The sequence below is a fragment of the Sphaeramia orbicularis genome, chromosome 22, assembly GCF_902148855.1.
Source record: "Sphaeramia orbicularis chromosome 22, fSphaOr1.1, whole genome shotgun sequence".
Classification (NCBI taxonomy): domain Eukaryota; kingdom Metazoa; phylum Chordata; class Actinopteri; order Kurtiformes; family Apogonidae; genus Sphaeramia; species Sphaeramia orbicularis.
The window spans coordinates 28,209,520-28,334,230 of NC_043978.1; the positions used below are offsets into that span (position 1 = coordinate 28,209,520).

General features: G+C 37.0%; 1 protein-coding gene across 1 annotated transcript; it reads left to right on the top strand.

Moving 5' to 3' along the window:
* Positions 1-55,674: 55,674 nt before the first annotated feature.
* Positions 55,675-113,777, top strand: LOC115414285 (uncharacterized protein C14orf132). The gene is made up of 2 exons (XM_030127567.1): positions 55,675-56,061; positions 111,751-113,777. The coding sequence occupies exons 1-2, from the start codon at positions 56,035-56,037 to the stop codon at positions 111,985-111,987; spliced, it is 264 nt and encodes an 87-aa protein (XP_029983427.1). The 5' UTR covers positions 55,675-56,034; the 3' UTR covers positions 111,988-113,777.
* Positions 113,778-124,711: the final 10,934 nt, after the last annotated feature.

Sequence of the window (124,711 nt, forward strand, 5' to 3'; positions counted from 1 at the left end):
AACCTTTGACCTTTTAATGTCTACTGTTTTGGGCTCTAATAAACAGGTATGCAGTTTACTAGCCTGCTGAGTCAGACTTTCATAGATTTTCACTCAATAAAACCCATTTTTTTTCCCTGACAGACAGCTCTACTGTAGTTGAGATTAGTTGGTTAAGCCAACGAGACTATAAAATGACTTTGTTAATGCTTGATGATGTTTACTGTTCTACAGAGTCATTAAGCTGGCATTAGCTCACCCATGACCTTACATGCTCCTGTTGCCCCAACATTTTTGTCTTCTTCAAGATATAAAACATCTAATAGGATAATGCTCAAATCACAGCTTGGCTATAAAATGGCTATTAATAAATCAATAGATGATGTCATGGTTCCTCCATCCATAAACACATCCATATACGTCCCTATAACACATATGGGTCCAATCAAGCGGTAACACATGGACACATTTTATGTTCAACAGTCTCTGTCATGTAAGCAGAGGACCTTATGCATGTATTATACATATTTGAGTGGGTATTTATAAGCACTTTAACATTATGTAAAACAAAATTTGGGGAGATAAAATGTTTAGGTGAAAAATGTCAAATTACTGCTCAGTAACACATGGACTTGAAACAGACATACATTTTTTAAGCTTTACATAAACATTCAAAATGTGGTTCTTGACAGAAATAGATATCAAGTAGGATAAAACCTTTTAGATCTTATGTTCTAAAGTCTCTGTTTTATTGACATGAGAATGTGGTAACATGTGGACAGGTTGCCATAGTAACTGGTGGACGACTCTTTACCATTGTATGCATCACCCAAAATGTTGACTTATTTTTTTAAAACAAGCCAGATATAGTCACAATGCTTTACTTAATGTATTTAATACTAACAGTGTTATTTACAACTTGTGATTTACAAACTCATGAATATCAATAATATTCACAAAATGCTGAAAATCTACTTGAAACCTAATCATCTATATAATCAGCATCTTTGAGTACTTACAAAAGCACTATATAAAACTGATGTATTATTATTATTATTATCATTATTATTATTATTATTATTATTATTATTATTATTATTATTATTATTATTATCAACAGACTGAATAAATTTTCACATATTTAAGATACATTTTTTACCGTCAAATTTTAGCTACATTTTTATGTCTGAGGTATGGCTATGGTGTAAAAAGAACAATTGCTAAAATTGGCTGTAACTTTTTTTCTACATGTAGAATTTTAAAATGGATAACAGTTCCATAAAACAGAGGTCTTTGGCCTAAAAATGAGCCCACTAAATAAATGATGTGTGCAAAATTTACTTTTTCATGTTGATGTTCACTTTGGCTTGATTGGATCCACATACACAGTCTGGACTGAACCCTTTGCATTCATTCAAACATGCTTTTTGAGCTGCCAACAAATATATATAACTCAAAATGCATATTCATAGAAATAAATATGTAGAAATCTGCATTTTGTAGGTGAAAACACAACTCTCAACTTTCTGTTTCAAACTATTTCAGCCCATTTCAATGTTGAAGTAGAGTCGCACTATAACTTTTGTTTTGGTACAACTTTGTGTCATGAAATTAATATAAAAATGAGCTACCATCTCTGATCACAGGTGTTCAATCCACCCGTCCTTCAGCTACATTCTGACAAACCTCATTTCATCAAAGCTCTGACACTTGGAAACACTGAACTGATGTGGAGATTTTCTGTCGTAAACCTGCTGCCTTAAATGGTTCATCTGTCTGTTGATATATTGTAATACTGTATATCAGAACACCACTGTGACACCAGAACACAGGCTGGAGAAGTGCACTTTTTCTTGGGGATCTTTAGTGGGTTTAAGACAGGGGTGTCCAAACTTTTTTTAAAGAGGGCCAGATTTGATAATGTGGAGATTGCCAGGGGCCAGTGGTCCCTTCAGACGTTTTTTACAGTCAAAATTACATATAAAAGCGCTGTTCTACAACAATTTTATTTTCATTGTCACAATATCATTTTTTTAAATGGCAATGTAACCAAATCTAAGCCACTCAGGTGTGAACAAATTAAAAAAAAAAAAAAAAAGAAGCATTTCTGCCTTCCTTTCACATCTGGAGTCAGATAACATAGAACAAACTGTGTGGAGTATCTTAAATGTCCAAGAAGTTGATAAAATTCTTAACCCCACATTCATTTTAAACATGACTTATATGAGTAATCATTACTCATATATTACTCAGTAATGCAAAGTCTGTTAACATTTAAGATGAAAACATATGACTCTTACTCTTGTCTTTCACAAAATCCTTCAGAAAGTAATATTTTGTGTCACATCTACAAGTACATAACACCAGCAGTTAGAGGCAACTAACCTGGCAACTTGGTAGCTTGCCTTGGTGGTGAATTCATTGAACTCACAGGTTCACATGAAGAGTCACTGTTGAGTTTAAAGCAGCTTGAATTTGCTTCACTTTTTCGGAACGCTCACTCCCTGCTAGCTTGTTGTATGCATTAGCATGTTTTGTCTGCTATTGTCTCTTTTACATTGAATTCCTTAAACAAGGCAACAGTCTCTTGACAAATTAGGCAAACACAATCACCTCGATTTTCAGTGAAAAAAAATTGTAATTCCCATCTCTCCTGGAAGCGGCAGCCCTCACTGTCAACTTCGTTTTTTTTTATTTACAGGCGCCATGGTTAGAAATTAGCGAAAAGGGTTCACAGCAAAGTCACAGAGCCAGATAGCGTTAGGGTGGTGCTGCCACCATGAGGTGAAAGGAGAAACTGCATTTTGAACCTTTTATGATTCATGCACTCTGTTCAATAGTCCAAGCGGGCCATAAATAATACATTCTAAAACCGAAGCTGTGGGCCATATAAAATCTGACCGCGGGCCGTGATTGGCCCCCAGGCTGGACTTTGGACATGCCTGGTTTAAGAGCACTTCAGGGCTCAGTTCCCTACAGGAAAGTTACTGTATGACAGTAAGAAATGTATTCTAAATATAGAATGCAACTAAATGGATATCGATTTTTAGGCAGGTCTGTCTTCGGTGTTAAGTGTCTTATGATTCTCAGTCATATGTCCCTGGACTGCTCCTGTCTCACATTCACACACTGATCAACTCCAGCTCTGCCTTTTTCAGACTTAGCCTAATTCCAGTTTGCATTAACAGAGATGTTTTTTTTTCTCATAATTAAAACACTTTAAAGGGGTCATATTTTTCTAAACCCACTTTCATTGTCTTTGGTTCATTTATTTGTGTATTTGGACCCTGATAGTTCATAAAGTTTGAATTTGAACGCTCCAGGTGCTGTAAAGCTATCTTTATATTCATTTAGGCAAAAATCGAGTGGATTTCTACAACCCGTTTCAATTCCCTCTTAATTTGTTACATTTTAGAACTAGATACCAAGGTTATAATTGTTTTGGATGTTTAATTATAGTTTAGTTTTGTCTTTTTTTTCTAATTCAGTTTTAATTAGTTTTTAGAGCATGTTTGCTAGTTTTTATGCTATCATTTTTTTCTGAATGCTTAGTTTTAGTTTAGTTTAGTTTTAGTATTAGTTTTAGTTATTTCACATATTTTATCTTCCTCACCATCCTATTCAAAGAAATTAGTGAGGTGCGAATCAGCGGGTTACTCTGGACACTTTATTTGGGGGTCGGGTTAGGGCGGCTCATTGACTGAGCAGAGACACAAACACATGTACATTATGATGTATAAATTCCCTATAGCAGGTTGGGGGTGTGTGTGTGATCCATACACAACATCACTTACGTGAAAATAATGCGAAGATGTGCAAAGCGTGAGAGGAGATGCGCAAAGCAGCCAGCAGTTAAACCACATAGAAACATATATAAACCAGCTAACCAGCAGTTAAACCAGATAGAAACATATATAAACCAGCTAACCAGCAGTTAAACCAGATAGAAACATATATAAACCAGCTAACCAGCAGTTAAACCAGTTAGAAACATATATAAACCAGCTAACCAGCAGTTAAACCAGATAGAAACATATATAAACCAGCTAACCAGCAGTTAAACCAGTTAGAAACATATATAAACCAGCTAACCAGCAGTTAAACCAGATAGAAACATATATAAACCAGCTAACCAGCAGTTAAACCAGATAGAAACATATATAAACCAGCTAACCAGCAGTTAAACCAGACAGAAACATATATAAACCAGCTAACCAGCAGTTAAACCAGTTAGAAACATATATAAACCAGCTAACCAGCAGTTAAACCAGATAGAAACATATATAAACCAGCTAACCAGCAGTTAAACCAGTTAGAAACATATATAAACCAGCTAACCAGCAGTTAAACCAGATAGAAACATATATAAACCAGCTAACCAGCAGTTATACCAGATAGAAACATATATAAACCAGCTAACCAGCAGTTAAACCAGATAGAAACATATATAACCCAGTTCATCAGCAGTAAACCACACCTTAGCAGATATCTCATATCTTAATCATCTCCAGTTCCATTATTTGCTAACTTTGCTTCATTTCAGTTCAGCTAGCTGTAGCTAGTAACATCAAATGTTTTTTTTAACATTCTAACAGGTTCCATACCTCTGTAATTGGATTAGTTTTCATCCTCCTCTTCTAAACTGTGCAGTTCAGGGTTTAAAAGGCCTTTTCATGGTGATAAACTCTCCAGTTTTTACCTGGATGCTTAGTTCAAATACCTGTCTGTCTCTGTCACTCACGCGCACACACAGTGAGCGCAAACAAACAAAAAAAAAAACAAACCCGACCCCACTCATCACTAAAGTAAATCCCAGACAGGACTGTGCTGCTGTGTCCCAGCTTTAGTCTGTCTGTTCCAGGTAGAGTGGGGACCAGAAGACGACTGGAAACCACAGTGATCAGACATGACAGACTGTGAAGTGTCGTATGGTGCTGCTAGCTAAAACTGCTGGAGCGAAATAAATCAATTTGATATCAATCCGACATTGACAAAGACAAAAACGAAGGGATTTTTATATATAATTTTTAAACGTTTTAGTTAGTTTTGTAAGCTCACAATACAATTTCAGTTATTATCGTTTTTTTCCTTTTAATTAGAGTTTTTATTTATTTCAGTTAACGAAAATGTTTTTTCAATTTTAGTTTTCGTCATTTCGTTCGTTTTCGTTAACGATTATAACCTTGCTAGATACGTCACGACATGTGCACATATAAGGTCAAGACTTCAGAGGAACATGTCTCCGAATACGCCATAACTGTCAGCAGCAGCGGTTGTAGTCCATACTGAAAATATGTCCAAACTTTGAGCCGATTACCTAAAATGTTCAGTTTTTGGTTGAACAGGACAGAGCAGCACAGCCAATAACCTGAAAGGGGTGGGGCATGAAGTGGCTCATGTACATTTAAAGGGCCAGCGCTCAAAACGACCTTTCTGGTGTCATTACTCAGAAATAGAGTTAAAAATGGACCTGTGGAGTTGAATTAATGAAGAATTCAGACCCAAGCATAGCATTTACAGTTTATGTACAGGGTGGGAAAGCAAAATTTACAATATTTTGAGGCAGGGATTGAAAGACAGTGTATGACCAATTCGTTTATTGAAAGTCAGGAGAATTTATTTGCCACAAGAAAATTTACATAATAGAAAATGCTTTTATTCTATGTGTCCTCCTTCTTTCTCAACAACTGCCTTCACACGCTTCCTGAAACTTGCGCAAGTGTTCCTCAAATATTGGGGTGACAACGTCTCCCATTCTTCTTTAATAGTATCTTCCAGACTTTCTCGTAATAGTTTTGCTCATAGTTATTCTCTTCTTTCCATTCTAAACAGTCTTTATGGACACTCCAACTATTTTTGAAATCTCCTTTGGTGTGACGAGTGCATTCAGCAAATCCCACACTCTTTGACGTTTGCTTTCCTGATTACTCATATGGGCAAAAGTTTCTGAAAAAGTATGGATAATAGTGTTAGGTATGATTATGACATCAATATATGTTTGGTTTCAAAACAACTGACGCAGTGCCTGCTGAGAAAAAACAACTAAATGTTCATTGTAAATTTTGCCTCCCCACCCTGTAGACCACAGGGCAATGTTTTAAATTGCATAATTCCATTTAAAAAAGTAAAATATCATTCCTTTAAAATGAACTGAGAAATGAGCCACTAGAGGAGTGGAGGAGGTTCTTCACACATCAACAAACATTCCTTCTTCTTCTGTGGTGTCAGGACTGGACCATGTGAGGCCTTTCTGTGTCATTTTTCTGCGGCGTGTGAATCCACAGAGTCTCTGAAGACCAGGATCACATGTTTGTTTCATGTTTGTCTCAGCTGGAAGTTGAACTGATTCCATGTCTCTGTTTTCAGTGCTGAAGATGGTCCAGTGATGGAAGACCAGGAGATGAGGGTTCAATTCCCAGAATTTTCCCATCAGTTTCAACTCGTGAATGTGTGAATTTCCACTGAGGATCAGACAACACTTCATAAATCCCTGTAGGTTTGACAAACTAGTTCAACAGTTCACTCACAGTTTAATTTGGTTAATGCAGTTTTTTTAGCTACCTGTTTTTGCAACCTAAATATTGTTTATATGTGGAAAGGAAGCCCATATTTAGAGGAAAAATATACGTTTTGCAGAATATGTGCATCTTCACTTTAGAGAATGAAGAGCATAGAAGGAAAGGTCATTTCAAACACCAGTGTGCACGGACAACTTTGAAGCAGATGTGTGTATCAGTGGTTGGTGTTAAACTCTGGAATTCTCTTCATAATGAGCTAAAGGACAGAAAAAACATATTCCAACTGAAAAAAGTGTATAAAGACACAACAGTGAGATTATATGAACAGTTATAAGCTTTTACATTTTGCTTCATATTTGGTTTGCATCTTGTGACATATTTACTTACTTATTTTGGTCTAGTATCGTAATTGTTGTGCATCATTTCTTCAGGTATATATTTACCTGTGTTTTGTTTGTTTTGTACTTCCTGGATATGTAGTTTTGCACTTGGTTTTGTATTCATTTTGGATTATATTTGGATGTATTTTATTTGGTTTGTCTGACTTTATACAGTATGATTTTATAGCTAGTTGTGTATCACTAACCATTAAGGCTATTACTATTTAGAAGGGGTCAGGAAATATAAGATTTTCTTCATCCTGCCCCTTTTCAAGCATGGGTGTGTATATGTTTGTTCACCTGATGATTATTGAATGTCTGCTGATGAAATGAAATGAAATGAAATGTGGATGTGGGATTCATCTGACTCCACACACTGGAGGTAAAGCTACACTCCATGTAAGGTTTTTCCTGCAGGACTTTGACTTGAGGGTATTTTTACTTTGTTGTATCAGCATTTTTACTCATGTAAAGGCTCTAAATAATTCTTCCATCACTGTCTAAATGTCAAAACCTGAAGGTAAAGCAGCTGTGAAACATTTATGTAAATCTAAGCTGAACAGTTTAACAGACTGAAGCCCATGTCTAAACATCTATAAACAAGGCGGGTGTTGACTTCATTCGCTTAATGATTAACAGCATTAATCAGCAGCAGCAAAGCAAAGACAAACCATTAAGTATTAATGAATCCAGCACTGTAAGGTTTTAAAAATTAATACGCATGATGAATATGGCATCAGTAGAGAAAGTATGACACCTGACCAGTTTCCTAATGACCGTACACAAGAGCATGACCTCATATTAATTATCCTAGTTTCAATGTTAGACGTCTGGTAAAATAGTCTCACATGAAATATGACTTTTGGAGTTCTTAATATCCAAGTGGCTGTTCGTTTACCTTTATACTGACAAAATTAGAGGAGACAATTATTCCATTAGGTTGGACCTAGAAAGTGTCACCTTCGGGGATGAACTGCTAATGTATTGCCTCTCTCTGTGTACATGAATAATTCATAATTGTTAATTGCACTCATAGTTCTGTAACCCTGTTCTGCCCTAGAAGTTTAAGTAAGTTTTTCTAGGTTTCATGGTTTAAGCCAAAGGGGGAACTGCACACACCAATGTCAGTGTCAAGGTAAACACAAGGACTGGAGTGATGTTCTTACATTGGCATTTAAGGTCACTGCGTTCAAAACAGAAAAATGAAAATATATTACTATTATGAGATCAGTCTTGTAATACAGTGTGTGAAGGAGAGTCCTGGGAATTTAATATCAAGAAGAGGCAGTCTGTGTGATCAGTTTAGTCCTGAAACACCGACAGAGCTCTGGAGGAAAGGCTTAATGAAGACAGGTTATGAAATAAAGCATGCACAAACAAAGGATGACATATTGAGTAGGTGGGCCATCCGTCCGTCCATCCATCCATCCATCTGCTCGCCCATCTGTCTGTCAGTCCGTCTGTCCATCCATCCGCCTGCCCACCCATCATCCGTCTGTCCCTCCATCCATCCATCCATCCATCTACCTGTCCATCCATCCATCTGTCCATCCATCCAGCCGCCCGCCCATCCATCCATCCATCCATCCATCCATCCATCCATCCATCCATCCATCCAGCCGCCCGCCCGTCCATCCATCTGCCCATCCGTCCGTCCGCCCATCCGCCCATCCATCCCTCCCCTGCCTCCCTCCGCCCATCCATCCATCCATCCATCCATCCATCCGTCCATCCACCCGCCCACCCACCCATCCATCCATCCGCCTGCCTGTCCGTCCATCCGTCCGCCTGCCCACCCGTCCGTCCGTCTGCCCGCCCGCCTGCCCATCCATCCATCCGCCCGTCCATCCATCCATCCATCCGCCCGCACGCCCGCACATCCATCCATCCGTCCATCCATCCATCCATCCATCCGCTCGCCCGCCCGCCTGCCCATCCATCCATCCATCCGCCCACCCATCCATCCATCCGCCCGCCCACTCGTCCGTCCGTCCGCCCGCCCACCCACCCATCCATCCCTCCCTCCCTGCCTCCCTCCCTCCCTCCGCCCGTCCATCCATCCATCAATCCACCCATCCATCTGTCCATCCATCCACCCACCCATCAGTCCACCCATCAATCCACCCATCCATCCATCCATCTGTACATCCATCCATCATCTCTCCATCCGTCTGTCCATCCATCCATCTCTCTAGTTCCTCCGGGGGGATTCCGAGGTGTTCCCCAGCCAACTGGCAGATATAATCCCTCCAGCATGTCCTGGGCCTGCCCTGGGGTGTCCTCTGGGTTGGACATGCCTGAAACATCTCACTAGTGAATTATCCAGGGGGCACTTGAACACCTAAACACGCTAATCTCAATGTAGAGGAGCAGCGGCTTTACTCTAGCCTACCCTTAGGGAGAACCGAACCACCATGAGGAGGAAACTCATTTCCACTTGTATCCACGATGTTGCTCTTTCAGTCACTACCCACAGCTCAAAAATAAAAGCACTGATCATTGTTCTAGTGAAACAAAATAAAAACAGCAAACCATGAATGAACTACCTAGTAAAGGAATCTAATTTTTTTTGTGTTTGCAAATTATCGCCAATTATTCACATTACAGTTTATTGTAATAAATCCTGGATACTAATGGTCATGTAGCAACTGGAGAAAAAAACTGAGAAAACAAAATATATAGTAAATTTGATTATGATAGGTTCACACAATGCATATTCTCAGTCATAAAAGAAATAATATCCACTGCTGAACTTGAACATACAGTGCTACATTAACAGTGAAAAGCTGTACACATCAGACTAAGTCAATACCAGTGGTAAACCACACGCTTATGTCACTCAATACAATCATCTTATCACAAATCTGCCAATAGATTTTGCACAGGGATGACATATTTACTATTTAGAAAACAGGCTTACCTGGTCAATCATTCCAGGAAAAAAAGCTTCCTGCCGTCTTGTGACTTTGTTCAGAATGTTCCTATTCACACTGCGCCACGTATGGAGCCTTTTCAGTCCCACAATGTGATTTCTGTTCTATATGTACAGTAAATTAGAGTCAAATCAGATGAAACACTTTGCCCCCATGTTAACATTTCGGAACATTTGGTATTTGGGGATTTTTCCTTCTATCTGCAATAGTCAGAATCTACTCATCTGTAGTCACTGTCATTAGGAACTCAGCAAAAATGTAGACTGTGAAAAAACTGACAAATATAAGTAACAACATTAGCTCTTGGCAGATGTAAATAGGAGTCTGTTGAATGGATGGTGCAGTGGTTAGCATTATCACCTGACTGAAAAGACCCTGGGTTTGAGCCTGACAACGGCCCACCAGGGTTTTACTGTGTGACATGTGTGTGGGTTTGGGTCTACATGGGTTCTCCCTGTCCAAAGGAATGCACCTTAACCATAAATTACCCCTACAGGTGGATGTGAATATGAGAGCTCTGTGATAAACTAGCAGCATGTCCAGGGTATGCCCCTTCTTCGCTTGATGATAGTTGGTATCGTGACCCTCCAGAGGATAAAGCGGTTCAGAAAATGAATGAATGAATAAAATTTAACTTGATATTTACACCATTAAATGCTATGTTAGGTCATATCAGCTAACTGCATTTCTAGGCTAGTGTTGTAAGTTAAAACATAATTAATTCTACAAAGGCATACCATGCTGCAAACATAGTCCTCAAGCAAAGCAATTAATATGTTAACAGTATAGTGATGACTGATGCTCAACAAGATTTGGGGTGCTATTGAACTGTTAAATAGAAAAAAGGTGTGGGCAAAATAGTGCATATAAGGACATAATAGTATGAAGTCGAATTATAAAAGCAAATACAACAGCTTTAAAACTGGTGCTTCTATGAAACTGGGTTCATTTTGGTACCTGGAACTTTGCCAGCTTTTTAGACACAATAAAAAAAAGAGAAATTTAGACATATATCCCCCCAGGATTTACCTAATGATGACCTCACATAAATGCAAAAAAAAAATTGTACTCTTGCTCTGAGCCATCCCAAAATGAATGAATTCTTAATGAAATATTGGGGCCAAAAATAGGACCAAAATTGGGACAGGAAAAGCTACCTAGGTGTCAGTGCATTTGATCTGGAAAACATGGCTGTAAATGGTCATATTTAGCGCTATAAATAAAGACACTTTGTTAAATTTGTTAATCTTAGTAGTTTTTCTAATCTAGACAAGTGGGTTTTCATTAATCTCCGTCTCATTCCAGGTTTCATGTGTAACCCATCGTGTCCACTTGTGTTACATGCAGAACCTGCCCAATTAAACATATATAAATCGCAAGTGATTTTGCAGCAGCGGTCGTTTATGTGAAACACTCTGCCCTGCATAATTAGTTTAATTCCAAAAATGTACTTGTGAAAGAATGAAAAGATATTTGAAAAAAAAATAGTAGCGCGTAATTTTCGTGTCCTTTTTAACATGTTACATGCAGATTTTTCTATAAAAATACTATAAAAAAGTGTTTTATCTGAAAAATTGTTCTTATGGTGCTTCCAAACTTGCTTTATAACATTAGACATTTTTAGCCCCCATGTCCTGTTTTTTGGTACCAGTTTCATAGAAGCACCCGAATACTAATAATTACACTGGGTTACAAAAAAATGTTTTTGCAAGTTGTCTAGGTTTTTTCAACTGAATTAGGACCATTTTGCACCGCTAAATCCAAAAATGACATCTGTTTTTCTCAATCAGGTCAGCTTTTTTTGCTAATTTGATTTTGAAAAATTTGATCTTCTCACAAAATTGATGACATTTTTGTGACTTTATCAGTAGATTTTTTATATAGTTCTCACCCAAAATAGGTTTTAAGAGAAAAAAAATCATTTTCTAACACGATTTCTTTTAGGTACAATGGTGTATTCACCACAGATGTAGCAGAATACGTCAGGCTTATTTTTGCAAGATCTTCTAATCGAAGCCATTTCATTCACCTGTAATATTAAAAAAAACATTAATCATAAATTGGCAAAAGTAAAATCTTCAGAACTCGTTTATTGCAAGAAATATGAAAGAATTTTGTATCATATGATGTGAAAATGCCCATAAATGTAAGCAAAAATGTTAAAAAGCCAATATGTAGCATAGTTCAGAAAGTTGACCTGATTGAACAAAATTAATGTGATTTTTGGATTCAGCACACCAAAATTATCCTAAATCAGCTCAAAAAACTTAAACAATAAATTTGTTGTTGACCAGTGTTTTCATATATATTCAGGGTGTGATTTGTTGGGGGGAATGTGGGGGATCAACCCCCCCTCTGGTTTTTACATCCCTAATTCTGCTCAATGAATTTCATCCTCAGGGGCGACAACCAACCAACTGAAATAACAGGCAAGTTGGGACAGTTTTCTTACACCTATATCCTACATTACTAGTACTAACGTTCACCTGAACCGAACTGTCTGCAATCTCAGAATTTGCGCATGTCCCCATGCACTGGGGCACCATAAGGGGGGTGTGTAAAAATTCAAATCCAGCATTTGTGGGGGACCCATAGAGCAGTGGAGAGGGTCCAGTGGATACAGCCTAGAAGTTGTGAAAATTTCGTGTAAGACCCGCTGTATAACAGAGGAATAGAATCCAGGAGTTGGACGTTGAAAATATGAAAAGCTGGACTTTCGTTTCATACCAGTGTTAGTTATGTTGGTTATGGACCATACCCCCACGTATATAACTACTGCCCCCCCACAAACTCCGACAAAAAAAAATAAAAACAACCCACCCCCCCCTCTGTTTTTTTACAAATCACACCCTGGATACATTTAAATAATTAACCTTTTAACAGTGTGTGTAAAAGCCTGGTGTCTGATCTCAGTGACTTGCGTGGTTGATGTCCGCCTCCATATTTACTCTCAGTGTCGTGTCTCACTCTACATGTCTTATTTGCTTGAAGGGCAGATCGAGGAACGACAGTGAAGTTTATGTGTGTGTGTGAACAGACAGAGTTGGTGACCTTTTCATAGAGCTATCATTTAATAAACACTGACAGCCTTTTAGAGACCACTTACCATTCATCTGGTCTACAAGATTAGGCCTCGCAGTGAAACTACACACTGATCGAATCATTGTCCCCTGATAGCGTAGTGACAGCATCAAAACACAAAATCAATATTTCAGTGCTGAGGATTCATATTTTAAGTATTCTGGCTGCAACATGCAACAGTCTTCCATTTCTCCATCCATCTATACTTGGTAAACTATGCAGGGTCATGACTGGAATTTGATGTGTCTGGCGGACGCCGGTGTACACAGCTCACCGGAGTTACAAGGTTAACACACATTAGCTGTATGTCTTTTCAAGGCTGAACCTGCATGTAGCGGGAAAGGTCATCCCGTAAAGAGCTTCTGGTACATTCAGTAAATCTTTGATGGGTTTTAAAGTTATATGTATTATTTTACAAACGGCACCCTCTGGAAATGACAAATGAGGGTAATACAGAGGTGCCAAAAACTGCACTTCCTCAAGGAGCCACTTGAACCTGAGTCCAAATGTAAGTCAATATGCAGCTTTTCCTCTGGTGATGTGAGCTGAATTCAACTCAACCTTATTTAGGAAGTGGATATCATTCACAAAATGTACTCCTTTTCTAAATATTGTGATGATATTTAACAGTTTGTAACAGAGTGAACATAACCTCAGGTTTATTCTCTGAATATTGGCTCAAAATGCTCTAAAAATAGTTGTGGTGTGGGAGCTCAGTTAATATATTTTTTATGATAAGAACTCTATTATATGCACTCCATTATATGTATATTGACTGAGCTGTGGATCGACAAGACGTCTAAACACAATACCACAGAACCACAAACATGGATCCTGTCATGAATAATTCATGAAGTTTACCAATATGCTACTTTATTACAGGACATTGGCATAACTTAGCTACTGATGTTATTTATATTATACTGATTGGATTATTGTAAAGCGTCTTTGAGTACCTAGAAAATCTCTATATAAAACCGATTATTATTTTTTAGTATTATTATATAATCTGTCAGACTGGGAATTGGGTTATTATGGAAGAATATTATAGTCATTAAATGCAGTTGCATGTGTTAATGTTAACTAGTTGCTGAATTTAACAAGTAAAATACATTTAACCTATAAAGACCAAAATATACACCAGTGACCAAAAGTATCTACTGATCTAAAATGTTTAACCCTGTAAAGCCTGATCCATTAAACCATTGACAGAAAATTCCAGTTCTTTGAAACTGGAGCCTTTATTGGTCCTTCAAAACAACACAATTTTTTTTTTCAAATATCAATTTCGATGTATGAGTTTCAATTTTGTATCATATTTGATACGTCGGGTCTCAATGCTCAAATGTTCTTCTTTTTGAACAAACAAAAACATAATTTAACACACACACGTCTAACAAATTGGTAATTCCTTTTCAAAATTGTCAAAGGTCTGCCTCCTTCCTCATTAATGACAGTCTTGTAGTGTCGCTGAAAAGGCCTCTGGTGAATGAATTCCTCCCCCCTGCTGGATTATCCGTGTGTTGCATGTATCTAATTGTATGCATCAGGTTTTTCAAGAAAAAAAACATCACACTGATCATGTAGAGGGCTTTAAAACTCATGTATCAAATATGATAAGCTTGTTGTTATAGGGTTAATAACCTTAGAGCCACTAATCCTATCAACAGATGTAAATAATTGGTGCAAATACAGTTTGTCATCTTTTCATGGTCATCAGATATGACCCATTTGGACGTTCATAGGCTCTGTAGTGAACATGGAAACACAGTCATCTTCTACAACATTGATTCACCAGTAAAACCCATGGAGCTGGATCAATGACAGTGGATGGAGATGCTTAGTTTATGTTCATTTAATGATAGATTTTACTGAAAAAGTCACTTTTTCTTCAGTTTACTATGTTTTTGGTATGATAACCCTCAAATGTAATCTCAGCATGATGATTAAAGGAGTGATGTTTTGCTTTTTTAAATGGAATTATGCATTTTAAAACATTTCCCTGTGGTCTATGTAAACTGTAAATGCTATGGGTCTGAATTCTTCATTAATTCAGCTCTACAGGTCCATCTTCAACCCTATTTCTGAAAAATGACACCAGAAAGGTTGTTTTGAGCGCTGGCCCTTTAAATGGAAATGAGCCACTTCACGCCCCACCCCCTCCAGGTTGTTGGCTGTGCTGCTCTGTCCTGTTCAACCAACAACTGAACATTTTAGGTAATCGGCTCAAAGTTTGGACATATTTTCAGTATGGACTACAACTGCTGCTGCTGACAAACAATTATGGTGTTCTCGGAGAAAAGTTCGTTGGAAGTCTTGACCTTATGACTTAACTAGTTATAAATGCAACAAATTAAGAAGGAATTAAAACAGGTTGTAGAAATCCACTCGATTTTTGCCAAAATGAATATAGCTTTGCAGCACCTGGAGGGTTCAAATTCAAACTTTTTGAACTATTAGGATCCAAATACACAAATTAATGTATCAAAGACTAGTAAAAGTGGCTTTAGCAAAATCTGACCCCTTTAAAGTACATGATCAGTAAAATAAATACAGGAAAAGACCAGATTTTCAATAAAAAATGCAAAATGGAGAGGAAAGTATTATGATAAATGGTGATAAATCATTTAAAAAAAGATTAAATAGAGAGAAAAATTGATTAACTAAAAAAGTAGCTCTGGGTCTTTATGAGTTAATTAAATTTTAGGTTTTAGGCTCATGTCATGGTGGCTACATACACTTTTTAATATGTGAACACACCTTATTTAATATTTTTCTGAATGTTTTACCCAGTTTTTGTTTCTGTTTTTATTCATTATACAATAAAGAGAAGGAACAGAAAAACACTGAATATAATCTATGATTTAAAGCAGAAGATACTAGGAGACTGGGCCATGTTTGCATTCTTATTTCATAATGGCAGACATATACATAACATGCGACTTGCTGGGTCAGGATATTCTTTCTGCGGTGCAAAAACACACCAAATAATTGAAAAAGTTATCCTCCATCACTGTGTAGAAACAAACAGCTGCCATTCAAGGTTGTGTTTTCATTTGATTCTCTGGAAATAGCAGAAGGAGTCTGCATCTATAGCACATTTCACTAGTTAAACAAGATAAGACAGATTTTACATGACTACCCATATACTGTGACACATACACTCACACACATGTGTGTACCTACACACCAGTGAGACAAGCTCACCATGAGTGCTCGGCCACATTCATCCGGTCCCACGTTTTATGCACCGCTGCAGCGAACACGAGAAGTGCATACTGGAAACGGGCCGACAAGGATAAAAGCAAGAGCACCGGTACAGGACACGCAAGCACTCCTTAAGTCTGTTGGAGCCTCTCACCCACTCGGCCGCATGTTTGTCGTATTAAATATGAAGCAATTACACGCTCTTATACAAGCAACACTGCTTCTCAATCTCACATTTAAAGTTAAAAAAAGTCATTCTCCCTTTTCTGTTTTTTATTTTTTGTTCTGTGGGGGAAAAACTTCAGCAACATCCCCTGTATCCCTGCTCCCCACTTCTTTTCGCATGGACTTACACTGTGCATTGATAGTGAGACAAGGGATAAATTGATGAAGTTACATTTGGATGAATAAATTAGTGGGCCAACTTGTAAGAGAATACATTTACATGTAGATGAGATTACAGCCCTGACATACAAGCTCATTACTGGCCTCTGCTGCTTCCTCCAGACGTCATCACCCATCTGCATCCTAACTCATTCAGCTGGGCCGCTGCTGTGACTGGGAGAACAATACATACAGTAACGGGCTGATTGATGTGATAAATCACAATGAGGGGACACAGAGGAGCTAACTGCACGAGTGTCAGCCACGCGTTATGAAAGCTGAGGTTTAGTTAGTGGTCTGAAGGGACCCCGAGGTGCAGATAAATGTTTGAACACCTCGAGGTCGAAGATTCTTAATTGCAGGGTAAATAGGAAAGCTTCCACTTACAAAGAAGAATCCTCTGACAGTTCACCCAGTGACCCTACTTTCTTCATGTTCCATTGTGAGGTAAAGGTCCTCGGAGAGCGTTTTATGTCCACAAATAAAACGTAATGTTTATATGCTGTCATAAAGAAATAGAAGACAGGAATTCTAATTCTATGTGCCTCTGTTTTATATGCGTCTCTGCAGGAACATGAATTAGGAGCATTGATTGTTATATATTAGCATAAACATGCATTTTTTTTCAAGATTTTGACATTGAGAGAGTTTTAAGAGTATGAAAATGTACCTTTCTATTGCTTACAATACCTTATATATATATATATATATATATATATATATATATATATATATATATATATATATATATAAATTTTGGAGAAATTAACAAGGGGCTAGTTTAGTGGTTCTCAGCCTTTTCTGTCGGACACCCCTATGGAGCAAGAACAAATTTCAGGACCCCCCCCCCCCCCAACCCCAATAAAATTACAACAATAGTTTAAGTATAACTTATATTGAACCCAGCTTCAGTATTATAAGCATATTTTGTGCTTGTCCTTGAAAAAATTGTTGTGCAAATTAAACTAACTTACAAATACTTGTAAACAATACAAATAAAGTCAACAAGACTGAGACAATATTGTTCCAAATAAAAACAGGAAATTACTTTATAATTATGAGAAATGCTGATTGCACAGTGCACAGTCACAGATACTACCAATAAAAACTTTTTTTTTTTTTTTTGTATCTGTAAAAGCATCATTTTTGTTAGGAATCTTAGTAGTTTAATTGTTTTGGAGGTGTAAATGTGAGAATGACAGGTTGTTTGTTTGTGTGTCAGCTCTTTGACGAGCTGGTGACATGTCAGTGGGATAGGCTCCGGCATCCCCATGACCTACTCGAGGATTAAGCAGTTCAGAAAATGAATGAATGAATAAGATCCAACTTGATATTTGCACCATTAAATGCTGTGTTGGGTCACGTCAGCTAACTGCATTTCTAGGGCTAGTGTTGTAAGCTAAAACATACCATGCTGCAAACTTAGCTCTCGAGCAATGCAATAATATCTAAATAGTATAATGGTGCCTAATGCCTCTTTTTAGTGATTTCTATATCAAAAATTGTTAAATTTCAAGTTATTTGGAAGAATCAAATCCCACTTTCTACAAGAGGAGCCCTGCAATAAATCAGCTCAGCTACAGCATAATTATCCTGTTAATATCTCACAGTACCTGTAACCTGTGCTTGGGTTAAGTAGTCAAATAGCTTTGTGGCTATTTGCATCACGGTCCATTAAAACACAGGCTCTGATAGGTGGAGGGGAGTAGATGGAGGTATAACAGGTTGAATATGACTAAGCTTTATTACCTGTGATAATGGGAGCAGATTCATGGTCTGTTTTATGTTCACTCCGCTCTTGAAAAGCGTCTGTTTCTATGGGTGACTTGGTTACGCAGCAAAAATGATCCAATCACATGGACATGAGAATAAAAACCATTAAAATACACTGCCAATGAAAGCTGGGAAGTCAAATCTTTACGGGAGACCTGAGACAGTGAATATTACTACTATGATTTATTTTATTTACACCTTAAGTAAGACATCAAACTGCATTAAAACTCATTATTCACAAAAGTAGATCAAATTTCACTTCGGCAGCAGAATGTAGCCACCTTGAAACGAGCTTGGTGATGGCATCAAGTGGTTGGTTTATAATCGTTAACATGTTCATTTGGTACATACATAATTAGGCGCGTATACTACATGTGACTATAGAGCCAATATGTCTGATAGTGTCACAAAAACAATATTTACAATTTAGACATGTGTTTATGCCAATGTATACTAAGTAGACATTTTCCTTGTTTCCATATTTTGCTAAACTCACTTTTATTAGTCTTTGGTTCATTTATTTGTGTATTTAGACCCTAATAGTTCATAAAGTTTGAATTTGAACCCTCCAGGTGCTGCAAAGCTATGTTTATATTCATTCTGGGAAAAATCAAGTGGATTTCTATAACCTGTTTTAATTCCTGCTTAATTTGTTGCGTCTATAACTAGTTACATCACGACATTTGCACATATAAGATCAAGACTTCTGACAAACATTTCTCTGAGTATGACATAATTGTTTATCAGCAGCAGTGGTTGTAGTCCATACTGAAAATATGTCCAAACTTCGAGCCGATTACCTAAAATGTTCAGTGGTGGTTCAGGGGCCAATGTGATATCATGGGCATGTTATAATGTTATACTGGAATGTAATATGAGTTCTGACCTATAAGTCAATAATCATGTGTTTCTTCAGTAACAAAAGACATAACCATCCATCTGTTGTAATCATATAGCTTCTTTCAAGATGGTTGCACACTCAAGGTGACGATATGAAATATTATCTACTTTTCTAATGAATTTGTTTTATTGCAGTGCCATATCTTACATAAGTCACACAAATAAAATAAACCACAGTGTAATATTCATTGTTTCAGTTTCCTTTAAACCACTAATGAGAGCACAACCCCAGATCGTCTGCTAAAGACCTACATATACATATATATTCATGAAGAATTTAAGCATACATACTTTTTTTCAGATATATTTTTGTTGTAGTCAATATGCAAAACATCATGTTAAATGTTTTTAACTGGGCTGGCACCCAGTTAACAATATATAATTGACACCATTAAAAACACACAGTCCAAACATGTGGTGTAATTTCCAGAAAATGATTTGCTCAGGTGCCTATTTTGTATATGTTACTCACGAGTAACAAGTAACACAGTTAACAGCTGTATTTTTTTCATTCCCGATGTGCACGACGTCAGGGTTTGGACTACTCCCTTACTGTTGGACATTGAGTCGAATCTCTTGTGGAGTCACGCTTGACTGGTAACTTTAGGTGTGGTCAACAGCCGATATAAAGGCAGCAAAGAAAACGCCGAAATGTTTTTGCCAGCTCGAAATGCCCTGACTTATGATACAACAGAGAGGAAGTGCCATTGGCATGTTACGAGCAAGTCTGAGTCGTGGTGAAGTCGCTCGCCGTCTGTGTTGTCATCGCAGTACAATCAGTCATCTGAGTGCCAGATCGGATCAGATCAGATCCCTCAGGACAGGATCATGAGACTTGTCAGTTCCATGTGTCGTCGCTGCACTGCTTGTTTGGAAGCCAGAGGTGGACACACCTGATACTGAATGATGACACTTTCAATTTCTGAGTACCTGTATTCAGTGCATTGAATAAATGTGTTAAAGATGGGGTGCGAGATGTTTTCCTGGAGCATTTTTTTACTATATTACTTAAAATCCTCTTTACACCCCGATTACAACCTATTAATTAAATGCTCTAACACAAAAATAAAAAAAATTTGTCACCTGTGGAACAGACAGGACTGAAAAAACACCATCCAATAATTTTTAAGCCCCCAGTCGAAATGATTGAACGGTGATATGTCTGTCAAACTCAACTGCCATTTGTCCCTCCCCCCTCTGAGCGTAACCCTCTTCGTGCATGAATCGTGCGTTCTCAGAGGTTTGGAGCACTGGTACAGGAAACGAAGCCAGAGCCAGAGCTTGGCTACATTAGTTATATTAGGATGGAAAATCCACCAGTCAACTGTTTTGTCACCAACATAAATCACTAGGAAATGTAACGTTAGCCAGATAGGTATGAACTGGGGCTGTTCTGTAAGAGCAGGGGTGTTGGAGGAAACTGAATGAGGTATGCATGGATGGGGGCCGGAGTCGCCGGAGCCGGGCGAATTGTTGCTGTGCAGCGCTTGTGAACCCTCAAGAACAAGCATTGCGCGTGCCAGTACTCTGGAGGCGTGGCTTTGGAGGGATGTCTGAAGAAAGGGATTTGGACTTTTGAATTGAGTATTTTCAAAATGTAGCTTGCTCAAACCTTTTTTTATAAGACAGGGGTGTCAAACATGTGGCCCGGGGAACAAATGCAGCCCGCCAAAGGTTGCATTCCGGCCCATGGGATGTTTTTGCCAAGTGCAAAAATTCAACAGTCTTCAATTGAATTAAGCAAAAAAAAAAAAAAATTAGCTTGAATTAAGGAAAAAAATCTTGAATTAGGCCAAAAAAAAAAATCTTCAATTAAGTAAAAAAAATCTTCAATTAAGCCAAAAATAATCTCAAATTTAGCAAAAAATCTTGAATTAAGCCAAAAAAATGTGCAATTAAGTAAAAAAAAAAATCTTCAATTAAGCCAAAAAAATCTCAAATTTAGCAAAAAATCTTGAATCAAGCCAAAAAATCTTCAGTTAAGTAAAAAAAAATTTTTTTGAATTAAGCCAAAAAAATGTTCAACTGAGTAAAAAAAAATCTTCAATTAAGCCAAAAAAATCTCAAATTTAGCAAAAAATCTTCAATTAAGCCAAAAAAATCTTCAGTTAAGTAAAAAAAAAAAAATCTTGAACTAAGCCAAAAAAAATCTTCAATTAAGTAAAAAAAATCTTCAATTAAGCAAAAAACAGAAGAAAAAAAAAATCTAGAATTAACAACTTAAATTTTTTGTCTTTGTTTTAGTGCAAAAATTAGCATTAAATTATGAAAATATTTACACTTACAAACTATCCTGAAACAATTAAATGTGAATAACCTGAACAAATATGAACAACCTCAAATGTCTAAAGAAAATTAAGCACAATTTTAACAGTTTTCTGCTTGTTACTAAGTATTTAGTGTGTTTGTAGATCCAATCCATAATGCACATGTAGAAATGTTAAGTTGAGGCATAATATTGTTAAAATTGCACTAATTTTTCTTCTGTTTTTTTTTTTTTTTTTTTTTTTTTTAAATTTCAGTTTTTCAGGTTTTTTTTTTTTTTTTGAATAGTTTATAAAAGTAAGTATTTTCATAATTTAATGGGGATTTTTTTTTACACTTAAACAAAGACAAAATGTTGGAGTTGTCATTATTTATAGGTTATTATGCTATAATATTACTGGTCCAGCCCACTTCAGATCAAATCAGGCTGAATGTGGCCCTTGAAAGAAAATGAGTTTGACACCCCTGCTCTAAGGTCTCATACCCCGACTTTAAGTTGATCACAATTTGTCCACAATTCATTCTCTAATGACCAGTGCTTCCCTCTTTAATATGAAGGTAACCCCAAACTAATTAATTTAACATATCTCCAAATATACATACTATTCTGACCCGTGTGTTTTTAATGGTGCTCAGCATAGATATAGTAAGATAGAGTAAGTTCAATAACAAATAAAAAAATAATCATGTGAAAACCTTTGCATAAATAATCATCAAAACTGATGAAACTGTTTAATGTGCATGTGTCATATTCACCACCACTCAACCAACTCAAGGAAGCAGCACATTAATTAAAGCCAATAAAGAATGATGTAAACAAGATCAGTAGTGCAGCAACATTAATCAAACGTATGCATGTTTTCATCAGGCAACCTTAGAAAACTGCTGATGTAATTAATATCCCCCCTGCTTGTTTTCTATCCATGCAAAATGCTTTTTAAGTCACAGTGGATGCTCGCAGATTAAAATAATCAAATTATTTCAGCATATTTAATGCATTTGCGTTTACTGCGTATATACAGGGTGGGGAAGCAAAATTTACAATATTTTGAGGCAGGGATTGAAAGACAGTGTATGACCAATTAGTTTATTGAAAGTCATGAGAATTTATTTGCCACAAGAAAATTTACATAATAGAAAATGTTTTTATTCTATGTGTCCTCCTTCTTTCTCAATAACTGCCTTCACACGCATCCTGAAACTTGCGCAAGTGTTCCTCAAATATTCGGGTGACAACTTCTCCCATTCTTCTTTAATACTATCTTTAAGAAAGTCGACATTGCTGTGTGATGTTCTATTGGTAGCATGTTCTAAAACACTCCAAATAGCAGAATCCAGAGGGTTTAGATCTGGGCTAGAAAATGGCCATAAACATGATTCCCAAAAATTGCTAAAGTTGGATTTGTCGCTGTTGTCAACAAGTGTTTTGGTGTTCTTGTGTGAGATTTTAACTTCAAATCATATTTTACTGCATTTCTAACGGTCTTGTTGTCTACCTCAAGTTCAATTGCCATTTTTCTCATGGATTTGGTTGGATCCTTTAGGATTTTGGATTTGAGAGCTTTAATAAAAGCTTTGGTACGTTTTTTGTTGCTTCCTCCACTTCCAGACTTTGTCGTAATAGTTTTGCTCATAGTCATTCTCTTCTTTCCATTATAAACAGTCTTTATGGACACTCCAACTATTTTTGAAATCTCCTGTGGTGTGACGAGTGCATTCAGCAAATCACACACTCTTTGACGTTTGCTTTCCTGATTACTCATATGGGCAAAAGTTTCTGAAAAGGTATGGATAATAGTGTTAGGTATGATTATGACATCAATATATGTTTGGTTTCAAAACAATTGACATAGTGCCTGCTGAGAAAAAACAACTAAATGTTCATTGTAAATTTTGCTTCCCCACCCTGTACACCAACAAACGTATACAGCTGCAGTATATGGAGCTGGTTGCACTGGGTCAGGATCAGGAGCTGAAATGCCCTGCAGCTCAAAGTGAAAAGAAAAAAGCCTGGACACAAATGAAAGGAGAAAACAACACTCAGGGTGGAAAGGTAAAGGTGGCTCTATAGGGAAATCTGCTGAAGGAGAGACTCAAGGGGAGGATAAGACCCCTGTCATCAGTGACCCCAGCACTAACACAACCATACACATGAACACACACAAACAGACACACACTGAATAAAAGCCTGATATCATCTGGATTCAGGAAGCACCGTGCAATCATGTACCGGTCTTTTCCTCAATAAAGTAATAACGATTCTCTGGAGCAGCTGTTTTCTTCTGTCAGCCGCTATTTACTTTTTAAGCATGGCTTGGTGCGAAATGTTTATTAGATTTTCATACACACTCGCAACAATCTGCAAGAGTTTGTGAAAAATTGAAGACAACAGGAATAGACCTAGTTGAAGGGCACTGCAGTGAGAGTGGGCACATCAGCACCTGTCAACTCCTTCCTCCAGATGTTCAGTAAATGCCTTTTGACACTCTGTACGATCCATCTATCACTCAGTGCAAAGCTGTAACCTTCTGCTTCCTCTAACACTCACATATTCAGACTGGAATCTGAATATAATATGCAGAACAGAAGAAAATGAGAAGTGAAAGGTTAAATCGTGGGCTGCTGGTGACTGCACAGCGGGGGGACTGTGGATGTAAGATGGCAGGTACATGTTATAGCTCTGAGATATGGTTTATAGCAGACAATAAGGACAAAGCAGCGCTGGCCAGGACCTCACGGCTGCAGGATGATGGACAGGCCATGTTATTTGTGTTAAATCACAGAGGATAACTGTGACTGCATGGGATAAAGTGCCTGTCTCACTGGTAGCTGCTTCCTTGTGGCAATAAAATGACAAAAAGTATCTCTTTTGATCAGGGTTCTCTGTCATATGTTTAGAGAGAAAAAAGAAAGATGTGTTTTTAGAAATAAGCAGGAGACTTGTCATAAAAGAATGGGCTATACATTTAAAAACATTGTTCTGAATGAAGTTTCACAAAGATATTTACCCATTTAACTATTTTATAATGCTAATACAGTGGTGGATCCAGAAAAAAATGGAAGGGGGCGCAAGAGAATGGTGCAGGGTCCTGGGTCAGAGCAGTGGTGGGGGTTCAAGGGAAGTGAAGCAAAATTAACATTATAAATGCTTCAAATCACATTGAACTGCATTTAAAAATGTATATATCATACACTAATAAAATGAGTACAGTTTAACCTCACTAATGTGACCACTTTTAGAACCAAATCAGAGTTCACTTTAACAAGGTTGGACTCAGTTATGGCATTGAATTCCAAATAATTTAAAACAAATGGTGTCAGGCAAAATAAACCCCGCCCCTCTCACATATTTCTCCCATTATTAGTAAATGGGAACATTTTAAAAATTCATCCAATATCAACACATCTCCCAGCACAAAACAGACTCCAACACAAACTTAATTTTAACATGTCGCAATTACATTAAATTAAATTGCACTATATCAGGATTGGTCTGACAGAATTCCTTCTAATTTGGAAAAAATGTTCACTTGAGTTCAATGCACTTAAACACCTAAACTCCTGCTAGTTGGTTCTTCACAATTAAATGACAAAAAGTCTTTTGATCAAGGGTCAGAGTATGATATACTGAGGATAAAAAAAAAAAGTAAAGATGTGTTTTTAAAGTATTTACAGATGTCACATAAATCCCAAAAGTGTTATTACAGATGTTGTGACTCAAGTGTGTATACATCTGAGAGAGTTTTAATTTCCAAGATTCATTAATCCCTGAAGGCAGAAGGCTGAGGCATTATAAGATAAACCCACATCAGTCCATTGGTTAAAAAAAACTTATGACAAAGTCAAGAGTTACACCAACATTTTCTTGCATAAGAAATGTGTACAGCATCTTATTTACTTTGTAGTTTACCTCATCTCTAATCCTTCTGTCACATTAGTTTAGACAGTGGAACTAAGTCCTTACGTACAGAAAGGACAAATATAGCAAGAGTGTGTACTTGGAAAGAGGTAGGAGTGTGAAGGTGTGAAACTGGTGGCACGTAAAGATAATGTGTGGTGTTTAATTAACGTCCACAATCAAAACATTCTCCAAGTAATTATTTTTGTTGCAGCGATACAGATGGGGGTGCTACGGCTACATTGTATAATTAATTACTTTTGTAGTAATTTAATCATGTTGCAGATAGATAAAACTGATATAAACATACCTATGTTTCTTATTTCTAGAGGTTACAAAGGAAACCCTCTTCTGTTGTGGGAGTTTTATTTAGGCAAATGTGTAAATGGTTAAAAAAAAAAAAAAAAAAAAAAAAAAAAAAAAAATATATATATATATATATATATATATATATATATATATATATATATATATATATGTACACACACACACACATATATATATACATATATATATATATATATATATATATATATATATATATATACATACATACACACAGAAAATTTGTACAGTCAGCTTGGACTACTCTACTGACATAGAAAGACAATTTATGTAGATATTTTCATCCCTGCTTGTATTTATGACAGTGATGTTAGGATTGAGGAGTTCTGACTGACTGTGTAGAAGAATTTAGGATGAATATTGAGTTGAGAATGAAGAATTTGTTTATTAATTTATTCACCATTGTCAGTGTCATAATTATTATTTGAGGCCTCATGCTTTAATCAGTTAAAAATATGACCAATAATGTCTATTTTAACACTTTTTTCTGCTGCTCAGTGGCCAGTTCCCATCAAGTATGAACTAATCTTTAAGGTCTTTACACACCAGGGGAGACTTTTGTTGTTGAAAATAATTTACACTTTATCCTCCCACCATCCAAAGACATGTATTGATAGGTTAATGGGTTAATCTAAATTTCCCATAGGTGTGAATGTGAGAGTGATTGTTTGTCTCTATATGTTCAGCCCTGCAATGAACTGGTGACATGTCCAGTGTACCGTGCCTTCGCCCATAAGTAGCTGGGATAGGCTCCAGTGACTGCCGTGACCCTAGTGAGGATAAAGCGGGTTCAGAAAATGAATGAATTTGCACTGTAATGTAATGTAATTACAAGCAAAACCTTTAACTTGTTTCTCTTTCTTTGCAGAATGCTCTTTTGTCTCACACATTTTCTGTGTCAGCCCATTATGATTTTTTTTTTTTTTTTTTAACTTGTTTAGGCATTATTACTTTCTCACAGATAGCAATTAGGCTATCTGGCAGAAATTATCTGGTACAGCGATGTTATGAGTCCAAAATAAGTAAATGGAAGTAAATATTGAAGTGATGTGACTGTTTCTGCACACTGTAATCAAAACTAAATGCATGCCAATGACCTGTTGGTGCTGGCCTTTTTTTTTTAAACCAAGCTCTATGTAATTTCACTTAATAAATACAACTTTTTTTTTTTTTTTAATTTTACCTTCATTTAACCAGGAAGTCCCATTGAGATTAGGAATCTCTTTTGCAAGGGAGACCTGGCCAAGGTGGTAGCCATACAAAGTCCAAACAACATAAAACACATACATGATACACACAATAAAAACTATTATATATTATATATATACTAATCTTAATGTCAACCTGGTTACTAACCCACTGTTTTTGTTTTGTTCTGTCTGGTTTTTATTTTTTTTTGTCTTGTGCTGTATGCAAAGCTGCTGAATACTTGAATTTCCCTCTGGATTAGTGAAGTATCTATCTATCTATCTATCTATCTATCTATCTATCTATCTATCTATCTATCTATCTATCTATCTATCTATCTATCTATCTATCTATCTATCTATCTATCTATCTATCTATCTATCTATCTATCTATCTATCTATCTATCTATCTATCTATCTATCCATTCAACCATAATGGCATCAAGAAAAACAGTGGCATTCCTCCTTCACTGCATTCTCCAGGATACTTATAAAATCATTAGCAGAAATTAATGTATGTAGTTTTACAGCTTTTTGAAGATTATTCCACGCCCATGGTGCATGGTAGGAAAATACTGTTTTTCCAAAGTCTGTCAGAACTCAGGGAACAGTCAAAAGCAACCACTTGGAGGAACGCAGAATGCAATATATAAAGAATGATGCCCCTGCTCTAAAACATTTATCTGGAAAGAAATATCAAAGTCATTACTAGATCTGAGTTTAGTAGTTTGTTTGCTCCTCAAGATGAAAGAATCAATATATCTGTTATTATGCCTTTGCAGGACCATTAGAGGAGCTGCATGGGCCTCAAAGGGGACTAAAAATGACCCATACATGACCTTTTACCACAAGAGAATCAACCTTTGACCTTCTCAGCCTACATTCATATATGAGGAGAGGCCTTGACTTGATGAAACAACCATAAGCATTTCCATTTAGTTGCAGTATCAACAAAAAAAAAGTAATCTCATAGTCATAACTTAATTTCTAATTTACTGCACACACATTTGTAAGTCAAGCTAATTACTTCGCTCATTTCTGTGTGTCTTGAAAACAGTTTTATATCTAAATGTGCAATTAAGCTGGTTGAAATGATGATTAGCAGTGTAATCACATAAAATGAAATCATTAGATACTGAACACTTTGTTTTGACATTTATCCGCAGCTTCTAAATAAAATCTGTCTCTTATAAAACGACCTTGAACAGGTTATTCAGGTTTATTCCCCTGTGCTCACTGAGTAATAAAATAAATTGATACCAAAATGGACTTCTAATCAAAAAAACAGCAGATGACATTTACTGTAGCAGATTGCATCAGAGAGATGAATCACCCATTGTCCTTGAATGCAATTCGCGGTTCACTGTGACCCCTGACATGGGCGTGTTGTCAGAGTACATCGCTATAGGTCAAGAGAACCTTAAAACCACATTGTTAGCTATAATGGCCCAGCAACACGTGCATGCATACAGAGGTGGAAGACACAATAACAGATTCAACAGAGTGTAAAACCAGAGGCATGGGGCAGGCTGTGATGGCTCTGCTTGATACCCATCACTCAGTTCTATTGAAGGCGGGAGCGTCGGCTTTGATTCCCATAGATGTATTTTAATAGACTGATGCGTGATTTGCTTTGAGAATCCTGGCATGTGCTGCAAACAATTCAGTCTTGTGGTGTTTTTCTTATTGTTGTTACCTCCGCCAAGGAACAGTGGAGGTTATGTTTTCATCTGGGTTTATTTGTCTGTTTGTCTGTGTGCAAGATAACTCAAAAAATTATGGAAGGATTTGGATGAAATTTTCAGGAAATGTTGATACTGGCACAAGGCATGAATTATTAAATTTTGGTGGTGATGGGGGTGGGGTGGGACTGATCTGCTTTGGCAAAGGTTTATGTTCTCCAAATGCTTTTCTAGTTTAAGTAATGCGACAATTTTGCAACACAGTCAACTTTATATATTTTAGTTGAATCACAATTGTTCCGCGATAAGTATAACCATCTATAATTTTCTGTCCTGCAATAACAATGCAATATTTATTCAATATTTATCAAAAATAAATGCACTATTTTTATATAGACCAGGCCACAGGTATACATACTGTCTTACATAAATTTACATACTGTTTTTATAGGAAATACATACTGTTAATACTGTTAACAGATACATATTGTTTCATAGATGTACATTCTATTATTCATGGTGATACATACTGTTAATAGAAATACATGTGTTTCATAGACATACATACTGTTATTCATGGTAACACATACTGTTATTCATGGTAACACATACTGTTAATACTAATACATACTGTTTCATTGTCATACATACTGTGATTAATGTTTATGTTTATGTTTACGCATTTGGCAGACGCTTTTTTCCAAAGCGACTTACAGGGCAAAACCAATTAAATCACTCAGTCAATCAAATTTTATTTATATAGCGCCAGATCACAAAAAAAGTTATCTCTTGACATTTTATATATAGAGTTGGTCAAAACCAGACTCTAAGTCAATTTACAGAAACCCAACAGAATCCTCCGGTAGCAAACACTTGTGACTGGTGACAGTGGCGAGGAAAAACTTCCCTTTAACAGGCAGAAACCTCGAGCAGACCCAGACTCCTGGAGGATGGCCGTCTGCCTTGACCAGTTGGGGTTAAAGAGAGAGGGTAGAGAAGGGGAAAAAGAGAAAGCGATAGAGATAGAGACTGGGGGAGAGGGGGAGAAGGGGAGAAGGGGGGAGTAGGGGGAGACACATGGACACAGTATGCATTAATGATAATGCATACTGTTGATACTGTTAATACTGAAAATTGCACCTATTCATATTTTAGTCAGTTTTATTTTTTATTCTACTACGCTCTATCCTTATGTTACTTCGTTAAATTTTACATTTTTTAAATTATATTTTCTTGTCTTATTTTTTAGTTTTTGTCATTTTAAATTCACTCTATTCTTATTTCTGTTGCACTGGTGTTTGTAAAAAATTGCGCCTATTCATATTTTATTCAGTTTTATTTTTTATTCTACTACGCTCTATTCTTGTTACTTTGTTGAATTTTATATTTTTTAAATTATATTTTCTTATCTTATTTTTTAGTTTTTGTCATTTTATATTCACTCTATTCTTATTTCTGTTGTACTGGTGTTTGTAAATATTGCTGCACTGACTGGAGTTGGACTCCTAACTTCATTGTACACACAATGACAATAAAGGCTATTCTATTCTATTCTATTCTATTCTATTCTATTCTATTCTATTCTATTCTAGTGTACTACAGTCTGTTATGTCTCTAAAGAGGATATGCACATTACGTCACAGAAAACACATCCATGTAAACACGCCTGCTTTAGCTGTCACTCGGCTGAAATGACCTTCACATACGTGTACTTAGATAAGTACTTTCACAGTTAGTGGTAGCTGCACTGGAGATGCTTCAGAAATAATGGGATCTATGCACAGCCCCACTACTTCCTGAACTTAAAGCAGCTCCTTTATTTCCTGTCTTTCATTTTTGGACACACTGATTGATCCAGTTGTGTCTGCTGCTTCTTGGTGGGACTACTGTGGTCAGACACACCTGGATTAATCAGTGTGTCCAATAATGAAAAACAGGAAATAAAGGAGCTGCCTTAAATTCAGGAAGTAGTGGGGCTGTGCATAGAGTCCATTCCATCAGTAAAAAAACATCCATGGAAAACACTGACCTGAGATTAACTTTGTGCAATTTTTTATACCAATGGACTGGGACTGGTCTTCTGCTGGTGCCCAGAGTCAGAACTAAACAGGGTGAAGCTGCGTTTCAGTTCCATGCAGCTAAACTCTGGAACAGTCTTCCTGATGACGTGTGACAGACCTCTACTCTGACAATATTTAAGTCCAGGCTGAAAACGGCTCTGTTCAGCTGTGCATAGAACAACTGAAAGGGTTCTATCTGCACTCTCCTCTTTTACTTTGTTTTAATTCATTATTATTTATGTTTTATTGATTATGTTTTAATTGTAATTGTGTGTTTTAACCTGTCTCTTTTCCATTTTCGTAAAGCACTGTGAATTGCCCTGTGCGTGAATTGTGCTATACAAATAAATCTGCCTTGCCTTGTCTTGCCAATGAGCCCACAGATAAACTAATTAATTCATCAACAGTACTGGAAGTGTTAGCCTGAAGTGCCCCAGGTTAACTTAGAATTTAAATATTGTGCAGTTCTCTGGGAGTTTCTGTCAAATAATGTTAGGGGAAAATATCACTCGAAACAGGATGTGAATTAAAGTCAAGCAATGTATTCTTGCTAGAAGGAGAAACTCATACAGCGATGATCAACAAGTTAAAACTCATAGGACTGCCTTTTCTTTTTCTTTCTTGCCATGTCTCCCATCCTGGAAACAATGTTACCAGGGCTATAGTGTATCACTAGCAAGAATATAATGGTTATTTAGTCTAAATGACATTAGACTAACACATGGCTGAGGCCTTGGCACTTTTCTATAGACACACATGAATGAACACTAACTACAGTCATTAGGAGCGCATATTGTTTCTATAATACCTAAATAACCTCATTAACTCGACATACAATTTTCCTAACAAATGATAATCCTGTATTTTAGCCTTTTGTAAAATATAACTGTAAATTTTGTGAAATCACAGTAGTTACTACTGTAGGTATTTCTGTATAAAGCTGACATCATTACATTACATGTCTTAGTCTTAATCCACCATATATGTAAATCATGACAAAATATCACAGTTTTGGTTAGATTCTAGTCAGATAATCACTCCAGATATTTGGATTATGTGGAATTGGATCATATTAGTTTATTCAGTTTAACCTATAAAGACCAAGTGTGACTTTTGTGGCAGTTCCCAAATGAATTTTTCTCTCTATTTAACCTTTCTGAAGGACTTATCACTATTTATTGTAATACTATCCTCTGTATTTTGCTAATTTTCCTGTGAAAATCAAGTTGTTTTTTTTTACTGATCATGTAGATGTTCACAAAAGGGTTATTATATCCAAAACAGAGAAAAGTGAAGAAAAAAAAAAACTTTTTCAGCAAAGATATCGATAACTGAACACAAAACAAATGTCTCCATCCACTGTCATTGATCCAACTCCAAAGGTTTTACTAGTGAATCAATGTTGTAGAAGATGACGGTGCTTCCACGGTAACTACGGAGCCTCTGAACGTCCAAATGGGTCCATGAAAAGATGACAAACTGTATTTTACATCAATTATTTACATGTATTGATAGGATTAGTGGGTCAACAGGTATTAAAGAGTTCAGATCAGTAGATGCTTTTGGTCGACAGTGGATGTTTAGGTCTTTATGGGTTAATTCAGACATAGTATTAGTGTATAAGACACAATAAACCATGCTATGTTCCTACAGTACAACATCCTACATGTCTAAACAGGATTCTATCTGTCTATTAAGCCATGACGTCAGTTCTTCTGGATCAACTCATATTAATTCCAATCTGCTCCAGTACTTTAACCCTGAGTCCATAAAACACGTCCAGTTGTCATTCTACCACTTTACATGTGATGATAAAGAGCAGACAAGCTTGATGAATATGATGAGTAATGTTATATGTCTTAAACAAATGAGAAAAAAGGAAAAGTGTGGTGCTACCTAATATTAGCATGTTGGCTAATTACCATTAGTTCTCTCTGAATCTGCCAAACTGGATGTTTATGGATTCCCCTGATATAGAATATGGATTTTTTTGTGCGTCACATCTTCACATTTTATGTTTCGCTTGTCAACACTTTATCTATGCTGTCAAGCTCACAGGAAGGTAAATAGATTGATGATTTATACCAACACGGCCCTGTTTAGAATGTGGACACAGCTAAGCATGAAGGTAGGTGGTTATAAATGGACCAGGAGAGTAAACAGGATTTTGGATGCTTAAGAAGTAAAACATAAATCTCAGTCGTTTCAGACTTTTTTCATGGCTTTATTCAATGCTAATTCTGCTGTGTCCATTTCCTAAAAGTGTCTCCATAGACCATGATCTACAGCCGGTAAAACACTACCTAAGGAAACTGACCAATCACTGTATTTGAGTGAAATAAATGAGTTTCATCCCCTCTGAACAATATCTATAATGAAAGAAATTATAGTAAATAAATACACAGCTCAGGCTCTGCTGTTGTTTTTTATTTTAACCCTTTCATGCACAGTTGTTACAACAGTGGACAGTTATTCTCCAGCTGTTCTCTTGTATATTCATGGGTTTTGTTGTTTCAGTTTCATATCAGCCAACACAGTGGACGCTTATGCATCAGTTCATACACTGATTTTCATACCATTACTGTAACTTTGCTGTTCCTGATAAACCTGATCTGCAGTACTATGTTTGAGTGTAAATCAATTGCTAATTATTATTAGACTGTAATTAACAGTTTTCTTAATCAAAAAGGTTTGTTTTTTACATTTTATCTCCATGAAATGAGTAATAACTAGTATTAGAGTATGATAAAATGTGAGAAAACATCAGATTAGGTGCATGAAAAATGTTTTTATTTCATAGTTTTCACACAGTATATCAGTTTCTGATGATGGGTTTTAAATACATGTTTCTTTGCTTTAAAAATTAAACACATGATGTCCAGCTGAGTGGACATTTTTGTAACTCCGTGGAAAATAGGCTCATACCTAAAGAGGAATAAAAACACTCAGGAAAAAAATCTCGACTAAGGTTCTCATAATTAATGCATGAAAGGGTTAAATTCCTTTTGGCTGGTTATTGGTGCATTGTACTATGTCTCACTGTGCATGTGACAAAAAAAAAAAAATTGTTATCTGTTTGGACTTAAAAAGTGGATAGAGACATACTGGATGTGACAGATCAGATCCATAAATGTTATAGATATGTGACAGATCCATAAACTTAGATGCTACTTGAACTATTTGTCCATAGAGAGGAGGGCTAAAACCTTAGGGGATGTGGGAATTTCAAAGTCCAGGCAGTAAGGACAACCAGGAAAAGTTTGTGTGCGTCAGTGTGTGGGGTCAAGCTTTGGAATGGGTTGGGGGTAGACCTCAGGTGGTGTCCAAAAATTCAAAAATTCAAAATAATGTACAAAGAAATGGTTTTGTCACAATATCTGGCTCAAGGAGGGTGTGATCATAACTTGGATTGTCAGGTTGTTATATTGTATTGTGTGTGTGTGTGGGTGTGTGTGTGTGTGTGTGTGTGTGTGTGTGTGTGTGTGTGTGTACATGAGTGTATGGATGTGGGTTGGTGTCCAGATGTAGATATAAATCGGCGTCTATGTATATGTGTACGTGACTGTATGTGTATGGGTGGACAGGTTTGTAGGGGTGTGTTTATGGATAATCACAATCTTATGTTGTATAAAATTTAATTAAAACAGTCTGAGGACTAGAATCGGGGGGGGAGGGCTGGATAAGCAGTGGCTTCTTCCTACTCCCTTTCAGTTGTTCCATTTTCTATTATTGTATTTTTTATTTTTTTTTTAATTAATGAATTTATTTTTTTGTGTTGTTTTGTTTTTTTTCCTATGTTTTGTATTATGTTTGTGTCTGAAATTAACCCTTTCATGCACAGTGGTCACTCCAGCGGACAGTTATTCTTCAGCTGTTCTCTTATATATTCATGGATTTTGTTGTTTTAATTCCATATCAGCCAACGAGGTGGACGCTCATGCACCATTCCATACACTGTAATTCATACCATTAACTTTGCTGTTCTTCATAAACCTGATCCGCACTAACATGTTTGAGTGGAAATCAGTTGCTTATTATTATTATTATTAGACTGTAATTAACAGTTTTTTGTTTTTTGTTTTTTTTTGCGTATTATCTGTTAAAATGTGAGAAAACATCAGATTAGCTGCATTTAAAATGTTTTTATTTCATAGTTTTCGAACAGTATATCAATAAATATGTTTCTTTACTTCAAAAATTACATGCATGGTTTCCAGCTGAGTGGATATTTTTGCAAATCCATGAAAAATAGGTTCACAAAAATTTTTTAATTGCATTGTTTTCTTTAATGCCTAGAGGAATAAAAACACTCAGGAAAAAAAATAATCTTGATTTAGGCTCTTATAATTCATGCACGAAAGGGTTAACTAAACTAAACCTCCATGTATACTAGTCCTTATTATCCAGTGGAGTTGAAACAGTTAAATTAGAATAAACTAACTACCACTGCTAGCACATTAACAGCCAGTTAAACAAACCAGTGTCTTAATAATATCGTGCAACAGGAAGAAGAGCTCACTGCTGGACTCAGTGGGGGTCTGTACTCTCAGTGTACTTCATGTTAAATCAATAAAATGATTTTTAAATCAATATTTCTTGTTAAAATATTGATGTGTTCAGTATGTAGGAGTGCAATAAGCAGGATAATGTAGAGTGTGTAGGTATTATTGTGAGAAAAACCCAGACAGGAGGATTTTAAAGCCCTCCACCACCTTATCAGTGTTTATTTAGCAGTAATGACCACCATACTAAGCACTGTTGTGCACATATTGTTTGCTGATGTGTTACTTTTAGGTTATTATTTTGCTACTAGTGCTACGTCATGAGGTTATAAGGTCCCGCATGTCCCTTTGATTAGCATTGCTACATCTGGTATAGAATAGAAAAGCACCAATGGGTGAGGAATTGTTATGCAATAATGATTCAAGCCAAGGCCAGATTCACATGTTGAGACACTGGAGCGAACACGGCCTCCAGGGTCTGTCCATGGTTGGTCAATGGTCAGAGCTTTTCTTCCTTTGCACTAAAAATCTAATACATATGTATAACATCTACTACAGCAGGGAATACCGCAAAGGTCATGTCAGCTGGCCCCAAAAACCCAGTGTTTGCATATTTCCACTTGCTGGCAAGTAGCCTGTCAGACTGGCAGTAAGCCGTGGCATTCAGGCAAATGATGCACTGTGCAGCCACACCTGTTGTAAAAGCTTGTTTTTTTTCTAATTTGTTTTGGTCCACTTCGAATGGAATATATTATCATAAAGGACAATCCAATCAGTGCCAAGAAAAGTACAAAAATGACAGGACATTTGAAAGTCAATTTTATTTATAGTTCGAAATGGGGAAAAGTTAAGCCTCAGGGTAAGATAAATTTCCCAGACAGACATACCCAATATTAATCAGGTGATCATACAAGTAGATTTTGGAGGAGCAGTTCATTTCTATTAATTTAGGATGGGTGAGAGCACATGGAGGACGAGAGCCAGGCCAAAAAATAAAATAGATGAGTTCTGCTGTGTCACATGGCCTCCCCCCTGGGTAAGGATGTCGTAAACCTTGCATTAAGTGAAAGCAGATACAAATGAGGCTCTATTAAATATTACCTGAGGGGAAAAAGAAGCCGGATATTAAGAGAATGGCTTAAAAGATATGTTGATCAAAAGGAAAAAAAATATATAAACGTTAGACTGACAGCTGAGTCGTACATGCTGATAAATAATTAGTCAGATGTTCATAATAAAGCAACCTTTACTGATCCTTTGGGAGTGATCATCCTATTCATTTAACCATATACAACTGTAGGTGAGTATATTACAGCATCTAGGCCAGGGGTTGGGTCCTCATCTGGCTCTACGGCCCTTTCCACGTGTTCCCTGTGGCGTTGTCAAAATATACATAGGAATAAAGACTTTTTCACGTTCTCGTCTCATATTATGCAGTTGTGAGGCATCATCTGGATATTTATTTATTACATATAAATATATGCTATGAACAAGGCCACCTTAATGCACGGGCTAACCGGGGCTGAAGCCCAGGGGCCTACTGACTTAAGGGGCCTATCATTTTACGGACTCGATAAGCATATAAACTAACATCGATTTGTAATTTGTCAGTTTTCCTGTCAATCTTTTTATACGTACTGTACGCACGTCTGAAGCTACTTATTGATCCCAATCGGTAAGCCCAGCCCAGCCCCCATGTGTCAAGAGGCCACGTTCAATTACAAAATGTCGGGGAAGAAGAAATTTGAGAGCGATGCCCACAAAAGAAAACTGGCACGAGAAAAGCATGATCGGGAGTCAGAATTATTAAAGAGCATGCGGTTGAGTTTACGCCGATGTGCAGGTGCATGGGTTCTCAGGCTTTATAGTTTCTGTTGCTGCTGTTAAATAAATGTTTTTCCCTACAGTTGATGGTTGTTGATAATATTTTTTTAGCATTTTTATCATGAAGTCAAACTTCCATCCATCTTGGTTACAATCTACTCGCTGTTGTAGATTACTAAGATATTATATTTTATAATGAGGCTCAGTAATTTTGAAGGATGGGACTGGGGGGCCTACAACACCTCCCTCAGCCCCGGGGCCTTCCATTAGGTTAAGGTGGCCCTGGCTATGAAGTGCAAAGAAATAGTAATATGCATCAACTGTCAGCAATTCAAGGACTTCAACATCTTAGAGCACAGAAATATCAACAGATGACGCTATTGACGGACTGATTCAGAAAGATTGAAATAGTTTGCTACTCCAGATCTTTCTTTTGCTCCTATTCTGCACAAAATGACTGTTTAAATGCAGAAAAATGTCTGTAAAATTCACCTGAAAAAGTCATTTCAAATCTAGAAAAAAACAGGTCTACTCCAGCAGGAACATATTAGTCTAGGTAAGGAATTATATGGCTGCCAGAAGTGGTTTGTCATTTATACTATTTATATAGAATATGCTCATAGTCTGAGTCACAACCGTTTCAAGGAGAGGATATATTCCACCTCTCTTAATTCTGCCACTACTGGTTCCTAAAAAGCTCCATCTGGCACTTATCGCAACTCATCTTTGACAAACTTGACAATATGTGTCCCAAAACAACCAAGAGAATCGTGTCGACGCTTCTTCTCGAGAAGTGTAATGGTCTTCAAGCTGGACTTCCCAAGAAGAGGATGAACCAGAACAATGAGAACAACACGTATTACTCCAGTTGTAAATCTGCACGTTGGCTTCACTTAGTTACAAAACAGATTGTGTCAAATGTCAGTGTTTGATTCTAGAAATGCTGCTACCAGTTTGAAAATCACTAAATGGTTCAGGCCCAGAGCACATATCAGATCAAGTAAAAGAATATAAACCACATAGGACTCTTAGATCTATTGACTCAGGTCAGTAGTCAAGCCCAGAATCTAAATTAAACATAGAGAGGCAGTATTTCTGCATTCAGCCAGAGCGAACTGTTACCAGAGCTTCAAATTACCACAGAGATAGATATTTTTAAGCCTAGGTTATAAAAACTGGATTGAACTCATTTTATTTTTTCTTATCCTTCCTTATTATACTATCGAGACCATTTTATTCCTATTCTACATACTTTGCACCTCTTTGTTAATACTTTAGCAATATCCCTATAATTTTATTGTTGTCTGCATGTTCCTTTTCTAAAACCCATTCACATCTTAACTTTCATTCAATCATCTTCTGAACCTGCTTTATCCTCACTAGGGTCTTGGGGGGTACTGAAGCCTACCCCAGCTACCTATGGGGGAAGGCGGAAGGAGGAAGCCGGAGTACCCAGAAAGAACCCATGCAAACACAGGGAGAACATGCAAACTCCACACAGACAGGTCCCTGGTTGGAATCAAACCCAGGACCTTCTTGCTGTGAGGCGACAGCTAACGTAACTTAATTTCTCTTATTTTGAGGGTTAGTTAGAAACTTTGAATTCAGATGTTTTATTGCTCACAGTCAGTGGTGGGTAATCCCAGCTCCATAAAGTCAAAGGCCTGCCATGTATTGGTTCTACCTGTTCACTTAACACAGGTGATTCCACTAACTATCCCATCTACTTGGATGAGGAGTTGTGCTCATCTAAATGGGCTGGTTCAGTGAATGGCTGGAACAAATACATGGCAGGACTTTGACTTTATGGAGCTGGGATTCTCCACCACTGCTAACAGTGGGCTGGTTCACATAATAAGGCAATGGCTAGTGCCACAGTACTGTGGCATGAAAAATCAGTTGGTCTATTACCACAGAGCCAATCACATGTTAGCATTTGTACTAGAGCCAATCACAGATACTGTTACAAGAACTCATTCGTCTCTTGTTGCCACAGTACTGTGGTGACATATGGGATATACTTCAGTGCATTCTTTTGTGTATTTTGCTACCACAGTACTGTGGCAATTGATGGAAGAAATGACAAATTAGTGTTAGTATATAGTACAGAATAGGAATTACTGTTGTAAATACTCTGTGTTGTTTTATGGTTTCAGTTCTGAGGTCTCTACACTGGCTCCCTGTCTCTCGGAGAATAGACTTTAAAATTCTCTTGCTAGCATATAAAGCACTGAATGGTTTAGGCCCAAAATACATCAGACACCTTCTAGTCCAATATGAACCATTCAGACCACTCAGGTCATCTGGTGCAGGTCTGCTGTGTGTTCTAAAAGTCAGAACTAAACATGGAGAATCAGCGTTCAGTTTCTATGCTCCGTATATCTGGAACAAACTACCAGAAAATATCAGGTCTGCTGAGAGTCTGAGTTCTTTTAAGTCAAGGTGAAAGACTCACCTGTTCACTGCTGCCTTTGACTAAAAGGCTTTTGACTTTTTAAATTTCATATTCTCTTTCGAAACTCTGCACTGCAACTCTTACTTTAATGTGAGTGTTTTTATATTTTTGGATTTTATGTGTTGTTTCTTACTTGCTGTTTTTAATCACCTATTACATGTTTCTTTTATAATGTTTTCTTTTTCCCTGTCGTTGTATTTCAATGTCCTGTGTGAAGCACCTTGAATTGCCTTGTTGCTGAAATGTGCTATACAAACAAACTTGCCTTGCCTTATGGTGTTCTTTGCTCTGTGCAGTCAGTGAGGCTGGAGAAGGTGGGCGGAGCTACATGTTAGATGAACGTTGTCCCAGTGGCTGATTTATATCAATGTCGGATTTACCTTCATAATAATAATGACAAATGGTATACTATCATTTATATTGCAATAAATATCATTGCAATAAACGTTTTTATTTTGTCCTTCGGGGTTGATTTTATTTGCACTGTCATCTAAAACACTTACATTTTTGTTATCATTATAATTATTTTAACCTCCCAAGACCCAGGAAAGTATATGTTTCTACTTTTGTTGCATGTAAAAATTGTTCTTTATTTTCTGCACTCGATACGTATTTTAACTACAGTTTTCTTGTTGTATGTCAGGTTTATTTGCTGTGAATGTGTATGTGTGGTCTAACTGATGCACATGTGGGAACTGAAGGTGTTGCATCAGCAAAAAGTGGTTCTGGCAGGACTGATGCAATGAGAGCTGTAGGATAAACCACAAACCGTCAAAACACTGAGCTGATCTCTCCTTCTGTAAAGTATACAGGCACATTTGATAATCTGGCCTTTTCTCAACTACTTCACAGAGAGGTAAATACACATAAAGTAGTGCATTTACACAATATGAGTATTTTATTGCCTTGTTAACTGTAAGTTCCACTTAATAAACGTGAAAAACTGGCAGTGAATTTGAGGCTTCGGGAAAGGAATCCCATTATTGTGCAGTTTATTAATGCTTTTTATTTCAGTCACAAAAATGTCTGTTTTGTTACGTTCCATATAAAAGCCCACGTATTCTGATCACATACTGTAAACACATGGAAAGTTGGAGGACTACCTTGGGGAATCCTTTTAAATGAATGGGAGAAGCTATCCTGTTCTCATCAGCTGGAGATTGGCAGTTGGATCTTTTGATGTGACTGGTAATCTTCCCTGCACTGAGAAGTTGCCCAGAAGCATTAAAGCAAAACAAAGCAGCTGTGGCACAGGCGGCGCTGGCCTCACACTGTTAAACACATTCATTTTCTCGGAAAAGGGCAGAAGGTGTGTTCCTCTCCTGCATTTTAAGATTCTTCAAAGAACCTGAAAGCAGTAGCAGGCACTTTGAGGTCCAGTATGTGGTGAGATAATAGACAGTGTGGATGTTGGCACTGCCTGTTTGTGGCATTATTAGGCTGGGAAATATATCAAATTAATCTGGAGAATAAAAAGACAAAAAGGACTGAACTAAAACTGACCATCAATGTTCATAAAGTAACTAATCTGAGTCACTGATGCAAAAATAAATGTCCATTATTACCTACTGGGACACGATTCTCAACATGTTCAACTACAGTAATGTGCAAAAGTTTAGGTTTATATTAAGATAAAATGGAAAAAATAAGAATGCTGGAATTATGACAGTCATTTATTTTTAGCATTTTTTTTTTTTTTTTTTTAAAGAGAAATAGTGTCTTATTCTAAGCTATTTTTGCTAATTAATTTTGTCCGAGTTGAGATACAGATTCTTAAAGCTCAATTGAGACATTCCAAAAAATATGTCTGTTTTAAGCTTTTTTTTTTCTACTTGAAAATCCTTACTAAGGTGAAAAATCTTAAAGTAAATGAATTATTTCAATCAGCGTTATCAAGAGAACAGAATACCCATTTTAAGGAAACATTTCTTACATATTAGCATTTTGCTTATACTAAGCTAAAGTTTCTATATAATTTTGACTTTTTTTCTAGGTCCAAGTCTTAAAGTGGTTAGATTTATGTGCTAATTTTAAGAATTCCTGTTGGACAAATTTTGCTTGCCCCATTGACAGATTTTTTTTTGCTCAAAACCTTTACACTTTATCAAATTTAATATTATTTGGTTTATTTCTAGTATGGCTGTTTTTGTGATGTGCGTCATGCATTGCTATTTTTACAGACTTTTCCATTGTTTAAACCAAGTGGAATTAATGCACTTTTACATCTTTTCTTTTTTTTTTTTGCCTTATTCCAGGGTTTACTTTGTCTTGTTATATCTGTTACACCATTTTCATCTTATTTGTTTTTTATCTTGTTACATGTTTTATGCTGTTACACCTTATTTGTTAATTCTGTCTTGTTGGGACATGGCTTTTTATCTTGTTGCATCTTTTTCCATGTTTTTCATTTCGCTAGATAATTCCCATTAATTTCATCTTATTATTTGAAGACTGATTTGTACACTTTTACACAGAACCTGCATATTCTTTTTTTTTTTTCAGGCAGTGAATTTACTTATAATATTATTGCTATTTCAAAGTCAAGTCAAAGTCAGCTTTATTGTCAGTTTTTCACTCACATCTAACACTGATTCTTTATTTGAATCAGTCTGATTTAATGCATAGTTTTAAATAAATGGAAACACATATTTCCATCCTTTATTTCTATGCAGACAGTAATTCTATTCTGTCACATAGAATTTATTGAGTATTTGAAGTTGAATGTCACTTTCTACTGAACTGTTCTGAGCTGTTTTATAATCTGTATTGTTGAACAAAATTCAACGTGTATAAATGGAAATTGTTTTTGTAATGTCTAACAAAAAATATTATTTTAAAGACATTAAAATCACACAAAAATTCTATACATATTGTAATTGTTGTTACGCACTGCATACCTCATTTGCATTAATGTATGCACACACAAACACCTTTCTTCCAACATAGAGTTTCAAGAAATCCATTCATGGCTGCAGCATTTCTATCCTGGACAATAGCACATACTGTAAATATCGTGCCAGCATATTTTATCACATCTGACTGGCCAATAACAGCCGCTCAGCACACAAACAGAAAGAGACCATTGCAATTTTGGACCGTGATGTATCTGAAAAGCATTCATTTAGCCGGCACAGATGTGGTACGCAGATGCACACAGAGACTTATCACAATGGCTTTTCTGTCCATGTCACTGGCTGATGAAAAACAAACTGACCAGGCAAAGTTGAGGGAAAAAAAAAACTTCACCCTAATAGATGACTTTGTATAGAGAAAAGATAAAGAAAAGAAACCAACTTGGAAGTTAACAGTGTCTGAAGAGAGACTGAAAGCTGACTGAAACCCCCAGATATGAAGCCGCAAGCGTCTCACATGTGAAATGTGGAGAGAGACGTGGTGTGTAAGGCAATGTCAAAACCGCAGCCCTCTGGGTAACTCACGGTCAAACACTCACATAATGAATTTCAATATATTCCACTGAGCATTAATTATCAATCACCTGCCCTTGTTGGCTATGCATTAGTTCAGAAGAAGCATTGTAAGACACCGAGGCTACATAAAGCTTATACAGCACATGAAAAGACCTGTGTGTATGCCAGAGCATGTCTATAGCATGTTTGTTGTGTGGTCAGAATGTGGGTGGAGTACCATGAATTTATCCACATCGCCTTTGACAAATAATAAAGCGCTGTGAATGTGAGGGCTGTTCTTTATATATGTTGTTTCCCTGGTGGTTTTGGCTCAAAATCCCTCTTTGATGCCCAATAAATTGCATTTTGATTGATTGCACATAGATTTTCAACAGCAGTAATGTTATTCATAGGTTCTGACACACGGCTGTCACGGCCAAAATTACAACAAAAGTCCCCCAAGATTAAGGAAATTTAAGATTAATCAAAGAGCGTGGCTGATCTCTCTCTCAAAAAAAAAAATAAAAAAAATCCTCCATACACAAGTATATGGGGTATACATAAATACATGAAATCACACATACAAACACATACAACCTTGGCAATATAGGCCTGAGTGACAAACCACATCAGTCACACCACAGGCATTCATAAATGTTGAGCAGGCCGGCCTAGTAGGTGGCATGACATTATTGTGACTCATTAACATCAACCTAGAAGAATTGTAACATGACAAGACCGAGTTTGATGCTTGTTAATAGTCTATTTTTACCTGGATTATACTGCTGTGAATTGGGGCCAGTGAATGCCCAGTGGCGTGTCATTACCAAAATGAAAGAGGCTGCACACACAGAACCACAGAGATAAACACTAGACTACATCGGCTATAGCACAGGAGTTCACAAAGTTTTTCAGCGTGAGATCCAAAAGAGAATTGCAGTGTTTCTCCAGGACCTAAAGTGATAAATCCACAACATGATTTGCCATAACATCTACATTTTTCACCAACTGTTCCAAGACATTGACAATCCACTTTGGAGACAAGCAAGTCAATGAATGTGTGATTGTCAGTCTAGTGATCACTTCTAAATCCTAGACCAGACTAAGGGGTACGGACTTAAGCTCCAAAAGGAAGCCACTTCATCCCCACCTCCATCAGACTGTACAACACATCAGTGTAACCCTGTCCTGTTTGTGTCCCATCTGCACTGTCAGACTTTTTGCAATTTCCCCTCTGTTGTAAATGTGTATATAGTCTGTATAGTTTTTAGTTTCTTATTACTATTATTATTTTTATTTATATTGTTTGCTTTTGCCCTTCCTTGTTTTTTTGCACTCTCTTTATATAAATAATAGTAAATACTAATTAAATTTCAAAAATGTTAAAGTAAATACTATTTAAATTAAAATTTCAAATATGTTTAATTCTAATTCTCTAATTATATAAATATTGATATAAATACCAAATTTCTCATTTTCTTTCAGATTTCATTTCTCACTTGTGTTTTCTTTTTTCTTTGCACTTGTGTGTTGTCTGTTGCTGCTGTTAACTGTTACATTTCCCATGGTGGGATCAGTAAAGTCGTATTTTATCTTATGCATGTACACATTTTTTCTTGCACTTCATTCTGTTGCTGCCTTGACTGTTGAATTTCCCAGTTGTGGGATCAATAAATTCTAATCTAATCTAATCTAATCTAATCTAATCTAAGAGGAAGCCAATTTGGAAGCATGTAGTTGCTACAAAAAACTCCTCCAAAAAGTCTATTTATAGCCACTAGGGGCGACTCCTCAAGTCCCTTGCCCCCATAAATTTACATTGGATATCTCTTTATGGCTTTGTTACACAGTGCTTGACTTAGTTAATCATTTTACATATTCAATAAACTAGCATTTAGCATTAGCTCAGCTCTGACTCAATCAGGCTCCTGTAGTTCAGCCATTTTTGTCCAAATACAGTCAGTTCTGGCTCCAAAAAGCCAACAAGGTGATAGACAAAGAGCAAATACAGGCTTTAAAACAGCAGCTCACAAACCAGTGGGTGGTACGATTCCTCTAGTTATATCCAGTGTATGGTTCAGACTAAAGGTTTGTGTGCAGATGAGCACAGACACATTCCAATTCACACCAAAGCAGCAAAACAAGACATACCATTTTCATTACAATGCATCTCTGCAATTCTGTTTAAATTTACTTTAGCTTTTCAGGTTTTTTGTAGCTGAAAATTATTTGTAGTGGATCTTAAAATATGAGTGAGAGTAGTGATAGTTGGTTGCTTACGATAGCTGCATGTCTGGTATTGATGAAATGCCAAAAGCATGAAAAATGTGATGACTAAGAAACGCTCACGTCTATTACTGGAACGTGTTCTGTCGTTATGAGCAATTGGACTTCTACAACGAGAGAATACTAACTCTGTGGATGTCATGTCACCCACGGCACTGCCCTTCTTGAACTATAGCCCACAAACACTGAGTCAACCATACACTACTTTATACTGTATTCTACTACTAGTAATTTGATAAACCGAGACGTAGCAATGCCATCAGCTGGATTTAACTGAGCTAAGATGAACCAGTTCAGTTGTCTCTTCATTATTCTTTGGTGTGATCTGGGCTTAAAACTGACAATCAATGTTGGCTAATTGCATCAGTACTGATCAACAACAAATACATGAGATAAACAGCTCAAATGTACCTCAGTGTAGCAAAAAAGAACACGCTTCTTCATTGTTGTTGAAAAGAATTGGGTCTATTTTGTATTCTGATACTTATGTTTGTGAAAGGAGGTTGTAAGTGAGTTTATAAAGCCTTAAATCACACACGATATAATGGAAGTGTTGTAATGCCTTTATTTGTAGCTACATGAACAGTGACAATGTCGATCCTACATATGTACAGGTTATGGAATGATGAAGTAATATGAATAGATATGAGAAAGAGAATAAACAGTTTTAAATTGTCTGATCTGTCTGAATCAAATCCCTTAGAGATGATCAAAACCTATTTTTGAGATTGGCATATTTCTGTGACAGTTGTACATTAAAACAAGTGGTTCCAGGCACAACAATCCCTGCCCCTCGCACGTATTGTAGCTTATTTTGGCATGGATCCAGCTGATGTCATCATTTCTATGCATGCGCTGATGTCAGTATATCAATTGCCTCTATATATGTGTCAAGTTTGAAGTAAATTGAAACAAAATTGATGTTTTTATACACATGTGAAATTTCGCCCATTTCAACTAAATGGGAGAAGAAAACCCACTGGTGTTTCTTATCTTGCACACGTTCCAAAAGAAGGCGCAACACACACACATTCTCTCCGTTCCCAACTCCAAATCTTGTTTTGCTCTCAAACCCTGTTTTTTTCACGCTATCCCCCAAAATCCTATCGAACCCATGAAAAAGTATCAGCATGTGTCCACGTGTACCGTGTGAGATCTGTATGATGTCTTCTATTTGTGCTTTGCATTATCCTGTGTTCATCACTGCAAATTTCGAAGAACAGGGTTCTGTGGCAGCGCACCAGTTGCGGTGGCCCGATTTCTCTAATCATCGAACGTAATCTCGTTTGCTGTACTCTGTGCTGTATGTACTCTGTGCTGTCAAATGACAATAAAGAACAATTCAATTCAATTCAATTAAAAAAAGATGTAAAAAATTCATAACAAATTTGAACTTTGACCTACTGTTCCCAAAATGTATCCACATCTCTTCTGGGCCACCGGCAATCTATAAACTCAATTTGGTATGAATTCAGCCAACAGTTTTTGCTGCTACAGAGATGTGAAATTCCACCAATTTTAAGTAAATGGGGGAAAGAAAAACATTTAAAAAATATAAAAATATTGAAACTTTGACCAACTTTTCCCAAAATGCAATGACATCTATTCTGGGTCACTGGCAATCTATAAACCCAATTTGGTATGAATTCAACCAATAGTTTTGCTGCTAAAGTATTAACAAAATGAACAAACCGAACCAAAAACAATAACCCTTGCCTCCCTTCCGTGGGGGGGGTGTTATTATTGTTATTATTATTATTATTATTATTATTAATAATAATAATAATAATAATAATAATAATAATAAAGTAGCTAATAAGGTCTACTTGCAGGGATAGAGTACAGATTTCATAATTCATTTTACATAATGACAGATTGAGCTATATATATTTACAGCTGCATTGAATGAGTTTCAGTAGCTCAGAATAGTCTTCCTCTTCTGTGTTTTCATCTTATAGTCGGTGACATCCAGCACTGAGGTGCTTTAAAGTCCCCTATGATGTTAGAGTGTGAACCAGAGTAATGTCACCCTTAATAAAAAGCCCAGAATGGACAAAACTAACACTGGCTCTGACAAGGTCCTTTCAGTTTTGTGTTTTCAGCTGATTACAATCTGTAAACCCACCTCTAGGTACCATGAAATATCACATTCTGAATATTTTTCAACGTCCTTTCCATGTTGTAATTTTTTCCATGTATGAAACAGATCATGAATCAATAAGGGAATAGATAAAGAACTGGACCAATAAGCAAAATCAATAATAGCCTTGGCATCTTGTTAACTTCCTCCTCTAATTAGACCATGCTGACACTGTAAATAGATGAGATATTAACATTTCATACAAATGTGGTTTGGAAAATACATTTCCTGCCTGAATATTTTAGCTTTAATTATAGCATGCACTTACTGTAGCATAATTTCAACATGGTTATTCAGTGTCATAACGTTCATTTGTGTCTATAGTTGCAATACCTTTTGGCAAACATCTTTCATTCTTGATGGAACAGTCAGAATTGCATCCCAAAGATTCTCAGTGGGGTTCAGGTCTGGACTCAGTGGTGTCCAATCCATCTCATGCTCCCTCAACCACTGTTTCACAATTTGAGTCTGTTGAATCCTGGTATTGTCAGCAAAGAAAAAAAATCACAATGAAAAAAGCAACACTGTCCCCACAGACTTTTACTGTAGGCACTAGGCATGATGGGTAATCACTTCACCCACCTCTCTTTCATCAATCTGGACTCATCAGACACTTTTCCACTGAAACAATCCAATCTTTAGCAAATCTGTCTTTTTTCGTGGTTACTCTCACTGATAAGTGTTTTTCTTAAAGCAGAGTATGACTATCACACATGCCTCATAAGTATACAGGGTATGGCCAGGCCCTCACCGTTCACTCGCTCCTTACAGTACATCTATAATAAGCCTACACAATGACATACTCTGAAAATACCATGAAACTGATGTCCAAGTGTTGTTTTTCACGATCACACACCCTGAATTATAAGATGTCAATTGACTTACAGTGACTCCTTCCATTTCTTCTGACATGGTAGCGGACACGGTTTCATTGCTTTTTGACTCCATGTTTGTTGCTGCTGCAGCTGCGTGGAATTCCCATTCCCACAATGCACTTCGCAACAAAATGTCTGAAAAGGCCTGAGTGATGTTTCGGTTTGGTATGTAAACAAATGGATTGCTTGTGATGGAGTCATCTTTGAAGTTGTTGACCATGAAGGAAGTGATTTAGGTGCGTAAGCATGGTAAGACTAATGGATTAGTGATAATTAGGCTATTGCTTGGGTTTTACAAATTTCAAGAAAAATTTATGATGAAAGTCATATGCTGCTTTAAGGTTATATATATGTTCAGTCCCAGTTCCTTGACTTCTCTTCACATTGTGCTTGTGGAAATACTTTTACTTTCACTATTAAACACAGCTACAACACCACATTCATAATTCACAGCTAACCTTCCAAGTTTTAAAATTATATGGTATGATATACTTTACTGTCCCTGTGGGGAAGTTTGTTTGAGGCTGAGTGCATACATTCATTACCATGAGTAAGGCTTTGATTACCATGTAAAAGCAACAATCACTAACAACTGACAATGACAATCAAACTGACATTCATTCATTCATCTTCTGAACCTGCTTTATCCTCACTAGAGTCGTGGGGGGTGCTGGAACCTATCCCACCTACCTATGAGCGAAGACGGGTACACCCTGGATGAGTCACCAGTTCATCGCAGGACCGACATATAGAGATGAACAACCAATTACCGTCACATTCACACCTATGGGCGATTTTGATTAATCCATTAACCTATCAGTGCATGTCTTTGGATGGTGGGAGGAAGCCGGAGTACTCGGAGAGAACCTGTGCAAATACAGGGAGAACATGCAAACTCCACACAAAAAGGTCCCTGGTTGGAATCAAACCCAGGACCTTCTTGCTGTGAGGCAACAATGCTACCAAACTGACAATCAAATACATAGAGAATACACTGGACAGTTCTTAGCCCAGTTTTAGTAGTTTCAGCATCTTCTTAAGTGTTTTCTTTGCTTGATGCAAGTCAATAATTTAACTCTTCTAAAACAAAGATACACCTTTTCTACAGGAGTGTGTCTTGACATGGTCGGTTAAGAAATGAGAAGCTACTCATTGCATCAGTCAGGGTTGAATAAGTAATTACGATTACATATTATTACATATTGATCACTGCATTCAGTACTCAATATTCAGTAGAAAGCTGTTTGATTAGTTAAAACCAGGTGCAGACTTTTTTCCCTCAGGTTGTGTATATACAGGGTGTCCCATAAGTCTCCATACATAGGAGACATAATACACTCCATACATATATGGTTCTAACATGTATTTCTTTATATTTCTTCTTTATAGTTCTTCAACAGGCACGCATTGAAATGTGTTCCCAACAAAATGGCAGTCATATAGAGCACATTATATAAATAAAAATGGTTTATGTCAAGAAACATTTATTTTTCCTATGTATGGAGACTTATGGGACACCCTGTATAGTATTTTACTGTCACTGATCAATACAAAGCTATTCCTGTTATTGTAGTTTAACTTAACCATTTATACTATTAATACTATTACTATTGAACTATGTTTTATGACAGCTTTGTGCTCATTTAGCTGCCATAGAATTATGGTAAGTTAAAGAAAACACCAGTGGTCACGTAATGACTGAAAAGACATTGATGTAATGACATCCAGCAATACAGGATCATTCATCAGTTAATCTAATTCCTGACACTTCTCTCAATCCAAAGATTAGAGCTGTGATGACGCTAATAAATCACAGTATGAGTGGGGAAATATTCACGTGCTGTCTGATTTACAGGATCACTGAGTTCTTCATGGAAACGTTAAAGTGGTGAAACATTACTGAATTTTTTTCTGCATTTCAACAGTGGGTGTTTCAAGACCTTTATAAAATGTGGTTTTACATAATTTATTACTTTGTATATCACAAGCATTACTTTAGCTTTGAGAAATGTACCACTTGACTGAACTTGTTTAGGCACGAGATGATAAATCTTATTTTTAACCAGTAAAGTACCCAGGTTAACCATAGAAGCATATCTGCCCTTCCAATAAAAAGGATCACTAACTCTGCTTCTTACTGTATGATGTTTAATGGAATTTTTCACAACCTGCAGCTGTGGCCGCAAATATAGATACAACCCATAAAAGGTGATTTAAAACACATGGATGTGTTTTTTCAGGGCAGAGAATATATAAAAATATATTGTTTTCTGGTGAGCTTCCTCTTGGACCAATGCTTAAAGGCATTAACAGTTTCTCTTAGTGAAAAGCAGAGATTAAATGACAGGAACCAACATATTAATAAGGTCTATAACTTATTAGCTAATTGAAAACTTAAAAGGAAGCTTCAAATTTACCTTGCATGAATTACCTGGCAATCAATATTAGACATTGTGTATGTGCTGTCTCTTGGTTTTACTTAAACAGTGTGCGAAGCAATAATAGTCTTAGAAGTGCATGAGTCCCACAAGGCATTCTTTATGTTCTTATTGGGACAGAAAGCCAATTTAGAAGGTTAATAAAGATGCTGAAAACAAGAAGTGAAGCTGAAAGGGAAGTGAAATCCCTCACACCTGAGGGGTGGATTGGATCCTTTGTGCAGCCTCTAAAACAAAAAATAAAACAAATTAGAGGACAGAGTGTGAACTACAGATTTATGAATTCTAGTTCTTCTCTACCATCTCAGTGGTCAACAATGCAACATCAAGTATTGAATCACTAATCCTATCAAAACATGTAAATAATTTCTGGTAAAATGCAGTTCCTCAGCTTTTCAGTAGGATCATATGTGGCTTTTGTATGTTCAGATGCTCCATAGTCAATGTGGAGCACCATTATCTTCTGCAACATTAATAAAACTCATGTAGTTTGACAAATGACGGTGGTTGTAGATGCTTGTTAATGACATTTTGCTGAAAATGTCACTTTTTCTTCAGTTTTCTTTGTTTTGATATAGTAACCTCTCAACATCTACATAGTCAGTAAATTAAATACAGGAAAATACCTGATTTTCACTGAAACATGCAAAATGCAGAGGATAATATTATAATAAATGGTGATAAATCACTTAGGAGTAGTTCAATATAGAGAAAAATTAATTCGGAAGTTGTCAGAAAAATATTTCTAGGTTTTTAAGGATTAAGGATATCGCGTTATTAGTATTTTCTGTAATATTTGAACTACTGCCAAATATTATTATTAAAAAAAAATCAAGAATAGTCTGAAAAGAGCAAAAGGTTTGTAAAAGTTAAGTATCACATAACTAAAATTAAAGTGTAGGATTAGATGTTGGATCACTTTGACTGTTGACTTTTTGTAAAGGCAGCTCTTTAAGATTGTTTTCTATGCAGGCTCGGGTGCTACTTATCCAATAAATGAATAAAAGTATTCAGAGTGAAGGCCAGGTCAGCATGAAATGAATCACTCTTCACGCTGTAAGTAGAGCTTGTTAATTGGCTTTTTGAAGAGACTCTCCAGTGAATAATAGCAGCATCCTTTATTCCACAGCCTTAGTTAATTCAAGAATATGTCATTAGTTTTAGGTCGCAAGTTTTCAATGAAGCTTTGGAGAGGCATTTGAGAAGGAAAACCCTGAGCAAAGTGCACAAACTCCCGGCATTTATGACGATCTATCATGCACTAATTTTAAACACAAATACTTTCAAGCGGTTGATGTATTTATAACGGGGGTCGAGAAACACAAGTAAGTTTTTGGTGAATGTTAAAATCCAAGTGGTAAGCTCGGAGGCTGATGAATGAATCCAAAGTGGCAAAAATAAACATATTTACAGCCCTGCACACAAAAAATTGTTTGAGTCTCTATAGATCCAAGTGTAAGTTCCCCATTTGTGACAAGTGTGCAGGCGGTAAATTGAGTGCCGTCCACGTCTGCTGAGCTGTGTGGGCTCTGAATGACAGCTAGCTCTGCTGCTGTGTTGGACTTTCAAAGCTTCTGTTTATTGAATCCTACTGCAGCTGTAATTATAACACTGTCAAAGCATTCTGCTATGCAAAGGTTTCATGAAGTTTATGGTGCTCGGTTACAATACTTGGCCTGTTAACTTAGCTACATCATTAGCATATACAGTATGGTATTTAATGGTCAGTTAGCTTCTAGCCTAATTAGGTCAGCCAACACTAATTAGTATATTAAGACTAGGGGTGCAACGGTACACGTCATACCTTGTGGTACGTCCTTCATGGTATGCCCCAAGCGGTTCAACATGAGCATGTACCACAGTACGGCTCATTTGTCATTTTCAAATGACATTTCCAGACAACTCACATTTATATTAGAGCTTTACAAGATGACTGATGTACGGAATTCTATCTTGTATCCACATTAATAAAACCTCCTCTGTCGTCGCCATGTTTGTTATTATTGACTTTCTTCTTCATCTCAAAAAACTTTACTCTTCGTGGTATTTGGCCAGTATGGTAATTAAGAGTGGCACCCTCTGGTGGATTGATTGAGAAATGCTCATTCCAACATACAGGACGCATGGAAGTATGAAGGCAGTGATGCATGGCAACATTAGAAATGGACGTACCTATTTATGTATGCAAAGTGAACATAAACCAGCCACTCCATCAGCTTCCAGTCACGTTTAGGCGCATAGCCGGGCTGTGCATCTGAACCATACCATGAACCATGACTCAAGAAGTGCAATACGCAGCAAACCGTGGATAACCTGTACTGTTGCATCCCTAATCAAGACATAATGCAAAGGTGAAATTACTGTTATCAAACTCAGGTTTATCAAACAGCAAAACAGGTTTAATGCAATAGTGTTAGATAAGAAAGAGGGGTCAGGAAAGAAAACGAATGATTGTGTTAATCCGACTAAAACTGGACTTTAAAAGTGCCTGCAAACATGTCAACTGAAATCAGTTTTACTAATCACACTAACACACCCTGACAGTTTGATTGATGGTCCATCTACTCCTGTATGTAAACAGACCAGTCGGACAGGTAAGGGACCAGGTGTTATGCAAATGCACTAGAGCTCCTCACCGAATCCTAGCCCGGAAGTCAAAAATCGTGCATCTCATCTGCACATAAAGTAGAACGTAGAAGTAGGCTATAAACAAATTTACAGAGTTGTCCATTGTCATGCCAGTTTACCTCTGGGTTGATGACTTGGTAGCTGACTACTGAGTATTGTTGTAGTCTGTGACAGTGTAGGTTAATAACCTGAAGGAGTGCACATCACCACCTATTGTAGCAGAGATGATGTGATTTCAACAATGAATCAATTTCATTCCCATGTATGTAGACTGGGACAAAGACAAGCGTCCCATTAAACCTCTTAGTTGAGCTATTTGGTTTTATTCAAGCATAGGGTTTCTTTTTAGTTATGTATTCTTAATTTTTAACTGTTCTATTTGATTTTAATATTAAACTTTTGATAATTTAGCACTAAAACAGTACTAGTTTTCATTCACATGTTCTGACATGATGAATAATCATTTTTATTTTATATGTTCTCTTAATTTTCATTCACTAGTTCCATAGACCTTATGAGTTTTCTCCATTGACACTTTTGCCCATAAACCTGGAATAAAATATTTTTACTTCCTGTCAAATCATTGTGACTTCGGGATTTATTCTTGATAGATCAGGTGATGATGAGTGTATAAATAGGAATAAAAAGAGGAATATTCTGCCTTTGTGGCCACAATTGTATTTGTATTTGTGAATAACTTTGTAAATGTATGTCAAAAAGTGCAATAAAATACAATTATTATTATTTTATAAATGGATGCACAGCATGCTGAATTCATTCAACTCATCATTGAATGTTATAGGTTAAGCAATAGAATGGAGCAAAAGTGTATGTTGTTTATCTATTAAGCTGTCCTGGAAAAAACTGCACTTAGTTCTGCCCTCAGGTCACAATTAAACACTACATATAATACTTAGAATATTGAATTGCAAAACATTTATACTGTAGCTATAACTCCTGTTCACAATGATCTTGGAAGATCTGATAAGCAATCAAATAAATAATAATAAATTAGCTCCATAGGGAAAAAAAAAAGATAAAGCTGTAGTTAAAAATGTCAATGCACTTGTAAATATTGGTCTAAGGCAGGGGTCTCATTTTCTGTAAGGGGCCACATTCAGCCCGATTTGATCTCCAGTGGGCCGGACCAGTAAAATAATAAATAATTACAACTCCAAATTTTTGTCTTTGTTTTAGTGCAAAAAAACAAAACAAAAAAAAAAAAAAAACCAACAACATTAAATTATGAAAATACTTACTTATAAACTATCCAAACAAAAAAGATGTGAATAACCTGAAAAAACAAAAATTTCTTTAAAAAAAATAAGTGCAACTTTAACAATATTATGCCTCAACCTAATCATAGTTGTGCATTACGGACCAGATCTAAAAAGACACCGAACACTTAATAACAGGCAGGAAATTGTTAAAATTATGCTTAATTTTCTTTAAACATTTCAGATTATTCACATTTTATCGTTAAATGATAGTTTGTAAATGTAAATATTTTCATAATTTAATGTTATTTTTTGCACTAAAACAAAAACAAAAATTTGAAGTTGTCATTATTTATAGTCATGATATAATTAAAAAAAAAAATTCACATCAAACTGAGAATATGGAGTCATTATTTTCTGTAGATATTATGCTGTTATTATTTTACTCTAGATCATATTGGTCTGTATGTGGAACCTGAACTAAAATGAGTTCCACAGCCTTGAATGTGGAATTTTTGCACTTTGCAAATTCATCCCATGGGCCGCATTAGAACCTTTGGCGGGCCGCATTTGGCCCCCGGGCCGCATGTTTGAGACCCCTGGTCTAAGGTGTTAAAATGAATAATATGTGTTTGTCTACATTATTAAATCATTGTTTAAAAAAGAGATTCTGATTTCAATCGAAACAAAGGGAAGCCACACAATAATAATAATAATAATAATAATAATAATAATAAAAATAATAATAATAGTAGTAGTAAAAAAAACAATAAAAGAATAATAATGATGATGATGATGATAATAACAACAACAACAACAACAATAATAATAATAATGATAATAATAATAATAATAATAATAATAATAATAATAGGGAGTTCAGTGCACATTTATCACAGGTACAGATTATTTTCCATGTTCCATCTGATTTATTGATCCTGAAGTCATCTGTTTAGAGAACCATAGCCTAAAACCCATTTGTCTGGATCCAGATGGAGACGTCAGTTACATTTAATCCCTCATGCCCCTGTTCTGTTTTGCTTTAGTTACATATATGGATCCTACAGGGACCGCGCGCGAAAAAGTCATTAAAAATAATTTAATTACCACAAAAGAAGACGATGATGGTAAAGCGGGCGCGCGCAAAGGAACATACAGCCAGTACTTAAAGAGGATGTGAGTGAGTGGGAAAAAGAAAGGTATAAAAAAAAAAAAAAAAAAAAAAAACAAGGGTGAAGGAGGTAAATCCAGAGAGCGACAGTGCGTGGATAAGTGAGTGGAGAGAGAGAGAGAAAGGACTCGCGCCTCCTTCGCGAGCTGTGACAGTCCACATCCACAGCCTCCTCCGTCGCGCGTACACCGTCTTGATCGCATCCACATCTCCTCATTTCTCCCTCTCGTCCGCTTCTGTTCCTCCTCTTTCGCACCCATCTCTCCCTCTTTTCTAATTAGTATCATTGTTTTTTTTTTTCTTACCCACTTTGATTTTTTTCATCTTCGACATGCACCTCACGTGAAGTCCTCCAACTTGCACAGCTCGTGAGTACCGAGTCACAACAACAAAAAGAAGAAGAAGAAGAAGAGGCAAATGCTCTATCGGGGAATAAGAGAGAAAAACACGCACGTTTGTCTGTTTCATTGAGTGCCTTGGTCTGAACGGAGCAACAGTATGGATCTGTCATTTATGGCTGCGCAGGTGAGTGGTTTTTTCTTCTTAGAATTTAGGAAAAATGCGTATTTAGTGTCAACTTTTATTTATAAAGGTTGATTTCTTGGGCGTGGCAGGTCAACAAGTTCAAGTGATCTTTGTCAATTTATCACCAGTCCACTTGTATCTATACTTTACTCTTATTTATTTTTATTTTTATACCTAACTCTAACTAAAATCAAGTGAATTAAGTAGACACTGTATTTATGGTAATTGCTGCTGGAGCCTACTTTGTGATATTTTAAGTATTTTATTGTAAACTTTGTATTACTTCAAGCTGGTGCCAGATAATACATCATCTGACTTGGAAATATGTCAAATCCACTCTAACCAAAATAAAATGTATATGATGTGTCAGGATCTATAACAAATTTGACCAACAACAAAGGCTTTAAGATGCATTTTTTTTAATTTTATGGATAATAGTTTGGATTGAGACCCTGTTGTTTTATACATTTAACTGATGTAAATGCACTGTAATTCATAAATACATACTTGGTTGTGCCTGCGTATAGTGCATTTGTGTTTTTTTTTTCTCATTAGGAGCTGATATGGCATTCTTCTTGCCATCCACTCTCCGGTGTCTGGCTGCTTAGTTTGTCTGGTGCCATTCGCTTTGACATTTTCTGTGCCAGATGCCATTAGAGTATTCATGACATTATCGTTTCAGGCACTTACTGTCGTGCAGGCCATACTAAGTCAAAGGCCCCAAATCTTTTTAAATCAGGGGCCGTTTAATAGAAATGCATCAGAGCATAGACCCGTAGGAGTGTGCATTTTTGGTTTGGTATGACTCAGATGAAGTAACAGTGGGAAATGTGAAACTGACAACCAGTACAGTCAACACTAGTCCTGGGCACAAAAATTTAAACTTATTTATCCATCTTATACCAGAGATGCATAGTGTATTATTTCAGCGCTGAAAACAGTTAATAGAAGCAAGTTCACTCAAACAGGTCATTCCGCAACTTTTTTGCTATTTAAGAGAGAATGGTCATCTACGTCACAAACTCTCAGAACATGATTTACTCCTATTTAAGTGTTCCCGGATGCAGAGTTTATTGCTATGGAGTGTTTTCCATTACTGTAATTACTAGACTGTGGCAAGCCGCAATAGTCTAATTTGTCCTGTCACAGTTTCATAATGACCCGAAAATGTTTTTGACACTTCTCATAATAACATAAAAGTTCTCTAAAGTTGTGTTCAGTATTCAAAGCTTGTAGGACAAACTAATATTACTGCATTATTGCATTATGTTACTGTAGTGAGACAAATTTAAGGCTTCATCAGTGACAAAAAAACATACAGTATTATACATACTCCTGCAGATTAGAAATTACTGAATTAACACTTTTAATGCGGACAAACTAAATAATCACTTAAAAATGAACTCAAAGGTTTAATATGTAAGATTTACCTGTGTTCATGAGCTTGTCGGTAGTTTGTTTCAGCCTGTGTTGAACTAGGAGAAGGTGGTTGGTTGAATTTAGCCAACTCCATTTTTAAGCCTACAGTAGCTAGGATTGCTGCTGCTGCTGTAGAGGAGCAAAATAGTGGAATTGATGCATGTTCCGTAAGTGTACATGCTGCTTCTATTGATGCAGTTGAACAGGGGTGCTGCCAGGGATTTGGGGCCCTGTGAAAAAAATATCACTTTGGGCCCGTCCACGTCAGTGCTCCAAACCATGCAAACCTTAAAAACATAACACTGTGCAGGCATGGATCAATATTCTGCTTACAACAGATTTAATGATTTTGTGCAAGATTGACGAGAACAGTGCAAACATGACAAATTCATGGGGCCCAGCATTTGTGTGTGTGTGGGGGGGTGGGGGGTGGCATAGAGCAGTGGAAGGGGTCCAGTGGACACAGGTTAGAAGTTGCGAAAATTTCATGTAACAACCGCTGTACAAGAGAGGAATAGAACCCGGTAGTTGGATGTTGAAAGAATGTAAAGTTTCACTTTCATTTCATGCCAGTGTTAGTTACATTAGTTATGGTCTGCCCCCCCCCCCCCCCCCCCCCCCCCCCCCAGCACTTTAGCACTTTTTCAGCTGTGTTCTATCTTGATAAAGCAAGCACAGATTTGAGCCTGAACCACTTATTCTTGCCTGAAAATAATTTTAAATAACATTTTTCTTCAGCAATTGCCACTTACCTTCCATCATTGTTGCCCTACTTGTTTCTTCAGTCATCATTATATTTCTTTACTTACATGATTATGACAAACCACACTGAGAGTAGTGTACCTTCAGTGGAAATGCAATGTGCTGGTACAAAAACTGTTGAGTAAAGTCAAGGTGGTTTTAGCTAATAATGTCACAAATTGAGTTAATACAGTTGAAGTCCAAATTATTATCCCCCCTGGAATTATAGAACATTTTCCTAAAATTCTTCCCAATGTTTGCAGCATTGATAAAACTTGATATAATCAAACATTCACCAGTGCTATTTAGTAGCTTTTGGTACATTTTAGAAAATAAAATAAATTTTAAGGCTTGCTTTATATCAAATATAGTGAAAAATGGGGTGGTCAATAATATTACCCCCCCATGGGAATTTTTACTTTCAAAACACACCTAATTAATCAAGCAGCTTTCAAACCACACCTGTGCAGTTAATTGGCTTCCTAACAACACCTGAGCATTCAATCATAAGCATAAAAGGACTCCAAGGAACAGGGCACTTGAATACATTATTTAGAGGGACTACTTTTACTCACCATGCCAAAGACAAAGGAAATCAGTCTTTTGCTCAGAACGGAGATAGAGGAGGCTCATGATAAGGAGGACGACTATGCTGCCATTTCCAAACATTTCACAGTGTCTAGAACCACTGTATGGTGCATCATTGCCAAGTACAAGGAGACAAATTCTGTAAGAAACAAACCTGGGCGTGGTCGAAAGCACAAGATTTAAAGAACTCTGTAGAGGAAAATAGTCAGAGATGTAAGCAAGAAGCCCCAGATATCAGCCAGGATGACCGTTGCTGACCTGGCCTCTTCTGGAGTCGATGTTTCAAGGAACACAGCTGTGAGGGCTCTTCATCGTGGTGGGCTTCAGGGCCATTGTCCCAGAAGAACCACTTTACTCAAAAGTGGCAGATCACAGCCAGACTGAGGTTTGTCCGTGAACATTTGAAATTTGCAATGGAGGGAATGGGCCAAAATCCCTCAGGAGACTTGTGCCAACCTAGTAAAGAAGTACTCTAAGAGGTTGTTGTCAGTTGTGGCTCTGAAAGGGTACACTATTGACTAAAAATGGCTGGGGGGGCTAGTAATTTTGGATGTCTTATTTTTGTCCTTTCTTGTTTCAACTCAGTGTATCAATAAAATATCCTAATCAAACATAATGGATATTTTGTCTTTGTTATTTTGGAGTTACTCCAGCAACAGTTTTGAGCGAGGGAGAAACTACTGGCAAGATGTCCGCTACAGACACTGTTCCCCTCCATACCTATGCTGTGCGATAAACTGGCAACATGTCCAGGGTGTACCCCGCCTTCACCCATAAGTAGCTGGGATAGGCTCCAAGCGACCCCCGTGACTCTAGTGAGGATAAAGCGGGTTCAGAAAATGAATGAATGAATGAATATTTTAGAAACAAATACACTATAAACACTTGTTGTTAATGGTCATTTCTATGGTGAAATTATGAGTTTTGCCTAATTTCATAAGGGGGACAAATTATTTTGGTGTCAAGTGTATATATTAAAAGACTCCCAGTACAAAACAAACAGTGAATCTTTAACAGCATCCACTACCTAGAATAATTAATGCTACAAATTACCCACAATGCAACACTCTCTGTAAAACCCTGTCCTACAAGGGGCCTTTACATTTTACTTAACACGTAGAACTGTAGTTAAAGAAAGGACTGGCTACACTAAAAAAAATCCTCAGAGTAAAAGTAATTATTCAGCATTTTAAAAAATATTTTCTATGCAATGCATGTCCCTACAAAGTCACCCCAATCAGAATAAGGACTAATTCTTTCCTAATAGAGCTCCTGTGAAGATTCCTTTATTTTTTTTATATTGCAATACATATATCACCGAGTGCCAGTTTTTTTCTCCAATATCAGGCAGCTCTACCTCAGTGATAATAAAGTGCCACAAGGGACATTTTGTGCTCCTCCTCTGTTTTCTTATAAACAGTGGCGCTCAGGACCCAGACTGAACAGTATCTGACAGCAGCACAGTGAAGGAGACAGAATACTGTGAGCCTTTTAGGAGTTTCTGTGGGGAGTACTCGTCTTCACGCCTGGGGACGGTTAAATACCATAATGCTTCAAGCAGCTCAGCCAAAGTCATGGGGAGTTTGCTGCCTTGCTCAGCAGTATGTTAACAGGTTTTTGTGGGAGATGAGGGTGACAGCTATTCTGTTGGTGCAAGAATCCATAAACGGGCTTTAATTTTATACTGGTTTACCAACTGTTCCACGTGACCCTATTACTCTGAACTCATTCCAAGCTCCTCCACTAGTTCGCCCTTTTTCTCAACAGTCGTGTACCTTTTCCCCAAGAATGTGTCTCTTTCAGATCTGTAATGACTAATTTGACTGAGGTGAAATTCACTCCAGCTTCATGAGTCACTGTAATAGTGACTGTGAATGAAGTCAAGCAAATGTCCCCAGTTTTTGAAGATTGACTTCACAATGGATGATTTTTTGCCCATCCATCTTTGTGTAGCACTGTCGCCTGCAAATCGTTGGACCTTTGCCATTACTTCGTCTGTAAAAGATGACAGATGCTGCCATAACTGTTCTCTCCTAAAGACAAAGAAAGTTTTAAAGACATCCAACTTGCAGGAGCTCGTAACTGATTTTCTCTTGTTTGAATGTTTACAAAATACATTTCCTAAACGGATTAAGCAAGACAGGAACTTGCATCGGCATTTTTATGGAAAACCGGTTTAGACAGAGAGGGTAATTGGCCATTGTTTGCTGAATTTGCCAGTCTTGTTGAAATGGTGTTATCACAGAAAACATGTTAAATGAGTCTCTGCAAAGCAATGTGTGTGGGCTGTGTTTAGTAAATGATTTGCATTTGGCAGCAATGCCTCACTGGTTAGAAATGAAAAGGGCATACTTCATTAAGTTGAAAGTGGTGGCATCCTCAAGCATTACAAAACATGGATTAATAGGTGACAATCACAATCCAGCTCTTGAATACTAAGTTGAGTGCAACAAGGTGATTTAGTCTTTATCTGTCTAAATGCACTGAATAAGAAAGAATTGTTTTGAGCTCTTCCCTTTGCTTTTTAGATATGATTATTGAGCTGAATTTTGACTTAAGCTTTCATGTGGGTTTCCTGTATGGGTAATCACACTATTAATGTCTTTTTCTCTTTTTAACCATTTTTCTACTCGTCGCTGCTGGAATGATTAAAATGGCAGATGTTAAGGTGTTAAAGTGTGCCAATGAGCTCCCCAGCCCTTTGCTGATGTCATGTTCACCGTATTGAAGACAAGCTCCAGAGCCATCCTGGGCGTTTTGCCAGCCGTAGACTTGCTTCAGCTGACAGATCTGCCACATGGAGCGGTGAAACCCTTAAGGCTCCGTCTATCCAGTACACGGTGACCTACTGGCCTTGGCCTTTCACTCACTGTTAAATTTACAGACATGCATGAAGGCATACATTTTTTAGGCATCGTCGGATTCTAAGAAAGAGGCAACATTAATTTCCTCTTTTTAAAAAACTGATAAACCCTTGTTTAATACTTGCATATCTGAATTGCTAAACAGGCAATAGCAGTGTCCATATTCACGCTTCCAGTATTTTGCCTTTCCATGACGGGCCATCAGCATTCTCATCAGTCATTCACTTATTCAATCAAGCTGTAGCTCTTGACTCATTCCGTCTGACAGGGCTGTCCATCTCTTCTCGTGTTAGAGGACAGATGAGAGTGAAAGGATGAGCATGGAGGGAATGTTTGACAGCGTCAACATAAACAGAGCCATCTGTATTTACCGGCAGCATCGGGATCCTAAGATGAGCATCAGACAGAATTGGCAATTTCTCTTTGGTTTGCTCAGCTGCGAAATGATAGGGTTTTGCCTTAGCAGACGATGGATGCCATGAAGACAGATTACATTTCAGTGACAGGCTACATTATTTAATTAGGTCCCTCTAATGCAGTCATCCCGTTGTTCTGGATTTTTTTTTTTATTTGCAAGTGGCAACCTCCAGGGCTAAGACATGAAACCTACATTTTAGTACCTAAAACCTGCAGTTCCTTGAATGGGTACTAAAGTGAAAACTGTATAACACTCAACATTTCAATAGAAATAAGCATGTTTCCATCATGGTGCATAAAGTTTTAGTGACTTTAAATAATATCTCTATTCATAACTGTATGGGAATACATTTCAATGTAACTCAAATGTTTAAATAGTTTTGAAATATCAAGCTACCTAGAGTTGACTACTTATTTGGTATTTTGGATTGAATAAAACTTTTTTCTTATCAGTCCACTCTATTGTAGTTTAAGAAACTAAACTAACAAGACTAGCAAATTACTTTTTTTGCATGAATGCTTTATGAAGTTTACTTGTTCTTTGTTGCAATACTCAACGTGTTATCTGGATTAACTAATGATAGCAATAATTAAATATTGTATAAGATGATCTAACTAAAGAAGGAATATTCCAATTCCATCCATTTCACTGATGTTTAAGAACATTATGATTAAGCTGATACTAATGAGCTTAAATTCACTTCTTATGAATCATTCAGCAATATGGCACCAGGTGTCTAACATCGCCCAATAATCTCCTTATAATTAAAGTTAGACATGTCAGAAATTCCATGCCAACATGCTAATTTATAGGCAAAAATAGTGCACAGTATTTTTTAGCATTTGTGAAACCATAGCATGAAACTAATAGTATGTAAATTGCATACTATTTGCATGTAAAATATTACAGTATGCATGATCTAGCCAGCATACATATCACATAATGCAATGTAGCAACAACAGACTGAACACAGCTCATTAACTGGTAGTCTAGTATAAGACACATGCTGGCACAGACACTAGTATTATACAGATGCAGACAGTTCGGAGGTTAGATAGGCTGCTTATAAAGGTTACGTACCCCCCACTGGTTATGGAAGCTTTCAGGAAGTAATGTATTCACATCCTGCACAGTGTGTCCAGAAAGATACATTTTACTGTTTATTTATACAAAAGTATACTGAATGTTAACATAGATTTTGTGTTGTAGTATGTAGTACATAGTATGGGATTTCAGTTAGATCATTAATCTTGCCATATTTCATAGCTGTGGAGGTGGAGATCAGTGGTATGTTGAATGAGATTGTTTGTTACATTCTAGCTTTATGACACAGATAAGAGATTAAAAAAAAATTAAAAAGTGATTGTGTGGTCAGTTACACAACAGACTGCAGAGCTGTCACTTCTCTCACAACATGCTAATTTTCCTCACCTCGGACCTTATCAGCCACTATCATAATTTGCTATCTAAATTTATGGATAACATAATTATCATAAAGGTCGTCAGATTATTATAAAACCAGACAGTTTCACAAAATAGGATATTAAGCCACTTCTCCCTCAGGACTCTGGCTGGACCATCTCTGGTATTGTCAGATCGAATGTAAATGAGTCAGATAAAGTTAAGTCTTACTACATACTGCATAATTAGTGTTTTCAAACAGTAAGTTAATGATAATATGAGCTTTACCAGTGTCTGATTATGGTGACTTTTGGTTCCAAGACAGTGAAGGCCAAATCAGGACTTTATAGTAAAACCAAAGAATGATATAGTGTGGGTTTGTGCACATCTTTGATACAGTCTATGGATTCATGTCTAGTCTGAACACATTGCATTAGTCTGGTTATCATGACTTTTGGCCTCATCATAAAGTGGTGTCTATCAAAAGAAAAATACGTATAACTTTTGCAAGTGTTGTATAGTTCTTAGAAGACTGTCTAGAGATGCACCATCAGCTGTATGATATGAAGCCAGATATGAAAATGCAAGTTAAACAGTTCAGAGATGTGATTATTTCCCCATTAAACAGGCTTCCAAAATAGCAGCCATCATAAGGCCTATATTGGGAATGTCTTGACTCTGAATTGCATGAAAAATTCAATTACATAATCATGTTATCTTACTGTGCTCTCTCCATGCACAGACTGTCCCTTTTAACAAAATAAATCTCCTGGTCTCTATAGTAGAGGCTTATTGGAAGTGTGTAATAATGGCACACCCGCCTTTTCATCTCCCAGAGTTCATTTCCCCTTTGGTCTATTGTCTGCCGTACGGAAACTCATTTTATATGAAAGCTGTAGTCTTGAAGATAGGGAAATTTGCAATACCAAATTTCTGTCCTCCTCCACTTTGTGACATACCAGAAGTGCAATGTTGTAAACAACTTTAAAAACAATAACCCCGCAATGCTGAAATTTGAAGGATGCACAAGAAGTAGGCTAGTGCTTTAAATAGATAAAAAGCTGAGCGTCTATGTTCCATTTTCCAAAGGTTTTTGAAAACAGGCAATTGTGGATTTGGGGCATTTTCACTTCAGTATTTTGTGTTTTCTTGCACATTTTGTTCCTTCGTGTCGTTAATCTTTTACCGGGCAGATAAATAAGGAACCAACCCAGGCAGGTCAGCAAGATGTTTATAGTTTGTGAAGTACTTGCAGGCTACATTAAAGTGTTAATGAGGAACGGATAGGCAAAGCCGTAAGTGATGGAAATGTAAGCCTGCTTGTCATATACCCATTAATAGATGATTTCCCTGCTGGGTTGGAATGGAGGTCATATTATTCTGAGAGGGAATTTTCATAGTTTACTTTTTATTTGATGGCAAACACCAGGCAGAGGAGGTTGGCAGTATAGTTAGTGAATAGTCATTGTGTTGCAGTTTCTTCCGCACTGGAACTTGTAAATGATCATATTGCAAACAATGAGCGAACATCAAGTTGGCAGCATGAGATTTGCTTTAGCATTTCATGTAACTTGCTCTCTCCTATGGATCTCTTACTCCCGGAGACACATACATTTTAAATGTGTATTTTACAGTGTTGCATTATGGGTCATTAATAGGATTAATGTTGCTGTGCTGGCAAGTGTATGTTAGTCTGTAGTGAGTCTGTTGATGCCTATAATTAAGGTTAACTCACTTAATTATCCCCATAGTGAAATTTGGACTGCATTTTACCCACCCTAATACACACACAGTACATAGCATTAGCATTATCCATTAGCATTAACATATCACACATTAGGAGCAGTGAGCTTCCATTGAAGGTGGTTGGGAAATGACTCCAAATCTTCTTCAGCGCTGTGGTCACTGGCACTGACAGGAGAATTAACCTTCATGTAACAGTTTGATTCACTATTTAAGGTTTGGGCTAGTGATGTCCCCATCTGGATTTTTTTGCTTCTGATCCACTCCGATGTTTTTGGGGGATTAGTTTTGCTGATACCGATCCAATACCAATCCGATATGGACTTTTTACAATGAAATTTTGATTTAAATTTGGAGTCATTATTTATAGGTTATTATGCTATTGTTTTACTTGAGATCACAATTGAGCTGAATGTGGAACCTGAACTAAAACAAGTATGACACCTTTGACTCTTAATAACTTTAGTATAATTTTGGCACTTCCCAAATTCATACTGTGGGACAAATTAGAACCTTATATTTTCCATTGCTCTAGTCTGTCTATGGACCGGTCCGTCCAGGTATTAAATGAGGGTGCTTTCGATGCTGTGCATTAGTGATGTGAAGCGGGTTACTCACAGGTTGGGTTGGGGTGGGTCAAAAGAATCTCACTTTATTTGCAGGTCAGGTCAAATAATGCCACAAAAGCCCCACGGGTTGAAAAAGAACAGACTCGCATATCATAACCGGACCTCATAATGAGTACAAGCGCAGAGTGAAAGTGAAACTTACAGATGCTTTACTAGTTCCTCTAAGCCTCCCGCTGTTGTGCAGCTTTTCCCTACCTCTGGGAACTTTAATTTGAGGGGGCAAGACGTTTTTCCCTCCCTTCCCGAACTGGTACCAGATAGGCCCGATTTTGGGACTAAATCCGATCCGATCATCTAAAAAATGCCAGATCGGCGGCCGATACCAATCTGTACATTGTATCGGGACATCCCTAGTTTGGGCATGCTTATGTGGTTACATGAAATTTGTCATTTATTTATATTTCCTAACACATTTATGCCATCTATTAATTTGGTTGCTTAGGTCGATGATAACATCCTCTACCCTGATTTCAATGTAAAGGACTTGGACAGACTCAGCCCTGACTCAGCTAATGTCTCACACATCAGAAAACAGATGAAAACACAAACTTTACGCTAAGATGATGTGCACACAGAAAAGTCTGACCCTTCAATAGACAGGAGTTAGTTACAGATTTTTGCTGCTGCTAATGAGTCCATGTTGTTTTCAGAGCTACATCTTCAGTGTTTAATGTAATGCTCTGTGGTCTACGAAAACTAAAAACTAACAGAACATTATTTTGAGCGGAAATACTGTAGTCTACAATATTTGTCAAGGAAACACTGAATGCAGCCATTATAGGCTACAGTTTGTTAAATTGTTGGTAAATGCAGTGTGGAGCATGTAAAAGTCATTATTACTAACATATCTCCTTTTATAACGTTTGTATGCTTTTCATATTCAGAATAGTGTTTTTATTTACATTTTCTTTTACATTGAGACATTTTGTTTGCATTTATACTATGGGTAAAATCATATATTAATTTGTCATGACCCAGTGCTATTTTTGTGGTAATTCCAAAATTAGTTTTTTCTTTATATTTAAGTTTTTTTGTAAGTGATTTGTCACCATTTACTATAATATTATGCTCTGTGTTTTGCATTTTTAAGTGAAAATCAGGTATTTTCCTGCATGTAATTAACTGATCATGTAGATTTTCATTGAAGCTCAGATTAAAGTTGAGGGTTATTAAATCAGAAACAGAAGAAACTGAAGAAAATGTGACTTTTTCAGGAAAATATATCATTAACTCAACATAAACCAAGTGTGTCCATCCACTGTCATTGACCCAACTCCATGGGATTTACTGGTGAATCAATGTAGAAGATGACTGTGTTTCCATGGTATACTGCAAAAAGGGGGTGTCTAAAAACAAGATAAAAACACTATGTCTGAGGAAAAAGGTACTCAAAACAAATGAAATATCTCTCCATGCAGCAAGATAAATTTCACTTGACAAGATTTTTTTAAATTAAGTAGAAATAAGCATGTCTACAGATGTATGAACACTTAAAATAAGAAATTAACCCTTAAAACAAGATAAATTATCTAACACTTCTGAACCTAAGTTGTTTTTTTTTTTAATCTTGGTAAGAACCACATAATTTGCAGTGTAACTATGGAACCTCTGAACGTCCAAATGGGTCATATCTGATGACCATAAAAAGATGACAAACTGCATTTTACACCAATTATTTACATGTATTGATAGGATTAGTGGATCAACAGGTATTAAACAGTTTATATCAGTAAGTGGTTTTGATTGACGGTGGATGTTTAGATCTTTATATCTTTATTTCAACTTTAATTTTGGTAAAATAATTTATTATTATCATTATTATTATGTATGTTATTGTAATTATATAGATTTTGTAATTTTTTTATGGCATTTTGAGATACTGAGGAAGAAAATTAGTAGTAGGCACTTTACTGGGTCAAAAATCATAACAAAATGTAAATGTGTATAAAGAAATCAGGTTGTCATAAAGGACATGGGCAGAATGCATGAAAAACAAAAGGGCAGGAAGGACTGTTGCAAAAAAATCAATCATCAGTGTAAGTAAGGAGTGCAAAAACACAGCAGCCAGAAATAAATCTGAGGCACTCTGACACAATATTTGGTGATATGTTTTTTCTGTTTTCGTTGGCCAGCCTTAGGAGCATCTAGGGCAAACACAATATTCTGCATTTCTAGCAGGAGCTTTGCTTTGGCTGACTGATTTTTATGTCACCCCACTAATAATCAAACCAAAGACTCATTAAAAAATAACAGCGTATGTATTGTAGCTGTTGCTGGTGGGGGTGGGGGTGGGGCGATGAACTGACACTGCAGGTGGTCATGTGAAATTATCAGCTTCAGGCACACAAAGATGTGAGGAAATCTTGAGGTTTTTCTCTCTGGGGAGCAGATCAGTAAGTTGCTGGTTCCTTTTTGGGGCATGAATCACTCAGGCGCTTTAACGAAAAAAAAAAAAAAATGTCACCAAAAACCTCAAGTGCTTGAAAATGTGCTATAAAATGAATCACCTCCTACATCTTATTGTCCACACGTTTACACTCGAGGCACAAACGTCTGCCAGCTGTTTTGCACCTGAAAGGAGTGATTACATATTGAAAGAAGTCTAGGTGAGAATGAAAGGAAGACGTAATGGGCTGTGACAGTGAAGTATAAAGTAATAACAGCATTTCCTTAGAGACTTAACCCCCCCAACTGCTATAGATTCATCCTCCATTTGATATTCAGTATGTATGAATTACTGTATGTATTCCTGCATAAATAATCTATTATCAACCCATCTTCAGCACATTTCAAAGCTTCTCTTGTATTGATATGTTCCTGAATTAAATTTTAAGCTTAGATGAATATAGCCTCAGCCTGCTCCACAGTAGTGTTTTTGCTATTGAAGCACATGTGCAATGCAAATCTGAATTCAGCTCATGAGCAGTGCTTTGGATGAAAAGGAAACACGGGTGGAAATTAAGAAATTTAAACAGTTGGTGGCTGTTTTTCACTTTGGTGAAAGCTGGTAAAATGCTGAATGGCAGCAGCTGATTATACCCTATCTGAGGAGGAAGCAGGGAAGAATTATGAGTGTAGTTAAACATCACCATGGCTGCAGTAATTAATTGGGATCATTATGCATTTAGACATCATTAGCATGCTAAACATAAAGTCATTAAGTTATGTAATTGTGTTAGCTGGTGATTCTATTGCATAGCGTTTCCAGTTAACCAAGAGATGCCCGTTACAGTGTTTCAATCCCTGGGTGCAGTGTTGTGTATTGCTGCTTCGATCACAAATATCCTGCAATGCATCTCCAACACAATTTTTGATTCACACAATTTAGTTGAGTTGTAATTTCTCATATTGTATACTTGTATAATACACCAATCAGTGTCAGATTTCTAGAGTTATCAGATTATTCAAGTGATCATGTAAACACCATAATGTAATATGGTTTATCAGATAATGGAAATTATCTGAAAATGAGAAAATGGATTAATACGCCTGGATTTCTCCCCAATACTCTGATGTCTTTGCACCTGTCAATGTGATTTATATAATTATTTTACATATGTGCATGTGATTAGTCAAATGTAAGTGTAAGAAACCCTAACCCTAATCAATAATAGACTAAAAGTGTCTAAAGCAGGGTTTTTTGATTATCACGTTAATGAAGAGCATGTAAATGCATCAGATCTGATTATTACAAGGATCTGATTACTCCCAGTTGTTGGATTTTTATGGTCATATAAATGGGCTCAATATCATCTCATTCACTTGTCATATTATCAGCAAACATAGCAAGTGGTGCCAGGCACAACAAACCCCACCCCTCACACGTACTGTAGCTTATTTTGGCATCGATCCAGCTGATGTCATCATGTCTCTGCATGTGCTGATGTCAGCATATCAATTGCCTCTATATAGGGGCTAAATTTGAAATAAATTGAAACAAATTTGATGTTTTTATAGACATTTGAAATGTCCCCCATTACAAGAAAATGGGAGAAGAAAAAAGACTTTAAAAATTCTTTAAAAATTTGAACTTTGACTTACTTTTTCCAAAATGTAACCAGCTCTATTCTGTGTCACTGGTAATCTATAAACCCAATTTGGTATGAATTCAATCAATAGCTTTGCTGCTAGAGTGTGAACAAACAAAGAAACAAAAAAATGAACGAACAAACAAACTAGAAAAGCACTCAGAGCGCAGACTTCCAGCCCCCGATCACCACCCAAATGTAATCATTTGTTCCTTGTGCCAGTATCAGCATTTCCTGAAAATTTCATCTAAATCCTTACATAACTTTTTGAGTTATCTTGCTAACAAACAAACAAACAAACAAACAGACAAACCCCGATGAAAACATAATCTCCTTGGCAGAGGTAACAAACAAACCAAACCAAAAACAATACCCTTTGCCTCCCCTTCAGGGGTGGGGTAATAAAATCCTTGTTTCCTTGCAGTATCGAGGTTGATTTGCACTCCTGAAATTGAAGACGCCCAATGGTAACTTGTTTTAAACTCATATTTTTGGTCTGAAAATGACAAATGCTTGCCAAACATTTCAGGAATCTGAGGTAGAACAAGCTGATCAGTCTTTGTGACTGTCTAAAATGTCATGTATAGCCATCTGTTTTATGAGCTCATTAGATTAAATGCTACTTTTGATAACTGCAATACCATTTTCTTGTGCTGTCTCCCCTATTAGCAAGTCATCTAACACATATGTCCCAACATGACATAATGCTAATTAACCAGTGCAGTAAAGTTATGCTAACAGGCTGGGTGTTGTAACTGAGTACTAACGAAGCTCATGAGATGTTTGCATGAAATGTTTACAGAATCCTCTTATAGTCTTATTTGTGTAACTTCTTACCTACAATTACACTAGAGTTCTGTTACAGGAAAAAAAATGTTTTATTCAATACATAGAAGCTTTCAGAAATCCACATGGTACCTATAGATGACATCCACCTGTCACTCAAAGTGGCCATTCACTGAATTATGCATAAGCTTAAGCCTTAAATGTGTGAGTTATATAAAAACCCACCTCATTCAGTTGTCATGAGTGGGAAAATTAGCTGTAATAAGGCTGTAGATTGTTTTTGTTTCTGCTGTAAAGCTGGGGGAGTCAAGTGGCCATTCATGGAACTACAGATTTTTTTGTGTTGACTTAATATGTCAGCCCTGGACACTACAGCTAAAAGCAACCTTGAGTTTCTTCAAAGAACACAGATATAAAGCAGATGGTAGTGAACAAACATCATCTTTCTTACACAGTCTGAAATGGAACTGAGGTGACAATTAATCACAATTATTTTGTCCCTGACCTGATTTTGTTCCATTGACAACTACGCAATGGAAATGTGTTCTCTGCATTTCTGTGCAGGATAGGGACATCACAGAGAACCGGTTTCCTTTTTGGGACAATGTATATTAGCTTGGAAGCTAAAGTGTCAGATGTGAAAAGATCTATTTGGATTTTTCCAAAAATTACAACTTGCAGATTTCTGTTTGTTGTTAAAATTTGATTGTATATTATACATGATATTTACAATCAAAATGTGAATTAAGTGTATTGTGAACATGCATCACACTTTTCCAGTGCTCTGGTAGTCCACAGAAGACATGATAAAGTCATCCAATATTATGTCTGAATATGCCTGTTTAAATGTAGATTCACAGATTAATATTTAGAAGATTCTTCTAAATTCTTAATTAGGGAAATGATACACACTAATGTGCAGCACGTACCTTCCTGTATTATAGTGCCTCATTTTCTCAGACAGCGGGAATACTGTATTTTCATCCCTAAGAATGGATTCACCACTGTTTAGTTTGATAGATCATATGCATCTGGTAATTTACACTGAAAATGGACTAGTTTCAGTTTTCCTGCTGATGTATTACAATTGTCAAAACAACATTTTCACTACTGTTGGTTTCAAATAGATGCTGCTGATATTTTACATCATCAGATTAATAGCGTATTTTTTATTTATTTATTTATTTTAAGTCACACTACCCAAGAATCGTAATGCTCTACAGCTCTTATGATGCTTTATATAAAGCAAATCTAACTGTGACGTTCTCATTCCGGCTGCATGCATCTTTAATGCCCACATGATGAATCAGGCACTTACAGTACAGTCAGCTGTATTACGTATGGAGATTATTGGGAATGCCCACTGGTATGCATGAGCGGTGCAGAAATACACTAACTTTGATTTTTCTTAAAATTATGAATTTTTTATGACGCCTACAAGAAGTTGTGAATCAATTCACAGCGAAGGCCTCAAGCTGTCAGAGCAGATGGTGGGAATGTTCAAACTAAACACCGTAACACTGTTTCTCAGTCCCAACCCTGCACTGACATAAGCAGTGTTTCTGAATTTCTCATCCTCTCCTTGTCACTTATTGTTGTGTTTTAATACATAATTTCAGACATTTTGCTAAATGAGTAAATGAGAGTTTTGTTTCTCCAAATTGCAACCTGCGGTGTATTACAGCTATGTGATACGCTGCATTTCCATCACATATGCTTACAGCTTCGGTGTAAGCGCTTCATAGTCCCCACAGGGTTGATGTCATGCAGGATTACCATTTAACCATCTGTGTGCAAAAAACTCTAATAAACCCATGTATCGTTTAGAAACAGTGATGTTGTTTGTTGCTGCGATTAGTAATCAAACACTGTAAACACATTGTGAATGATTAATTTCACACCTGAGAGTTTAGTTCACTTTTTCCTGATAACAAAATAACACACAAACACAGGGTTTTGTGCCTCACTTCACTAATCTTTCTGATACAGCCATCTCAGGATGTACAAAACTAATCAGTCTATTTATGAAGCAGTTAATGCATATGTACTCATGTGTAATCTGATTTTTTTTTTTGCAATGCAGTGCTTCCTGTATGACTTGTATATGTATTTATCCATAAATAGTAATTGATGAGTCTTTGCATGATGCCATATGTACATATACACAGTAAGAAAACCTGTTTATACAGGTTTAAAAACATGCACAGTGAGGGAGCATTCATTGCTCACTTGTTACAGTATCTGAAACAGTACAGTAAGTAGGCCAACACGGCACATGCGTGACAAATCCATAGCTCCCCGTTCTCCCCCACTCCCCACAGGGAGAATACATACAGGAACCATTCATAAACGCTGATACCAACCTGCAGCACTACATACTGGAGGAGACACACCAGTATAGGCGCGAACATACTAATTTCATTTTACAGCTGTTGTGTTGGTTTGCTGGAAGCAAATTGCACACTCCAGGGACAGTGAAATGTGTAATGCCTCCAACTATGAAGTTTTTGATGTCTTCTAAGTTGTGTTTGTGGACTTTGTGGTCTTCCTCCAATGCTGACCTGGATACAGCTTTGTCTCTCCTTGTCTCTTTTCCTTATTTCTGTGTCTTGTGGGTACATATCATCCTGTCATGTCAGTGTTGGTTTAGCGTTTCTGTTTTAGGTTCCGTAGCTGGAGGTGTGAAGTCTATGTTTTGTATCAGGTCCTGCCTGGAAGTGACTTGTCACTACATCTACATTTAGAACATTCCTGTTGTACATTATACTTAGATATCTTCTGCTTTCAGTGTTTATTCAAATGTTGGTACTTACAACACCTATTGCACCATCAGTCCATAACGCAAGAGCAATCCCTCTTCTATGGTTCTTTTTGGTGTTTATTACCCCACCCCCCAAAGGAGATCCAAGGAGTACTTTATTTGGTTTGGTTTGGTTTGGTTTGTTTAACACTCTAGCAACAAAACTACAGGTTGAATTCATACCAAATTTGGTTTATATATCGCCAATGACCCAGAATAGATGTGATTACATTTTGGGAGAAATAGGTAAAAGCTTAAATTTTTTATGAATTAAAAACAAAAGTTTCCCATTTACTTATAATGAGCGAAATTTCAAATGTCTGTAGCAGCAAAACTATTGGTTGAATTTATACCAAGTTGGGTTTATAGATTGCCTGTGACCCCGAATAGATGTGATCACATTTTGGTAAAAGTAGGTCAAATATCAAATTTTTAATTAATTTTTTACATCTTTTTTTCCTCCTATTTACTTATAATGGGTGAGATTTCACATCTATAAAAACATCAATTTTGTTTCACTTTACTTCAAACTTGACACATATGTAGAAGCAACTGATATGCTGATATCAGCACATGCATAGACATGATGACATCAGCTGGACTGATGCCAAAATAAGCAATATGTGCAAGGTGCGGGGTTTGTTTTGCCTGGCATAATTTTTTTATTTATTTAGTTAGTTTTGTACAATATGAGGTTATCTTGTACCTTTTTATACTTTGTTGAGAGAGCATAAGCCCTGACTTCACCCACCTTTTATCTAACAGCCTTATTTCTCTTTATCTAGGTGTAAAATAGGTGAGCTGATAAAAAGGACAGTGTCTGTGATTCTGCCTAAGATGTTCCATAAACTACTCATTCAACACATCAATATCTGGACTTGTCTGAGATCCTAATATGTCCTTATTGCCTCTCAGATAAAGGTTCACAGTGACTGGTCTTTTAAGTACTCAGTAACATTTCAACGTACGGTATTTTAAAATGTCAGAGGTCAGGTTCTTCCATCAAATCAACTTTTCAGTGTTCAGATCGACACATGTAGGCAAAGTAAAGACCGGTCTAGCACACTGATGTCTCACAAAGTATTTTACAGTATTTTAGATATACAAAAATACAAAACACTTGAGTATTTTGATACAAAATATGAAGGCATTCCCATCACTATTATGTATGTTTTAAATACATGTTTCAGAAATATTGCCCACCCCCTATAAAAACAAATAGAATTGAATTGGATTGTAATATTTTGCCAGATATTGACTCCATATTGTATTTACATGGAAATAATTCAGTCACAGATCCCACAAGTATGAAATCAATAAAATCAATCAAATAAAAAACACTACAGAGGAAGTATGTGTCATAAAAGTTGTTTACAAAAGCTTTTCTGACATTTTTCCCAGACCAATTATAGGTTTCTAAGTGTTTTATTGGCATCATATTTATGCATGCAGTCAATCTCTATCACTGCCAAAACATTTGGCTACGACTATAGACTCTGACAGTCATCAGTTCAGACCATCCTCTGTGTGTGTGTGTGTGTGTGTGTGTGTGTGTGTGTGTGTGTGTGTGTGTGTGTGTGTGTGTGTGCGTGTGTGTTGGTGTATTTATCCACAGAGTCTCTGCTACTGCCTGCATTTTCTATTCTCCTCTTGTTTTGTTTAGTCCAGGACAGTTCTGGGTGTCGACCGACCGTTGGGCAGTGAGTTTTTTATCTCCAGCCAAAGACAGCATCATAGTGTGTGGGTGTCTTAATTTTTCATTTTAGAATGCAAATTCTGTTTCTATTTCACAACTCTTTCCCTTGATATGTAGCTCACTCACGGCGTTCGGTCTACAGCTCACTCGATCACCACTCCTATTCCCTCATTCCGTAAGTGGAGAGGAACAGAATGGAACAGAACAGCATAGCATAGCATAGCATAGCATAGCATAGCATAGCATAGAATAGAATAGAACAGAATAGAATAGAATAGAACAGAATAGAATAGAACAGAACAGAATAGACTTTACTGTCATTACACCAGTTTTGGAATGAAATTGTGGGTGGTCTCTAAATAAGAGCACAATAAGATGCAGACATATAAAATATATATATATATATATATATATATATATATATATATATATATATATATATATATATATATATATATGAGATATAAAGTAGCGTGCAATCAAAATATGGGTAAATTACATACATATATGCTGTATGAAACGGCAGAATAAAAAAAATAATAATAATAATATAAAGATCTGCATATGTAACAGTGTAAACCAGTGTTTTCCAACCTTGGGGTCAGGACCCCACGTGGGGTCACCTGGAATTCAAATGGGGTCGCCTGAAATGTCTAGTAATTGATAAAAATACAAAAATAAACAAAAACATACTAATAAAAAATCTATGGTGAGTTGAGAGAGACAATCACAATCCATAAAAGACATGACAAACTATGAGTCTGAAACTGAAGCTCTGTGGTACTGTTTATCTTTCAAATGTTCATTGTGGTCAGTTTCAGATGCTGCAGCTCTTTCATAATTCATAGTTTGACTTCTTGTTTGTTCAGTATTAATTGTCAGCCTTGTAAATCCAAGCTGGACTGACTGTACATATCCTGACCAAGGAAAATAAAATTCTCACTTTGTGCAGTAATCTACACCTGGCTTTTCTGCCTCCGTCCATAATAATATACATTATATAGACTAAATGATGTCTGAAATTAATGTTTATTTGCAACATAGTATAGCAAACTATTACATGATCAAAACCAAATTAATTTTAGCAAAAAAATGTCTCTGTTTTGAATGTCTGGGGTCGCCAGAAATATGTGATGTTAAAATGGGGTCACGAGCCAAAAAAAGGTTGGGAGCCACTGCTTTAAACAGTGCAAATGTAATGGTATTTGGTCACAATGATCAGGCAAAAACTGAATATGTGTTTGCAGAAAACTCCAGATTTTACACAGAAGAAAATGTAGAAAGAAGAAAAAATAAAAGGTTTAAAGAATAACATTCAGTTGTGTATATATAATGTGTGAACATGTTGTGGTATGTGATATGGTGCGAGAAACAACAGTGATAGAACAGATGTCAGAAACAGACAGGACACCTACAGCAGCACAAAAAAAAAAAAAAAAAAGACTATACTTATTAGCAACTTTTATGAAGTGGAGGACTTTTATGCTTTAAATCATCTGAACATATAAGAGTAGAGATTTTGTCGGGTCAAAGGTGAATAGAGCTACACATTGACGTCAAAGTACCTGACTGATGAGAAAGTTGTAGTTTATAAAAACAAGAGGACAAAAAAGGAATCTTATGCCACATTAAATGGTTGCCTGGCTGTAATGACTTCAAATATAATGAAGATTTATAATTAACAAGTGGGTCGGCCCCTTAGCAACGCCAGTTTCCAGATGCTTAAAGCTCTGCTCAAGTTATTTCCTTTTCTCGGTGTGGATAATTAATCATATCTCTGTAATTCCTTTGAGATTGACAGTGTGACAGCAGCAGCAGAGCTATTAGATGAATAACAAGAAGAAGTACTTGAAAAGGAAGTGAGACGGATGTGAAATAATTTGTTAAATAAATAATGTAAGGGTGTAGGCTCTGAGGTGTTGAAACAGTATACACAGGCCGATTCCATCTAGGCGTCTCTACTCGTCCTACCTTTGGGTCACGTTTCCCAGTAGAGTTATCCCATTATACCAAGGGTTCTGAACTGGTCTGGCTTCAGGACCCACTATCACCCCTAAATGACAAGCTGTGACCAAAACTGATAAAAATTAAACTTTTCAAATTTATTTAATGAAAAGATGGAGTGTGAACCGGAAAATAATACAGAGTATTATAATATGCCATATAATGCCATATAATATGCTAGCTTAGCCTAACAAAAGTAGTGGAGCATATGATTAAAATAATAATATCTAAGTATATAAAACAATATCTAGAATGAAATTTTGTAATACGGTCTTTTGAGAATAAATGTTGCCTGTCAGTCCATTTTCACCAAATGTCTCAAAAGTGACATACATGAGCTAGAGTAATGACTTCATATTAGATATCAAGCTTTATTAGATGTGTGTAAATGAGAAATGAGCATTATATTACATGTATTTGCTAAGCACACAATATTTACATACTACATATTTCTTTCTTTTTTTCTTTTTTTGTTCATCCAGCTGCACACAAAGGGGGACGTTGCATTTTTGACAGTTTTACAGTATTCCATTCAATAAACATAAGATATGATTCAATAGAGCAAAGAGAGACAGATCTCAAAAAAATGTTTATTTCTTCTGTAAAGTCTGGTATTTTATCATGGGGTCTGTGTTATCTCATTCATTTTTGCAGCCAGACTCCAGAAGCCATTCGAGGAACTGCAGGTTTGTTACTTGGTGCTGATGTACAAGCAACGGTCAAATCCCTGCGTCAGGTGTGTGATTGCTGACAATTCTGAGCAAGATGAAAGAAACAGGGAGAGAAGGAAGAGCTGAGAAGGGATTTGCAGTGACTAGGTGTATGATATTGGATGATGATTCAGAAGGAAGAGGGTGGTATGAGGTGCTATACTTGACGAGATGACTTTGAGCCTGAGATGAAACTCTGCTGTTCTGAAATCATTGCAGCCTTGGGGGACCAAGAGGGAAAAATGAGGCTGGTGATGACAAGGTCAGAGCAGAGAAAGCTGAAATAGTCGGTAGGCGACAAGAGAGAGGTCTGGCGTCCAGGGCTGAACCATGACCTGGAGGGGTTGTTGGGGGTGGAAGGTAGAAATGACTTCTTCTCAGAATTGTAACATTGCAAATGTGATTGTGAGCATCTACCAGAGGAGAAACAAAAGCGACAGGCAACTTTAGGAGGTGTTGTCACTGTCTATTTGTTGAAAGCCCTGATATTTCCCCTCTGCAACATAATTAACTTCGCATTGTAGTAAGATGACATTTTCCTTTAAGCTTCCTCCAAAAAATATGTTCACACTTACAGAGCAGACCACAACTGAAACCTTCAAACACAAGCAACTCTTTGTTTCCAAGTCCAACCCAAGGAAGTGCATATCAATGAGATGCTGAAAATAGTCTGCAAAGCCCATGCCATTATTAGCATTAAAAAGGAACGTTAGATATTTTTCACTCTTTTCTTTTTCTTTTTTTTTTAAACTGCAAATTTGGACTATTCCTCTTCATCTGGGAGCATCTATCTGTGCTACTTTGATGCTCTTAGATATATTTCGGTAAGTGACACAGACTGTAAAACTGGCATCAGAGGGCAGCAAAACATAATTGAGGCTTGGGCTGTGACCAGTGCAAAGACCCTCTTAAAGTTGGAAAGATTATTGTTCTATTCCCAAATGAATCCTATTTGTGAAGGGATAAACATACTTAAAAACTCACAAAATCTCACAAAAAGTTAGAGAAAAAAAAAATTAAAACTAATTCTGGATCTTTTGCTGATATTCCTCTTTACATTTGGGCCTCTGGTCCACATGTAAAACTGTGGTTTCCCTGTGGAAAGTAAAAACGGTTCACTTGCCAAAGGTGATGTCACGCTCAGATTCATTCAGTCCATTACTGCGTTGCATAAAGCACATGCATCTGTGCATGCATCATAAGCAACAACAACATGCATATACCAACTCATTTACATTTATTATTGTTTTATTTTTAACTTGTATTTGAGTGTGGAAAGTCCATCCCTATTTAAGTACTCTTGATCAGGATATTTGGTGAAACTGGAGTCCTCAGATGTCTTTTTGAGTTTTCATCACTGTCTGTACAGGTTGACACCAAGCTGCAGCTACAACCTGTCATCTGTTTACGTATACGACTGACATTTTGCTCTCGATTTTTCCATAACATCTGAGCTTGTGTGTCATAAATAAAGATGAAGAAAAAGATGCCAAAGAATTTAATATGTTACAAACTAGTTTTCTTTATTTCTTATTCTACAGGGAAAATAATCTCACTGGGTATGCTCAGATGCTTCTTTGTTTAGGTATTCAACATACCGTCAGTGTACCACTGTCACCTACTGGCCTGGCATGGATGCATTTTTTAGAGTTTGTAGTTTTTGTATTCTTGTGTCTACGGAGATATTTTGTTAAACAAAGGTGAGGTAGACTTTTGCAAAAAAAAAAAAAAAAAAGCGATAAAGAAAAAAGTAAATAAAAATAAATTATAGTTATTTTGCAAACTATTCGCATCGGTGGGGATATGGTATTATTTTAATATTCTAATATTTTGGTATGTACATGCACTTTTTGTTTTACCCAGTTTACTATTTCTTGCTAACGCAATGTAGACACAGCAAGTAATATACATTAGTTTAACTCTTTTGTACAAGATCCAAAAGGAATCAAGGCCTGAAGATGTCCAAATGAACCCCCCCTCTCAGCTGCAGCTTGATCATGAGGGCCTGATCTTTGCTATTTTCAGCTTTAATTCAGACAGAGATTCACACATGTGGTCATTTAATAGCAAATACAGCTCTGGAAAAAACTAAGAAACCACTGCAAAATTATCACTTTCTCTGATTTAACCATTTATAGGTATGTGTTTGAGTAAAATGAACATATTTGTTTTATTCTTTAAACTGTTCACAACATTTCTCCCAAATTCCCAATAGAAATATTGTTATTTAGTGCATGTATTTGCAGAACACAACATGGTCAAAATAAAAAAAATGCAGACCTCAAATAATGCAAAGAAAACCAGTTCATATTCATTTCTAAACAACACAATACTAATGTTGTAACTTGGGAAAAGTTCAGACATCAATACTTGGTGGAATAACCCTGATTTTCAATGACAGCTTTCATGTGTCTTGGCTCTCAACCATTGCTGTTGGATGACTTTATGCAGCTCCTGGCAGAGAAATTCAAGAAGCTCAGCAATGTTCCATGGCTTGTGACCATCCATGTTCCTCCAGAAGATTTCAAAGTGGGTTCAGGTCTGGAGATTGGACTGGCCATGACAGGGTCTTCATCTGGTGGTCCGTCATCTACACCTTTATTGACCTAGCTGAGGCCAGGAGCATTGTCCTGATAGAAAAACCAGTCCTCAGAGTTTGGGAACATTGTCAGAGCAGAAGTCCAGTAGTTTTCAATAGTTATTTTTTGATTCCAATTACTTTTCTGGTATTAATAGCACTGTTTTTGCCTATTCTAAGAAGATAATGATGGCCACAGTAGTGGTTTGTATACTTCTGCTTCTTCAATAAGACATGGATCAGGTGTTTATTCAGTAGAATAAGGTGTGTTTATGTTGGAATTCAACAGACACAGGAATGGAATGGCTGTCATACATGCAGACATGCTGATTTCAGAGGAAACTGCAGTGATCTCAATTTTTTCCAGAGCTGTACAGGGTGGGGAAGCAAAATTTACAATATTTTGAGGCAGGGATTGAAAGACAGTGTATGACCAATTCGTTTATTGAAAGTCATGAGAATTTATTTGCCACAAGAAAATTTACACAATAGAAAATGTTTTTATTCTGTGTCCTCCTTCTTTCTCAATAACTGCCTTCACACGCTTCCTGAAACTTGCGCAAGTGTTCCTCAAATATTGGGGTGACAACGTCTCCCATTCTTCTTTAATAGTATCTTCCAGACTTTCTCGTAATAGTTTTGCTCATAGTCATTCTCTTCTTTACATTATAAACAGTCTTTATGGACACTCCAACTATTTTTGAAATCTCCTTTGGTGTGACGAGTGCATTCAGCAAATCACACACTCCATGACGTTTGCTTTCCTGATTACTCATATGGGCAAAAGTTTCTGAAAAGGTATGGATAATAGTGTTAGGTATGATTATGACATCAATATATGTTTGGTTTCAAAACAATTGACGTAGTGCCTGCTGAGAAAAAACAACTAAATGTTCATTGTAAATTTTGCTTCCCCGCCCTGTATATATATTTGTTTTTAAAGTATATGGGCACAAGAGTGATCTGCAAGAAATCAACCATAATGTGTCATTATAATTAGCTCCACTAATGATCATTTACAAATGGCGATGGTCTAAATAATGTATATGCATGAGCACAACAGAGCGGCGCTGTAAATCACAGAACTACACTGGAGGAGCCCTGAGGAGCAGCGACTCATCATCTCAGAGAGCGCTATACGTTGCTTCATCATTTTATTGCCTTGTGCTTTTGCACTTCACAGATCAAAGTGAATCAGAGTCTTTCTGCTTGACTCTGTGCATCGTGAGTGAGAGCAAATCAGGGCCATCCCCCCGATTCACCCTGAACGGAGTCTTACATGAGTGGAGATTCAATTAAGGGCTTCCATCTTTACACATGGACTTTCTGTGTACTGCACAGTGAATGAGCAGGCGTGGATGGAGCCGAGGGGCATCTGACGCCAACAACAGACACGCCGAACACAGGGTGATGCTTTTGCCCTAATGCAGCAGCTTTCTTCTACAACCTGTCAAAATCTCCCTGGGTAGTGTCTTCTGCTTGACCTGATGCTGATGCTTACTTTTCAATGCAAAAAGTAAGATCTAATAAATATTTAAGTGAAAGTTTTTATTTTATATCTGTTTCTAAAGCCATACTTTGGCAGGCAACCCTTTCTTCAGACAGATGTTTACCCAATCATCAACTTTTCTGTTATTTTCAAGTCTGTATGATCTGTGTAGAATTAAAAAAAAACCTTCAGATACGCGTCTTTTTACACATTCTTTTAAGTCTACCCATGGATAAAACATCAGAGTAGTGGGTTTTTCTTAAGCAAATCAGCAAGTTTGTTGAAAATGGGTTGAAATTATTACACTGAATGGTGCCCATCTAGAACTACTTGAAGAAGGTCTGTGACTGGCTAGCTGCTACAATTTGATCATTGCAATTCACCTTAAAATGCAAAGGATGGCTACAGAAGATGTTAACGTGAAACTTGCAGAGTGTATGTGGTAGTTTGGTCAGATTAGGCTGGGATCACATTTCCACTATGAGACTACATCTCCTAAAAAGTCTTGAAGTGGTTGACTTTGGTCTGCACCTAATTACATGACCAAATTAATCATATCAAGGGGGAAAAAAAACGACAGGTTGCTTGAATCAAAGGAGTGATATTTTTCTTTTTTTTTTTTTTAATGAAATTATGCATTTTAAGACATTTCCCTGTGGTCTCCATAAACTGTAAATGCTCTGCTTGGGTCTGAATTCTTCATTAATTCAACTCCACAGGTCCATCTTCAACCCTATTTCTGACTAATGACACCAGAAAGGTGGTTTTGAGCGCTGGCCCTTAACATGCAAATGAGCCACTTCTGGCCCCGCCCCCTCCTGGTTGTTGGCTGTGCTGCTCTGTCCCATTCAACCAACAACTGAACATTTTAGGTAATCGGCTCAAAGTTTGGACATGTTTTCAGTTTTTACTACAACCGCTGCTGCTGATAAACAATTATGTCGTACTCGGAGAAATGTTTGTCGGAAGTCTTGACCTTATATGTGCAAATGTCGTGACGTAACTAGTTACAACTAGTAACAAATTAAGCAGGAATTAAAACAGGTTGTAGAAATCCACTCGATTTTTGCCAGAATGAATATAAAGATAGCTTTGCAGCACCTGGAGGGTTGAAATTCAAACTTTATGAACTATTTGGGTCCAAATACACAAATAAATGAACCAAAGACTAATAAAAGTGGGTTTAGCAAAATATGACCCCTTTAAACTAAAGACTACATGTGAGAAAGCACCCTTAAATGAGATAGTAAGTTACGATGGTATGCCCTTTGCTGTGATGAATATGTTTCTGTTGTAACATATTTGTTAACTCTAACTGATGCAGTGAGTAGATTCTCATTTCTTAAACAATCCTCAATTTGATAGAGATTTATGATCTCTATTGGATTGGGATTCAATGGAAAAAGGTCATGTGGTCTGATGAGTCCAGATTGACCCTGTACCAGAGTGATGGATACGTCAGGTTGAGAAGAGGAGTAGGAAGTGATTACCCATCATGCCTAGTGCCTACAGTATAAGCCTGTGGGGGCAGTGTTATGATCAGGGGTATCTTCATTTGGTCAGGTCTCGGTTCAGCAATGCCATGTATCCAAAAAAGGATAAAAAATAAATGTTGTGACATGGCATCAGCCAGTGAAAACAAAGCTATAAGTGGTTGAACAAAATATTACAGTGTGGGACTAATTTTTGGCAAGACTGTGTATAAGCACTTCTTAAACTTCAGATGAACTCGGCCTTACACATGTAAAGCAGTAAAAAGTTCAAAAGGTCCATTTAATACTTTATTTGTCATCAAGTACTTTTTTTTTTTTTAACTCAATCTCAGTTCAGGGCTGTGGCCGGTTCACAGTCACATCTGATATTTGAAAAAAAAAATGCGAACAGCCGAACAAAAAAAATCTGATCTAGGCAGCACTTTAGAAGTGAGCGCTAAAGCTGTCAATAGTTGCTTTTCATTGGACATCTGTGCAAACTTTACCAGTATTTACTAAATGTTGAAAAAACAGAAATGCGTAATGCCAGTTTTTCAATTAAATCACAAATGCGATGATTTCTTAAATTATTATTGCTAGATGACACGAGAAGTCATTCACAAACATGGCGACGAATGGAGATATCATGTTGATTTACAGATATATTCATTATTATTATATATTACCCCTCTATGTCGTACTAAATTAAAAAATGATTTGGTTTCCTTGTTTGTCCACACATACCGTGCCATGTTTCTTTTAAAACTCTTCGTCGCTTGTTGTAAAGTCCATCAACATCCTTTTTTTTTTTTTTTTTTTTTTTATTTACAGGGTGGGGAAGCAAAATTTACAATGAACATTTAGTTGTTTTTTCTCAGCAGGCACTACGTCAATTGTTTTGAAACCAAACATATATTGATGTCATAATCATACCTAACACTATTATCCATACCTTTTCAGAAACTTTTGCCCATATGAGTAATCAGGAAAGCAAACGTCAAAGAGTGTGTGATTTGCTGAATGCATTCGTCACACCAAAGGAGATTTCAAAAATAGTTGGAGTGTCCATAAAGACTGTTTATAATGTAAAGAAGAGAATGACTATGAGCAAAACTATTACCAGAAAGTCTGGAAGATACTATTAAAGAAGAATGGGAGAAGATGTCACCCGAATATTTGAGGAACACTTGTGCAAGTTTCAGGAAGCGTGTGAAGGCAGTTATTGAGAAAGAAGGAGGACACATAGAATAAAAACATTTTCTATTATGTAAATTTTCTTGTGGCAAATAAATTCTCATGACTTTCACTAAACGAATTGGTCATACACTGTCTTTCAATCCCTGCCTCAAAATATTGTAAATTTTGCTTCCCCACCCTGTATTCATGTGACTAGTTGCAGAAAAAGGTCTTTCCATTGCAGTTTTACGTGATATACCAATTGCACTACGCCCTAAAACCCACCTCTTGCCAGTGCAAAAACTTTTAATCGAAGAACAAGAGTTTTGGCGAAATTGTCATTTTTCCATTAGGTAAATTTTTATGCAGAACTTCTATTTGCATAATTTGAGGGTCAATGGAAAAGTGACTAATGTGAACGTAGCCTTTGTGATTCCAGTCGTGGTGGAAATCAGACAGGATGCAGCCCCTGCTTTGAGGTTTCATAGTACTGTGGGCAGTCAGCACAGCGGAGCGTCCCCTGTGGTCGTCAGGGGCGCTGAATCATCCTGATGACTATTGACTCCACCCTCAGTCTGTCCTCAGTTGTAGACTTTTATTAGGACACATTTTGAGCTGTCATTGCAGTAAAAGGTGCAGGTGTGATGAACAGCCTTTAAGAGGCTGTACTCGGTTTAGCTGCTTCAGTTCCAGTGCCCCGCTATTATGTATGCTGCTTCTTGGCACGAAATACTCAGAGACTCAAATGGAACAGAGCCATGATTAATGTTTTTGTTTCCATACTCTGGCCAGGGTCTGCTGTGAAAGAAAATGTAGTGTCAAATACGCCTACCCCTCTGTGCCATCTGTTTGTGTGAGCAGGTGTAATTATTTGCGTTCTTGTTTGCGTATATTCGGGCGACAGGGGGAGCTCTTTCAGAAATCCTCCACCAGATCTGATCATAAACATGCAGCCACCCCTGACGGCGAGCATGACAGAGGCGACATGCGAGTCCACAGGGTGTGTTTTATTGAAACGGCTCACACTGTAAAATACATGAGTGAGCTCTGCATGGAGATTTAGAAGTGGTGTGTAATATTGCAGCCAGAAATCTCCAGCCATAGCATGATGTGTTCTTCAGCATAAACTGTACCATAAAACACATGCTGCCACTTTATACATATTTAAAATGTATGCTTCTATGAATGATGCATGGCTTTTGGCTTTGATTAATTTTTTTTTTTTTTTTTTTTATTTGGAAAAGTATGCCTTATCTTATTCCAGCTGAAATCTGCCCAAAAAAAGATGTGAGAAGAGAGATAAATGAATCCAAGGAAGACAGTTATATATTCTATGTGTGACAAATAATGTCTGTGATCTCTTGTATAATTTGTGGGCATATGTTGCTGAACTGTCAGATTATTTTAAATTGCTTCCATTAGATTAAATGTCATCGGTCCTGTACATTACTGCTGCTGCATGGAATGACAATAAGAAAATGCATCACCTCATACGTTTTAAACACACAGTAAATTGAAAGATAGAGATTACTTTTGTCTCATCCAACTCAAAATTAAATCCATTTCATAGATAACGCCTGGTCTAGGGTCACTGTATCTATGGTAACAGCCTGTAAACTTTCTCTATGTGGTAGATTTATATTTCCACAGAAATCATTAAGTTCTTTTCTTAGCTCTTCAACGCCTCTCCTGTTGCTCCTCGACAGTGGCAGTAGTGTCTACAAATGGAACTAGCTTATGTCACTATAAGACCAGTCTCCACCACAAATTAGACTCCACCAGAAAATAGGCAGCACAAAGATCTATTACAAACTGAAATAGAAAAAAAGAGTACACGCAACATTTCAGTTATTTTACTAAGCTGTACATTAAAATGTAGCCAAGTCAGATTTATTATGACCTTGACATCAGCATGAGCAAATCTTACATGTTGAACCTTCAAAGTTCAATCATTTGTTTAATCTAAAAGACGCAGATGCAGATTACTCAACTAAATGATATGTGTAAGTAGTATTTGTGTTTGGTTTGTTTTGGATAATCAAGATAAAACCCATTCTTCCAAAAGTACAAATCTATAATGTGAATTACAGGTGATTTTCTCTCGTCACAAATAATAAACACAACACCCGAACCTGAAAACAGGTTGTAATCCTGTGTCATTTGCTTCATAGTATCTCTCAGTGTCTCATCACTTGCGTGCTCATCTGGTGCTGCGATTCAGTTCTCGTGTGGCACAAATAAGAAATTACTTCTTGTTTGTGTTGGTTTTTAATGTTTCATAACTGAAGAATTTGGTTTCATCTCATATTTGAAGTGCAACTGCTAATTTGCATATCTCAGTGAGTAAAAACTCCAGATGTGCGCATGCATTATTTCATTGAGCTCATCGCCTCTGTGCCACTAACAGCATGACCTCACAGAACCCTGAGTTTGGCTACAAGTCAAGAATTTATATACTAATGATGACAAAATACATATACATTTGTACATGCGAAGACATTTTATAAAAGAAGAAAAGCTCAGTTTACCTCCAGGGTCATTGTGCCCACAAAAACTAGACAGTTGAAACACTATTAAGACAAATATTTCATACAGGTTTGTAACAGGATAAAATGACACTTTACAACCAAAAGGTCCAAGGTCAACTCCTGTGATATCATGTCTAACAAAAAAAAAACAACATCAAACTAATCTGCACAAACAGCCTCTAAGCAAAAACAACATGGTTTTCAATGGAATCATACATGTCAATATAGTGACAACTTCTACTTCAGCATTTAATCAATTTAAATATAATTAAAGGCTTCTACAGCCTGAGATTTCAGCAGTTTCATATGTTTTTCAGCAGTCATACTGCACAACATGGATCTAATAAACCATGTATGTAACATGTATGCAAACTGATGATGATATGACATGTAACATAAGATGGATGCAGGACGAAAACGTTAGCAGAAGGTGGGTAGTTAGCTTAAAGCTCTAGGTAGCTTAGCTTAGAGAGTTGACACAAAAAATAGTAGTTTCCACACCAAAAGTATGAAGATGAAACACCTCAGTTTCTTTAAAACTGAAAATATAAGAGCTAACCTGTGGCTAATCATCTTAAGCTTCAATTTCATGTGTCACTGTGACTCAACCGAATCAGTTCCCTGACATAGGTCAATGTTTAGGAAATTTGGCAATTTTAATCTTTGGTTTTCATGATACAAAGAAGAAAAATACTCATTTGTGCACTGTGGTTTGGCTACTTGGCAGACTGGAGCTGCTGTAAATGAGCCTTACCTGTCGTAACTCCTCAAACTGTCACTTGTCTCACAAAACAATCATTCAGTCAATGTTTGAGCTTATCAAGTGAGTTCAGACTCTATGGAAAGGATAATAACCTATAAAGACCCAGTGTGACTTTTGTGGCAATTCCAAAATGATTTTTTTCTCTATATTTAACCTTTTTAATGTGATTTCTCACCATTTATTTTAATAATGTCATCTTCTTTATTTTGTGTTTTTCCAGTCAAAATCAGGTATTTTCCTATTTTAATTCACTGATCATGAAGGTGTTTATAAACGCTCAGATTAAAGTTGATTATGTTAGTTAAGAGAAGGTAAGATACGAAAAGACTTTATTGATCCAACCATGGGGAAATTTCACAGGTAACAGCAGCAACATACAACACACCAGTGCAAGAGAACGACAGGAAGGGAAAAAAAACAAAAAACAAATGAGAGTGAAATAGAAAGGAAAATGAGAAATTTGGTATTTATATAAATATTTATATAAATGAAAACTTTGAATTAAATGTTCTTAAAATTTAAATGGTATTTAAATATTTACATTATTTACATTGTGGTTGCACTGTGAACTGTTAGGTATATTATATATTAGGTTATTATATTAGAAATAGAGAAAACTGAAGAAAAAGTCAGTTTTCTAGCAAACATATAAATAACTGAACATAAACTAAGTGTCTCCATCCACTGTCATTGATCCAACTCCATGGGTTTTACTGGTGAATCAATGTTCTAGAAGATAACAGTGTTTCCACGGTAACTACGGAGCCTCTGAGCGTCCAAATGGGTCATATCTGATGACCATGAAAAGATGACAAACTGCATTTCACACCAATTATTTACATAAATTGATAGGATTAAGGGATCAACAGGTATCAAACAGTTTAGATCAGTAGATGGTTTGATCGACGGTGGATGTTTGGGTCTTTAGGGGTTAAAAATCGTCACAAAGGTTGTATCATTCTTATGCAGCTGACAATTGTAAGATAACTCATTATTAGTCGCATAACTGGGGCATAGCTGTTTATTCAGTGAACAGAGTGGCCCTATAGGACTACAGATAAGCCTGTGATCCCCCCCAAGGATATGACTTGATTCCAGCTGGAAACAGATTTGGCTTTTTTAGGCAGAATGTCATTAACTGGCAAGTTATACTTCAGATGTTAACTATGAAGGTACCATGCCAGGTCACAACATACACCCATTCATTTATGCTGAGAGATATCACGCAGACTTTGTGTTCTCCAAGATTGAACTCTTAACCCTGGTACACTACTGCAAAACAAAGGAGGCACCGACTTATGTTACTGTTTGGTGTTACGGTAACTTCTACATTAATCAGAATGTGGTTGTTACAAACATAAGTCAAAGTACATCATCTACAGTTGAGGACAAAATTATTAGCCCCCCTACAAAAATGTCATTGTTTTAAAGGTATTTCCCGAGTGCTTTTACACAGAGCAACACATTTTTAACACAGCTTTTTTAGATATCCTAGTTTTATTTTGGATGCTTACATGATTTTAGTTTGCACACAGAAATGAAAATATTCCACAAAAAACAAAAAGTACCAGGGTCAAAATTATTAGCCCCCCTGATCCTAATAGTCAATTGTGTATCCTTTTTGCTGGATAACAGCCTGCAGTCATAGTATTTTTTTTTATTACAAGTCTCTGACACTTTTTTTGAGGAATCCCAGCCCATTCTTCTTTGGCAAATCTTTCTAGCTCCTCCAGATTTGGTGGCCTTCTGGCATGGATGTTCTTTTTTAGGTCACCCCAAATATTTTCAATGGGATTTAAGTCAGGGCTCTGTGCAGGCCACTCAGTTACATTCACTTTGGTCTTCTGAAGATAGCTCTTCACCAAGAGAGATGTATGTTTTGGATTGTTGTCATATTGGAAGATGAAGCAATGACCCAGACCCAGTGTTACTGCTGACTGCTTAAGGTTTTCTTTCAAAATCTCCACATCTTTCTTTGTTCATGATTCCTTCCACCTTGACCAGATTTCTAGTTCCAGATGCACTATAGCATCCCCACAACACAATACTCCCACCACCATGTTTCACTGTAGGGACGATGTTCTTTGGGTTCTATGCCTCTCCCTTTTTTCTCCAAACATAAACGCTGCCTCTATGGCCAAAGAGCTCTAGTTTTGTCTCATCGGACCATAGGACACACTTCCAGTATGCATAATGTTTCTCCAGGTTGCCCTGAGCATATTTAAGTCTGGCTTAAAGGTGTCTCTTCTTCAAAAATGGAGTTTTTCTTGGTCTGCATCCTCTCAGTCCATTCCAGTTCAGAGCTATAGTGACTGTCTTCTTAGAGACTATGATTCCTGATGTGGCCAAGTCATTCACCAGTGTCTTGGCAGTTGTTCTGGGGTCTTTAGACCCATCTCTCACTAGTTTTCTTTCCAGGGTCTTTGAAATCTTTCACTTCCTATCTCTGCAAGGCTTGTTCTGTACTGTGTGGCTGTTTTTGAATTTCTGGATTATACTTCTCACTCCAGTTCTTGACACTTGGAAATGCTTGGATTGCTTTGTGCATCCCTCTCCTGCTTTGTCTACATCAATAATCATTTTTCTCGGGTCCAAACGGATTTCTGTAGTTTTGGGCATGGTGCTTTCTCAACTGACAGCTCAATGAGCCATACTGAGGCTTTTATACCATGTTTTAACTTAAATGTTAAGTGAAATCACTTGATTCACTTGATCACTTTTAAACACATCCCCTGTGAAGTTACAGCACATCATTGCACAAAAGTGGTTTGTGCCATGACTTAATAAATGGTCATTTCTTAAAGGGGGCTAATAATAATGTCCCTGGTTATTTTAGTTTTTTTCTAAATAATGCTGTTTTGGTGTGCAAATATAAATAATTTGTGCCTTCTAAAGAAAACTAGTATGTTCAGAAATGTTATGTTGAAAATTCCTTGCTCTGTTAAAAAAGTACTTAGGAAAATCTTGAAGAAACTTAAAATTTCATAGGGGGGCTAATAATTTTGTTCTCAACTGTATCTGTGCATCTGTAGCTCTAAGCAATGAAGCTAAAGTAACAATCGCACTGTTACAATCGTGTTATTTATGTGGGAGGAAAGAGGACAATGTATGGAAAAAAGGCAACTTTGGCTGACAATTTTGCAAAGGAGGCTTGAGATTAGTAATTTTAGCTTCAGAAACACACCTTTCATGTTGATCAATGTTTAATGCTGCATTCCTATTGGCTGTTGAGCAGAAGACGGTCATACTAGCATCACACTGTGAGATCAAACTAAATTCTGACATTTTGTCTTTTGTCGTAAGTCCAGGATAACAGCCATCTTTGAACCTATTTCTCCAATTGTTACAGATATTGAGTTGTTCGGATAAAAACAACATTGTATACCCTTCAGGTCATAGACATCATTAGGGGAAAGTAAACAGGGGATACATCATTCATAATGTTGAAGAAAAGTGACAAATTCTCCTTTTGTTGTAGAAAAAAGTATTGAGCTGACAGACTGACCAGGCTGTCAACTGAGGATCACTTGGGCTACACTTGTTGTATTGAGTTGTAAGATTTATTAAAAAATGCTGCTGGGCTGCTGAGACAGGGAAAATCAATGAAAGCAGAGCTGTAAATCAGACGAGCAGAAACCAGGACTGAAACCTGAGGTCTTACCACCTCTGTACGAGCCTTCTTAAAACCTTTGTAAATCTCCACCCAGATTTATGGTGAGTCAGTAGGCTACTACAGTGTCATAGGGCACATGCAGCCAAGTCTATTGTTTCCACTAAGTCTCAGGCTACAATTTTTCAATAACAGAATTCCATTTTATTCATTTTTCAGATCTGTAGTGTCCTTTCTGTCCATTCATCAGGTGATAGATAATGCCCTCAGGTACATAATTTTACAATGTTATGGTAGAAAAAAAAAAAAAAAGAATTCATCGTTTCTAGGCCTGAACTGTGTAGAGTCAAACTTCGACCAACCTTAATAAAGCTGCAGTGTTTGATCATTTTTAACATCACTGGGCAATAGTTCCATTAAAGTTCAGCATGCTGTAACTGAAGTGGTGGTGAAGTGTCTGACAGATTCTACTGCTCCACTGTTTCTCAACATGGAAACTTAGAAAAGAGGCTTCACTTTCTTCATAAAAACATCAAATTACATCAGGTTCATCCGTTATTATATGATCTGTTGATTTAGACCGAGTGGAAAACACTGCAGATGGAGGCTGTGTGTTGTTAAATCCACATCTGATTTTGTCTTATGCAGCTGTAACATAGATTAACACTGATTCTTAAAAATTTGTTCAATAAATCACGGTATTTCCATGTGATTAAGAGCTTTCTTTCATTATTAAACAAGTATGTTGGAAAAACTTGGTTAACTGGAGTTTGAACAATTAAAGTCGAAATAGTCTGATCCATACATACATACATACATACATACATACATACATACATACCCTGGACATGTCACCAGTTCATCAACAACAACAACCATTTACTACAGTTGGGTCACCACCATTAAATTACATTAAACTAAGCAATTCATGAGTTGGATCAACCCAAATAAAATGTATTAACCCAATTCATCTACATTAAGTTGGATCTACCTATTGTAAACAAGTCATATTGACCCTAATAAATTAAGGTGAACCTACTAAAGTAACTTACATAGGACCACAAGACCTGCCTAATGTTTTGAGTGAGTGAGTGAGTGCAGTGATGGTTTCTATGATCTGTTCTCTATGTGGAACATGTATAACAGAATTGCTCTGGGTCATGTTCTAATCAAAGGCTCAGGAGATCACTTTTTAATTATTAAATAACTTTTCATTTCTAGCCCTATGCTGGATAGTGTTTACTTACTAACTCAAGTTGGGTCATTTGTATTTGTGCATGTTAGTATGTAGGTCGTATCATTTTTTTTATTAATGGATCTTTTCATTGTCAATCAGAAAATATTTTCAGGCTTCTGTGTATGGGATTTATTTGGATTTAGCCTGATCTAATTACAAAAAACAGAAGATAATAGTCCTAATTAGGCTTTCAATAGTATATAATCACCTGATAATTTTAATTGTCGTCCTGTTTTTTATGTTAGAATAAGCCTTACTTACTGAGCTTTCTTCACTCTGCTCTGAGTCCAATCCACCTACTGCATGATTCTGAAAAGTCGGCAAGAGGCTGAGAGGGGGCGAAGATGGGCTGAGGGTTTATGAAGAGGTGGATTTGAGACAGGAGTTGTTCAGTCACATCCCCAGGACAGAGAATAACAGGGTTAGTTTAGGTTTTTGTACTGCTTTACCACCTCCAAAAGACCCACGTACAAAAATCAATATCACTTTATGTATACACTGTATATAGAATAGCTTTGTGAGTTCGTCCTTCCATCATACAGCCCTTTCCTATTGGGAGCTAAAGCCCTAAAATGTTCTTAAACCTACCCTGATAAAAAGATCAATTTGGCATCCTGTGTTGTGGTGTCAATGTGACAAACAAGTGACTGATCAGGACTTTTTTTTTCCAAGGCTAAATCTCTGCCGCTGTGGGAGTCTGGTGGCTCAGAATAAAGTTACATAACAACATCAGTCCCCCATCATTTTTTCACCTCATACAAGTGTATAAACTTTTTGCAAATGGAGAGATGCATCATATGACTGAACTGGAGAGTGGAACTTTAAGAGGTGTAGTTTTTGCATCCTGGGGCTCTTAAAGGGACTATAAGTAGTATTTATACCTTTGTAAGTTGCTGTTTGTTGATCCACATTTGAGACTAAACTGTGACAGTTCTGACCTTGTTTGGATGATTCTGAACAGATCTTTAGTGCAGCTACTAACAAAAAAAAACTGTATAGAAAACAGAGGTGATTTGTGGTTTTACTGTGGCCATTTTTTGTCTAAAAACCCAGCTAAGCTAACAGAGCTATAATGTAAACTATCAGCTGACGCAGCATGCAAAGATTAAAAATACTGGTATATTGACTGACTGTCAAAATAACACTATGGCCAAATCCCAATTCACACCTTGGCCCTACCCCTCCATTTTGCACGTTCACATGAAGGGATAAGGGTGTCCCAATTTTCGATGAGTGGGAGGGGGAGGGCTGTATGACCCTCGAAACTGAGATTTTTCAGGACCACACTAAAAATGGAGGGGTATGAGAAATCTCCCATTATTCTGTTCGAATTATCTCCAAGATGGAGGTAAACACTGCTAAAAAGTGCAGCAGTGTGATGAAAGAAAAACACAAATGTATGTATTTTCTTCATTGTTACAACCCGAAGGCAAAACATATTAACAAAGGACACCGGCGTCAAAAGAGTATAATTCAAAAGAACATATTTTATTGTATTTGATTTATTCTGTTTCGTTCTTTGTCAGTTTACTTCTTTTCTCTGGTGAAAACAAGCTGCTTCTAATTAAGCAGAATCAAACCCTTTAAGAACCCTGCGCCCAAAGTAACAAAAGAAAAGAGCAGAGTGGACCGGCACAATAAACATAAGGACGGTGCGCTGGACCCTGTACAGGGCTGTAGGAGCTGCCAGCGCACCGCTACCCTATCAAAAAACAAACAAACCACAAAACAAGTCCTAACAAAAAGAAAAGCGAAAACAGGAGATCCGGATCCACCTGGCCAAACAAAAAGAAAAGCTAACAAAAGGCTAACAAAAAGCTAAGCAGCAGGCAAGCAGCAACCTGCATGGAGTGGAGCGGATGCGTGCCTCGACATGCGTGCTCTGGATGCTGGCATCGCCGGAGGAGGAGAGAGAGAGAGAGACAGCCACCCCACGGGTGCTCAACTATATAGCGCCAGTGGCGCCAAACCAATTAAGTTTAAACATAAAAAAGAGAGAAATACCACAAAGGACAAAAAATAATTAACCTAGAAAAACACAATCAACAAGGCAAAATCTCTCAAAAATTAGCAATCAAAAATAGACCGAAGTCAAAAGAAGAAAAAGACTAGAAAAAATAGTGCACAGCACCTAACATTCATAAACGACGTGATCATTTGATAGACTGTTTAATGCTGTTTCAATGTGTTATAGACTGCATTTCTGTGGTTGATAGCTGCAAAAAGATGCACAAAGCTCATGCAACAGAGATGGTTACAACTGCTGACGGTATGATGAATTATTTCGGAAACAAAGTTGTACCATCTGTTCGTCGCAGCATCGATGACCGCTGATGTTGTAACAGGTCTCCAAGGGTTGCCTCGTTTCATAGGGGAATGTTTCAACCTCTACACCTTGCAAGTCCATTTCAAGGGGTAGGGGTAAGAGGTAGGGCCAAGGGGTGAATTGGGATTGGACCTATGAGTTTTAGTTTGAGGAAGAAAATTTGATGATACCAAAATACATATGTGTGTAAACAGTAGCGTTGATTCATTGGTTCTGGTAGTCCTACGGGTGTTCTCATGTACGACTTCCCCCTGCTGTTGAGACTTTGGAATATCAATACTATTTATAATCCCTTTGATGTTAAAATGTTTCAGCATACATGTGCATTGATGTTTTACAGTTATGAGATAAAAGTTAACCAGAATAATACCTGTCTAAGATCTGCTCTGTTTAATACAGCAGCCATGACTGTGGTGGCTGAGAAATTCAACGGCTGTTTCCATCGATTGTGTGTGCAATACCAAGCACAAAGTCCATTCTTTACACTGCAGGGGTCCTTCTTCCTCTGTGCTGGTTTTATTCAGTACACTTTGTTCTCTTCAAGAAGAATTGTTCCCCACAAGGACAGCATCATCCTGGCAATCTCAGACATGAGACTCAGCTCTTATTATTCCTGATTGCAAAAAACAACATGTTCATTTTGATTTGGCCTTAGAGTAACTTGAGCGGTCTTGTGGTTAGGTATAGTTTTGGTTTCCTACCTTCCAAACACATTTATGTGGGGTTTTGCTTGTTTGTTTCAAAGCCATTTCACTGAGCACTTACCGGTGGTGACATCCCACAGGAGGCAATTACAGTCCATTGTATTTCACAATTACTGTGATCATCCGTCTAGGATGGCCAGCTCTAGGAGCAGCTGGGAAAAATAAATCAAAGTTGTACAGGCAGAGCAGGTGAGCTGTACAGTGAGAAGAACGTTACTGAATCTTCTATCAGTGATTGGGTTTTTGCTGTGAGGAGTTTGGAGGTGGTGCAGACATCAGTTAGAAACAGGAGTTCTGGAGGATTGTATTGTTGAACAATAATGGAGGAAGGTGTTCTCAGATAATGACATTTTTACTCCTTAAAATCTGTTACTTTCTATTAGATTTGATCATTTATGTCAGTGGTTTACAACCTGGGGGGGTGTGAGCACATGGGGGGGGCACAAGTGACATCGTCGTGCATGCGTGCGGGTGCGTTGTCCACCACTGTTGTACATCAAAGTCTTTTAAATCCCCCACACACGAGGTCCGTGGGGGCCATATTGTCTGGCACATCATCCGTTCCCCTCACTTTCACTTTCTCACAGCTTTATCTACGGAAGTGTAAAACCCACCACGTCCTCCACATACAGGTCTGTTACAACACTTGTAGAATTATGGATCCCCCCCCACCCCCACCTAGTCCCACAAATTTTTTCAGTCATAAGGGCGGCGCCAGTAGGCTCATGATGCCATTAGTGAGGCTTGGTTCAAAAAAGGTTGAGAAACCCTGATTTACATCCTTAAAAGCTATAGCGGGCCTAAGTCTAGCCCCTTGTGCTTCATGGGAACTGACTTTCAAAAAATAGGATCGGTGGTCAATGACTGGAGATGAATAATTTTATGTTTATGTTTACGCATTTACGCATTTGGCAGACGCTTTTTTCCAAAGCGACTTACAGGGGATTTTTTACATTTTATGATGTTTATCACTTTAAAGATTATTTTATAAGCCATGGAAGTTGTGGTTCATTGCAAAAATAATGAAACCTGTTACCAACACCTAAATGGCTGCTGTCTTGGTACATTTTACCTTAATCTTTGATAGTAAGATGAAGTAGAGGCACTCGGAGAGCGCAGACCTCCGCCAAGGCAGACCAGTGCCCCGGATTTGGATGAAAATTTCAGGAAATGTTGATACTGGCACAAGGAACAAATGATTACATTTTGGTGGTGATCAGGGGTGGGGGGGTGGGGGTGGGGCCACTGATCTGCCTTGGCGGAGGTCTGCACTGTCTTTTCTAGAAAAGCACTCGTAGAGCACAGACCTTCGCCAAGGCAGATCAGTGCCCCTCCCTCCACCCCTGATCACCACCAAAATTTAATCATTTGTTCCTTGTGCCAGTATCAACATTTCCTGAAATTTTCATCCAAATCCGTCCGTAACTTTTTGAGTTATCTTGCACACGGACAGGCAGACAAACAGACAAACCAACACCGACAAAAACATAACCTCCTTGGCGGAGGTAAAAGGTATTAAAACAGGTGAAAATCACTACAGGTCTGGTCATGTTGCTATAGCGACATCTTCAGCAGCTCTGAACAGTTTGTTTAGAAAGACAGATACAGTGACATCACCTCCATGACTTTTTTTTGTAGTTTTTATGTATTTTCATAGTCTGACAGTTATACATTTTTATCAGAAACTTGTAAAATAATCTTTTAAATTGACAAACGTGTAAATCATGCACAAAACAGGATAATAAAGCATGTCTCAACACTGACTAATGCAGTTTTCTTTAAAGTTAAATCCCATTGGGGCTCAAGGGTCGTGACTTCGGGTCTCTAATTCATGGTGGAAAGCCAGGTGAAGACTGGGGGATTGAAACATCTAAGATTCACCTCAGTAGGATCTATCCATGAAGGTTTTTTGGTTTTACTTGCACAGCTTTTAAGTCATCACCCACTGACACATCTTCCACCTCAGAACAGTGGGGTTAAATTAAAAGTTTCACTGCAAGTCTAGAAAATGACACTGGAACTGCTTTCTTCTGCTAAAAAGAGGTTTCTTTAAAGTTCTAAAATCTGTCTGCGTACATTCGACCTGAGATGTGTGAATACAGTTGCACAAGCAGGTTTTTAAGGAAATGTTTTATATTGAGGCTTGTGCAAATAAATGCATTTATTGGTAATAACGTGTGTAATATTATGTGTTAATAAGTCTATATGATGGTAAAAAGTGATAATATTGACATTATAAAGCTGTCAGTTGTTGAAGGATAATAACCTCTTTAAAATGCTTTAGAGCATGAATTAGGTTTTGGCATCTTTAATACACTTTCTTATAATAGTACATAAAAGCATCAGAAATGTCCATATTTAACCTTTGCTAAAGTTCCCTGTTGCCTTATTAACACATGAAGACCCAATGGTACTTTTGTGGCAGTTCCCAAATGTATTTTTCTCCATTTTTAACCTTTCTTAAGTGATTTCTCACCATTTATTCTACTATTATTTACTGGTATTTTGCATTTTTAAGTAAAAATCAGGTATTTTTTTCATTTTTAATTTACTGATCATGTAGATGTCCATAAACGCTTGGATTAAAGTTTAGTGTTAATATATCAAAATAGAGAAAACTGAAGTAAAAGTGACATTTGCAATAAAGTATATCATTAACTGAGCATAAAGTGTGTCCATCCACTGTCATCAATCAGACTCCAAGGGTTTTACTAGTAAATCAATGTTGTAGAAGATGACTGTTTCCACGTTCACTATGGAGCCTCTGAACGTCCAAATGAGTCATATCTGATGACCATGAAAAGATGACAAACTGTATTTTACACCAATTATTTACATGTATTGATAGGATTAGTGAATCAACAGGGGTTAAACTTTTTATATCAGTGGGCCGTTTTGGTCACTGGTGGATGTTTGGGTCTTTATAGGTTAAGGTTAGTACATACATTATTAAGCATTGTACAGTTAACATGTAATAGTTATTTCTTTTACAACAACAAAATAATGTGTTATTTTTAACAAAGACATTTTGCACTTACTAGCAGTTACTCATGCTTTTTGCATTTGAAATTTGATAATTCCCATAGACCCAAACGCCTTATAAAATTGTCATAATATATGTAATTTTTCCTGAGTCTTCTGTCAAAGCCATGTTGAACAGATGCACTTTTTTGTCAAATCTGCATTAGGGACAAGTCTGTGAGCTGCAGGTTGAACATCAGAAAGTCAGTCACAGGTAACAAAATAGATGGACCTTGATGTGTCAGAATTGTGGTTGAATCGGTACCTTAAAAGGGTCATATTTTGCCAAACCCACTTTTACTAGTCTTTGGTTCATTTATTTGTGTATTTGGACCCTAATAGTTCATAAAGTTTGAATTTGAACCCTCCAGGTGCTGCAAAGCTATCTTTGTATTCATTCCGTCAAAAATTAAGTGGATTTCTACAACCTGTTTTAATTCCTGCTTAATTTGTTACGTCTATAACTAATTACGTCACAACATTTGCACATATAAGGTCAAGACTTCCGATGAACATTTCTCCAAGTACGACATAATTATTTGTCAGCAGCAGCAGTTGTAGTCCATACTGAAAATATGTCCAAACTTGTAGCCGATTACCTAAAATGTTTAGTTGTTGGTTGAACAGGACAGAGCAGCACAGCCAATAACCTGGAGGGGGTGGGGCATGAAGTGGCTCATTTGCATTTAAAGGGCCAGCACTCAAAACAATCTTTCTGGTGTCATTACTCAGAAATAGGGTTGAAGATGGACCTGTGGAGTTGAATTAATGAAGAATTCAGACCCAAACATAGCATTTACAGTTTATGCAGACCACAGGGAAATGTTTTAAAATGCATAATTCCATTTAAAGAAAAGCACAATATCACTCCTTTAAGGCACTGACTGTGGTCTTGTCCAATGTCAGGAGAATTCTCGACAATAATATTGTTTTAGAGACGTCATTGAACGTTCTCATTCCTCACTGTCTTGTGTGTTATTGGAAATGTGATGAAAAATATGCAAACAAGAACTACATGACATATTGTTGCCTCAGCTTTTTTTTTTTTATCTGTAAAGAGGATAACACTTATGAACCAGAAAATATCAGACTGAACTGCTTCAATATGAACAACTGTCTGATGGATGGATTCTTGGATTATTATCAGTGGAGAGAACAGCCTCACTTCTCAAAGGCTTTAATAACAGACTAGGAGCTACATGGACAACTATTAGAGCAAAGCTAATGATTTAGTATGATATTTTCAAGTATTTTGGTAGCAATCTGTACCAAAATTAACCCACGTCTCACCTTTGTCCACCCCCATTCATGATCTGACTTCCCCTCAGGACATATGACCCCTGTGGTTATGAAGCCTCCATGGAGAACAGAGCTAATTGTCTTCATTTGTCATTGTCTGCATTGTCATTGCATGTCACTGAGTGTTGTTTTTTCTCCATATCTGCTCCTTTTTTTGCCTAATTGTTAATAGTAAAAAAAAAAAAAAAAAAATTCCAGCTAACAAGATAATCAGCATTCCTCTAACACTGGATTCACACAATAGGAACATGCAAAAATAAACACAATTGATTCACATTTCCACAGGCAAATGTCTCAGGAAAAAGTCCTTTGATTGTACAGAGGAGTGAAATATTTAGTCACAAAAAGATGAGATTTTTTTTTTTTTTTTTTTTGCAGGAGAAGTTAGATTCCAAAAATTGCTTATGCCAATACCTCCATTTAAAATGATTAAACACTAAACCAAATACAGGCATCAGTAGGTACAACAGGAGAGAAAAAGAGGAGGAAAATGTAGCTTATGTAGGAGTTTATACTCAAACGTTGAAGTACAACACAAGGAAAATATATGAGACACTATAAATGTTGACTAATTTGAGTCCTCAGATATTTTAAAAAAGGATAATGCAGATATTGATTGAACTGGGGGATGTAGACTGTAAATCAGTATTCACTGACAGACTGAGGGCCATCACTTTGTGACAGTGTCCAGTAGCACAGAGAGTGAACGTCCTGAGAGTGGGTTGTGGAAGAACTGTGACTATCTGAGGAAAACTTTAAACAGCTCTAGAAAACACTGGGAAGACCATGAGCGAAATGAACAAATAAATATCTTCATTTACTTTTATTTTTTAATCACCTAATCCCATTTGCACTTGACTGTGTAACGGCATTAAAGTCTATTGTTTTGCATAGCGTTGTATTGTATCTATATTATAAAAGCCAGGTGGCCTCTGTGTGTGTGTGTCTGGAGATTCACACAAAATCCGTAAAGAGGTGACTGCTGCAGTTTGTCATACTTATGTATTTTCGGTCAAGGAACAGACTAGCGAAAACAGCAAGTTGATAGGACCAATATTTTGGCAGATATTAGTAATATTGGAATACAATAGCCTTACGATCATACTGCTATACCTAGAACCCTTTGGCGGTGCCTGCTGGACAAATGCAGTACAGCATGCACAAATACACACCAGCATAAAAACTACCACATCTAGAACCTGGGAATCCCCACGGGTTAACACACTAGTTGTACGTATTGTTTTCTGGGGCTCACCTGAACACATCACACATGACTCCACAGTGACCTGGGTTTGATTCCGGGTCCAGGTCCAAGTCCTTTACTTTATGTCTCTACATCTTTTCTGTCTGTATCCTGCAGGTCCTGAGCAATGAAGAGAAAAGAGAGAAATGAATAACAATGATTCTTTTATTTTGGGGAATTCATTTATCAGACGGGTAGATGTTTGTTTACCTGCTCAACTAGTTTCAGCTACTTCCTGTAGCCTTCATCACAAACATCACATGCAAACCCTCCCTGCTGTCTGGCCAATCCTCCTGGACAGCCTATAAGACACATCACAGCAACATCGTCTGACGCTCCTGACAAAGGCTACAGGAATTAACTGAAACTAGTCAAGCAGGTAAACAAACAACTACCCCTATCTGATAAATGAATTACCCACAATAGTTATATTTGGAAGACAGTATGAACCTTTACCAGAATGATTATTTTAACTTTGAATATTTTGCTATTATTGTTGTAGTATTATATTTAGTAGTAATTTATTCATCCATTTAACAAAACATGACATACATTAAACATGGGCAAAAAGGTGTAGGCAGAAGCAACAGCTTATTTATGCCTACCCTATTTACAAGAAGGAAAGTGGCTGAAACAAAACAAGATGGCACAGTTTTAAACAATAATATAGATAAACAAATAATATAATTCAGCAAAATCAGTCTGTCTGAAACCATTCTCACCGTTCAACACATAAAATACGTAGCCCATACTCAGAAGCCTGGTTTACAGTGTTCTGTACCTTAAAACTAAACACTATTATTCAGCTGTCTTCTACTTTTATTTCAGACAATTCCAACTGTATGAACTAATTTTTTCATCTCTGCATAAATGTGTGAGTGATTCTTGCCTCGTTTGACTCAGTCCTGTTGTACTAAGGTCAGGTTTGCGAGTGAAATCTTGATCTCAGAGTTATCCTGACTAAAATTAATCAAAATATGTGTCATGTTACATTAGGATCCAAATTCAAAAGCATAAAGTGGTTTTGCATTTGTTTATACAGTAGTCAGTGTCATGACGGGATGAATGAATGGACCCAAACGCACAGCACTGAAAAGAGTAAATGAGTTTAATTAACATAAAACAAAACAAGAACAGGGAATTAACAAAAAAAACCTGAGGGTTGAAGCATCAAAGTCCACAGTGACAGAATCAGGATGGTAAAAGTCCAGGTAAAGGTGAAGAATGGAGTCAGAGTCCAGGAGAGGTGTGAAGGTCTGTGGGCAGTAGCATGACAGCAGAATGTTCCAGCACCACACCTGAGCAGAGGAGCCTCTTAAATAGACGCCTAATGGAGATCTGACTCAGGTGTGGAGCTAGCAGGTGAAGACAATAGAGGGTATGCACGTGACGTCACCGCTAGCGGAAGTCACCGCGGTTACGTCTACTGAGTGGCAGAAAGAGGGAGATGAGTAGCAGCTTTGGTTTGAATACTGCGAAAACTTTAGAACAATCTAAAAAATGGGGAAGAGCTGTTGTGGCATTGATTGCACAAATAGGTTTAAAAAGCACTCTGAGCTATCGTTTTAGCAGTGACCTAAAGCCAAAGACAGAAGAAGCAGATGGATCGCTGCAATTCAGAGAAATCACTGGAATCCAGGCAACGAAACCTGGATTTGTGGTTGCCATTTCAAGTCAAGTAATGTTAATTTATGCTGTATTCTTGTGTAAAATCATACCTTAAATTATATATCGTTTTGGCTAATGTTACTTCTTAGTAAAGCTCTTAATGTTAGCATCTGTCATTTAGTTCTATGTTTCAGAACTGAAACGTTTTTGTCTTCAATTGTGTGATTCTGAACCTTGTGCTCTACATGATTTGTAAACTAGCTTAAACTGAGGCTAACCTAGTTTTCCAAATAAGGGGGTACTCTAGCACAAAGCTGTTGTAGCTGTGTTGGATCAAGTATTTGATGTTAACTCTACTTAAATCTCCACAGTACCAGTAGATCATCCACTCACTTGGGTCAGTACTCAGGGTTCAACTCCAGTAAATCAGTAGTGAACTGTGAGCACTACTGCTGGGCCTTTACCTTGGAAATCACCACCAAGAAAATTTGTCTGCACTGACAGAAAACCTCAAAAACAATAGTATGTTGAACTGAAAGCACTCACCAGCTGTAATCCTCTAATTAACGATGGCGAGGATGTCAACAACTCTTTGTCTTTTGTATGCTTTCAGGCTTTGCAGTGGGGATTTTCCCGGCGTTGAAATCAGGTTCATATAAATACCAGGATAGGTGATTTCCGGCCACATATCAATGTTCGTAGACCACTTGTTGTTTGGTAGCTTGTATGGATCCATGTCCAGTCCAGTTGTCTTTAATTTCATGTTATATTCCACATTTTTCCAGGTCTTGCTGTAGTTACTGCTATACTCTGCCATGTTGAGCCGGTTTGTTTTTGCCACTCAGTCTGAGTTAGAGGGGCGTGGCCCAGAGGGGAAGTGACGTATGTGCATTCCCTCTGTTGGTTTAAGGGAGGGGTCTGTGATAACCCAGAACTGCACCATGACCAGTTAGTGTGTTCCTAATTTCAACAGCTTGCTTTAATGCAGTTATATAATTACAAATGCACCAAACACTGCATTACTGTGACAGAAATCCAAAGTTTAAGTGCCAAATAATAATAAATAGACTCAGTTAAACATTTTTTGTGGCTCCTGGCAGATGTTTATTTTTCTCTCTTGGGTTGAAAGTTTCTTTGTAGATTGTAAAGGCTGCTGACCCCTGCTCAAAACTAATAAAAACTGAAAATCCACAGAAATCTTTAAGAAAAAGATCTAGCAACTCCCTGTATATTAATAAAATTGTACTTTTTCAATATTTTTTTTTAATCGTTATGTTTTCAGATGTCCCTTTACAAGATAGACTCACAGCAGCTGCTAAACTTAACAGACCAGTGTAGAAAAAATTACACTCTTCTTCAGTTTTAATCAGGAAAATAAATTGAACCTATCCCAATTTTGTAGTTTTGTCTCTGCCAGTTGACCCATAAGTTTGAAACACATCTTGGAGTCATTTTTCTCTCTCTTATTAGATAAAGAGTTTTTAGTGTGCATTACAGTTTCAGGAAACTTTGGTCAGAAGTCTAATTTGATCAATGAATGCAGTCATCTGCGTATGTCAACAAGCATCGGTTTCCCGCTGTAAGGCTTGGAGGATGACCTATATTACTCGTGTAAGTGCTCAGATGCTCTGGGATGCTCTTTGTCAAGGTCTCCGTTGCCCTTCAGTTACATTAATGCTTACTGTAACTGTTGCACATGTGCATGAGCCACATGGGAGCTGTGGGTTCTGGTGAACGACGAGAGGAACACCACGAAAAATAACGATATTCTGACATGTAATCGCAACACCTTTGTACATGTACGCACACAGCAACAGCATCAGTGACAGAAATAGAAAATCTGGGTGATCAAATATTTAGATTGAGGCTTACTACCGGAATATTTATGCACACACTCCCAGTATCCGCTTCATTTTATTCGGTACACTTACCCATTTATGCAAACAGCTCACTTCTGTGGACAATGAGTTACTTATAAATAAAACATAAAAATAAAGAATGCAGACAGGGTTGAGAGCTTCAGTGATCATCCAGCTGAAAGTTAGATTAAGCCAGATGAGACTGTGAAGGCAGTATTAACATTTAGTTTGTATTGTAGTGTAGAGTCGAGATCACAGACTGATGTAATGTGAAAAATAATAAGAAATTAAATCAAGACTATGTTCTGAACAGAAATCAGAAGAGCTTATTCAGACAAAATACTCTTTTAGAAAAAGGTTTGAATGATTAAAGTGTCTGCCGCCTGAGTTTCCCAAATCTACAACAAAAACACATTAAAAATCATTTAATCAGAATATTTAGTTGCTTGTTATTTGAAATTAATCTTTTCAGCAGTTTAATTCAGTTACAGCAATGCCATTTTTTGAGGAGAAATGGAAGCAGCATAAAGTTTCTTTAGTAAAATGTGTTCTTAAACATTACACACAAGTTGTTTAACAGAATTTGTGGCTTTCAAAGTTTTTTTTTTTGTATGTTTGAGTGAAATGTACCTGGTGTTTGTGTGAGGAAGATGACCTTTATCCACAAAAGATATAGAACAGGAACAACAGGAACAGCTAATACAGCGTAAATGGAGTGGAGTAGTGGCAAAACAACATATCAGAACAACAGAAACAATAAACTACACTAATAATAACTAAACAATAAACGATACACTAATTGATTTTGAAATGATAATAAAAATGTATATAAATATATTTTATCATCTTGATGGTATAAGAATTTATGAGCTGTGTTTGTGAGGTTGCGTGACAGCAGACTCAGAGGATTAGAATAATCTATGACCCACTGTTAAAATCACGTACTGTAACATACAGGCTAATATTGATCACCATCATGGTTCTATATCCTCCTTCACATTAACCACCAAGGACTTTGTGTCATAAAAGATGTTTATTTTTTCATTCTTACAGTTGTTATATCTATGTTTTCTCATTGTTTCCAATCATAAAACACAAACTGATGCAGGTTTATTTCTTATTTTGTCATCTGTTGATTTCAGACAGTGTTATTTAAAAACATGTGAAATGTGAAATCCTTTTTTTTTCTCTTCAGGAGCATTTTCATGAATGAACACATTGCACCTCATGTCAGAGGACATATACCCTTATGTGGTATAATCAGGGCGTTAATTATGCTAATTTACCATTTTTCTGAATGTGTGCTTCATTAGGCGTAGGTGGCATTTATCATGTTTACGTGGGTCATTACCCAGAGCCCCCGAGGCAAACGGGGTCTAGTTTTCACCTGAGTCTGTCTCCGATGTGTTATTCAGAAACAGATGCATCAGTCTTCATGAAACTCTGAGTGAATATCTGGAACTCATTAGTTTGTATGCATCTTGCTTAAGCATTAACCCCTTTATCAGGCAAGTGACTATTTTTAGTACAGTGAGGACAGTGAGTCCACAATCTCAGGTCCAGTGTGGTCTACAGGGTCTGTAAGGTCCACCTCTGCATGAACAATGAGTGGACCTGCTTTGTTAGGTACCATGAAGTAATGGTACTAATGTAAGGAATGATGTTAAAATTGGATGTTGATTGTTGTATGTTAAGGGGTTTTTTTGTTTTGTTTTTTTTTGTAGCCTTTTTTTCATATTAACTTTTTGGATTTTTCAAATTTATTTATTTATTTATTTATTTTTTAGCCGCTTACGGGCAAGGAACCAATTACAGTAACTTTACTGACCTTGATTTTCTAAATAACAATAAAAGATTTTGAAACATTTCACAAAAGTAATAAAGTCTTGTTCTGTCCTCCAATAACACACTAAGGCTGAAAATTTGAATTTCAGAGTATTTCTATGAGTGAACTATAAAGGGTTAAATTTTTCATATCCACACCATTTCTAAAGATGCATTTTATAAACCTTGGTCTGATACATGTTAAGTTTTGTCACTATTAAAACACTTTATTTTCAGACTTCATCCTGTAATTTAGATTGAAGCGTTAACCCTGTACATATGCCACAGAAACAGAGAAATGTGTTTGTTTTCTCAATGTGGCAAGAACTACCACAAAGTTTGTTCTGGTCTGGACATTACATACTTCACAAGAAACTCAAGTGCAAATTGTTGGGAGGTCTTCAGCTTCTCTGTATTAACCACGCCTGTTTTAAATTTCTGACCAATCATGCACTAATAATCTTGTGCTAAATCCTTGTTACATTAGCTCGGTGGTTCTCAAACTTTTTCTGGGCCTCCCCCTTGAACCCTAACAAAATTATAACACTGGTTCAAATACAACTTTTATTGAAAGAACCATCAATATTATAACCATTATTTAGTGGTTTTTCAATGAATAATTTGTCATGCAAATTAAAAACAACTTCAATTTTTGCTTGAACAATACAAATCAACTCAATAAGATTGGTCCCTGAGGCCAGACTTTTCCAAATAAAGATATGAAATGTGCAGTTATCTTGTTTTAACTGTAACAATAAAGTAATTTTTCGTTTTTAGAACAACAAATAGATGAACATAGATTGAATATTTTTAACATAACATATCAGTATCTGTTTTATAGTACACATACTCTTCTTGGGGCAGCTGTGGCCTAGATGGCTGGAGAGTCGGGCTTGTGACCGAAGGGTTGCTGGTTCGATTCCCTGTACTGGCGGAGAGTTGTTGGCTGATGCGCCCTTGAGCAAGGCATTTGCTCCCCCATAGCAAGCCCACTGCTCCTAAGATGCAGTGTGTGTGATGCATGTTTACGTGTGTGACAAACTACTACTGACAAAATATAAAGATTCTATTTTTAGTAGGCCTACAGACTGTGCAAAAAAAGGAAATATTGCACATGTTTGTGTTCACCCCAGTAAGATACTCCATCCTCTAAACTTTGTCTACTGAAGTGACAGATCACAGTGGCAGTGGATTTGTTTGCTGTACCTAAAATGAGTTTGGGTACAACAAACAAATGAAATACAGACAAAGTCATCATTATTGTCTATGAACCGTAGAAAAGAGAATAAACGAGTCATGAGGAGATTTAGGTCATTTTTCTACAACAAACAAGTATGTCACAGTCAGTGTCACACAGTCGTGTTTTTTCACTGAAGAAGCTAAATTCCTTGTGTGTCATTGTCAGGTGAGTCTGAGGACACAGCTGTGTGAATCTACTATATGTACAAAGCCTGACCTTCTCATTAAGGAAATATTACAGTTAAAAATAGATAAAAACAGTAGGACTCACTTCATCTGTAGTGCTCGGATCAACCATCTACATGTTTCATCAACATCATGAAATGAAATCATTTTTTGAGGCAAAAAAGGTCAGTACTTTTAGATTTGACAGATTTTCTAATAATAATGCTAAAGCAAAAATAAACGAAACAAGACTTAAATGAACCTGAAATCAGCATTAAATCCACCTGGTCAGAGCATTCTTGGTGGACTGCAGATCCTATGGTATTGATTTTACTCTTATTAATTTTAATCTAAAGTTATCTGGGATCTGTACTATGAAGCAGGTTCTTTTTTGCCTAATTTGATCAAATCAAACATTTGGCATTACACATTATTGCATTAATCAAATGATATCTGACGGTGCTTCAGAGTTGTCAGTTGATCAATAACCAACATGGACTTTACTACTAATGAATATTCCTCACAAGATAAACCAAACTGTATTTTAAACCAATGTAAATAATTAAAAAATACACCCACCTGATACGTTGTTAGGTACATTAGTTCAAATGCACATTAACAAAAAAAAAAAAAGAAGAAGAAGATACATATGTTCTGTTTCCTCTGTTCATCACCACAGTGGATCTGAAATGAACCGACCCAGATGTGACTGAAGTGTCCAGTTCTGTTAATTTTATTTCCTATTTTTTCTTACTTTTTCTCATTTACTTATTTGTTGTTCTGTTTACTGTTCATACTATTCATAGTTTAGCATAGTTTATAGTTTAGTTCATTATTCATAGTAAAAAGTTCTTATTCTTTATCGTATATTTTTTATGCATATCTATATTTTACAATATATGAGAGCTGAAGTTAATCAAAAAAAGATTCTATTCTGTTCATTATTTTGTTCATTTTCTTTCACATTGTGTTCATTTGTGGTTCATTTTCTTCATTTTTGGTTCATTTTGTCTCCAATTTTGTTCATTTTTGGTTCATTTGTTTCCTGTGGTATTCATTTTGGTTCATTCTGTTCATTTTTGGTTCAATTTGTTTTCTGTTTTGTTCATTTTGGTTCATTTTCTTCATTTTTGCTTCATTTTTTCCCCCCTACTGTGTTCATTTTTGGATCATTTTGTTCATTTTTGGTTCATTTTGTTACTTAGTTTGTTTTTTTGGATCATTTTGATTCCTATTATGCTCATCTTGGTTCATCTGGTCATTAAATTGAATGAACATTTAAAAAAAAAAAAAGCACATTAACACAAATATCTGATAAACTGATCACATTGCACACATACATGGTCAAGGTGATGATGATTTAAGTGACTTTGAATGTTCACTCGTTATGCGATCACATGGACATGTGAAGGGTTTTCATTTAATTTGAACACTTTTTTCCCCCATGATCAGAATTTTCTGAAGTTCAAAGCATCTATGAGTATAACCTGTAGTACTAAAAAAAAAAAGAGAGACAGAGAAAGAGAAAGTTCAGAATACAACTGTGTGAGACCCAGTGTTTCTATTCCTGCTCTCATCAGTAATTCCCATAAGTAGGTTTATGAATCGTGATCTGCTCAGGATAGAAAAAAAAAGATGCTGTAGCGGGAGAAATCAGCATAGTGGGGGTGTGGGGGCAGGGGGGATCCAGGTTGCTGGACCTCATGCATGCCTGTCTGCCTCCATCATGCTCATGTGAACAGCATGCGCTTCACAGGATGTGTCATGTCATTATTCACCACCAGGGGCCAATGAACGGAGAGCAGCAGAATGCTTTCTAAACAGTGTTTTCCCCTGTGCGAGGGAAGACCTGAACTATGTGTGTGTGTGTCTGTGTGTGTGTGTTAACATCTTTGTGCATTAGCCTGTGTGTTCATGAGAGAGAGAGAGAGAGCGAGCGACTTAGTAGGAGTGTGAGAGAGAGTGAAGGTGAGCAAATGAGCAAGGCAGAGAGAATTTCTGTGTATGCGAGTGCTCAACATCCCTCCGAGGTATTTTTAGCATTGTTTTTCGACATCTTCGGCGGTCTGTTTTCCAGTGTGAGCATGGTACGGGTCTCTCATGCATTTCTCAATCATATACCCGAAACACACGTAAAACACACACACACACACTCGCACTCACACACAAGAGCATTCGGTTGCTTCTGCTCTAATGGCTAACCTTCACAAGCCTCATATTGTCCAAAGCAATAAATCATTTCCACTTGCCACATCTGAAATATTCATTTGATGTTAATTAAGCACTACTTCTTAAATACACCCACATGCAAAGACACACACACACACACACACACTGAGCTATGTATGAGACAGAGTGGGACTCTGCATGTCTCTGTGGGAAACCTAGTAACCATTTACTAATGATGTCGTGATGCCGTTACCTCTCATTTCTTTTAATATGGCTCTCAAAGTGGCTTATGCATGACCACCAAGAACAAACTGGCATGTGAGGAGGCAAGGCTCATGGGTTCACAAGAGTGGAGTACAGTGGTGTGTGAAAACAAGTGTCAGTTACTGCTAAAGATAATCGTCTTCACCAAACGACCCGTCGATAAAAAATAAGAATAGTATGTTCAGACCGCAGACTTAAACACCATGGATGTCACATTAGTTTCATGGTTAAAGGATCATTTTTGCTCTCGAGTGAACATTGTGGATGGTTATTTGTGGTTTTAAACTGTTGTTTATGGTCAAAACATGAGAAACACTTGACAAGCAGCAGAATATTTAAGAAATAGAAAACATTCCACAGGTGTAATATTTCCAACATAAAAAAGATACAGATCAACTTTATTCAACCCAGGGTGAAATTCTGTTCATGAGCTCAAGAAAAGTAAAGAAAGCCGAGTAAAAATAAAATTAATTAAGTAGTTATCAGTGCATCAGTCATCAGACTAAGGTATTGTACAGTCTGATGGCAGCGGGGATGAAGGATCCTCTGTAACACTCAGTTCTGCATCTTAATGAGGTGACTCATCCAGTGCAGATGCTTCTCTGATTGGTCAGAAGTAAGATACTGAACAAACTAAGAACAAAAACAAATTAAGTATCATTAGCATTTTATCGCCTGGCCCTATCAGAACCATTCAAGTTTTCCTCTTGTATCAAACAGCAATATTTGTGCTGTGAATTGAGGACATGAGTTAATGTGCACATGCACATATCAAGATGATGCAGAAATGATCTCCTGTGCAGTCCTAGTGTTGCACAGACTCTACCACACCTATGTCCTCACTTCATTAGTGTGCAACTGCTGGAGGTAGGACCCTCCACTATCGCCCCAGAATAATGATGAAAGGTGTCTGTTTTTTGGATACTTCCTTAAATAAATCACACTTGTCTTGGGTGATGCCAAACACAAGACACAACAACACTGTCTTTGCAAAGTAGTGTTGGGAGAGAAGTTGTTTTGGTGGATCATGTGTATATGAGGAAGCATTTTGTGGTTCTGTGACTAAATCATTACAAATGACAATGTCACATACAAAGACGTGTGTCAGAACTTTCCATTTCTAGTTTACAGCTGCATCTTGGAGGTGGTAGTTCTTTTAAATAATGAGGAGGTGTGGTACCACACAGACAGCAGGTGGAAGGACAATGACAACCCCTCCACTATTCCAGCAAAGCCAGACTAGTACAGCTCTGGTTATAATTAAAAGACTTTTTTCATGTCTTTCCAGATCCCCGTCATGACGGGAGCCTTCATGGACTCCTCCCCAAATGACGACTACAGTGGCGAGCATTCGCTCTTCAACTCTTCGGCCAGCGTCCACGCCGCCGCTTCAGCCGCCTCTGTCCACGGCCAGCAGGACGAACCACAGTCCATGTCCAGTGACGCCATTTGGCTCTGGATCGCCATCGTTGCCACCATTGGAAACATTGTGGTGGTGGGCGTGGTCTACGCCTGCACTTTCTGATGCACACAAACAGACATGCATACACATCTGGCTTCTTCTGGATCTGGAGACCTGACTGGGGTCACGCTTTGTAGAAACAACACACATATTCCCTTCCTCTCTCTCTATTTCTGTCTCCCTTTCACTTGGCTGTTGACCTCAAAGTTTGGACTCCTGAGAGTGTGGACATTGTAATACTAGTCAGTGACGCATAGAGGACTATATTTCTCCATTAGAGGGATGGACTACGACTTGGCTGCATTTGTCGGCACCAGCAGTTTCGGATTCTTCTGCTGAACCTTTGAAGAAGAAGCTTTTGTGTATTACAGCTCTTTAGTTAAAATGCAGAAACAACAGACTGTCAAACATGATTCAAAGGAGCCTCTTTTTAGCTTAAGTTTGTTTCCGTGTTTGTCCTCAGACAACATCATCACTCACGCTGCAGAGAGAAGAATGGAGATTAAATGGGGCTTAAGATTTGGGTTGATCCAGGCCATCTCTTAACAACCTCCAGATAGCTGCTTTAGTAATTTAGGACACATTTAGGACTTAAACAGAAATGGTGAATGTTAAAACATTTAGAAAGTGCTGTGATTAGCTTCATGTTATGCAGCCCTGAAGCCCAGGATGGTAGAGCTGTGGATCAGAGATAGTCTACTGGTCATCAGTGTATAAAGTACAAATAGAATAGGAGAATAACGATATGTGAAACAACATATTCTGAAATGCTGCAATAACTACAGTTATAAACAGTGGCGTTATGCTTAGATTGTGTATAAAACTAAGTCAGACACATCCTTCGTCAAACTCTTACACCATAAGAAAATATTTGTCATGGTCTGTTCTTTTGTTTTAATATCTATCTGCAAATAACAGCTAGTGTTAGAAGCACAACATAAATCCGACATGTAGCCCTCTTTTCTTGCTGCACCTAATTATTTTTGTAGTTATTATTTATTGATAAGTCTTTTAATCACTAAGAATAAATGTTGTCAGCAACAGTCAAAGTTCTTAGCATACATACATGTTGTGATTTTACATACAAGGTGTTAAAAATGTGTGTTGATAAGTAAACTCTGACCAGATCTCTGCTAAACTCTGTGATAAATGTAAACCTGTTGTAAGCTGATAGTTGGTTTTACACAAGCTGCCCATCGTTCAGTAACGTAGTGACGCCGGCATCTGGAGGCAACTGTCTCCATGGTAACTGATCCTTTTCCTAATTGGGAATTATAACTTCACTCCGAGACTCAATCATGATGCTGCAGTCGGGGGTGCCGTTTATTTTCTTTTAGTCTGTGCATTCATTAATCACACACAAAGAAAAACAAACCATATTGAAGCGTCTTTATTCTGAAGCCTGATAACTGATATTAACATACAATTACTTTCTGAAGACACAGAAAATGAATCTATTTTCTGCGTTTTCTCTTTATAACCCAAAACACTGAGGATTATAAAGAGTCAGACAGAGATTTTCATTCAGTCAGGTCATATTTATCCTGGGAAATGTAAGAAAAGATCCAGATAATCATTTGGTTCCAACAAAAACACATAAGGTACATGTTCTAATGTTCATACACTGCAGATTATTACAGTTCTGACTAAATATACCCAGTCGTACTCATGTTAGGAGAACTTTACACACTAATCTCTGTTCCAGTGAGTGTATGTCGATGTTACTACAATGTTCAGAGGACTTTTCAAGCCTGTTATTTTTATGTAAAGATATTTCAAACTGTTGTAACCCACATACACAGTACTTCTTTTGTAAAGGCATAGGATACTATTAAACTTTCTGTATTAATGCATATGGTTTTCCTCCTTCCTTCCTGCATTCCATCTCATCACTCAGCTGGATTGGTCAGAGGGATGCTCTGCTATGATTAGTTGTTACATTGTGATCCATATCTGATTTTACCGACTATCATAAGTTTCCTCAGGGTCATGACCACAAATGACCACCGGATTATGGTTTGCAGGATTTTATTCAACAATAGCCTGATCTATATACATAACAGAAGGTAATTAAGCATATGGTGTGAAGGTCAGCTGATTAGTGGTGTATGGTGTTGGCACTCTGTCTGGAAATCACTGAAAATTTCTCAAAAAAAAAGAAAGGAAAATATAACCAACCAAATATAAGGCATCCACCTTCTTGTATTACCCTTAAACCAACCTCTATAACCAGGTAGTGGAAAAGCAAAGAGGCAGGAGAGGAGCAGGACATGAGAAGATGAGGTTAACAATTAAGACTCTCTCCAATAGCCCCCTGAGTTTTAGCTTTTTTACATTGAACAACTGTCTTGATTGGAAACAGCATAATGCAACAGTTTTTCAGATACATTTTTTAAATTATTTTTATTTATTTATTTACTTTTTAATGGAATATCCTTTGCAATGGACAGTATTTTTAAAGAAGTGTTATTTTGCCTTTTTTTGTAATATATTTTTTATAGAATTATGCATTTTAAAACATTTCCCTGTGGTTTACATAAACTGTAAATGCTATGCTTGGGTCATTAAATTCCACAGGTCCATCTTCAACCTTATTTCTGAGTAATGACACCAGAAAGGTCATTTTGAGCACTGGCCCTTTAAATGCAAATGAACCACTTCAGGCCCACAACCTCCAGATTGTTGGCTGTGCTGCTCTGTCCCATTCAACCACCAACATTTTAGGTAATCGGCTCCAAGTTTGGACATATTTTCAGTATGGACTACAACCGCTGCTGCTGACAAACTATCATGGTGTACTTGGAGAAATGTTCATCTGAAGTCTAGACCTTATATGTACAAATGTCATGACATAATTAGTTATAAATGTAACAAATTAAGAAGGAATTAAAACAGGTTGTAGAAATCCACTCGATTTTTGCCAAAATGAATATAAAGATAGCTTTGCAGCACCTGAAGGGTTCAAATTCAAACTTTATGAACTATTAGGGTCCAAATACACAAATAAATGAACCAAAGACTAATAAAAGTGGGTTAAGAAAAATATGACCCCTTTGAGTAAAACTATGAAACTTTTGTCCCCTACGGAGGACAAAAATGCATTGCTGAGTCGCAGGAGGATATACAAAACATTATACATTGAGCAAACATTATTCGCAATTTTTAGCCTGTAATAAGGAACATGAAAAAGAGTATCTGCAATAGCATTATGCTTGCCTTTTGTATGTTATTATATTTATAAAAACCCTAATAGAAACCATTTTGGCAACCGTTTAAGTTCCAGTTCCTGTTTAGAAAGTGATTTGTTCCAGTTTTATTTAACATAAATGTGCCAATTTGCTGCTAATTAGTAACAATAAAGACCTTTACACAACATGGGCATGATGAAAACATTCACACAAAAAAGTTGGCGATATTATGCATCAAAACCAGTCACACCGGCAAAGATGTGTTTGCAACAGTTCAGACACCTCTACGATAAAAAGATTTGAACATATTTGCAGCAGATCGTTCTAGCAACGGATTCAGCATCACCTGGAGCCACATCTGCAGTGTGTCTCCAATCTGTCTAATCCAGATCCTCTGTTCCTCTAAATTTATATCCAGTTTCCAGGTTAATAAATAAATAAATAAATACGGTGAAAACTGTGTGATTCATGTGATGGTCATGTTACAGAAACTCCTCACTATCCTGATTATCTAGTTGTTTGTCGGTGCTGCTCCACTCTTCTTTCACTTCATTATCCTTATCATTTCTCTCTTTTCTCTCGCTAGAAATCTGGTCTGGGTCCAGCATCATTGTGTCGATTGATTGATGCATTGATTTGCACTACAAAGCTTGGAAAAAAATCAATATTTTTGTGATTAAATATGTAAATTTGTCACGACTTGTGTGAAAAAAGATACTGATGTGTAAATTGATTACATGAAAAAGGCACCAGATGTGTAAAGACCTTAATTATTTAAGCTTAATTTTGGCAGGAAAACAAGTCTACAACTGGCCCATATAGTTTTGTATTCATAGCGTGTCCTTATGTCAGCTTGTTTTTAATTTTTGCATTTTAAGTTTTTGAGTATCTTTTTGATCACAATTAATTAAGGGTGAGCGATACTGGGAATTTTGGTGTCAGTCTGATACCAAATAAATATAGGGCTAGTATCGCTGATATTGATACCGATACTTTTTACTTGAAATGTCATGATCATTGAATACTTTTGTGATTTTGCCTTTAGTTAGTTGATTATCATAAAACACAGTACAAAGATTTTAGGCAAATAAACATGTTATTTTTAATTAACTAACTACAATATTTTACAATTTAACAGTATAAAAATAATAAAATAATTCCCCTTTTAAGTTTATGGCATTATTGCACATATCACATGTGGCAGTTTCCCTGTCAGCTGCAGTGAATAAACTCCACACAGAGCTTCTCTTTCTCTCCACCATCATGGGCTGCTCTCAGTCAGTGCTCTGACTCTCCACTCTCTGGCAGGGTGGGGGGGGCAAAGTGGGGGTGCAAAGTGTGCCTGAGAGAGCAGCAGAGCGAGAGAGGTGCGCTGTTTGCACAGATAGACAGACTTGGAGAGAAGCTGTGTTCACATGAACTCTGTGAGGAAATTCGAGTAATTTGCTGGACGTGTAGAGGAGGAACTGCAACAAAAGTATCGATCTAATCACACTAGTAGTGATCGGATACTGATACTATTGAGATTTAGATTGATACGCCCAGCCCTACCATTATTATTAGTTTGCTTCTATCATTATTGATGTCATTGTTACTATATTTATGTTTCATGGACATTTAAACATTTATCACAGGTTACCAGACGTAACACAACCAAAAAAGTAAATACCTTTGCGTGTTTGTACCGGTTTTAGCACATTAGCATGCTAACGGTATTAGTATATTTGAACATCGCAGCAGAACTGTAAAATGTCACTCTGCTAAGCCCATTTTAGCACCAACCTTAAAGCTCATATTGTGTTTTGATTCAATTTCAACGCCTGAGCATCAACAGTGAACCTTTTCCAGCTCAACATAAGGGTCATGTGAGGAGAATTGTGAATTCACACTTCCAACTTTCTACACTGGCCGATCATGCGAGAAGGTGTTTTAGCTCCATCTTCTCACAGCCTGAACCTCCTGGCTTTGCTCTTTGGGACCCAGACCAGTGCCAAATATCACCAGTCGCTGCTGAGCCATCAGGTGAGATTGATGTAAAGCGTAGATGGCACCATCTGTCATTCTGACACAGGCACAGGTTGTTTGGAAACTACTTGGACTCATATAGTGCATCCCTCTGTCTCCTTCCTGAGCTCTGGCTTGTTGCTTGTTTTTGCTGAACCAACAGACTGAGCAGAAAGTTAAAACACACAAAAACACAATATTTACACCAGAGCTGCACAATTAATCCAATCACATACAAAAGTAAAATGTTGTATTAAAAGTGCAGTGTATGTATGGTGGTGTTGTGACGTCAGTGACACTGGGAAGAGGTCATGAGTAAAATATCCAACATGAAAGTGACAACTTTTCTTTTTTAATAGTTTTTAAATTTTTGGGTCAAGGGGCAAGAACCTTGACTCTGAAATGAAACAAATGCAGTATCTTAACTCTCTGACACCCATAACAGCTTTTGATAAGTACTATTTTATTCAGTTTTTCTGAAGTATTTCTATAGTCAAACAATAGGTGTTAATCATCATCTGATTCAGGAGAGCCCTAATTTCAATTAGTTTATTTAAAAACAATATATTACATTTGCTTTGTCTGAGAATTAATTTACAATTACAAATGTTGTGTTTTTTTTAGTGTGCAACTATGGGAAGTTTGTTTCCTTTTAATTTGTAAGATAAATTAATGTTTTATTCATCACATGCACAGTTGTACATGGTACAATGCACAGCTTTCACACTGCAACATACTATACTGGAGTCCACGTAGTCCGTACCCAGGACTACCTTTTCAGCTGGACTCGGGTACGGTACTCGAGTGTCATACCTGTTGCCAGACAATAGTCTGGTTTTGTCTGTCTTTTATGTTTTGTGTGTCACTTCCTGTTTTATTTTGTTAAGTTTTCCCTCATGTGTCTTGTCTGTCGTCTTTACTTCCTGTTCCCCGCTCATCCTGACCTCTGTCCTGATTACCTGTCTCCGCCCTGATTTGCTCCACCTGTGTCTAGTTGTCTTCCCTCCCTTTTGTGTATTTAAACCCTGTCTTTTCCTTTTGTCAGTCGCCAGTTTGTAACTCCAGTAGTTCAGACCAGCGTTCTTGACCTCGTTTGTTCGTTTGCTTGCCTGTTTTTTGACCTGTTTTTGGATCCCTCGGTTTCTCGTCTTCTGCCTGTTCCCTGTCGGTTTTGTCTGCCTCATCTGATCTGGTTTTGACCTTCTTGCCCTGACTACCGGTACGTGAGTTTGCCTAGTCCTTATGTCCTGTTGCTCGGTTGTTAGCCTGCCTGTGTATGACCTGTTTCCGTCCCTGACCTCCCTCTGCTTTTCCCCAGTCGGGGAAAAGAATCCTAACACCGCTCGGGGAGACGGGCTGCTGCCCTCGATCCGGAGGACTAATCTGAGGAGAAAGATCCCCACCATTATCCTCAAGATTCTGTCACTCATTATATTTTTTCACCTGTGTGTGAACAATAAACCTTTTGGAACTAACTTTTGTTGTTGGAGTTCTGCATTTGGATTCTGGGTTTGTACTAACAGTATTACACTCGAGCACAGAACATTTGCATTCACACTGATAAAATTAAGCGGACTTTGGGGTCAAGCGTACTCCGATACAGACTCGGGTACGCAGTGTGAAAACGCCCAAACAGGGAACTGTTCTCTAAAAATACAAGGTCTGTTATTTTTTCCAGGACTCATTCTAGTGTCATCTGTTGATTTGAAATCACCAATAAATGATCTGATGGTCTGTTTAGTTTATTTTTTTATTTTATTAGGTATGTACGATAGGTCCCTGTTTTTTGCTTATTCAATAAAAACACAATTTTTTCCTGGCAGACAGCTCAGACTGTAGCTGTGGTTAACAAGTTCCACTAACACCACTGTAAACTGACTTGGTTTTACAATGCCTGATGAAATTTTCCACCTTTTTACTGAGTCAGTAAGCTACCGTTTAGCATTAGTTCACCTCTGGCACTTATGGTTCCTGTAGTTCTGGCTATTTTATCCAAATATGGTCACTTCTACCTCTAAAAATCCAATATGGCAATGGCAAAATCATAAGCTACTGGCATCAAAACAGCAGTTCAGAAACCAACACATGATGTCACGGTTCCTCTATCCCAGGGGTGTCAAACTCAGTTTGGTTCTGTGAAAAAAGTAAAATTATATTATGATCAGGTTTACATCTACAAAGTTTCCTTAAAAATCTGAATAACATGAACAACTTGAACTGTCTAAAGAAAAGCAAGTGCAATTTTAACAATATTATGCCTCAGTTTATCATTTACACATGTGCATTACAATCACACAAAAGATTTAGTATCAGGCTGTATATTGGTAAAATGGCATTTACTTAAGACATTTCCATTTGTTCATATTTGTTCAGGTTATTCAATTTTTTTTGTAAAAATATAGTTTGGTAATGTAAACACTTTCATGTAATTTTACTTTTTTACATCAAAAAAATAAAGAGGAAATTTGGGGTTGTCATTATTTATAGGTTATTATGATAATATTTTACTGTTCTGACAAACTTGAAATCAAATTGGACTGTCTGTGTCTGTATGTGGAACCTGAATTAAAATGATTTTGACACCATTGATTGTTAATATCTTCAGTGTAATTTTTGTATTTCATAAATTCATCCCGCAGGCCGGATTGGACCCTTTGGCGGGCCGGATTTGGCCCCTGGGCCGCATGTTTGAGACCTGTGCTCTATCCTATATATGTAAACAATCTATGGTTTCAGTCTGAGTTTTTTTCACCAAAGTGTGCTGCCACGAATAACACATGATAATGTTGTATAATGAACACAGAAGTGCTGCATCTTCACTCCTCAGGACTGCAAGGGATACAATTGTTTTTTACTGCAGTTAAATTTAAAGCATTAATGAACATCACAGGGGCTGTAATAGCTGTGAAAATTACATCCCAAAGGACTCTTTCTCTCAGAGATACGTGGCGGTAAATCCCACTAAAAACAAAAAAACATTTAGAGATCACGTCTCATATTCGTAATTGTATGAAAATGCACTCTCAACCCTCTCACAGATTGGCCCCTGTATCCCTGAAAAGGCAGCTCAGTTTAATAATGTGTGGATCAGTTCCCTACAAATTCACCATGGGCCTTTTTGATCTCTTTCCATAAATAGAGATGTTAGTGTAGTCGGCCGCACATGATCTTGGAACAACCTTCACTTTGCCTCTGCTGCTTGTTGTCCTTCTCCTGTGTATCCGATCAAGCGACTAAATTGTGGGAGGGAAAAAAACCTAGCAGTTAGCGCTAGAGCCGCCGACTCCTAAAAGCAAAGCAACATAAAAAAAAAAAAAATCCCTAAAACACAGCATGATGAAATGGATAACCACTGACCTTGCCTGGACTAATCTATGCTAATGCAGGGTAATTATTCGACTTCCAGGTGATGCTTTGAGAGAAATCCACAGTGGGTCAGGCTTCATTTAAATGGTGTGTGTGCAAGATGAGACTGCCTTTTGCCTGTGACTAATAGATAATGTGGTTAATTTAAAGGCAGGATGAGATTAATCAGTCTAGAGGAGAGGAGAGGAGAGGAGAGGAGAGGAGAAAGAAGAGGAGAGGAAGAGGAGAACAGCTGGACTTGTTGATGCCTGGTCTCAGGATGGACCACTTCAGTTCCACTCCTGTCCAGTGGACAGTGACAGCTCTGTGATGAGGTGCTGCCTATGCTAATATATGCCAAGCTGCTTAGACACATCTTACCAACTGTCACTTCAGAGACACGAGGGAATATACAGTGACTATACTTATGCCGTAACAAAGGGTATTTATTATCATCTATACAACATGTCATATAAAAATCCCCGTAACAGCAAATTATTATTTGTGTGAAAGTATTGCACCAGCAAGAGCAGAGGTAGGAGTGGATATCTATGACAGTGCTTAGTATGTGGGTGTGTTGGTGAAACTGGAGCTATACAGTGTCATCAGAAGCTGCAGAAATCTCTGAAATTGGAAACACTCACTTCCTCAACAGCAAAATCAGAATCATGCAGCTATTAAAGAAGCCACTTCACACAGGCTTTATTGAATTACACAACCCATGAATAAAGAGTGTTTGAGTATAGGCTGTTAGCATGCATACAGTGACATTCAGGAGAAATAGAGTTAATGCCAACAAATAACTGTTAGCGTGTTCTTTTGTTGGAAGCTCCAAGAATGAGTCAGAAATCATGAATTTTTAGACAATAGGCCACACACCTTCCATCTGGATGCGAAACTGTACACTAAATGTAAATACAGACGATCTGACCCCATTTAATGTTGTGGTGGAAAAGTTCTATTTTGTGATAAGCTATAGTGTATGTGTGTGAATTATCCCAGGTTATATTTCAGTTAAATTGAGAGATATTTGGTATCGGATTTAAATTGGGATTGAAATTGAAAAACTATTTTGTATTGTTATATTGTCCAAATGATTGTGTCTGATATGTGTTTTTGAGAAGAATATGAATAATTAATTTGCTCAATCATTAAGCATATTGAATCTAAGGATTTTTTGACCAAAACTATAAATATTGGGCAACTAAGGGAGTTACAGCTTGGTGTGTTCTGGAAAATAATGGGAAGCTGGAGAGTTTCCAAACTTTGGCACAAAAAAATCAATTTGAGAAACATGATTTTTTCCGTTATCTTCAAATGAGAGACTATTATAAAGGGGAAATACAGGTGGGACCCTCCAAGGAAGAGAGCGATGTGGTTCAAATCATGACTAAAGCATATAAAGATAGTAATATTAGGATAATCTCAGCATTATATAAAGCCTTAAGAAATCTCGATAAGCAAACAACTTACTATGTACAAGTAAAATGGGAAAGAGAATTTGACAAAGAAATTGATGATATAGATTGGCTAAACGTGGAAATTACATCATACAACTACTAGCTCTTGGACATGGAGGGAATTTGCCTGGAAAAACCTTATAAGATTTTGTTATTCCACCCAAGTTTAAAAGTAAACAGTTACAGAGGCATCAGGAATGTTGGAGAGAATGCAGGGAGATGGATGTTGACCATTCTCATGGTTTTTGGAAATGTTCAGAACTTTTGGAATATTGGGAAATGATCTACAATGTCCTATGTCAGGTATTAAGGTACACAATTCCAAAGAAACCTGAAATTCTTTATTTGTGCAACGTTGGTGATGGCACTATACGTGAATACGATAAATATTTGGTAAAGGTGATGCTGATAGCTGCAAAAAAATGTATAACAAGGAAATGGGGGAAGATGAACATGCCATCAAAGGATCAATGGATAAATACGATTGAGGACATATTTCTAATGGAAAAACTAACACACAGATTGAGACTACAAGAACCACAAATGAACAAAAAGTGGGAAAAAAATGGACATTATATGAGCAAAATAATTGGTAAGACTGTGCTAGCCAGACATATTCATGTTGTTGTGTTTTCATTTTGTTGTTGTTCTTTTAAAATTAATAAAATATAAGTTACAAAAAAAAAATCTAAGGATTTTATATTTTACCTAAAAGTTAAACATTTCTCTGGGTCTCTTTATTACCTCCGCCAAGGAGGTTATGTTTTTGCCAGGGTTTGTTTGTCTGTTTGTCTGTCCGATAGTGTGCAACATAACTCAAAAAGTTACGGACAGATTTTGTTGAAATTGTCAGGGTTTGTTGGAAATGGGATAAGGAAGAAATGATTAAATTTTGGTGGTGATCGGGGGTGGGGGGGCCCACGGGGGGGGCCACTGATCAGCCTTGGCGGAGGTCTGCGCTCTCCGAGTGCTTCTAGTTTTAAATTAAGACTTATTGGTAACACATAGGCTATATATTTATGTTGAATTTTTTGGAATTATCCACTAAACTGATACACCTTCATGGTATCTACCTAAATTGTTAAACAAACCCCACAGCACGCTCCATTCCCATTATAAAGAGTGATGAACAGGTGCTACATACGTATGAGCTTTTCACACTCCTTCAGCTACACCCTATTGTCCAAATATGGTCACTTCTACATGCATTAAGCAATGACACCAACAGCCATAACCTTGTTGCTTCAAACCAGCATCAGCAGGTAACATCACAGTGGCTGTCTTTACAGTAGTGTAGGTGACTGTTAGAGAAAAACAAAAGACCAATTAAAACACACAAATCTCTGCATTTACTGTTACATTTTACACTTGATTTATCATGACACTGCTCCATACTGTGTGTATGAGCAGGCCAAAAAAGTTTCTTTCCTCACTTGTTTTGCAAAGAGGTTAGTAATTATAGCGGCGTTATCCACTGAGGTATTAAGATATTGACCGAGCTGTGTGACTGTCACAAGTTTGGAGTAAGAATGATGGAGGGACATTACTTTGCTGCAGGTTAATGTTAATTAGTTTGTCTGACTCAGGGTAAAGTGAAATGGGCTTTTGATCAGGATGTTTCCTGCTTGAGATGGCTTTCTACAGTGAAAAACCACGGCCTGTTCTTTTCTACTCAACATCCTGTCTTCACTGCAAGATACATTTGTTCAGTTTTCACTTGATTATAAGAGACACTTGTATGACAGAAGGTGTCACAGTGTAATATGAATTGTGCTTCTCGTGCATCAGCTGTAATCAGCTCTGACGTTCTGATGTGTTTGATGTTAACTGCTTGAGCTCACATGCAATGAACACTTTAACAGTGCCGTCCTGACTACAATGATAACATAATAGCCTGGCATCAGAATAACAGTAATTCTGTAGACACGTGTGCTTCTTGATAACGTTTAATGGTTGGTGACAATAGGATTTTAGGGCTGATACCATGGCAACAGCAGCAGCTGGGCAGCTGGCCTTTGGCTTGTTACAGTCATTTCTGGATCTTTATTTTGTTCAGTTCCTTTCATTTCATTTTAACCCTTTCATGCATGTATTATGAGAGACTTAATTAAGATTTTTTTTTTCCTGAGTATTTTTATTCCTCTAGGCATTAAAAAACAATGTGATTGACATTTATTCAACCTATTTTTCATGGAGCTGCAAAAATGTCCATTCAGCTGGATATCATGCATTTAATTTTTGAAGAGAAGAAACATATTTACTAATATACTGTGTGAAAACTATGAAATAAAAACATTTTTAATGCAGCTAATCTGATGTTTTCTCACATTTTAACACACTATAATACTAGTTATTACTCACTCCATGAATATAATATGTAAAAAAAAAAAAAGAAACCTTTTTGTTTAAAAAAAAACAAAAAACAACCCTGTTAATTACAGTCTAATACCAACAACAAGCAACTGATTTACAATCAAACAGGTTAGTGCAGATCAAGTTCATGAAGAACAGCAAAGTTACAGTAATTATACAAATTGCAGTGGATGGGATGATGCATGAGTGTCCACTGTGTTGGCAGATGTGGAACTAAAACAACAAAATCCATGAATATACAAGAGAACAGCTTTAGAATATCTGTCCACTGTAGTGACCAGTATGCATGAAAGAGTTAAGTATCTCTAATAAATTACAGATGTTCATCAGTCAGAGTAATGGTCTGACAAACAATGCACACAATAGCATCTAACGTTAGGGCTAATCGGAAACATTACGCCTTGATAGCATTAACAA

Coding starts and splice junctions, on each gene's coding strand:
- LOC115414285 (XM_030127567.1), top strand. CDS start 56,035: ATGGATCTGTCATTTATGGCTGCGCAG. Junction 56,062..111,750: donor TGTCATTTATGGCTGCGCAG/GTGAGTGGTTTT, acceptor ATGTCTTTCCAG/ATCCCCGTCATGACGGGAGC.